Source organism: Taudactylus pleione, unplaced genomic scaffold (genome assembly GCF_031769625.1).
Source record: "Taudactylus pleione unplaced genomic scaffold, aTauple2 ptg000041l, whole genome shotgun sequence".
Lineage (NCBI taxonomy): Eukaryota > Metazoa > Chordata > Amphibia > Anura > Myobatrachidae > Taudactylus > Taudactylus pleione.
In genome coordinates this window covers 50,352,641-50,472,959 of record NW_028284443.1, presented here as the reverse complement: position 1 = coordinate 50,472,959, position 120,319 = coordinate 50,352,641, and the positions used below count along the sequence as shown (strand labels likewise).

Below are 120,319 nucleotides of genomic sequence, written 5' to 3'. Positions count from 1 at the left end.
AATGGCAAACGTAAGCCCTGTAATGGTAAATTTAAAAAGCGGAAGGCAAGCTCCAAAAATTCCCCAGTACCCACTAAAGCAGGAGGTAGAACTAGGGGTTTTTCCAATAATTGAGCGATTATTGCAGCAGGGAATTTTAGTTCGTACAGCTAGTGTAGCCAACAGTCCCATCTTTCCAGTGAAGAGTGGTGGGAGGGGTTATAGGCTGGTACAAGACCTTAGAGGTGTTAATAAGGTAGTAGAGAGCCAATTCCACGTAGTGCCGAATCCAGCTGTCATTTTGATGCAAATCCCACCAAATGCAACCCATTTCACTGTCATTGACCTCTGTTCAGCTTTCTTCTCTGTGCCTCTCCATCCTGACTGTCAGTATCTATTCGCATTTACATACAGAGGTTTACAATACACATGGACACAATTACCCCAAGGTTTTATAGACAGCCCCAGTATCTTCTCCCAGGCATTGCACAACTGTTTACAATCTTTTCAACCTGCCAATGGATCTGTTCTAATTCAATATGTGGACGATTTATTGCTATGTTCTGACTCATTTATGTCATGTTTGAATGATACTAAACTTTTGTTACTTCATCTCTCACAAACAGGACACAAGGTGGCTAAGGACAAACTACAGCCGTGCCAATCCAGAGTAAAATATTTGGGACACTGCCTAACCCAGGGGTTACGACACCTTACAACAGATAGAATCCAGGCCATACAAAACATGACACTGCCGCAGAATCAACAGCAAATTCTTACCTTCTTGGGAATGTGTGGATACTGTAGAATGTGGATACCAGGTTTTTCTATTTTGGCCTTACCTTTACAGGAATTAGTCTCTTCCTCAAAACCCGATCGTGTCATACACACAGAGGAATCAGAACAGGCTTTCCTCTATCTTAAGGATAGTCTGACAAGAACTCCTGCATTGGGAATACCTGATTATGGAAAACCTTTTGATTTGTATTGTACGGAAGCCGATGGTTGTGCTGCAGGTGTCCTTACACAAAAACATGGTGATGCCAGTAGGCCCGTAGCATACTACAGTGCCCAATTGGACACGGTAGCAAGATCACTCCCCACCTGTTTGAGAAGTGTAGCAGCTACCGCTTTATTGGTAAGTAAAAGTGAGGACATAGTATTGGGCCATGATATGATTTGTCTACACTCCCCATGCTGTATCTGCTCTGTTGAACTCAGCTCAAACCAGACACGTCTCCTCGGCTAGGTTCACCAAATGGGAACTAGCTCTAATCGCTCCTGCAAATATTACTGTTAAACGTTGCAGTACGCTGAACCCAGCAACATACCTACCATATGTACAACATGATGTACAAGGGTGGAAGGAGAGGAGTTGCTGGCGGGAGGTGAGTTCGGCAGACATAATGATACGCACGATTGTATGACATATCTGAATCAGACCTTTACTGCTAGACCTGACATACATGACACACCTTTAGAGAATGTGAATGTAACTTTTTATACGGATGGGAGTTGTCATAGACAAACAGACACAGGTGAATTATGTACAGGTTATGCTGCTGTAAATGACACAGACATCATAGAAGCTAAACCTCTCGGTCCTCCTCACTCAGCCCAGGTGGCAGAGTTAGTAGCACTGACTAGAGCATGTGAACTGGCAGCAGGCAAATCTGCTAACATTTACACTGACTCGAGGTACGCGTTCGGGGTTGTGCACAATTTTGGGGCTCTATGGCGTCTGAGAAATTTTATGACAGCAGCACGCACACCAGTTGCACATTCCCGACACATAAAACATCTTTTAGAAGCAATCCAACTGCCCAAAGCAGTGGCAGTAATTAAATGCAAAGCCCACACATGTGAGGATGACCCGGTGTCACTGGGCAACAACAGAGCTGATGAAGCTGCAAAATGAGCAGCAGGGTTAAAAATGTTTCCTCCAACTGAAACAATGATGTCATTTCAAACTATTGATACGCTGAAATTAATTGAGATGCAAAATTTGTGTTCAATTTAGGAAAAATTCATTTGGAAATCCAAGGGGTGTGGGCAAGAGTCCTCTGGGCTCTGGAGGGACGGACATGGTAAGCCAGTAGCTTCCAAGGCATAATACCCCAGCCTGGCTGAGGCAGCACACGGTCTGACTCACATTGGGTAAACAGGGTATGTGCAAGTTGGTGAGGGCATACTGGTGCACACCAGGTTTTTCTTCACAAGCAGAGAAGATAGCAAAGTCCTGTCTGACCTGCTTGAGAAAGAACATAGGGAAAGCGATCCCTACCGAACCGTCCCACATTCCACAGACTGATGGACCTTCCCAGGTGATACAAATTGATTTCATCCAATTACCACCCTGCAGGAACCTTAAGTATGTATTAGTGTGCACAGACGTATTTTCTAACTGGGTTGAGGCCTACCCAGCGGCCACTAATACTGCTGCATTTATTGCCAAGAAAATAGTTCAGGAATTTGTATGCAGGTACGGTATCCCTAGAATCATCGAGAGTGATAGGGGTAGCCATTTCACAGGTGATGTTTTTCAAAATATGTGTAAGCTGATGAGTATTAATAGCCGACTTCACACCCCCTACCGACCGCAAGCCAGTGCCAAGGTAGAGAGGATGAACGGGACTATAAAAAATAAGCTAAGTAAAATCATGGCAGAGACTGGACTAGGATGGCCAGAAGCGTTACCCTTGGTCCTACATAGCATAAGGACCACTCCTAGACCTCCTCTGAATATGTCCCCATTTGAAATATTGTTCGGTAGACAACCTCATTTGATTATAAGTCCACAGGAAGATCTAAAGGGTAACAACGAGGTAACTGTGAAGTATCTTATATCAATGAGTAAGCAGTTAAAGCAACAGCAGCAGAAACTGAAATTGTTGTCTAATGATATGCCTGAAACGAACTGTCATGATGTTGAACCAGGAGAATATGTAATGATCAGAAATTTCTTGCGTTCAGGTTGTTTGACTGATCGGTGGGAAGGTCCGTACCAGGTGCTGCTGACGAGTACTACATCTTTGAAGGTGGCCGAGAGAGATACCTGGGTCCATTCCACTCACTGCAAAAAGGTCAATCAACCGGTGGAGAAGCAAGTCAGAGACAAAGCTGATAGCGTGGATCTGTCGCTTGCGAGCTTGTTCCAGGAGGATTGAAAAGGTTGTAGTAAGATACCTGAACTGAGAGAAATTTGCAGGTCTTGTTGTGACAATGGACGGGCCTGCTGTGTTCATTTTCATATTCTCTTTTAGTGTTCACCATCCTGGTCAGTCTGGGGATATCCAGTGTCTGTGATGGGGGACAGATTGAGGAAACGGGAGCTGATGGCAGTGCTGATGGAGTGGAATCAGGAGGAGTGCAATGCCAATCAGGGGAGTGTCTTTCCAATCTTAGTACTGTTATTGTTAAAAGACCTGTCATTCCGAATACTCGGGGAAGGTGTGGAGGGTTATCGTCTGAAGATTCCTGTATTTGTGAGCTTTGTGGGTCCCTAGTTGATGAGAACTGTATCCAACGGTGCCAACCTAAATATAATCCGTACTGGGGTGGGTATCCTCTAGAGGATTATCATAGCATGGTAGGCAAAGTGTTAAATCAAACTGATTGCTGGGTGTGTTCACATGTGCCTCAGGGGCAGCATAACGTAGGGTTGGTGCCATTTCCGCTGAATATCACGGAAATTTTAGAATTACAAGAAGGGAAAACATTGGATGGAAAATTCCTCTCATCCAAACCACCTCATTTCAAACTCTATCAATTCCAAGTAGATAGATCACTTTTGTGTTTAAACATAACCAACCCAAATAAACCCGGGAGTTGGGAAGTGACGGGGAATAATCAGACGATGACCTTCTCACAAAGAGCTGATAATGAGTCTATAAACCATGATCTGTTGCGCTCCATTAAGTCTGGTGGGAAACATTTTAGGTATCGGTATACATTGAGTTCCACCAAAGAAATTATTGGTAAGGTGCCAAATGGTTATTGTGCTAAAATAATACAGCCAGAAACTTGCATGTACCAGATGGAAGAACCAGAAATAGGATTGTTTGCAAGGGAAATGTGCTTAATGATAATGATGCATACCATTCCTTATGTTCTCCCTGATAATGTATATTTCATCTGTGGAAGAAAAGCGTATAAATGGCTCTCCCCAAATTCCGAAGGTTTGTGTTACCTGGGAAGAGTAGTCCCAGAAGTTATGACCCTCACACATGTTGAAATGCTGGGTATACATCAAAACACACCGTCACCATATCTTCACACCCAATATGAACACAGAGGCAAAAGAAATATGGTACCTGGTGATATACATAAAGCCACTCAGTTAATCAGTGAGACAACTGGCTTTCAAGTTCTGGTCGCATTGGACCCCACCAGGATCGCTCGGGGTACATTACATTTTAGATATATACAGGAACTTGCTAAATTAATAGATAATATCACCGAGATGTACGATGACACATTTAGGTATACAGGGAAAGAATTGCAAGCATACAAGAAAGAACTGGTGCAACACAGACTAATGTTGAAATATTTAACTGCTGTTACTGGAGGGTATTGCGTAACATTGGCCACCCAATTTGGAGTAAAATGTTGCACCTATGTCACCAATGATACCAGCGACCCTAAGTAGGTGATAGACCGGAAGATGGATGAAATTCTGCAGCTAAAGTGAGAATTTCGCAAGAACCATAACGCTTCAGTGGCTGAAGTAGGGGAACAGATAGAAGGGTGGGTGTCATGGCTGAACTCAGTAAAATGGTTCTCAGGTCTAGGGGAATGGGTCCAGGAAGTGATCGCCAGCATAGACAAATTCTTAATCCTTATACTGATTGTCATCATAATTGGCATATGCGTCCGGTGTGTTCCTAATGTGTTGAAATGTGGAAAATGTAGAAACAGAGTGAAACTAAAGAATGAAACTATGATGGTGGTCAGTAATGACAATATGTATACCGAGGTAAATATAGAACTGCATTACATCCCTGAACTAGGAAATACAATCGTTTGATGTATTATATTTAGACATGCATAGAATGTATTACTGAAATGTTATTCATAGAACACCTCAGATAATGCAAAGTCTCAATTCCCCTTCAAGACTGCTATTATAAGACTGGTGCATTCCCACACCTTTCACATGATCTTCCAAGATCCGCAGTGTGCGTATAATAGTAGTTTTATGTCCCCACCCAGAGACACATTATTGATGGATAAAGAACCACCTTGCGCCATCCCATGATAACACCAAATAATATGTAAATGTAAGCCTAAATTAAATTCTAACAGCAGATTGTGATAGCATGTTGTTTGCTATCAAAGGGTGGACTGTCGAAGCTGAATTGGCTAAGACAAGTTCAGTTTAAAATTTAATCGCAGCGACGCCATCTTGCGAATGGCCACAAAACTCCATCTTGAAAATGAGATCGCAAGACGCCATTTTGCAAATGGCCGCCTAAGTGCCATTTTAGATAAACTCACATTTTTATACATGTGGCGATAATACTAATAGCACCATGCGATTGCATTTTTCATAATTTCCCATACGCACATTAATACACACATTGCGATGTTAACTAGTCGCATATTAGCGAATGCATAGGACTTTGTATGAAACCGCTGTTTTAGTAGCTTTATGCGCACGCATCTGCCCCAAGTTAACTAGCGTCCTTATTTCAAACCCTGAATACCCACACATTACATATTCACACATAAGGTTCAATAAGCCCTAAAGTATATGATTTAAGTTGGTTCAGTTAGTTTAAATGCTAAGAAATAAAGATATTTGATAACTAAAGGTATTATACATGCTAAACAAGTCATGTTTGGAGTTGTACTGATGCGTATCCTTTTTACAGTATTCCAGTGTTATCGGTGGGGAGATCGCATCATGCATTCCCGAGTTATGGATCGCAGAGCCTACAAGCAACAAAATGTATATTTTAGAAACAACTGTTAGGATGCTACGAGAGGCGTGAAGAGGAAGACCCCCAGCTGTTAGAGGCAGGGAGAGTCTGTTTGAACCAGCCTGTTAAATGTGTTGTAACAGATGCTTCACCCCTGAGAACCAATGATATCAGCAACAGACTTCCCTATTGTCCTGTATATTCTGGGGGGGGGTATAAATATGAGTGCACGAATGCTGGTTCTGAGTCTTCGTGCTGAATGACGAGAGGTCTCTTGCTGATGCCTATCTCTGGGTCCGGAAGCGCCTGCGTACATATACTGTACTTGTGGTCTGTATAATTTCCTTTTGCGCCTAAATTGTGTCTTGATCAATTGCGTGTAACTGTCTGAACTTTTACCTGAATATCACTTGTGCTTTGGAACCACAGATTCCACGTCTAAGTCTTTATTTATGGTATGACCGTGTACGCAAATTAGCGTCATCCTTAGAAGGTATAGGCAGGACATTAGAAGGTATAGGCAGGACATTAGAAGGTATAGGAATGTGTGTATAGAGGTTCTGATCCAGTATCGTTAATATATATATATATATATATATATATATATACATATATACACACACACACAAGTTTTGAGGATTACACAAATATTGGTTTTCACAAAATGTGCTGCTTCAGTGTTTTTAGACCTTTTTGTCAGATGTTACAATGGTATACTGAAGTAAAATTACAAGCATTTCATAAGTGTCAAAGGCTTTTATTGATAATTTCATTTAGTTTACGCAAAGAGTCAATGGGGTCAATCTTATTAGGTGCAAATTGCGAGTTTGTTCTTGAAACTTGCAGACTTTGCAGCGAAGCGAGCTCCCGAGAATTCTCCAATACAATTAAAAATGCCTATTCGTACTACTCGCAGTGGAGGGGTGCTAATTGACTGCCAAATGAGATTTGAGAGAAATGCATGAAAATGTGGGAAGATCAACCTGGACCCCCCAAAATGAATAATTTCATTAGCAGGACCGTTGAGAAGGCTGTTTGTGGGCATTAGGAAGGTACTGTAGGTTTTTAAATGGTGTCAAATGTCTGATTTTTTTTTAAATGCAAGAAAATAAATGAAAAAAATGAGTTCAATCTCGAACGAATTAAATTAAAAATGCAAAAAAAAAAGTAGGAAAAAGGGTGATTTTGGGGTAGTTTGAGGGCACCTTGAAAAAAATAAAAAAAAATAAGCATTATAAAAACAATTATTTTTCAACTAAAAAATTATTGTAAATAAATTTGTGGTGCCTAAACTAACGAAAATTTGATTTTGGGGTAATATGAGGTTTTGTTTTTTTACCCTCAAAAATAACATGTAATTATTGGACTAATTAAGCTAATTGGAGACTTCCAAATGCCTAATTAGTCATTAGGGGGGGTGTCCAAAGTGATCAGCATAGTGTCTGGACCTTTTACCTTAAAATAAAGATTTTCCTTTCTATCTCAGGGAGGTGCGAGTGGAAAGTTGCGAATTCAGTCTGACTGACTCAGTGTGAGCTGCTAATTGGATAGCAAAATGAATTTGTTATATGAATTCAAAGTGAAAATAGCAACTCGCGATTCGCACTTAATTGGATTGACCCCAAAATTTGCAGTGTTGACCCTTCTTTTTCAAAACCTCTGCAATTCGCCCTGGCATGCTGTCAATCAACTTCTGGGCCACATACTGACTGAAGTATGTATGCCTAATCAATGCTTGGAGCTAGTCAGAATTTGTGGGTTTTTGTTTGTCCACCCGCCTCTTGAGGATTGATCACAAGTTCTCAATGGGATTAAGGTCTGGGGACTTTCTTGGCCATGGACCCAAAATTTCGATGTTTTGTTCCCCGAGCCACTTAGTTATCACTTTTGCCTTATGACAAGGTGCTCCATCATGCTGAAAAATTGTTCATCACCAAACTGTTCTTGGATGGTTGGGAGAAGTTGCTTTTGGAGGATGTTTTGGTGCCATTCTTTATTCATGGCTGTGTTCTTAGGCAAAATTGTGAGTGAGCTTACTCCCTTGGCTGAGAAGCAACCCCACACATGAGTGGTGTCAGGATGCTTTACTGTTGTGCACCACCAGGGGGGGGGTTTCAGCTGTGATCACGGGGAGTGGAGGCTTCCGTGGGTGAAGGTGCTTTTGTGATCGCTGGGGAGGTTGGTGCTCCTGAGATCGCGGGGAGGGGGGCACCTGCAGGGCATGGGGGTGCTCTTGTGACCACGGGGATTGGGTTCGGGGTGCTTCTGTAATAGAGGGTGGGGGGGATGGGGGTACTCTTGTGATATGGGAGGCAACCGTGGGGTTGCTTCTGTGATCGGTGGGGGTGGGCACAGGTCCTAGAGTATGAGGCGGACCTGAAGAGAACCTGCAGCAGTTGCACTGATCCTCTCCTCAGGCTATGACTGAGCTTGAAGCTTGCCATACACCAGGAAGAGACTTGCTGGTGCCAGCACTGGACACACAGGACCAAGGTCGCTTCTGCCTACGCCTATGACAGGGGTTCCGCAGGTGACTGCGCTGAAGACGGGGACTCACTTGCTTCTGCTGAAAGGTGAGTTTAACAAAAGTTAGAGAGGACACTGCCGGTGGAGTGTCCACCTACTTATCGTTCAGTTGGGGGGAAAGTTCCCCCTACACTAGAACGATAGTTGGTGAAGCAAACAGCTGACTATTATTTGCTCCCACACACTAGACTATTATCATTCCATCTAGTTGGCTGGTTGGAAAGATATCGCCCTGGTGTGTGGCCAGCTTAAGAAATGTATGTGTGCATGTGTATATACACACGGTGTGTGTGTATATATAAATATTTTAATAAAAAAAAGTGGCGCGCTAAGCTCATATACAGTATATAGATGAAGAATATAATAAATATCAAAAATAAAATAACTGAAAAATACTCAGTGTAACAATAATTATGCGGATGATCTATTCAAAGAATCATTAAAAGATGTATTACAAGTAGTGAAGGAATGGCGCCTTCAGTGTACCAGTCTTGTTCCTACAACAATAAAGTTCAAAAAGGAATTCAAAAGGTCTGGAGACAATGTTCTTGCAGTGTCTTCATGTGACTCATATACATATATATATATATATTTTTTTTTTCACATAAAGTAGAAGGGCACTCTCCAGTATTGAACTTAAATGTCTTTGTTTAATATCTTCACCATCCAGTGCATACAAAGTTATAACATAGCAGCTTTGCAACAATCCAACAGACCCCATAGGTCCATAAAAGAATTTCAATTGGCAGAAACTTAAAACAAAAAACACTTATGTTTCTTTCGACTTTGGTCACCAGCCAGACCGTTCAGTACTGCATTATCTCTGATAAGCAGCTGATGGATTGTTGAATGTCTCTGAACGGTCTGGCAGGGGATCAAAGTCGACAGACACATAAGTATTTATTTAGAAGTTTCTGCCAATTGACATTCTGCTGTGGACCTATGGGGTCTGTTGGATTGTTGCAAAGCTGCTATGTTATAACGTTGTTTGCACTGGGTGGTATTAAACAAACAAACATTTAAGTTGAATACTGGAGAGCGCTCTTCTACTTTAAGTGATTATGGAAGACTTTGGTTATACAAGCCATGGTAATTAAGGTAGCATCCCTGAAGCTGAATGACTAATGGAGTGCATTCACCTGCATTTATATAAAGGTTTATGGTTTAAATGAACAAAAGGAATGGTGACCAGAACACTGTAGGCTTGCAGATAAGAAATGTATGACTTTGCTCATTGGGACGTGAAGAAACTTGTAGACCTGGACGCAGAGTTGCAAGTAAAATCGGACATACTTTGCTCCAAAAAATTTGTGCACAACAAAAATGTTTATAATTACCAGTATGCAGATTTATGTCTTGTGCTGTGACTGTCTCTATTACCCCTTTTACACCAAAATCCCGGGTCCGACCCTGGAATTTGAACACTGGTCAATCCCGGGTCAAACTCGGCTTCAGACCCCGTTTACACTGCAACTTGACCCGGGTTATTCCCGGGTTTGCCCCGTTCACACTGAACCCGGGTAATCCCTGCTTTTCTCTATAGAAGTCATTAAAAATTGTCTGTTTTAAGGTCTGACAAAGATGGTCACAAAAGGCAACAAAAGAGAGGGGTGGGGACTGATTACAGCATTGCTACAGGTTGCTGTTCTGGCTGTGTATCAGCCTGCGTTTGTGGCTGCTGGTCAGGCTGTGGTGCAGGCTGCAGTTCTGGCTATGGCAGGCTGTGTGCCTGCCTGCTTTTGTGGCTGCTGGTCAGGCTGCTGTGGTGCAGGAGGCTAGGCAGGCAAGCGATGGCTTCATGTGCATCTCTCTGCAGGGCACTGACAAATTACATCATCTGCCAGTGCCCCAGAAGCTCCAATCAGTATCTTTCAGAGCTAGCCGGGTCAAATAAGCAGGGTAGCACCCGTTCACACTGCCGCATGACACGGGAACAACCCGTGTTCAACCCTGCTCTCAACCAGAGTAAGATTCCCGGGTAAATCAACCCGGGAAACTTTTCTGGGAGCCGTTCACACAGAGCATCGACCCGGGTCGACCCGGCGATAACCCGGGTTATTCGGTTGGTGTAAAAGGGGTATTAATGTGCGCCCCACACTAGGTGCAAAATAAACACCTAACATTTTAAGAGGTCAGAGATGATAGAAAGTCCTCAAAAATTAGGTGAGTATTTTTGTTTGTTTGTTTTAAATCTGCATTTGCTACATCACTCCTGCGATATTTTCTGCTGCTCTGGGTTTAAGATGCAATTTACAAATAAATCTAACATCATTTCATGTTAATTTGGCCACCCTGTGTCACAGTGCTACAATTCAGATTGTAAACTTGCTTTGGCAAAGAGAGATAAATGCATGAGCAATGACAGCTCTATGTAACACTGTGGGCACATATTTTCAGGAAGTACATTTTGCACCATGATTGTACCGACTATATTCCAGGTCAGTGTTTGCGCTTTTCAGAAAAGTCTGTTGCAGCGCTTTGAAACTTGGTAAACACTAAAGTGGGGGATGATGTAGATAAAAGACCACTCCTAAATTATACTGTGAGGTACTCTGGAATGTAAAGGTACTAAACTAAACATATACACATTATATATTATAGGTCATTTAACTGATAGCTATCACTTAAGAACAGATGGTAACAGAGTGGGTGTATAACTAGAAACGGTTCATATGGATCAGCAAGCATTTTTTTCATTATTTTACTACATTAAGTTGTCTTATCGTATCAGTTGTTGATTGGTACAGAGAAATACAGCAATATTTTAAACAAAAAAGAGCATATGAAGGGAAATTATTTACACTCTTCTGGAAGACAGTTAAACATCTATCATAGCAGTCAGTATTACTTATTGACTGTAAGAGGCAATATTGATATTAAACTCGTAGGCCCATATACAAATTCCTTATATTACCTTCACAGTAAATATGTGTAAATGCAATGCAGGGCACATGTGTAAACTCCACACCAACACCATAGAAAATTGACCTCTTTCTGAACACTTTTTTTTATTTACTTTCAAAGCTGGTTATCACACGGACTAGATTGTAAATTTATACAAGCAGGACCCTCCCTGCCATTTCTTTTCACGCCTGCACTTATTTTGCCTACTTTATTTTACGTATGTTCTGTTTTCCCACTGTCCGGCACTGTAGACTATAACATGGTGCCTTAGGGCTTAGTACACACCAGGTGATATATTGGACGATATATCACTGCAATGCGGATCGGAAAGATATAGATCGTCCATATAGCTCAGCGTGTACCCTCACCTGCATAATCAGCAACATCGTCCCATCTGATGTGCTGCATGTCAGCTGTTCCAACCACGCTGACGACTGCATGCAGGTGAATGCGGGATGGAAGGGTATATTGTAGGATTGTACACCGGATCGTGCAGTGTGTCAGTATTCATGAGTTCACCATTAAACAATCACTGAACAAGATTAGTGTGCATGGGAAGACAGCGAGGAGGAAGCCACTAATCTCAAAGAACATTGCTGCCTGGATAAAGCTTGCTACAAATAGCAAGCTTGGTCTAAAGGATCACTGAAAAATATTCTATTGACACATAAGTCTAATGCTGGGTACACACTTGGGGATATATTGCTCCTTCTGTCGAGGAGTGATATATCACGAGTCCATCCCCGGGTATGAACACTCCATATCTCTGTGAGTGATGTCGTTCACAGCTATATCAGGTTTGAAATGCAGCACAGCCGAAGCCGATATATTTGAAAGATTTATCGGTGCATCTAGCAGTGTGTACAGATGGGTGTAGTAGGTATTACCGCTGGACACATGTCCGGCGGTTCAAATCCTGACAGCGGCAGCCCTGCAAGAGTGAAAATCCCGATTGTCCCTAAGGTAAGTATCGCTAACCTAATCCCCCCCTAACCCTCCCTTAGGGGTGCCTAACCCTAACCTCCCCCCACCCTCCCCCAAGTGCCTAACCCTAATCCCCCCTTCCCCACCGCCTAAACCTAAGTCCCGGGCGTCGGTCTTCCGAGTCTGGTTATTAGTACCACACCGGGATTAGAACGTCTGGAAGCTGGCGGTTGGGATTTAGACCGTCGGCTTCCAAACTACATCCCGTACAGATAACCCGCCGACTGCCCGTACAATGGCTGCAGGGACCTGCCAACACAAACATCTCAACTGGTCGGACAAATTTAAGTGCCCACCCAGTTGTGATGTCAGCCCAGACACATCGAGTAGCTGATTGGTAAGTTATACACCCTTACCAATTGCCCACTCTGACGGATCGTTCTGCTGACAGATTCGTCGTCAAAGTGTGTACCCAATCTAAAGTTAGATCTTCACCCCAACTGTGAAACACAATGGTGGCAGTATCATGGTTTGGTCTTTGAAAGTACCAGTTTGGAGATGAAGCATGTCTGATGAACACTCAGAACTGTTGACTGCCAAGGAAATCTGGGCCTGATTCAGACCCGCTCGCGAGCGCTATGCCTACCGTCTGGGGCCGGCCCCACTGACATCACAAGTGATGTCAGTGGGAGTGCTTTCGGCTCTGACAGAGCCAAAAGCACTCCAGGGCTTGCGGCAACGAGACCCTACCACAAGGGTCTCGTCGCAAGCCCGATGGTCGCGATGGTCTTGACCATCGCGACCATCTTCTTGGCCGCTCGCTATAGCTGTGGGTGGTCACCCACAGCTATCCTGGCCGCTCTAAAATTAGGAAGGACGGCCCTGATTCAGAGCGAGCGCTCTGTCATAGCGTCCGGCTCTGAAACAGGGCCAGAGTGCTAAATGGATGAATCTTACTTAATGTGACCACTTAACTAAGAAATGTGGAAGTAGTCTTTAAATGTTAGTAGTCTATGGTACGTATTATATAATACCTAACTAATTTTTTAAGCATGCTCTTCAGTTTGGGCATGCTATATTTTTATTTACTGTGAAGATAGTTGCTCATTTGTTACATACATTTTCTTTAAATTTAAAATTCAGTACATTTGTTTTTTTATCTAATAAGCATAGCACAATGCCAGAAACATTTTAATTTTGTTTTATTTTATCCTTCAAATGCATCCCTTACTTTACTGTTAAAGCAATATTGTATTTCCACCGTTTATTACACCTATACCATGTAAATGTCACTCCACCTGAGGGAAATATTTAACAGTCATGGAAAATACATGTATAGCAAAACACCAAGGCTAGTGCCAAACTAGGTAAGATAATGTGACAGTTACATAAGGAAAATAACACCCAACATTGGTCCTTTTTACGCCCTCATTAACGGATTAAAAAATACATTATCCTATTGTAAAAATTAATAAATAGCAGCAATCAATAGAGCATTAGTGTTCTCTGAAAAAATACCATTCTGTTGTTCCATATGGTACCTGTGAAACTGGAATGGGTAAATAGACAGTACTATAACATACCAACAGTACAGCTGGCATAAATATGTGCAACAAAAAAGGTTTTCTGCAAAGCATTACAAAAAAACCAAATATGAGATTTAAGTGTAATTTTAAATACAGTTAAGTATAATTTAAGGATCAGGCATCAATTTATGGAAAAAAAGCCCTTATCTGGAAACACTGCCTTTCCGCACATTGCACATATGGCAGTCCCTTCCTTATTAAATAGTTTAGCAGTGCTCCTCAAAGTGACTCTTGGAAAAAACTCCAGTGCCAATGTCTCCATTAAAAGCAATTATTTACTCCTAGAGTCTTTCTAGTTTTTAGTATTTTAGAGATACTGAGTTTTTGGAAAACACATCCTATACTTGTAAATATTTGCAGTGTGTGCCAAAGTGACTAATTTTATAAGTACAATGTATTGCCTATTTTTAGACCACAAAATAAAACATTAAACCAACAGAAAGAACGATAAATCCAGTATGTACTGCCCTTCATATAAAATATTGAAATGGCAGAGTAGAATGTGCAGAAGTACACATATTAAATTATTGCAGATAATTCACTGCTCTGTCTCTGAGTAAACAAAGTGCCTTATTTAGGATTAGAGCTACAGTATGCCTCAGACATAACAATGAGTTTACCTTTCATTTTAACAGATCAAGCCACCCCTTCAAACTGCTCTATGTTTCATTATTCATCTACCTGCACCTTGATCCATCAGTCCTGGCAAACAGCACATGTATACAAGTGCAATAAAAATACTTTAAGACTGCGTTTAACAAAAATAATTAAAACAAGATTGAGATTAAAAAGGCACATAGGAAGAGAACTATTCAAGGTTATCTCCAGGATGTCATTGTACATAATTGGAGATTAGGTAAAATGGACAATGACCAAGACTGAAAATGGTGAGGTTTCCAGTACTGACTGTAGAGTATGACCCAAACCAGCTTTGCTTTCTAGAAGTGTTCTTGTAGCAAAGGGGTACATTGTTTTCGGTGAAGTCCATGGCTCAAGAAACACTGGAGAAAAAGCTGGTAAAATAAGTTGACCAGCAGTCCCAGTTTATCTCAAGTGCTCAAACGTTTGTCTGGTCTTGGAACACATTTGGTGATAGCTACTTTCCACAGGGCAGGTGCTAGCAGAAGGCTTAATGTTGTCACGCTCAAGATAAGGAGGTAGACCTGAAATTAGATTGCATATTCTTTAAACAAACACTAAAGAAAGTAGAAATGTTTACCAAATACTGCCATGACATTACAGGATAATGGATATATTAGGAATTAAAGTATAACTAACCTTAAATGTAAAGCCATTAGCAAAGTGAAGTTTAACAAACACATGGAATGCTTTTTAAAATCAGTGCAACCCCACATCTACCTTAGGGTCAACATACATCCCGGTTTTCTCGGGACTGTACCGGAATTGGGGTCTGTGTCCCGAAGACAGTCTTCGAGATGCCCAAATGTCCTGGTTTCATGGGGAGGGCGGCTGGAGCGTCAATCTGTCACTGATGGTAGAAGAGGCCACTCAGGAGTATAGGATGCTCCTGTACGGTCTGGTGGTCCCAGGCGTCCAGTCACAGTGTCCAGCAGGCATGCCCTCCACTACACATCCAACAGTCAAGAGCCCGAAGCAGTCTGAACCCGGAAGTACCCTGCATTCTACCAAAGATATGTTGCTCCCTCCTACCTGTAGACCACACACTGGGCAAACTGCCGAACCGATAAACATAATGTAGACAGCATACCAGCGCTCTCCCTGCTGTACACTGGCTGTCTATCACCCCAAGAGGGAATTGAGCAGAAATGGAAATCCTAAAATCATCCTTTTTGACTTTCACATTAAGTCCAAACCACCACCTGTCAGGATCTAACACAGACTTTTGGTGAGATACATTCCCATTGGCTGTTTCCTCCCACTAGAGACACCGGTCAACAGTGCAACGCTGAAAACTTCTGAGCACACCAGCTCCAGTACCGTGGACATTACACTGCCAGGCACCTATCAGTAAGTTCTTATTAACTGCATTGCTATAATCCATCATCCTCCATATGGAAGTATCATTACATATTGAGGTATTAATACATAGGGCCATACTCAATTAGATGCGAAAAGCCGTGATCTGCGAAAAAGTATCGCCGATTGCGTCTTGTTGCCAGGCGGAAACTATTCGACGTATTCAATTGCAAAGACTTTTTGCCTATGATTACGCGGAGGAAAAAAGTGCTGAATTGCGGCTTAAAGGTGCAGAAACCACTCTGTACCCTTTGGACAGCCCCCCCAAAGGATAACTGCGTAAAGAAAATTAAAAAAGACGAACAGCCCAAAAAAGCACTTTGAAAATGATGGCGAAAAAGTACAAAGTGGGGGTACAAACGCAAAAACTAGCGAAATAGACTTTTGGGGTATCTGCAAGTATGGGGGAGGTGTTTTCTTATTGCAGGTGTTTGCTGAAGGTGCGTTTTTTGCGCAACTTAACGCTTGACCTTAGCGATTTTTAACCATGCTTGCACCCATTTTCAAATACCCCAAATGTGACAGGACTACTTATTTTCACCAAAAAAACCTGCTTAATGCTATTCTTCACCTCTTGTGCAAAGCCGCTATTTTGGAGAAACTGACAGCACTTAAGTACCCCAAATAGCTACAGTAGGTCTAATCGGGGACATCTAGATTAAACCCCAATGTTAGTGCATCTTTTGGGGGGTGTCAAGCTGATTTCCCCCAATTCTGACAACACTTTTCGCCTGTTAAGAGTTTTGCCGGGACGCGTTTTCACGTCCTTTGGAATTGAATACGGCGAATATTTATTTTTGAAATATAGCAATCCTACCCTACCTGTCTGTCATGTACCATATGTGACTCCTATAAAAAGTTGCACACTACATTTACAGATTTTTGCTCTGATGGAAATAATTTAACCTTCTCTTCGTCTTAAGCTATATACACATGGGTCATTCCTGCAGCTTGGCACGTGTTTGTTGACAAAAGAGGAGTCAACACTGGTCCACGTGTGTCCAAAACTGGACACAGATCCCATTACTTAGGCAGAGCAATAGGATTGACTATACATGACAATATTTTTCAGCACTACCACAATCTGCACATACACGGTACTCACCTCACGGGAAATGATCCCAGATCTGCGAGCTCTGCTGCCTAAAACAAATGAGAACTCACTGACTTGAGCCAGACCAGCAGACACAATCCACTTAATGTATTGGCTGCTTTTTGGCAGAATCAGAGACAGTACCAGCACTGCCAATACAAACTGTGAAGAGAGAAAAAAATGTATAGATGATACATATCAAAAAGCATTCATTTTTATTTTGCAAAAAAGACTATATACTTGTTTTATGCTAAAATCAGCGTACCGTTAGAAAATAAAGTTCTGTGATCCCATTTACACTGCATTAGATATGCATATTTTCAAGAATGTAGTTCAATTATTGCTGTTATGTGTACAGGTAAATGGCTAACATACTGTGTCACCTTGATCTTTGCAACTCTTAATCTGAAAGAAAAACTATATGGTCCCTTAAAGTGAATGGCCACAGTATACAAAGTACTTTTTCCCTATTTATATATGGGGAACCGGGCCAGACACTAGTTTCAAGCCTATACACCCATCTTTCCAGAACAGTAATAAGAGTATTTTATTGCATTTCTTATGTATTGTCAAATACGAGAAAGTCTCCTGCTCTGTAGGTGAATAGCTACCTTGGCAGTTTCTTTGTACTGACAGCAAAAGGTATCCCCTATGTGAATCTTTAGTAGAAAACAGCAAATGATGTTTACCTGGTAATTTGTTTCTTCGAGATACTTCATGGCAGCCATTACTTGTGGGTTTACATCCCATCTTATTGTTAGACAAAAAGTTTTTTCTCCCCTAGGGACCACCCGTTTCGGGTATATAGGGCTCGATTCAGACCCGCTCGCTAGATGCGTATGCTCGCACCCAGCATATGCAAATCCGGCACACACCCAGCAAGGCAGGCAATCGCACGGCATAAGCACGCCCACTATGTTTTGGCGTGCGATCGCTTTGTGTATGTAGACGCCCACCAGCCTGTCATCTCCAGGAAGTGTACACGTCATCTACAGGACGTGTATGCAACCATCGGTACATCGGGTAAAATCTGAAGCGAAAGCAGCACTTGAGGTTGACTATACCCTGTCGCAAGCACTGCGAACACTTGAGTGTAAAAATCAGCCAGGTGACGTGTACAATGAACCATACTCTTAATTATGCACGCCTCTGAAATGGCGTTCGCATCTCCACTCCCCCGTTATTAGTGGCCAGCCCCTGTCACCACCCACAAATGGCTTCTCCTATCACTCACTTTGCTGGGCAGTCTATGCGCAACGAGTGAACGCTTCCCGATCTCTCGCACTGGTTCGCGGACTGCGATGCGTACGCATGCGCAGAATGCGAAAATCGGCCAGCTACGAGCAAACGCATACTAGCAAGCGGGTCTGAATCAGGTCCATAGTCTCACTCTTCCCCTTCCTCCTTAGTCTTTTGAGTGTCTCCACACATTCTGTACCTGGGGAAAAAACACACTTAGGGAGGGTATATTATAGGCTGCCATGAAGTATCTCGCAGAAACAGAATTACCAGTTGAACATAATTTGCTGTTACTTTTTCCTACTTCATGGCAGCCATTACTTGTGGGATATAGCAAAGCATAATATAGGGAGGGATAATAAAACAGTCCAACAGAAATTTTCATGCTTAATGATTATATTTATTTATTTATGCCAATGCCCCTTTAAGGACATGACTTCCAAAGTTTGCATCAGAAATATCCAACGCATAATGCTTAGTGAAAGTATGAACAGACCAAGTAGCCACTGCACAAATGTCTTTCCCAGATCCTTGACCCTTCCTAGCCCACAAACTCGCCATTGCCCTGGTAGAGTGTGCCTTCAGATTCTCTGGAACTTTACGACCACTCTCCTCATATACAAACGTGATCAACTGTTTGATGCAATTCGCTATTGTCCGTTTCATGGGTACCCCACCTTTTCTTTCACCTGTATGTAGGATAACAAATGCTTTGTTTTCCAAAACTCTTTAACACTAACCAAATAGACAGAGATTGCTCACAATAAGTCCAGCCTATGCAATCTTTCCTCCTGCTCATCCTTCGGCTGCGGAAAAAACAAAAGCAAAATTATTTCTTGATTATAATGAAATGTTGATATTACCTTATGCAAAAAACTTGTGTTTGTTTTCAGAACACCTTTGTCTGGCAATATATTTAAGTTGGGCTCTGTTGCCCATAATGCTTGTAGTTCACTAACTCTTTTTGCTGAAGTAATAGCGGTTAAAAAGACAACCTGCCAGGTAATAATAATGGAATCTCATGTAATGGTTCAAACGGAGATATCATTAGTGCATTCATTATTAGATGCAAGTCCCATGGGGGTAAGACAGACCTAATTTGAGGTCGTATTCTGTTCACCACTTGAGAGAAAATTTTACAAGATTCTCCTCAGATAATCTACTATCCAGCAACACACTTCATGCTGCAATTTGTATGGTCGAAATCGCTAAACCTTTTTCAAATCCATCATGCAGAAACTGCAACACTTATAGCTTGTCAGTCTTCATGACATCATATCTCAAACCTACCCGGAGTGCAAAGGTTTTCCAGATTCTGTAATAGATATCTGAAGATACTTTCTTTCTTAAGGGCCTATCCACTAGGCGACCTGAAAGACTGAACGTCTAGCGCTCAGACCTTCAGATCGCCGAGGTGCGGTGCCGGCATTGAACGGCGTTCACTGAACGTCATTCAGTGCAGGAGTCAGACCACCTATCTCTGAACATGCCGAACCTGACGAGCGTCGTCAGGTTGACGGGCATGTTCAGTAGATAGTCGATGTTGGCAAGGACCCAGCGTGCATGCACATCGCTGGTCCTTGCCGGCTATCCATTACATAATTTTGTAAAGAATGCAACAAAAACCTCCTGGTTTTGGTCGGAATGTTCACAAAGTCGTGTAATGGATAGGCCCCTTTACTTTCATGAGAAATTGTACCACTTGTTCAGACAGTCCTTTCTGTCTTCGTAGTTCCCGTTTAATTTCCACATATCAAACAAAGGATTTGGAGATTCGGAGGAACAATGGACCCTGATGCAACAGCCCTGGTGTGATCAGCAGAATCCAAGGGTCTCCCACCACCATTCTCACCAACATTGGAAACCATACTCTTCTTGGCCAATATGAAGAACGGTTATAACCTCCACTCTGTCTTCTCTGATTTTTCCACGGGCAATCATTGAAAACTTACAATCATTGGAACACATACCCCAGTTTGAGGTTCCATACTAGGGAAATGTATCTATTCCACTTGTTCTCAGCACATGGTATGGTATCTGGAAAAGAAGAGTGGTAGCTTGGCATTTTGATGTGATGTGTCGCCATTAAATCTACTTGAGGGTGACCAACTTTACTAACATGTTCTGGAATACTTGCGCATCCAACTCCCACTCCGCGTTAATACCTGGTGTCTGCTGAGGAATCTGCAACAACAGTGTCTTTCCTGGTATGTGAAGAGCCAACAAGGAATTGAGGTGTTCTTCTGCCCATGCCAGACTTCCTGACACCTCTACCATTAGAAGTTGACTTCTGGTGCTACCTTGACAGATCAGATAAGCCACTACTGCCACCTTATCCGAAACGATCTTTAGAGGAGGTCTTCTTATTAACGGATTTCAGAAGCAAGTTATTGCTTCTTCTATCCTGAGGTCATTTTACAGATTTACCTCCAGACAATATCAGTATGATTCCAAACTGCCCTCATTTCTCTCTGGTTTGAGGCCATCCTTTTCTCTTGAGTAGTCCAGTCTCCTTGCTGACTTGGTTGCAGCAGGTGCGCTCCCCACATTGTTGAGCTTGCATCGGTGGTTAAAACTAAAAACAGAGTCTCGGATAATGGTATTATTCTGGAGTTTTAGATCTGTACTTGTTCACCAAGATAGAGAATCTCTTGTGTCTTGATGTATGCTTATTAGCGAAGACAGAGGAAACCCCTGTCTGCTGTATTGAAGTATGCTCCACTGCAACCTTCTCATCCTCCATCTTGCCCAAGGGATTAGATCTATGGCAGAAGACATCATTCCCAACAGACTTGATCCAAGGCGTAACGATATTGTGTCGCATAACAATGAAAGAGGTTAATCTGTTCTAAATTTTTTGCATCATTTGTCTGATAATGCAATCTTAGAGTGTCTACCTGCAAAACCAGGAATTGAATTTGCTGTCTTGATCTAACTGGCTTTAATCACAGTTTATAACCCAACATGACATTTAAGGAATTCTATCATTCTGTCTACTGCCTGCCTTTTGTACCATTCCCAGCAATTAGCAGATCGTCTAAATACTACCAGATTGCTATTCCCTGTCTTCTCAAATGAGCTTTAAGGAGTCACCAGGACTTAAGTAAACTTTTTCGGGGATGTTGCCAGACCGAAAGGAAGACAGGTAAATTAAAAAAAGTTTCCCTTGGAAACAAATTCTCAGCAACTTTCGATGTTTTCTGTCAATTGTAACATGGAAATAGACATCCTTTAGATCTATTGACACGAGAAAGTCCTCCTGCATTGTGCCCGTCAGAATGGATTTCAGTGTTTCCATATGAAATTTCTTTAACTTCACAATGTGTTCAATTGTCTGAGATCCATAATTGTTTTGAATCCTCCAGAAGGTTTTTCTAACAGGAATATCAGAGAACTTAAACCTTTCCTTTCTATCCAAAAACTGACAAATTCTAAGTTTTTTGATTTAATAATTTTCTCCAAACTGTTTTGCAGAGACCTAACTTCCAAAGTTACCTCAAACTCTTGTTTCAACATTTTTTTTTTTTTTTTTAGATTTCTGAAAATTCCATCCGATACCCCCGAGACACTACTTCCAGAACCCATTCGTTCTGAATAGTAATTCTACACCGGTTGGCACATTTGTAAAAGTCTGGTCCCTGCAGTACAACTTTATCTGACAAGTGTGTTAGGGATCCCTGATCGTCATTGCCTTGGATTGTTTCTCCAACTGGACTGACAAAAGGCCTTGACATTCCTGCAGAATATCTGCTACTATATTGCCGCCAAGGTCTATAACTTCTTGCTTCCTTAAACTGTTGTTTAGGAGATGGCAAAGGATACGTACTTCTAATTTATCACCAAAAAGCAAGGAACCTAAATAGGGTAAAGAAAGGTTTGGTTTTTTTATGTACGTCAGCGGCCCAAGAGCATAGCCATAGAGTCATTCTCACCATCACTCCTGCAGCCATATCCAATGTGTCACGTGAGGCTTAACACAGATATTCTTATAGCCTTATAGATTAGAGACTTCTCTGTAAATAATGTCTTACAATTTTCTCTTCCAAGTCTGTGTTCATAACAGATATCCAGAGTCTCAAAAGTTCGAGAGACCAAGGCTATCGCAACCCCAGATTTCAGAGGCTGCCATTGAGCTATGGCATTTTTTTTAAGGAGCTTCACACACAAGCACAGGGATAACATACAGACTCCACACAGTCAGGGCCACGATAACCAAACTCACGACCTTAGTGCTGTGAGGAGGCAATGCTGACCCTTACGCCATCTGTGCTGCCCCATCTTCAAGAGCAAGAGGAATGGTATTTACATACAAGTTTAGAAACTGCTGCATCCCAAGTTAAAAATGGATTGTCATTGAAGGATACCCGGATGTTATCAACATTCTTTATACATAATCACCTTCATAATCTTATGTATCGAGAAATATCTGCTTCTTTTATACCTGTCTTCAAACAGTTAATCTTCCACATCTCCATAGTCATTATAATCCATTAATTTCTATATACTTTTTTAGATTATCCACAAGATCCTAAGTTAAATATGCAGATTCCTCACTATAGCTATTTTGCACCACCCGTTCAAGCATAAATTCTGGCAAAAAATTATTCAGTCAAAATCCAAACTAGTTTGTGACCTATATATTTTTAAATCTCTGCAACTCCATAAATTCTTCCTTATGCTGGGCATACACTATACAATTATCTGTCAGATATCTGTCCAATCTGGCTGGTTGGAATGAAAATCTGGTAGTGTAGGGGGGCAAATGACAATCAAACATTTGTTCACAAACACTGGAAAACAAACAAAAATGGACATTCACCCAAATTGGTTAAATAAAACAAATTTAACCAAGTTGAACAATCAACTTTGTCTGTTTTTCAGTGTTTAAAACCATATAATCAATTGTCATTTGCTCCCATAATTACCAGATTTTCATTACCCGCAAGATTGGACAGATAATTGTATAGTGTATGCCCAGCATAAAAGCTGGCCATACACGCTACAATTATCAGGGCGATCTGCCCGATATCTGCGGATTGCCCCGTTAATTGTAGTGTGTGCGGGGGACAGAGTGTTAAATATATTGCTCGGTCGGGCATGCTGGATTGTCCAGCATGCCCGTCCAATGCGATATTTATGGGGTAATATGTCGGCCGCATTGGGCAGTGTATGCCCAGCCGCGGCTGACAGACAGACATTTCCTGTGTTCCTTCCCATGGAAGGAAGAGGGAAATGTCTCCTCCCCCGGGGGCGGAGCGCAGACGTCGGGCAAATACACTGTGAGAGATCTCACAGTGTATGCCGAGGACATCTGCGGTTGGCAGGCTGCCAGATAAACTGTCTGTCGGTCTGACAGGCATTTTATCTGGACATGTATGCCCAGCTTTACAAAGGATGTCTTCACCCAATCCATTAAGTCCAGCAGCTGTAGACTGATTAACAACAGTTGTAGTTCTCTCTGGCAATCATTGCAAACCTTAGAATCCGGATTACCAGAGAACAGTTATCACATGCAGGACAAATATATGCAGATTTTTTTCTAATGCTGGGCATACACTACATAGTTATCGGTCAGAAATCTGTCCAATCTGGCTGGTTGGAATGAAAATCTGGTAATGTACGGGAGCCAATGACAATCGACCACATGGTCTTAAACACTGGAAAACGGACAAAAATGATTGTTCAGACAAATTGGTTAAATTCATTTGATTTAACGAATTAGTCTGAATGACAATTTTTGTCTGTTATTCAGTGTTTGTGAGCAAATAGACAATTGTCATTTGCTCCCATACATATACTAGATTTTCATTGCAACCATCCAGATTGGGCAGATATCTGACAGATAACTATATAGTGTACGCCCAGCATTACAAATCTTCTTCCTGTCTCCCAAGCTGGAGCACAAAGCAGAATAGATAGAACTTTCACCCTAACTAGCATTACATAGGAAAAATGCCCTCTATGAAGACTTACCTCTTCTGGGCACATACAGTCTTTTGGGGAGAAGGCTCGTATCCATGTTGCTAGGCACAGAATCACTCCAGGTCAGACTTTTGTGGAGGGCAAAGCAACTCCATTACACTCGGTGCTCACACCTGGGGCAGACGCATGTTCAGACCGTCCATGCACAGAACTCTGGCAACGGCCACGTCACAGGCACTTCTGCCCACCGCCAACAGTCTCCCACATAGCTGCCTGCCACAACGATCTCCAGCACTTCCGCACACCGAACCCCACAGGGATACAGGACAGCTGCTGGGACTAGGAAACACAGCGAGTAGCGCTAACGACACAATGAAATCGGGCGCAACACATGGGCCCATAATTCTGCAACACACATCAGCCTCTCCCCGGGGTGCCGACCCGGTTCCAGAATACAGCTCCAAAAGGCATATTTACTGGATAGTCACTGAGGTAAGTCCTCTGCATTGCTATAATAACAAACTTCCCCACACTGTCTGTACTAGGAGACAGGAAAACAGACTAAGGAGGAAGGGGAAGAGTGAGCCTATATACCCTAAGTGGGCGGTCCCAAGGAGGGGAAAATCTTCCTGTCTAACAATAGGAGGATGGGATATAAACCTACAAGTAATGGCTGCCATGAAGTAGGAAGAAGAAAAGCTCTTTTACATTTTCAAACATTAAGAGGTGTCTTTTAAGGCATAAAAAAAAATAAAAACAGAATAGTAAATTCCAATGCTACAGTACCAGAAGTTCATATTCTCCCTCTAACAAACTCCTCTTTAACTCAGAGTTCAATGACATGTCTGTCAGATGCTCTATTCAAAATGTAAGTAACTAATGAAAATTGAAAAACCAATGATAGATTATGTCACAGTAGGCCATTTAAACACAGTCCATAATTACATCCTCAAATATCTCCCCCATATTAGTTGTAGTGAGATACAGATAAACATATGAACTAATGGGAGGCGACAGTGGAGCTATTTCTAATGGATCATAACATTTGAAATGCATTTCACTACCCTATATCTGAGCAAGTGAAGAATGCTTTATGTTTATATAAAAGGAATGAATCCTATAACCTAAAAGGATGTTTATGGCCTTTGGCACGACAAGCCTGCCATGTGCAAAAAGGTGGATAGTATTGGAATGACATTCTTAAACTGACAATTTTTTTAAAAATGATTTATGGTAAATTAAAGTAGACAAATAATAATAATAATTACCTTCATTATCACAAGTGTCAACGTCAAGGACAAAAGAATAGTTAACTCGTAAATTACAAATGTTGGAAACACATGAAGTCCTGTTAAAATAAAAAATCTTAAAAAAATAGTTCATAGAAATGTATATATAGCACAATGAAAAATATTAGGGAACTGTAAAGCAATAGATTTTTGAAATAGTGCCTGCATACAAACTTATCATTTTCTACCATGTTTATTTATGCTGGCCATGCATTGCAATTTTGATTGGGCAAGTTGATGAACTATTGTACAGTATACAGGCTTTTATAGCCAATGAAACTGTGATCCAGTTGAGATGAAAAGAAATAGGGGTCTATTTACTAAGCAGTGTTAGGAGACAGAGAGAAAAGTGATAAGAAAGTGATAAGGTGCCAGCCAATCAGCTCCCATCTGTCATCTCACAGGCTGTGTTTGAAAAATGACAGTTGGGAGCTGATTGGCTGGCACCTTATCACTTTCTTATCACTTTTCACTCTGTCTCCTAACACTGCTTAGTAAATAGACCCCATAATCTTTGTTACAGGGGAGAGGGGGTATTCCTCTTCAGTCAGGACAAGAAGGAACCAAAGTGTACCCTGCGATCTGGATGTTTAGCCAAGCGTGTCACATCTGTGGCCTAATTGCTTACATGCAGTGTCATTGTTAATGTAGTACAACCAGATTACTTGGTGTTTGGGGGACTCTACAATTGAAATAAAGTGACCACTGTAGTTACATTTGGCATTTGTTTACTCCTACCATACAAGGTATACAATGCACTGCGCACTTATTTTCTTCTAGCAATGCATATAAAACATTAACTATACTTGTTTTATAAATAGGGTTCATTCTAATTTGATTTTGTCACTCTGAAAACACATGGTAATTTGTTTTCTGCAACCAGTTGGAGATTCCATCTAGTGAGGCAATATAAAATATAATGCATAAACACATAAAAATAGATAAGGACCCTTGTTGATTTATCGAGCAATGAAATTTAAAATGATACAAACTCAGAAAGACCTACAAAGCAGGAAACATGTAACTGATTATACATTTCTGACTTGTGTCCCCCCCCCAAAAAAAAAAAAAATTGTGTTTATAGGATTAGGGCGATTTTCCCTGTACTTTAAGAGATTATCCTAATCTAGTAAACAGGTATGACAAAAAAGGTAGGGGTTTAAATAACTGCCTTATAAAACAGAAGGTATAACCTATTATTATAAAATTGGAGCCTGAAATGAATGAAGTCATGTTTGAGTGATGATTTAATTGTGGCTGCGGAGCATGTACATCATATCTAACGTGCATTATTATTACCCTTTATTTATATGGCGCCACAAATGTTCCGCAGAGCCTTACAATGTACTTAAACAAATAAGTGAACAAAAAATCAGTGACTTACAGTACAATACAATGCAGGACAAGGGCATGGTTTATATACACATTGCTGCATTAGCGATCATAACACTCAAATAAGCAACAGGGCGTAAGCAACCAGGTGTAAGGTGCCCGAGTGAGGAGTAGATGAAAGTAATAAGTAAGGAGAAGCACAAGAGGGAAGAGAGTCCTGTTGGTGAGAGCTTACATTCTTGCATGGCGCATGTCCTAGCTCCCACTGTGCGAGCCGTGTCCGGGAACAGGGTGTGTGTATCTGTGTGTGTGTTCGGGGTGGGGGGTTGTGTGAAGTATAACGCGATAGGAAGGGACGGGAACGGGAGAAGCAGAGCGGCTGCAGAGTGGCTGAGACCGGGTGCATTTATTCACTAGTTGTTACCTATAGATGCAAAGAAAATGATAGCCAGGAAATCTCGTATTGGCTCAATGCATGACATAATTTCTTCTGTGACCATGTGTCCTTGGGAAGAAACGAGTGCTCCAGCTAGGAAACATCCCAGCTCCATCGACACGTCCAGTAGTTCTGTTAGCTAACAGGGAAAAGAACATTTTATGTTAAAGGTGAAACAAACTGAGTTATCAAATCAGAAGACCAAGCTCCAGGGCAGTTAGTTCAGCTCATTTCCTAACAATAATTAGCATATCTACAATGCATGTCTTACACGTGATTATTCTTGGTTGGGTTTATAGATGTTACAAGAACAATGAAAGGAAAATATATAGGTTTTGATTCTGAAGCAAGTTCATCATATAAAAAGCACACAATAAAATATAACATTTTTCAATGATCAAAAAAGGTTTGTTCTGAATGTGAACAAATTTGGGAGCACAGAATTGAACTCTAGTGTATTTTCCATGCCTTGGAATGTACAGAGCTGCTACAAGCCACAAAACACAACTGCAAGTTATGCAGAAGCAGCTGTTAGGAGTGTAATATCCTGAATTTGTTTACTCTCTGGTAATAGAGATAAATGTGAGGTGTTGTAAAGCAGAGTTTCCAGCATTAATATACAACAGAATATATATATACATACATATATATTGTGCACATGAAAATATATATATAGTATTCATATTCTAAATGGACAGTTTGATGGGCTTATAGATAATATCTGAACTTACTGTCAACATAAGAAAAACGAATGCAGAAATGCCCATGACAAGAATTTCTTTATTGCCTTTGCTTTCAGCGTGCAGCTTTCGATAATAAGGCCCGATGAGATAAGTCTTCATAATAAGACAGATAAGAAAGACCGCAACCAAAGAAAAAAGTATTTGTCCAATCAGCAACAGTATTCGGAAAATCTCCAACACAACACTAAAAAGAAAAAAAAAAATTATATATAGCATTAAAATCCACCAACATTATATCCAAAATAATAGCCCTATAGAAAAGGTTCCTTAATTCCTTTACCTCCGCATATACCTTAAGACTGTGTAGGATGAGTCGCACTCATCCTCCACAGTGATCAAGGCAGTTAAAGAAAAATACCCAGCCGGTTCCAACAACCAGTGGAAATTACTGGCAGCTCATGCATAATGACATCACTATAATTGAAAAATAAATATATGAATAAAATGTATGGGTGCGTGAACTTTAAATATATCACCAACGTCTTATTAGGAATAGAGCAGTTTGAACAAGACTTTATATCCTTCACTGCCACATAATAATGGCGTCCAGGGATGGGTGAAAAGCTCCACAATCTGCCACCCATACATTTAGGTGCACCCACATTTGAAAGGGGGGATCCCATCTTACAAATGATGTAACCCCTAGTAATAATACTCACCACTACAGAAAAAATTATTTTCTGTATATGGGTGGAAGGACACTAAGTGCCCCGAACCCCCATAAGGCCTAGTTGGACATGAGAGGACACACACATTTGTCCCCTATTTCAAATGATGTCGTCCCCTTGTAGCCAATATCTGCTTATCACCATACAATATTACCCTGCACACTGGAAAACATAACTTGTTAGTTGTGCTCACATTAATGGGTATAGGTTTCAGCTTACGCTTCTTACACCCCATGCATCATTAGCTGTGTTTAAAGTTGTAATGTTATTTGTTTGCTGCATTGTACAGTTTACTTTATTGTACTGTTCTACCTTTTACTTTTTTATTGTTTGTCCTCTGTATGGCGCTGTGGACCACTTGTGGCGCCCTATAAAATGTTAAAATAATAATAATATTTTAAAAATAAGCACATTTGCTTATTTTGACATTTTGGTTACATTTATTCCACAGCAATAGGACTGTATTTTCCCAAAATCCAATGTCTTCTATAAAAAATAAAAAAAAAGTATAATTTGTGTGGGTTTTGAATATAAAACATTAGTAATATTGATGTTTGAATGTGACTAGTGCAAACGTTGAAAATTTGGCCAAGCACAGGACAGAGAAAACCATCAGCAGCAAAAGGAGAAAATATAAGCAACATTAAATGTAACATTTTATTTTTAGAAAGCTTAAATATTGTAAATACCCAAAGCTCCCAGTAGCAACAGTTGATAAACACAGAGACAAGAGATTAAAGACACGTTTTTCCAAAACAATGAAATAAATCTCTCAAAAGCAGAAAAAGTTGGGCTAAGTTGACAAAAATACACAAAGGGGTCAATTCAATTAGGTGCGAGTTGGGTCCTGCGAGCCGTTCTTACGGCGAACTCGCACAGCGAATTCCATTTGCAATTCCATTCCAAACTTGAGTAAATCCACGTTTTTTTGTGCGCACCCCCTTACCTAGTTAAAACGTAGAAAAAAATCTTTAAAGTATAAAATGTTGTTTATTATAATCTCTGGTACACAACTCCCAATGAATATTCATGCATTTGGATGGTATAAACAGCATAATTTGGCCAATAAAGACATGTCAGTTTTCAAATGAATTTCTCTAAAAAGCTCAATAATGGGTTAAATGATGGAGACAGGTATGTGCAGGTATAAATGATGGGGACAGGTATGTGGAGGTATAAATGATGGGGGACAGGTATGTGGAGGTGTAAATGATGGGGGACAGGTATGTGGAGTTGTAAGTGATAGGGGGCAGGTATGTGGAGGTGTAAATGATAGGGGGCAGGTATGTGGAGTTGTAAGTGATGGGGGGGCAGGTATGTGGAGGTGTAAATGATGGGGGACAAATATGTGGAGGCGTAAATGATGGGGGGCAGGTATGTGTAGGTATAAATGATGGGGGACAAATATGTGGAGGTGTAAATGATGGGGGGTAGGTATGTGGAGTTGTAAGTGATGGGGGCATGTATGTGGAGGTGTAAATGATGGGGGACAGGTATGATGGGTGTTGTATTGATGGGAGGGGGTTTTTGAACGTGCAGATGAGAGGTAAATTTGTTTATTCCAACTTTTTACAAAAACTTGTATAAAAACACAGAAAAATTACTATACAGAAATTTTTCTGTACCCCAAAATTCTAGAAAGACTTTCATTTGCTGAAAAACACTTGCGTGTTATCTTTTATACAACCCCTAATAAAAAGTTCAAGTATTAGCCATTTGACACCTTTTAGAAGCCGCCAAAACGTTCCTTCTTGTCACTAATAGCCTTCCATATGGTCATGCTATCTCAGTTTTGGGGTCCAGGTTGATCTCCCCACTTTTTTATGCACTTTTCCAGGTAACGCAACCTTGCCGCGAGTATAGCAAATTGGCATTTCTAATTGAATCTCGCATTTCACGCTTCATGAAACAAACTTGATTTTGCAAACTCGATCCTGATTGATTTGGCCACAAAGAGTAGAGGCAACTTCTACTCTTTCTGCATATTGTCATCTTTAACCCTTTAAAGACAAAAATCACCTGGAGTAAGTGCTTCCTCCTGCTTGAATAAGAGTTGGCATAGCAGCAATGAACAAGCTAAGCTGGACATCCTGCATCACAAGCATGCCAAGTAGAACACTGCTATAATCAAGATCACCTGCACAACACAAAAATGGAAATTAGTTTAGTGTCCAGTGCATTAGAGGGGACATATCATTACTAGACACCTATCTATAAACATAATTAGGTGCTTCATTAAAGCCTGTAAATCAAAAACGTTGCCAGTTCTTGGCCTGTAAATGGCATGTAGCCCTAATTGCCATAGAAGGGTAAATCGTCCAGTGAATGAATGATTAGAGGGAATTCTTATTTAAGGGGATGATGTATGTAGAAGACAGAACATAAAAACTATTCTGAGACATGTACCATCATTGAATACTTTTAAAATACAGATGAAGATTGAAAGAATAGTTAGAATTTTACAACCAAACAGAAGTGTAGAAATTACCAGTGAATGAAAGCACAATGTTAGAAAATGAGTAGACAAGTCAAAAATATGATATTAATAAAACATAGTCAATAGATCTTATCTAAGTTTATATGCACTAACATTTAAAATTACTGTATTAAACCTGAAAATGCTCATTCTTTAGAATATAAACTCTTACGGGCTGGGCCCGCTTCCCTCATGTGCTTCCCCTTACTCATACTTTCATCGACTCCTTACTCCCCACAAGGGCACCCAACACTTGGTTGCCGACTCCCTGCTGCTTATTTTGAGTGTTATGATCGCTAATGTGTATAAACCATGCCCTTGTCCTGCATTGTATTGTACTGTAAGTCACTGGTTTCTTGTTCACTTATTTATGTACTATGTAAGGCGCTGCGGAACACTTGTGGCGCCATATAAATAAAGGATAATAATAATTCACTGGTAGTGTTTATTCACTGGCTGATTCACCCTATTATCTGACTAAGCCTTTCTTATGGGGTTTAGAAGTATTGTTTGGTGTACCCTTAAAAAAAAAAAAAAGTACAATGCTACATAAATATGTTGGTACGTAACAAAGACTAGATGATAATAATAATGAACAGCCTGTAATGCAAAGATAAAGCCTCACAAGAAATAACTAACCATAACACACAAAATACTTCAGGAGACAACTAGAGGTAAAAAGCCCTTGAGTCTTTAATAGGCTTCAAGCCACTACATGTGAAGGAACTAACATTCAGTCAAATAACTACATTTGAATGGAATCCACAAACAAGTGAAATGCAAACATATCATGCCAGACGTACATGAAAAAACCATTATAATGATTTTCATTCTGTTGATAGGAGTACTCTCTCTTATCTATAATGTATTTGGGGAGGTCACAAGTCATGCAGTCCTCTTGGAAACAAAGACAAACCTGAGCTTAAATTCTAACTTTTCTAATTTTTACAGTAAATATACTGGTGTATTACAGTAAGCAGCAGTCACTTTACAATAAAAACTTACTGTAATAACGATTACTAATATATTCCTCAGTAAGTAAAACAGAACTATGCTTGCATGCTAGCAGCGGGTTACTTGCCTGACACAAAGACTAGAACGAGAGCCTTGTACTTTGGCCACATGTTAAGTCTTCCTAACAGATAGAACATTATGGTGTCCTTTGATAATAATTCCACAACATATTTATCTTTCTGTCTATTACCAAATTATAAAGATTAAATCTTCATCATAAAAACCATAAACAATAAAGAAATAAAAAGAATGCACTTTTTAGAAATAAGTTACTACACTCTTTCATGTTTACAAAATCATATTTCCTTGGACAGATGGAACACTTATACTAGGAATGTATGTCAATGTGAAGTGCATTTTATTACCATCTTTATCTCCACGAGCCCCGCCTCCAAGGAACCTGGACACCAAGGGTGTGCTCGACAAAGACAAACACGTTGAAATGAAGACACTCTGAGTAGGTCTGATTTGCAGGAAATGCCCCCACAGCAAGCCAAATGCAATCATTAGAAGTGTCATAAAGCATGGGCCTTGCACTGCTATTTTCCACACCTGCAGAACCAAAAATTCAATATTGCATCTCATACATCACAACCAGTGCACCAGCAAAACTCCCAAAGCTACAGTGGTGGAAGTCATATTTAATTTAAACTCGCTAAGATACCTCAAAGCCACTTATGCTGGGTACACACTGGATAATATATTGTTCGTACAGCCCACGTATGATATATCACTCAGTGCATCGGCTTGTGTATACACACGATATATCTGCGAACAACATCCTTCACAGAAATATTGCATCGGCCGCGCTGCACAACCATACGCTATATCCGAAAACAGGATTTTGGTACTTACCAGTAAAATCTGTTTCTCCTCTGATTCCACAGGGGACACTGGTGCTACAACACTGGGTATAGCTGTGGTTGAGTAGAGCCTGGCACTTTAACTAATCTGAAAAGTGTGACTGGCTCATGCCCCTCTATGCTCCAGTTAAGAAAACTGAGCCCGAGAGGAGACTTAGAACAGATAGAAGAGGAAGGAAAAGGAGAATAGGTCCAAAGAACAGCACACCTGCGGAACCTAACAAGACACTGCATACATAACAGACAGTCACACAGACAACAACAAAAACTGCAACAGAACTGGTGCAAAAAATGTCAAGGAAAAAAACTGAAAAGCAGGTAAAAGGCGCAGGGCCGGCGTCCAGTGTCCCCTGTGGAATCGGAGAAACAGACTTACCGGTAAGTACCAAAATAATTTTGGCGACATAAGCCTGTCGAATAGTCAGACGGATCCATCTGGCTAAGATCTGCTTTGACGCAGGCCATATCATAAAAGGACAAAGAGCATCCAATTTTCGGATTCCCTCCGTATGCGCCATATAAACACTGAGAACCCGTACCACATCCAAAGACTGTGAAACTCCAGAAGATTCCAACATTACTGGAAACCACAATCAGCTGATTTATGTGGAAGGCCGAGACCACCATTGGCAAGAAGAAAGGGCAAGTACGAAGTTCCGCCCTGTCGGCGCGAAAAACAAGGTATGGGGAGTGACAAGACAGAGCCCCCACAGCTCAGACACACGTCTGGCCAAAACCAGCACCAATAAAATGACCAGTTTCCAGGTGAGAATTCCACCTCATCTGAGGGTTCAAAAAATGTGGACTGAAGAAAGGATAGGACAAGGTTTAGATCCCAGGGGGGAAGTAGGCAGAACAAAAGGAGGCTGGACTCGAAGCACCCCCTGCAGAAAATAAACCTCCGGAAGGAGGGCCAGACGACTATTAAAGAACTCAGATAAAGCAGACCTGCACTTTCAGCTAACCCAAACAAAGTCCAGCAACGAAACCTCCTTGCAGGAAGAGAAGGAGACGAGGTAGGTGAAATAAATATTTGGAGGAACCACATCCTTCGCACCAGGACACATAGAACCTCCATATTCTATGGTAATGAGCAGACGTAACCAGGTTACACGCTCTGAGCATAGTAGGGATCACCCTATGCGGAATACCATGTCTTCTTAAGATGGCGGTCTCAACAGCCACACCGTCAAATGAAACCGACATAAGTCTGTGTACACCAACGGACCCTGCTGAAGAAGATCCGATCATAATGGCAGAGGCCACGAATTGTCTGCCAGAAAGAACAGAAGATCCGAGTACTAAACTCAACGAGGCCAATCCGGTGCCACTAGGATGACTGTCATGGCTTCATGCTTGAGAACCCATGAAAACAATGGAAACGGCAGGAAGAAGTACACTAGGTCCTACGGCCAAGGGAGTGACACAGCTCATCCGCTCCGACGGTCTTGGGGTCCCGTGTTCTGGAGCAGAATAGAGGTAATTGACAATTGGTCCTGGAGGTCATGAGGTCTATCTGCGGTCTGCCCCAACGACGGACCAACTATAGGAAGACTTTGGGATGTACCCCCTTGTCGGTTGATGTACTGGGACCGGCAATCCCTGTAGGAGGGGAGCCCGCGGCAGGCAGTGTGTTGTAGATTGCCTAGAGTTCGAGGATATTGATCGGTAAGAGGAACTCCTGACGAGACCAACACCCTGGAATGGTTGTCTAGGATCACTGCTCCCTAGCTGCGAAGACTGGCGTCCGTTGTCAGCAGGATCCAACTCCAGATACGTGAAACAAGGACCCACCAGAAGGTGATCCGTCAGGAACAACCAGATTAGAGAAATGTGGGTCTTTGGAGGCAGCATCACCAGACGTTGCATCTGCAGAGGAGATCCGGACCATTGAGACAGAAGATCCAACTGGAACGGCTTGGAGTGAAACCTGCCTCGAAGGATCCAACCATCTTGCTTAGAAATCTCATGCAAAGGTGTATCGATACTTGTTTTTGCTTAAGAACCAAACGGACCAATTCGTGAATGGAAAGTGCCTTGTCCAGAGGAAGGAAAACCCGCAGTAAAGCCATGTCCAGAATCATCCTCAGTAATTGAAGCCGCTGAGATAGTACCAGCTGGGACTTCTGGATATTGACAATCCTGCTGTGTTGTATGAGGATCTGATGAGTCCGCACCACATGGTTCAACAGACTCTCCTCCAACGAGGCCTTGATGAGGAGATCGTCCAAGTATGGGATGATGTTCACTCCCTGAGAGCGAAGATGGGCAATCACCACCACCATTAACTTGGTAAAGACCCTGGGGGCCGATGATAGGTCAAACTGTAAGGCCTGAAACTGGTAATGGGTGTCCTTGATTGCAAACAAAAGGAAAGCCTGGTGTGGTTCCCAGATGGGAATGTGCATATATACATCTTTAATGACTATGTACTCCGCCGCTTACAACCCAGCAATGACTGAGTGAAGGGATTCCATCTTGAATCTGTGAAAGGAGAGGTAGAGATTCAATGATTTTAGGTTCAATATTGGCCGGACCGACCCATCTGTCTTTGGAACCTCCTCCAACTGAAGAACCGCCAGAAGGGCTCGCTTCCTGAGAGGTCGACTTACTACGGTTTCTAAGGATCTAGAAGAAGAACCCATCATCTGAGCTAAACTATCCACCAAACGCGCTAATCCTTAAACCCACGCAGGTTCATTAGCTAAAATAGAAGAGTGAGAGGTACTGAGAACTTCCTGTGCAGCTTCGCTTTCTCTCCAGAGACACAGCAAACGCAGAGGTTAAATCTGCCATAACCCCTGCTAAGCTATGGATCAAGGAGGATGGTACACTCTGGCCCTGCAGAGCTACTGTACTGTCCTCTGAATCACAAGCTTCACACAGAGATGAAGCCTCTGAGCGAGCATGCATAAACTTTTTCTTGCACTTGGTGTTATAGTAACGTCTTTCTGCTGTCTTAGCTACCATATCGTACACACACACATACAGCAAGCTAACACACAGACAGCCTGTCCCAGAGAAAAAGCCATAGGACAGTAACAGGGGAGACAGAGGATACAGGGAGAGAAGCAGGAATCACAATTAATGCTCCCAAGCCCACAGGGAACTTACTTGCCCCTGAATAGATACTAGCTCCAGTCAACAGCAGTGGATACAGCCAACTATGCAGCAACCCAACACTATGAAGGAGATCTGTTCAAGGAGTGACCAGCAGGAAAATGGCGCCGCTCCGAGTGAGCAGTACGCGCCAACTGAGGAGACGGCTATGCAGAGGGTGATGCTTAGCCCTCGAGAGAAGTAATAATGGTTGGTCCGTACTTTACCCCACCCCCCGGGATGACAACCAGCTGTTTTATGCAACTGCTGGTTGCCTCACCACTCAAGAGGGGCCTGTAGTAAAAGGGGGAGGGAGCCGCGATCAGCCTAGCTATAACAGCCGCGGCAGCCCGCGCTGTCATTTTGCTCTGTACCAGCCTTCTCCTCTGTAATATAAACCTGCTCTCTTCCACCCACTACTATTGGGTGAAAGGTGGAAGGGGAGCGAGTAGCTGCTGTCACCTTTGTCTGTGGCAGCCGCGTGAAGCACGCGGTTACTAAGCCCAGTCTGCTCCATCGAACCTGCTAGCCAGGAGCGGTGTTAATAGTTACGGTCACTACTAAGACCGGACTGCCGGGCTGGGGGACCAGTGAGGAACCCAGAAGCAAGCCGTTTTCAGCTGTGGCGGGCCTCACGGGGTTCCCCTATCAGGGCACCAGACACAGGAGGTTCCTAAATAGCAGGCAGGCTGCCACAGTGAGCAGTCTGCCTGTCCTCATGAAACAAAGTGAATATAAAATTATTTTAAATAAATAAAATAGATACTAACAGGGGCTGGAGACAGCCCCACTGGGCACCGGCTATCTCGGGCACATTTTCAAAACTGGGGCTGATGGGGCATAGAGGGGGAGGAGCCAGTCACACATTTCAGATTAGTTAAAGTGCCAGGCTCTAGTGTTGTAGCTCCAGTGTCCCCTAGTGGATGAAGGAGAAAGATATATTGTTCAGATCTACAGGTGTGTAAGGACGACAGACGACTGACAATCCATTACCTGGGCACAGAAACCAGCAAAAATTATACCATAACTGGGTGGGCAAATTTAAAAGCCTGTCCAGTAGTGATGCCTGGCCAGCCATATCGTGCGGCCGATTGGAAAGTGTGTGTGCTTAAAAAATTGGCTGCATTGTCGCTGGTGACATCGGCCAACTGTGCACCCGCATAAGACTTAAAAAGAAAACAACTGATGCATAAGATTTTGGGAGAGATGTACAAAGCATTGGAGAGAGATTAAGGGGGTATTCATAAAAACTTGGAGAGAGATAAAATTGTGAAAGATACAAGGGGCAGCTGTATTAAGCTCTGGAAAGTGATAAAGTACCAACCAATCAGCTCCTGTAATTTTTCAAACACAAACCACAAAAACAAGCCTGTAAAGTGAGTTAGGAGCTGATTGGTTGGTACTTTATTTCTCACAATTGTATCTCTCTCCAAGCTTTCATGAATACCCCTCAGCCAATCAGTAGCAGCCAGCCAATCAGATCCTAACTGTCAGTTTTCAGGCTGTGATTGAAAAATAACAGTTAGAAGCTGATTAGTTGGTACTTTCTCTCTCTCCAAGGCTTAGATCACCTACCCCATAGGCCTACATATAATAAACTACAATAAAATGTTTTACAATCTCATTTTTATATAAACAATATTAAGTAAAAGTAACAGATTTAAAAAAATACATAAAAGCTTTGGAATACACAAGATTGACTTAGTAACATAATAAAGCAGATCTGTATCATATAGGTCAATGAACTAAGCAGCTGAAAGAGCTTCATAAAATCACAATGTCCTTCACTGATGTTAGTAGATGTTAACATTTAACATTAAATAATTCATCATTACAATGTATTAACTTATGGAGAACTCCATTCACATCCAATGATAAATAAAAAGATATTTGCAAATCATTGTTAATTAAAGTGCTGTCTTTAGTCTCATAACATGTAGGTAAAATACTACCTATAAAACAGAGCATCTATACCATCTACTTCTTCATTGCATAGAGAAATTGCAATTACCAAGGAAGTTAATAATTTTCATAAGCAAAATGCTTATTTTGTATGTCAGCAGGGGAGATACAATCTGCCAAGCTAGTATATTTTAATATTCCCTTTATACAAGCTGCATTCTGCAGATAACATCACCAACAATCACTTACACATTTTACTATTAACCCGAAGATCAAGATGTTAATTTTTTTTTTTTAAATGTTTAGAGTACGCAAAAAATCCTTGCATAACAAAATCATAGAAATACCATCTATGCAAGAAAATCACCAATTTACTTGTTGATATTTGAAAAGAATTGCCTGTAGATGATGGTCTACTAAACATAAATAGGACTCATTTAAAAAAAAAAGGAGAATTATGGTAAAACTTACCTTGGTTAACTCTCTTAATTTGAAGTCAGTAGGGTCCACAGGGAGAAATTGGGGTGTAGGTGGGACCTGGAGGACCGGACACCAACAGCAAAGCTTTTCAGTACCAGGATGCTCTGGTCCTTCCCCCTATACCCCGCCCACAGCCTGAGGGCACTTCAGTTTTGTTAACAAGCTCATGGTAGGAGCAGGATAGGGGAGAAGGAAGACTGGTACATTGAGGAACCACACTCTCACACAGAGAAGGAAACAAGTGACCAGTAAAAGATAACCCATAGAAGCTAGGAGCGTCAGGGCGGGTGCCCTGTGGACCCTATGGACTTCGAAGAAAGAGTTAACTAAGGTAAGTTTCACCATAACTCTCCTTTTCTTCTTCAGGGTCCATAGGGTTCCACAGGGAGACAATGGGGATGTCCCAAAGCAGTTGTTCAAGAGTGGGAACGCTCCTGGGCTGATAGGAGAACCCTATGCCCGAAGGAAGCATCCTGAGAGGCAAATGTATCAAAGGCATAAAACCTAAAAAAAGGTGTGGACAGAAGACCAGGAGGCCACATTGCATAGCTGTTCAGCTGAGGCGCCACGCCGGGCTGCCCACGAGGGACCCACAGAGCGAGTAGAATGAGCAGAGACTGTAGTCGGCGCAGGAAGGCCTGTCTGCGTGTAAGCCTGTGAGATAGTAATGCAGATCCATCTGGTCAGAGTCTGTTTGTTAGCTAGCCATCCCTTCTTGTGGAACCCATATAGGGCAAAGAGGGAGTCCGATTTCCGGATGGAAGCAGTACGGTCCACGTAGATCTTTAGAGCACGGACCACATACAAAGAGGCCTCACCTGCCGAGAGGTCTGGTGAATTAAAGACCGGAAACCACAATTTCCTAATTTGGGTGGAAACGAGAAACCACCTTGGGAAGGAAGCCTGGGCGTGTTCGAAGAACAGCCCTGTCCTCGTGAAATATCAAGAAGGGGGAGCGACATGAAAGCGCCCCTAAATCAGATACCCTACGGGCAGATGCTAAAGCCAGAAAAACAGAGCCTTTGCAGTGAGCCATTTGACATCCACTGATTCCAGGGCTTCGAATGGAGGTTCCTGAAGTGCTTGGAGCACCACTGACAAATCCCATGGAGCCACAGAAAGGACAAAGGGAGGTTGTATTCATAGAAAACCCTGTAGGAAGATGTGAACATCCAGTAAAGGGGCAATTCTGCGCTGAAACCAGATAGACAAAGCAGAGACCTGCACTTTCAGAGATGCTAGGCTGAGGCCTACATCCAATCCAGCTTGAAGAAATGCAAGAATTCTAGAAACCTTCAGTTTCTTGAAGCACACCATTGGACATATGTATGCCATATTCTGTGGTAAATCCTGGCTGAAGCTGGTTTACGTCCTTAAATTGTAAATTTGTTGTTGTGTCTGGAGGTCATGAGATCCACCTCTGGAAGACCCTTTTTGTCCACTAGAAGCTGAAAGACTTCTGGATGTAGAGACCATCCTCCTGCATGCACATCGTGATGGCTGAGAAAATCCGCCTCCCAATTGAGATTCCCCGGGATGAACACTGCGGAGATGGCTGGGAGATTGCGTTCGGCCCACGTGAGAATGCGGGACACTTCTGTCATTGCTGACTGACTTTGAGTGTCCCCTTGGGGATTGAGGTAGGCCACAGCCGTGGCTTTGTCGGACTGTACTTGTACTGGCCAGTTATTCCGAATATTCTGAGCGCGAGCTCTGTAGATATGTTGAAGTACCAGGATGTTGATTGGCAACACTGCCTCGACTGGGGATCATCATCCCTGCAAGGAGTGCTGGCTGGTTACTATGCCCCACCCTTGGAGGCTTTTGTCCATGGTGAGGAGAGCCCAATCCGTGATCCAAAGGGATGACCCTGGTTAAAATGGGAAGTCTGTAGCCACCAGGCTAGGAACAGGCGAACCTCTGGGGGGAGGCTCATCATCTGGGATTTCAGCAGATGGGGTAGCCCATTCTACATGGAGAAGATCAGGTGTTGGAGGGACCTAGAGAGTGAAACTGGGCGAACTCCACCACGTCGAAGGTGGACACCATTGATCCCAATGCCTGCATTGCAGAGTGAATCGACACTCTGAGATTGTGAAGCAGTCTGAATAGTCTGTGCTGAAATCTTGTCCGCCGTTGGAAAGATTCTCTGAACTCGAGAGTCCAGGAGGGCTCCAAAATGTACCATCCTTAGAGAGGGTGTCAGGGAAGACTTTTTCCAGTTGATCAGGCAGCCGTGCATTTGTAGAAAGGCAATGGTTAACTGCAGATGACTGTGAAGAGTCTCTGGGGATCTTGCCAAAAGCAAAAGATCGTCTAAGTACGGGAGCAGTCTGATCTCTTGACGACGGAGAGAGGAAACCTGAATTATTACTCCTGAATTTAGTAAGGACTGAATGGCTTTTTTGGAGCAGCAGGGCCTTGGTTGAGTCCAAAGGAGGCCCTGTGCAAAAGAACTGTTGGGGGGGGGGGTCGCCTCAGGAAGAAGAGGGCGTATTCGTGGGAGACCACTCCTCTTACCCAAGCATCGGACGTGGTTTGATGGCAACTTTGGGCGAATTGAAGACGTCGGCCTCCCACCCTGAGGGCTGCCAGGGAGAGGTCCGCCCCGTCAGTCTTGTCCTCAGACTTGGCAGGTGGACGTCTAGTAGCCCAGGCTTGTTTGGCCATAGGCTTGGAGGCCTTGGCTGATGTCTGTTGCTGTGGAAAGGACTGAACCTTGGCTTTACCTTGTGGGCGAAAAGGATCGAAAAGGAGACGTCCACGGCTTTGTATTCTATGCAGAGGGCAGGAACGCCGTCTTGTTAGCCACCAAAGTAGTCACAATTTTAGGCAGATATCCTGGAGGCCAGGAGAGCCGTATCCATAGCTGCTTCACATAAGTAGGAGGCTGAATCGCTAATGTGATATATGTAGGACAGCTGTTCCCTCGAAGCATCAGAGGGAAAAGTCTCTTCTAGGGCCTCTGCCAAACTCTAAATGGCTTTTGCCAGCCAGGCCGTAGCCCTAGCAGGACGAGTAATAGCTCCTGTAAGAGAGTATATAGATTTATGACAAGCTTCTATATGTCTATCTGTGGTCTCCTTCAAGGAGGTTGCAGTATGAATTGGCAAGGTGGCATTTTTAACCAGACGTGTTACATGAGAATCCATTGTTGGGAGAATTTCCCATTTAGTACAATCAGTAGCTGGAAGCGGATAAAAGGAACTGAACAGTTTGGGAATTTGAAACCTTTTACCGGGCATATTCCAAGCTTCACTAATGTGATCAGATAGCTGGTCAGAGTGAGGAAACTCTGGTAAAACAACCTTTTGTCGCATAAAAAGTGCATGTTTTTTCTTAGGAGTGGGTTCACCCCTTCTATTTGTAGAATAGTTTTAACAGCTCTCGCAAGAGCAGGTACATTTGGTTTAGAGGGTGGTTCCACTTCTTCAGAGACGGAGTCAGCGTGAGAGAGATCTGCGTCCCCTGCCTCCCCAGATGATATCTCAGAATCAGATAACTGTGTGGATTGGGAAAATATCATAGTACGTTTAGTAGGTAAAGGTTTATCTTTTTGCAGCATTTGCTGAAAAACAGTCGAGGTATTAGCCAAACTCTGTACCTGCTGTGGTCATCCCACAGGGACTGTTACTTGGTCCACTAGTTTTACCAACATTTGTGAAAAGGCAGCCCTGGGTGGGTCCTGAGGGAGAGACAGATGTAACAATTAATACAGAGACCATCCTGAATGAGGTCCTCTGTGGCTAAATCAGCACAGCAGGACTTACAAGATATCAGAGTAGGAGGAGCAGCATCAGGCTGCTTGTTATACTTTCCTCTGCCAGACAGTCACAAGAATAATAGAATACAAAGTATGATACAGTGCAATGAACATCTTGCCGTATGTGTAATATGGCACAATGTAGTGTGCAACTGCGCTACATATGGCACAGTGTACTGTGCAACCGCACTATATGGTATGTGATAGTCCTCCCACTTAAATAGCAGATGTGAGGTACAATGAACCCCCAATACCTTAGTATGTCAGGGTATAGTAGAAAAAAGGGACAGGTATAAACTGACAGTATAGAAAATAGAGATTGGCGCTAGTCACATACAAACGCAGAAAAAAAGCATTACATGTTTGCAATGGGCACTAAAATCAACTACACAGACCACAGTGGCTGGTAGGATGTAGCACTGTATAACCTGGCTCATGGGAGAGGTATACAGGGAGCTGGACCCAGCATTTCCCAAAGGCCTGCTTGCCTAAAATGGCTACCGTGCGTCTCTGTGGGGGTGGAGGGTGAGGGAGGAGCAGCTCAGGGAACACCAAGACCACAGTGGAAAGGTGCCCTGAGCTGGGGGAAGGGCTGCAGAGAGAGCGCCTTATCCCCTGGCTGACGTTAACCACCGGCCTTTATATTATGCCTCTGCGCCAGTATCGTTATGCCCCGGTGGTCTAGTGGAGTTGCGGGTGAGCCAGTGTCCACATCGGTGCCTCCGGTCCGTCTTCTGAGATTGGAGGCAAGACTAAACTAAGACACGGGTACCCGCGAATGGGTTTACGCCTTACATGTGGATTCTGGGCTGCAGTCTGGGGTCCAGGGAGCCTGTTAGCTAGTCCCCTTCTGAGACCCGCTGGAAGTACCTAGCAGAGGCTTGGTGTCACGGAGGGGTGCTGGGGTGGCAGAACAGACATCCGGAGGACAGTCTGGTAAAAAATAAAAAGTAAATGAAATCATAAAATTAAAGCTTGGGCTGCTTAATGCAGCCCTCTGTTATAATGGCGGTCCAGCTCCTGCCGGACACCAATGAAACTGAAGTGCCTCAGGCTGTGGGCGGGGTACAGGGGGAAGGACTGGAGTATATTTGGATTGAAAAGCTTTGCTGTTGGTGTCCTGTCCTCCAGGTCCCACCTACATCCCAATGTCTCCCTGTGGAGCCCTATGGACCCTGAAGAAGAAATAAGAATATAATTCTACAATGGTCATATTTTAGGATAACTGTGATATTAAAAATACATAAAACTGGACATGTCACTGTACTTATCAGGAAAATACCTATACAAGTTATTACAGCAAATTTCATTCTAGATATTTACTGACAATGGGCACATACCTTTCTCAGTTTTTCTGGGGAAAACTCCAAACCAACAAGAAAGAGAGTGAAAAAGACACCAAACTCACCGAGAGTTTCCACTTGAACAATAGACTGAAGAAGAGAAGATGAATACAATGTGATTACTCAATTTAGTGCAAAACTAACTATAATTCCAAGTATGGGGTCAATCCAAGCAGGTGTGAGTTGGTGCTGGTTTCATGGAACTCACACTGCGAATTGCAGTTGAAATCCAATTCCAAACTAATTTTTTTTTCAAAGGAAAATTTTGTTTTTTGTGCGCACCCCTGAGGGTGTGAAATGGTAAGGAAAAGTCTTTATTTTAAGGTTAAAATGTTGAGATACAGTGCAGAACCCCTTTGACAACTCCCCTAATGACCAATTTGGCATTTACAAGATTTCAATTAGCTTAATTTGCCCAATAATCACGTCATTTGTGTTTAGAAAATAAAAAAATGGCTTCAAATCAACTTTGTTAGTTTAGGCACCCCAAATGTAATTACAGTTTTTTTTAAAATGAAAAATAATTGCGTTTTATTATTTAAAAAAAAACATTTTAATAAGTTAGTGACCTCAAATTAACACAAACACCTTTTTTCTTTTTTGCATTTTTCATTTAATTCGCTAGAAATTAAAAAAAGTAAGGTTTTTAATTTTTTATTTTTTTTTAAATGCACAAATCAGCCAATTGACACCATTTAAAAACTTCCAATACTTTCCTTAAGCCCAAACATCCTTCTATATGATTCTGCTAATGAAATTGTCACTTGTTAGGTGTCCAGGATGGTTTCCCCATTTGTTCATGCCCTCCCAAATCGCATGGTATAGAAAATTCACACACCCTCCCTGCGCATAGCACGAGTTGGCATCTGTAATTGGATTGAGCGATTCTTGGGAGCGAGCATTCATGTGAGGTGTGCAAGTTTCTTGAAACAAACTCGCACTTGCAAACTTGCACCTAATTGGATTGATGCAAGATGGCAAGGTCACATAAGTGTGATAGTTTGTAGCTTGCCAAGTATGGATCAGGTGCATGTACTTTTGCACCAACATGAAAAAAATAATTTCATTTTCAGGGATGGTTTTTAAAGGAAATAAAAGGGTGAAGAAGGTACATTTACAGGGTTGTCACTGCTTAGTGGGAGGGTTAACAACTCTTTCTTCCAGTAATTAGGACTTTTCTTTTTTTTCTAACACCAGTTTGGGTTTACGCTTCTCTTTTAATGGGGCGCATTTTGTACCTTCCAGCTGCACAAACACCAGAGTGAGGGGACGTCAGGACTATGTGAAGACACAAATAAGTTATCCTCCTGCTCATTTTAGCCTTAAGTGTTATCACTGAATTTTAATGTGATGCTTAATTGAAACCCAGGCACTAAATGATATTTCGGGACAGTTCCCTATTTCCAGACAGGATTAGCTGGCATGAATTATATCAAGTTAGCCTGCTGCTTAATATTATACAGTTTTAGAAGGTTTACTATAGCACACAAAGACCAGGGAATACATTTGTACCATTTCACATCAGCAAAACTCACATTTTCCATTTTTATTAGATCTTTTAAATGTTAAAATAATATGTACACATGCAACAGATACTCTTGACCATAATTGTCATCATCCTTATGATCATGAACATGTCATTGTGGTTAGTTTTTTTTTTTTCACTTTCATGACATAAGAATCCCTTGGGTGCTTTAATGCAAATAATATTCTCTAAAAACTTACTTTGCTCCCTACCTGAAATACTCGCACACTGCTCATTAGCCAGGCAAGTTCCAACACTCCATTCAAGTCCAAACTTAAGGCTAAGAAAATGCCCTAAAACGGACCTATGGCTTTCATTGACCCCATGCGTGCACTTGTTTTCAAAATGGCCCTCTTAATTCTCCCTGAGAGGTTTTCCAACATACTATTTAGATTTGAAGCTCTTGGGTCATGTAAATACAATCTCTGCTTGTTACTAATGCTGGGCATACACGGCCAGATAAAATGTCTGTCAGACCGACAGACATTTTATCTGGCAGCCTGCCAGCCGCAGATGTCGCCGGCATACACTGTGAGATTTCTCTCACAGTGTATCAGCTGACATCTGCGCTCCGCCCGGGGGGAGGAGACATTTCCCTGTTCCTTCCGTAGGAAGGAACACAGGAAATGTCTGTCTGTCGGCCGCGGCTGGGCATACACTGCCCGATGCGGCCGACAGTTTAACGGTAAATATCACATCGGACGGGCATGTTGGACAATCCGGCATGCCCGACCGAGCAATATTTAACCCTCGGTCGCCCCCCCACACGCTACAATTATTGGGGCGATCCGCCGATATCAGGCGGATCGCCCCGATAATTGTAGTGTGTATGGCCACCATAAGTAATAAAATCTCTTAGCATATGTATTTTCCCATAGCTTGTCATTTTGTAAGGTACTACATAAAGTTCTGACATTATTAAAAAATGAAAATAAAAATCTCTCACTCCCCCCATCCTGATGCTTGTCTCTTTAGTATTTCTTGCATAATTCACTCAAGGGAATACTTCTTTAAGCCAGAATAGTGAAAAAAAAAATTTCTAAGGAAGTTAAACAAATAATCCTACTACTTGAGCCTAATGGCATGAATGTATTCTCTTTTTGAGATAGATACTGAGGCAGCCATAGTAATCATTGCACCTTAGGCATATACAAGATACTTAAAGGCTCTATGCACATCCAGGATGGATGGTCTATATTTTCAGAGTGAACACATCTGCATTCTTAAGGGTGAAAACTTTCTGCTGCCAGGGGTTGGTGTAACAACTAAACCCCAGGAGATGCTAACCCACTTTCAGTTTTGCTAGAAATTACAATTTGAATGTTTTAATCTACCTATATCAATTATCTATGTTTTTTTGTTTTGTTTTGTGCAGTGATTATCTGTATTCCTTTTAAGTCTATTATAAAGGGAAAAATGAAAACGTACTTTTTCATCCTTGTACCTGCTAGGTTCTCAAAATAACTAATCATACTTTAATCTACAATTTCTAACGTTTTAACAGATACAAAAATAAGTGCACTTTATTGAAGGTTTGAGTCATTGAACAATATATTCACATGATGGTGTCTGGATATGTTACTATTTATGCTCTTAACATTTTGAGTGGGAAATCCTGCTTTATCATGCATGTCAGACATCCATATTTGACAGTAACATAAGGGATACTGTGAGGAAAGCCTCCAAAATATGGCATGAGCATAAGGTTAAAGGGGAGAGCCTACAGTCAATACAGGTTTGTTTCAGTAAACTTGGGACTATTTTTTACTCTCAATATTTCCGTTGCACCCCTTGCATCAGTGGCTGTGTTGATATTTGTAGTGCTATAGGTTGTCCACTGCATTTTACAGTACTGTATAACCCTGTACTGCCTTATTATTTTGTACGCTGCCGAGGACCACTTGTGGCGCTCTAAAAATAAAGTTTAATACTTATAATAAATGATTTAGTTATACAGCAGTTGTCTTGCTATATCTAAAGGCAGTGACAATAACTAACTCTGCTTGAAATGTAAACTTGTCAGAAGGATAATTTTATATTAATAGGGAGGGGGACAATCCCTTTCAAAGCCTGCTATGATTAAAGAACTCAATTTGTGCCAATTCCTGCTTTGTTGGTGGCATTGTAGTAGCGGAAAACTTGAAACCACCAATGGCAAAAAATAAAAAAGGGAATCATTGTAAAACAGGCATTTTATTAAAAACAAAACATTACCTTGATGCTGTTTAATCCAGATGGTCCTAAAAGAACGCCACAGATGATATACCCAAACATAGTTGGTAGTCCTATCATAGTACATGCCCATCCACAAGGCAAAGACAGCATAACAATAGTCACAATATCCTAGAGAACACATGCATGTATTAGTGAAGATTCATTAATCTTTATTATATTATGTTAAATCTATGTACCTTTACGGAATTAAAATTCATGCAATATCAACAAATGTTTTATGGAACGCATGAGAAAATCAGCATATACAGAGCAAATGCATGCAAACATCATACATATAAACTATAGTATAGCGATGGCCAACCTGTGGCGGTTGGGCCAGATGCGGCTCTTCCATTGTTCTGATGCGGCTCCCCTGAATGACACTGACTGCCTCCTCTGATAGGCGCGCAGCTGTACAGAGGAGACTCGTCCTTTGTTGCAGCAGTCTACTCCGCTCCGGAGGCATGTATGGGCGACGTGGTGACGTCACACCGCAAACAGGAGGCGGAGCTCAACTTGTGACTGAAGCTGCAGCCACAAGGGAGATACGGTCGCAGACGTCAGAGCCTACCTGCGTGACACAGACAGTCCACAACAAGGTAAGAGCTGCGTTTTTAATTTTTCCATTTTAGTTGTGACATATGAGGGTTCTGGAGTGGCCCGTAGAATGAGAGCGAGTGTGGGGGAAGGTGGATGGACTGGAGTGGCCCAGGAAAAGAGGGGGGGGGCTTGAGTGGCACATGAGGGTCTGCTGAAATGACAAATGGTGGGCTGGAGTGACACATGAGGGTCTGCTGAAGTGACACATGGGGGGTTTCTGTAGTGACACATGGGGGGCTATAGTGACACATTAGAAGCTGCTGAAGTGACACGAGTGGGACTGGAGTGACACATGGGGGGCTGGATTGTATTATGTGAATCTGTTTTTTTTCTATGTATATTTTGTGGATGTGGCTTTTTCTGTGTATTTTATGTGGATCTGTTTTTTTCCATTTTTCTTATATTGTTCTGGCTTTTTCTTTCCCTTTAATAGTTACCTCCACGGTGATTGTGTGCTTGCTCTTTTACATGCTCCTACAAACATCATACCAGTGGCTTGGCCTAGCTGGCACAAGGCCATGCACCTTTTTGCATGTGCGCCTTCGGTGCGTGCATCATCTCGGCTCTTTGACATACCTACCAATATTTTGGGGGCTATTTGCCTCTGACTAGTTGGCCGCCCCTGCAATAGTGTTTCAAATAATACCTAAAAGTAATACTATAGACTATTTTGTAGTTTACCTGCCAAGTTTCAATAAAAATAATGTACAGTAACAACATCAGGCTGATATGCAGTAGACCGGGCCTGGCCAACCTGTGATTCTCCAGCTGTTGTGAAACTACCAGTCCCAGTATACCCACCCACCGAACAGCTTGTAAAGCATGCTGGGACTTGTAGTTTCACAACAACCAGAGAGCCACAGGTTGGCTAGGCATGCAGTAGACGGACGTACCTTAATGAAGTGGTGGTCAGCACGGGGTATGGTGGAATCTCTGGGCTTGGTCAGTATGTACTGGTTATTTTGAGAGTCAATAAGCATGCTGAGTCCCAAGTCATCCTCTACTTGGAGATTGGAATTATTTCGTTTTACTTCATCTTCCTCTACTCGCAGGACTGCCTCAACATTTACACCACGAACCTGTTACAAATATCAACCAAAGTTAATTTGAAATTAGGATACTTGGTTGAAATATACTATTTAAAGAGTTCCTTCATTAAAAAGCAAGCTATACAAGTAAAAATAGGACTTTTTAAAAGACAGCTATATTCTATAATTAATGTAATAGGATATCTTAGACAGTAAACCTCACAAATACATGGACAATCGCTCACCAAGTCACACAAGCTAACGCTGTTTGGAAATGAGCTACACATGTGCGCTGCAGTTCCAATCCCTAACATGTCTCCCAACATCTGCCGGAATCTGTGGTAGGCAGCATGCACAAGCAATATTAGTGCATGGAGTACAGACATCATAAAAGCCTCCTATCTTGCTGTGTGAGCCAGAAAAGGTTATTCCCACTATGTGTAGGCAAAAGCATAGGGTGATAACCAATATTAAACAGCCACTCCTATTAACTCATGATTCCATCTTACTAATGCCTCTGTAACAATCTTCTAAGCAGTAAAATAGATGGGCAATTCCACATTAAGGTGGACAAAATTGCAACATAAAATTTTTTATGGAATGCAGAAGTGTTATATATTTTTTGGAAAGGCAATTAATTTATTCTAGTTTTCTAAACTGGTCTCCTTTTTATCACATATTAATTTCATGAATGTTATAAGTATTTTAATAATGTCATTTGCTTGGCCTGTTTCAATGTAATAAATCACAAAGAAAAGAGAAAAGATTGCTGCAAATGAATGAATTACACAGAAAACCCCAAATGATCCTATTTATTAATATATCTAAATTATGATATGTTATTAGTAATGGGGGTACAGTAGAACAGAAAGAGGTTGTCTTTTACTCAAGGTGCACTAATATAATTTAAAACTATAAATGATCTCTGCGCCCTATAATTTGTAATATCATTATATTGTTGAATTATGAGAGATGACAGCACTTTTTTCTAGATCAAATGGAGTGAATCTGCACACAGTATATGTGACAGACATAATACTATATTTACTAGACGAGTCTGTCATATTTAGAGCAAGTATAGACAGCCTGTTTCATAAAATCCATTCAGCAACAAATGTTACCAATATGCTGATACGATTGGGATACTGTGGAAGAGGTTTATGTTACAATATATAGAGAAATAAACAGGATTTAACCCACATATCCCTCAAAACCATCGTACACAGTATAATTATAACCATACTTGTGTAATACACACAGCGGGACAACTTGTTTTAATAAACACTTTTTATTTGTGAAGTCAACACAATATATGTTCGTCTATAGTCTAGAAACATTCTGTTTCTTTTAATTATTTTGCTGCTTATTCTGTTTATTTAATATGAATGAAGTAATAAAAGTTAAGTTTTAAATTAATTTAGTGCGCCCTGAGTAACAGACAACCTCTTTCTGTTCTATTGTATTTCAATGTAATAAATGTCATGAATATTCAAACATTCATATTTCCTCACAAGATGCACAACCATGATGCTTTGTAATTTCAAGATGGCTACCAATGTAAACAAGGCTAGGATGTTGTTTTAAGACTTTTGGAGTTGAAATTGTTATGTATACTTTTTTTTTAACTACCCATGGTGCCAAAAGTTAGTCAACGGCCATGTTAATATTTTTTTTTTATTTTTATAAGTTATTATGGATTAGGAAATTGGAACTCAGAATTTTCTTACTACATACATGGGCCAATAATCGGGTATATTTGAAACAACTCAAAAGTGGGCACATTCAGTAATATTTATGGTCGCGGACTAACACGTTTGTAGAATAACTAGTATTATTACACAACTTTATTGATTTTTTTGGTAGGTTTTATGAATTCAGCATAACCTATAAAAAGATTTCACTTGATTATGAAGATTTAAGGATTGGAAATGATGTGTGTGCAGGTGTTGTTACTGCAGAGCTATGTAGGCACACACCAGCGGATGACGCACACTATGAATAGCCCAGTTACTTAACCGGTGGTGTTCATTTATTGAAGTATAGTAACGGCTGAGCGTATCCTGTAAACGGGTTGTGGTGCAGGGATCTGGAACAGCTTTATATGCAGGTATTAACCTGGTCTCTCATAGGAGAGCTCTATCTCCCACCATGTACAGACAAGATGGCCCCCTGCACATGCACAGTAGTGATCACGGCAGCCATTTTGGGAGAGAGCATGAAGCCTCCCTGGAGAACAGGAAGTCTGTTCTGTAGCACGATCCTCTTTCAACTTTTTTCACATAGTGACAGGCTAGATCAAATGCCTTAGACAGTATATAATTCAGCTCCTCCTCTTTTCCTGTCTTTGGTATAGATAGGTCAGGCAGTATTTTTTTGTATGGGGTCCTGGTGACAGGCACAAGCAGCACTTACACACATTCAGTAGCAGGGGTTAAAGCGATACCAAGTTTCCCATGTGCCATGTTACTTATCTGGTCTCTCCACGGCTGGCCGTCCTTACTCTGTGAGGTTGCCTTGGTTCAGGTGGCTTGCCCACCAGTATTCTACAGTTTGCTACCAGTGTCTGCTAATGTGTCCAGAGATTCCAGCCATGAACTTGCATGAATGCAGCTCCGGCTCTTCTAGCAAGAACCTGGTTTCATTCCAGTTTGTATATTTTATATAGGTAAAAGGAGAATGCTACAGTTATGGAACATTCATTGAGGCAGCAGCAGAGCATTCCATATTTCAACAATATTTGCATAAGCTCATGCAGATATTTGCTTGTAATGCTAGCTCTACTCAAGTGTACATGCTTTTTTTTTTTTTTGCAGATAGAGCTTTACTCAAGTTTGTAATCGCTGTGTCAGCAGATCATTTTCTTTTCTTTTCAATCCTCCATGGCATACATTACAATGTTAATATGCTGTTTTAATATACTTTTGAAATAGATTTTTATTTGTTAGCCCACGACCATACTTTTTTGTCAAATAAGTCTACAAATTAAATAAAATTTATAAAAAAAAAACACATTGACATGACCTCTAACATGTACTGTGTATCATAGAATTAAAATTACTTCAATTGTAATGCTTAGTTCACAGACTTAATTAAATTGCGTCACTATAAATGTTGATGTCTTTTGTGTGTTAGTCTGCCACCAAAACTTTAATGGTCCGGAACATACAATATATTCATTTGGAACTAATGCATTTGGTTTCATCCTACACTACATCTTTTGGAGTACCAACTCATACCGCTTTCAGTTTTATCCCTGAAAATTTAAGACTAGATTATTAAGATCAAAATGTGTACTGTGAAAGTTATATATAAATGCCAAGTTATTCAGCGCTTAACCTATGTAAGCAACATGTGATGTATCCCCTTGTGTGTGGGTACTGGGTATCGTAATACAATTAAGTATAATTAAACAATGGGAGTAGTTTAAAAACCTTTACGTATTGGTGATCGGGAACGGCCACATCCAGCCATTCCCCTCCTTTGACAAGGGACTGCAAGGCTCAGCATCCGGAGTGCAGGGTAAGGTCTTTCATTAGACCTATCACTCACTCGAGGACAAGGGACTGCAAGGCTCAGCATCCGGAGTGCAGGGTAAGGTCTTTCATTAGACCTATCACTCACTCGAGGACAAGGGACTGCAAGGCTCAGCATCCAGAGTGCAGGGTAAGGTCCTTCATTAAACCCATCACTCACTCGAGGATCAGCCTGCACAAACCCAGTCCGGAGCTCCTGCACTGTTAGACTGAGTGGTTCTTCTCCTACCCCGGCAGAAGATCAAGCAAGTATCTATCAGTCAGCTCACCATTATTATTACGCAACATCCAGCTCATTGACATTCAGCATTAACATTGGCTCAATATTCCAAGCGGGACGCTGCCATTACATCCTATATGTGAGCACCGATCATTGTTTGCTCTAAGGGTCTCAGTAAACATCAGAGTGCTGATTAGTGACTATAGTTTATGACATCTATATATGCAAGTAACAGCACTTTCATTCTATTATTTTCTTGATTACTTATCTCTGTTCATTATTGTTGTGAGCAATTCCACCTGACGCAACCACCATTGTGTATTGTAAGAGCACCAATAAGTAAAGGTTTTTAAACTACTCCCATTGTTTCATTATACTTGATTGTATTACGATACCCCGTACCCACACACAAGGGGAGACATCACATATTGTCTACATAGGTTGAGCGCTGAATAACTTGGCATTTATATATTATTTATTTAAGGGTCAACACACCCTGTTTTTCAGCAGCTCGCCATACACATTAGACCTACAGTCCAGTGCGCAGAGTTCATTTGTTTTCTTGTTCTCTGAAAGTTAGTCTGCGACCTTGGAATTGCCCAGGTACATAAATTATGCCAGCATACAGATGTGTCCTCATATACCTAGCCTCAATACCTCAGGCGCCAGTGCGCGGTGCAGCATAGCAACTTTTTCTTTCAATTTGCATTTTATTCGCATTGCAGACACTATGCAATTTTTACCAAAAACGCCAGGCTGCGACTTTAACTGCACAGGAACTAGTTTAAATCTATGTACAAATCTACAGACGAAGCACAACAGTACATGGCGTGGCCGCTGCATCGTAGCACTTTATATACAGATAGACAATTATGGTCAAAAAAATGTGAAAAAGGCACTAGACGCAAGCAGAGTCGCATTGGGACGTGGTGCCGTGAAGGGCTGTTTGGCGCGACTGAGGCAATAGTGTGTGAAGACACATCTGTAACAAAAAAAAAAGCAAAGAATTTTTCCAGGATACCCTAAAAGGAATAAGTAGATAAGTAAATTTAAGCATACTTCCAAAGGCAAAACTAATTCAGATGGGTAATACCTACAGAATTATAGCACTATGCAAAATAGCAGCTGTAACCGATATCATATTCAGTTAATGCTGGTTTTAAAAACTTAAAAAGCAGCTGTCTCCATGTCCTTATATGGTGTTTTATTGTTTTACTACTTTGCGGCTTATGCAAACAAAAAAAAGGAAAATAAAAGAAAAGGGTTCTATGTGACTGGGTACACCCGGGAGAGTATAAATCCAGCAAGACCCCTATGTGCTATGCTATGCCCTCTTCCAGCAGCAACAGGACTAGGATTTATGGAAGAATACGAGCCTGGGAGCAACCATACTGTACTTTAAGTTAAACTAAACCTAAGTTAATATATTAGGTCATATTCCATTATAATAGTATATACAATAACTTTAGACAGTGCTTTTAGTTAAACAGCCTTGTTTTTACAGTATGCGGAGTCATTATGCGGAGTTATTCGAGGTCTGGCTATAAGCATGTTCATTTACTAACTGAGAAAACAGCATGAACCTACAATCATTTACAGCAGCCAATCACATATAAAGCTGGCCATACATGTAGGTAGTCAGTTATCATCCTAATATCCCCTCAATATTGAATGTTGAAGTTATTAAAAACTAATGCCGTCTTCCAGCTTGTTACACAACTTCCTTCCACTTTTTATTCACATGAAACACATTATACTCAAGGTTTGTATTAATGCAATGCTTACAGACTTGTTGTCATCAAACGCGTGGTCTTCTATTTCCTCCTCTAGCCTATCAGCAGCTTTCCGGACATCTTCAAGGATCTCATCGAGCATAGAGAGGCTTTTATTCTGGTGCTGCATGTTCTTCAGGGCCTCAACCTGATGTTTTTCCGCTGCTAGAAGTTCTACGTATTCCTTTTCTTCCTAGAAACAAATGGGATTAGTCTTCATATATAAATATTGCAAAAGTTTAATGGTTATATGGTAAAATAAATAATAATAATAAATATATTACAGAGCAAATCAGTTGCTGAAACACACCAAAACAAATGACAAAGTTTTACCATGTTGTGATGAAGAACATACTACATTATATCAGGCTGCCCTTGTTCATTTAAGCTGTGGATGGGAAATATATTGGGTAGAGATCTTAAAACCGAAGTCGTCTCCAGTGTAGGCACAGCACAGACTGTGAAACGACTGCACGATTACAATGTCGTAATTGTGCAGTCGTTTCACAGACTGCTAATGGATACCCAGCTTAACACTTACAGCCATATTCAATTAGATCCGGCAATTAACTGCTTCGGGAAAAGGGTGGTAGCCTTGGGCTTTAACGCCCAGGGACATACAATTACAGCCCCTTTTCCTTGTGGTGAATTACCCACTAGCGCGCGTTAACCTATGGAATCCGGTATAAGTTCCCGGAGCTAAGGATTAACACGTTCGAGGCACCCGCAATCAGGACATTTAACGTAGATTTCTGTTGGAACCTTCTCAGGCTCGAACAGAAATCGATGTTGATTACAGGATGTAGTTTATAGACTGGCGGATTAAATGCCGCTGGTCTATATCCCAACAGGAGAAAGTTATGTTTAGGGAGTGTAGCGGGGTTGTTTTGGGGGTGGAAGGTTAGGCACCCCTAGGGGGGAGGGTTAGGCTCCCCAGGGGGCAGGTTAGGGTTAGGCACCCCCTGGGGAGGTTAAGGGTGTGGAAAGGGGGTTGGGTTTATGCACTCCCATGGGGGACTTAGGGGTGCCTAACCCTAAAACTCCCGAGGTGGTTAGGGTTGGGTTGGGGGGGGGGGGGGGAGGGTTAGGGTACTTACTAGCCGGTGTCGGGATCTCCACCTGCCGGGATTTGAGCAGGTATTTCATACCAATCCCTTAAATTACAGCCTGCAGGGTTGACCGCTATAATTGAATAGGCCCTGCAGATCACTTAGCCCACAGTAATTAACAGCAGCTAATTGAATCCGGACCTTTTACACATTATGAACTGCTTGTTCAAGTTTTTAGCAGGATTTTACTGCAGGCTGTTACAATTATCGAAATGACCTCAGTTTCCAAGGCACACTAACAGTCCTTGTTATAAGGCTTGCCATACCTGAGCACAGATGACTTAATTAGTACCTTGATTTATTTTACTAGGATGTACATGGAATGTTACTCCAAATAAAAAAAAAAAAAGACACCAACCTTGATGGCAGCTTCTCTTAAAGCTTCCAGCCTCTGCCTGCTGCTTTCCTTCATGTTCACGACATCTTTGTAATCTCCCTGCAAAGCTCTGCGCAGCCCATGAACTGCCTGAAACACAGAGTTTTCACTCTCATTCAATTCCTTCTGGAAGATTTCAAATGTGTGCACTTGAAAGAGTTTCTCTTCCGGAGACAGACTTGGGTTTTTCTCCACTGCTTTGATCGCATTTTTCAGCTTGTTCAGCACTACATTCTTCTGGCGAATGAGACCAGACAGTTTGCGGCAGTTATTCACCAACCACTCCTTTCTTTGGCTGGCTGTGGCTCCCTTACCTCGATGCAGCTTGATGGCATGCTTAGCTACACCTTCATGTTCTGCTGCATACATTACATGTAAAATCAGCCACAGAATGTAAAACTTCATGGCTGCTTCAAGTTACTGCCCAATGTTACGTTACGACACACTTTTCAGCTGGTTCACCATTACTGGTGCACATGGCTTGAATTTCTAAAAAAAAAAAAATGAAAAGAATTATTTAAGAGCAAGAAAATACTGGATTTTAATACATGAAAGCATGCACCCAATGAAGCCAATTTTATAGCTGAAACATCATGCAGTCTGTACTGAACCCTTGCATGCTGGGGTAAGGGGTATATTCATAATAACAAATGCATGCGACAACAAAAAAGTTAATTTGCTAGCAAAACAGGCATTATTTCTAGGGTTTAAAAAACATCTGCTTTAAAGGTAAAAAAAAATAAAGAACAGGGACTGTAAAATGAACAACTGAAGCAATAAAGAGATTGACGCAATGTTTTTAGAATATTAAAATGCATGAGTTACATGGCTTCCAACAGTTTTAGTGACTATTCGGGCGGTTTGATCTGAGGAACCTGAAAGGTCTCATTTGAGGTCACCAGAAACAGGTAAATATAGAATGAGCTTACGAATGTATATGGAAAAGCGCCAGTGAAGCGAATACCTTTAGAAAGCAACACTTATTAACTAATTATCTATGAATAACCTGTGATATAACCACAATCCCCAATAATATGGGTGTCAGTTTAAATCAAAAAGAATATAGCATTGGTAATATGCTATTAAAATGAGAGTGCAAATAGTAGAAACGAGTGAAAAGTTCAGTGCATAGATTAACAACCACAATAAATTCTAGGTACTAAAAATATATTACAATATATTACTAAAAAGTGGTCCCTCACAATAGGGTCACATATAATCAAAATTACAATACATAAAATAAATAGGAATAAATAGTTAAAAAAGAATATGCTTATCTGAATAGGAAATTAAACAATAGTTCATGAGGCAAGAAGTTAGAGCACCCAACTCGTTTAATCCGATTAGGACTTCTTCAAAGGGAATCTGATGACAGAATGATCTTATTTCTCTCTAATTCAGATAATATTGGGAGCAGAAATCAGTGTTCTTAGGGCCTGATTCAGACCTGGTCGCAAGCGCAGAGCGCTCGCAACAGGGTCGATGGTGGCCCAGAGCGCATGCACACGACGGAGCCGGCTCCGTCGTGCGCATGCGCGAGACCCGGATAGCGACGGGCAATCCGTCGCTCCGGGTCTCGCACCAAAGGGGGCGTGCTGTCGATGTTGAGTGACAGCACACCCTCTTTGGTGGGCGGGCCAGGGGGGTGACTGTCCAGACGGAGGCGTTCCCATGAGAACGCCTACCGTCTGGGGGCGGCCCCACTGACATCACAAGTGATGTCAGTGGGAGAGCTTTCGGCTCTGTTTGAGCCGAAAGCTCTCTGGGGCTTGCGGCCACAAGACCCTACCACAAGGGTCTCGTCGCAAGCCCGATGGTCTTGACCATCGCGACCATCATCCTGGCCGCTTGCATTAGCAACCCACAGCAATGCGGGGGGCCAGGAGGCCACTCCATAAAAAAAGAAAAAAAGACGCCCTGATTCACAGCAAGCGCCACCACCACGCCAAATTTGGTGAAGCTAGGTCCAAAACTCTGACGTGCATAAAGGACAAACAGACAGACAGACAAGCTTTCTCGCTTATTATATAGATTATAATAACAACAAACAGGACCTTTAGAAACAAACATTCAATGTCAAGCAGATTTCTTTGGGAAAGCAAACAGTTGCTAATTGGTCAAAGATGAAGAAATCCTGAAAAAACTTACTAAACAAAGTGTCTATTCTGTTAATCAATAATCAAAAGAAAGAGCAAAATATTATGCATAGCTTAAAATAAATTAAAGTATCATGGTTACATGATAAAAGAGTACAATGGGCTACTCTACTGCAATATTTATATTACACACACTGCTCAAAAAAATACAGGGAACACAAACAACACAATGTAACTCCAAGTCATTCACACTTCTGTGAAATCAAACTGTCCACTTAGGAAGCAACATTGATTGACAATCAATTTCACATGCTGTTGTGCAAATGGAATAGACAACAGGTGGAAATTATAGGCACCCCCAATAAAGGAGTGGTTCTGCAGGTAGTGACCACAGACCACTTCTCAGTTCCTATGCTTTTTGGCTGATGTTTTGGTCACTTTTGAATGTTGGCGGTGCTTTCACTCTAGTGGTAGCATGAGACGGAGTCTACAACCCACACAAGTGGCTCAGGTAGTGCAACTCATCCAGGATGGCACATCAATGGGAGCTGTGGCAAGAAGGTTTGCTGTGTCTGTCAGCGTAGTGTCCAGAGCATGGAGGCGCTACCAAGAGACAGGCCAGTACATCAGGAGACGTGGAGGAGCCCGTAGGAGGGCAACAACCCAGCAGCAGGACCGCTACCTCCGCCTTTGTGCAAGGAGGAACAGGAGGAGCACTGCCAGAGCCCTGCAAAATTACCTCCAGCAGGACACAAATGTGCATGTGTCTGCTCAAACAGTCAGAAACAGACTCCATGAGGGTGGTATGAGGGCCCAATGCCCACAGGTGGGGGTTGTGCTTACAGCCCAACACCATGCAGGACGTTTGGCATTTGCCAGAGAACACCAAGATTGGCATATTCGCCACTGGAGCCCTGTGCTCTTCACAGATGAAAGCAGGTTCACACTGAGCACATGTGACAGACGTGACAGAGTCTGGAGACGTCAAGGAGAACGTTCTGCTGCCTGCAACATCCTCCAGTAATGGTGTGGGGTGGCATTTCTTTGGGGGGCCGCACAGCCCTCCATGTGCTTGCTAGAGGTAGCCTGACTGCCATTAGGTACCGAGATGAGATCCTCAGACCCCTTGTGAGACCATATGCTGGTGCAGTTGGCCCTGGATTCCTCCTAATGCAAGACAATGCTAGACCTCATGTGGCTCGAGTGTGTGAGCAGTTCCTGCAAGACGAAGGCATTGATGCTATGGACTGGCCGCCCGTTCCCCAGACCTGAATCCAATTGAGCACAACTGGGATGTCATGTCTCGCTCCATCCACCAACGCCGCGTTGCACCACAGACTGTCCAGGAGTTGGCAGATGCTTTAGTCGAGGTCTGGGAGGAGATCCCTCAGGAGTCCATCCACCACCTCATCAGGAGCATGCCCAGGCGTTGTAGGGAGGTCATACAGGCACGTGGAGGCCACACACACACACACTACTGAGCCTCAGTTTGACTTGTTTTAAGGACATTACATCAAAGTTGGAGCAGCCTGTAGTGTGTTTTTCCACTTTAATTTTGAGTGTGGCTCCAAAACCAGACCTCCATGGGTTAATAAATTTGATTTGCAATCATAATTTTTGTGTGATTTTGGTGTCAGCACATTCAACTATGTAAAGAACAAAGTATTTAACAAGAATATTTAATTCATTCAGATCTAGGATGTGTTATTTTAGTCTTCCCTTTATTTTTTTGAGCAGTGTGTGTGTGTGTGTATATATATATATATATATATATATATATATATAGCGTTCCCGCTAGGCTGTTTTAGCGGGGCGCGGCACCCTGCCCTCCTCACAGCCTGCGGGTGCCGTTCTCACCCGCGGGACGTAGTGTCCCGCGGGTGGAGAAACATGCGGTGTCCCGGTCACCGCCGGAGAATAGACGCCGGGCGCATGCGCCCGGCGTCTATTCTCCCTTTCTGCAGCGCTTGGGGGCTGCCCGGCATGTCCGTAAGCGCCGGGCACGCCCCCAAGTATGACGAAAAGGGGACGCGTCTTATAGACATGCCCCCTTTTCATGACCACGCCCCCTTTTCGGGCACGCGCGCGCGCATGAGGTTGCCCTCTCTAGCTCCGGCACCCTGCCTGCCGCCGGAGCTAGAGTGAACACATATATATATATATATATATATATATATATATATATATATATATATATATATTTGCTGACATAATTTTTCTTTTACTGTTTGAAGGTATTTTTGTGGTACTTTAAATAATAAATTGCAAATCCAGATGACTTTATAAAGTAGAGAAACAGTGTACATACTGACACACAATACTTGTTGGATCAGTTACACCATTGTTTGAGGCTTGGCTTGATCTTTGTACGGCACTGTTGTTGACATACTTGCTGATGTGTCAATGGTGGAGTGAACATGACATGTTCATAATTTCATACATCCGACACTTGCTGACATCATTGCCTAGGTTCAATGTTTGTAAAATGCATGTAAATGATGTTGATATAATCACTAGAAAATATTGGTAAAGAGACTTAGGGGTAAAATTTATTAAAGGTCGATTTCAATCAATTTAAAAAACAAAACGATCAACATTGATGGTATTTTTCAGGGGCTAGTACTCACTTGAAGCAGATTCTTACAAGTCATCTAAATGTATGTATTTTCCTTTGGTTTGCTTTTAATTATTTACTTACTCTGGGTTTTGAGGAAAATCGGGTCAGTCTCATTTTTCACACAGTGAGAACTCACAATATACCATGCTTGAGGACTTGAGCCACAGTGAATAATTTAAATCTACACTGGAGAGACGCATTGCGAATGAGGCATCTGAATATACATCCAATCACTAGGGGGTAACATTAGAGAATGAACAAGGAAAAGCTTCTACAATCATTAACAGTTTCCTCCGCAGTATCCCCAACCCTTGAAATATTGCAATGCTAAAACATCTAATAAAGTGAAAGTATCAGCAAGGAAAAGTGCCAGACACAGAAAAAAATAGATCTAACAAGAATTGCATTGGTGTCATGCATGCACCTTATAGGAGTGTCAGATAGAAGTTGTATTTTGCAAGTACTTCAACATTTTACTCAAGATGAAAAAGTGGGTCTATGCCAAACGTATGTAAAGGACCATGTAACTGAGCCTGCTACTTGGACTGCTAACATCGCTACATAATCATTTTATCTAACAGCTATCAGTGCCAAACACACTTGTCATTGGCCATAGACCATCGATGGTCATCCTTATCCCAGGCATGCCACCGTTACAGGACACTCTGCCACACTGGCCATGGGATACATAGTTTATCATGCAGTACACTTGGGTTACAGGAACATATGTCAGAGAACCGGGTGAGAGGCTGAGTGCGGAAGGACAGGTAGAGAGGGAGGGGGTACGGGGGGAGCACACTACCTGCAGCGGGGGCCCAGGTTCCTCATCTCCCTCGGCACTGCCAGCATCACCAGGCGAGCAGCACTCACTCAGAACCCAACACCTCCACAACATCCTCCCCGGCCGTGGTCATCACAGCGCGCCACGCGTGGGGGGTTATGGGGAGTGTAGTCACAGTGACGCCAGGCCAGTAAACGTCACTCCCACATACAGCTCTGTATCACGACGAGCTGTAGGCTGATGTGTCTCAGGGGACCGCAGTCCGGGTCTAAAGACAAAGTGACAGCACTTGATTCGCACTAGTGGGTGGGATAATTACTAATACTGCCTAGCCCACTGCACAATGAGACCACAACTCCCGGCATGCCAGGCGGCGGGGGCGGAAATGTGCGGCGGGGATTGCGCATGCGTGCCCTGCACCTCCGAGCCGTAGAGCTGTGTGATCCGGTGGAGATAAAATGGTAGGTAGTGGGTAGGGAGGAAGGCTGTGTGTACTGCGGGCTATCAGGGGAGCTGAGCTCAGGGGGCGGTGGTAGCGGGCAGGAGGTCGTGCTCCCGTCACTGTGTGCGGTGGGGATTGGGGAAGGTCACTGGCCGCCCCCGGGACAGGACATTACATGCACACACGTACCCGCCCGCAGCACCGCGCATACCCAGGGGGTGTCACTCTCCACGGTGCTGCCAGAGCAGAGCCGGTGAGCGGGATGTGGTGGCGCCCGGTGCCTGTCACACGTGTATGTACCACTAATGCTGCTGCCGGGAAGTTGTTGCTGTCAGCAGGGTGCAGGGTGACACGGGGCAGGCCCGGGCTGGGCTCGGAGTGACAGCAGGAGGGGGAGTTGCTGGTATTTTGAGAGCTCTCGCAGGCAGCACTCAGCTTTGCCTTTTTTGGGATGCGGTGTAGGTGCAGAGAGGGCTGTGCCCCCTCCAGTCCCTGTTTAGCCTTAGTTCCAGGCTGCTAACACATTGGCTGATTGAAGGGAGCGGGTCTTGCTGTCAGTCACAGCAGACAGGTAGGGCTCCCTATTCTTTGTGTATGTATATATATATATATAATTAGTGTGTGTGGTATGCCTGTAGTGGTGTGTGAGAAGCTGTGTGCGTTGTTGTTTGTTGGGATTACTGTCACGTGGGTCGCCACTTGTTTAGTTCCTATTTTTGTCCAGTCATCCCGCCGTGTAATTGCCACACCTACAGAAACTCTGCTGTAGTGGGAAGGGCTGTTGTCTTTCTCTTAATGTTGCTTAACATTCTTGAATAATGTGTTCTTGATTTTGCCTATTTTTTTATCACATACATTCTGGAACATGTAATAATATCTTGCAAAGAAATGTCTCTGCTTAGTAGTGAGCCTGCATGTAATAGGAAAAACAAAACTTAAGTAAATATGGCCTTTACACTAAAGTCAGGAATATTGCAACAGTCTTGTGTAATGCTTGTCTGATAAGAACAACTTTTTTTTTTTTAATCCTGCTTTGACATACAGTACATACAAAGTTATAGTCAACACTATCCATGAGACCATTTCAAATGACTGTTTTTTCCTTTACCATATGCTACCAATGGCTGTAAGCAACTGGTGCCTTGTCAAGGTGAAAGTTCATGGTTTTGGGTAGAGAGCTGAATCCTGGTTTACTTCATCACGAGTCTCCCTGAGGTAGAGGATAAGCCATCTTGGTGTAAACATAGGTCCTTAAGGGAACTGACTAAAGCAGGATTTGGACATTCCCATATAGAACAGCTGATCTTTCCTAGGCAGAGGTAGTTTAGGACTTAATTTATTTTTTTATTTTATTTTTTTAAAGCCTAAAGTTATGTGAAGAATAAATATTTCTTTACAATTAGGTTCCCTTTTTGTAGGGCTCGTACACAGAAAGCTTCTCCATTATTGTCTACAACAACATTTGTCCCTTTCTGATCATCGTGGCCCTCTCCCTCAACGGAAAATGACTTCCCTAAAGTAACAGTGACATTTTAGCAAAGTGGAAGGATCACTGGTTCCTACTCATTGGCGTGCCAGGGCGTTTTAACGGCATTGTAGGGACGTGCATAAATTATCCGCTGTGATGCCATATGTGGCTTGAGTACTCACTGCGTGCGACGAGGTTAGCAATTCCTGAATAAGGTCAGACCTTGTGCAAATGTGCGTGAGGCTGTGATGGTACTTGATGTTACCGATGGCTTCGCAGGCTTGCTAAGTATTACGAATGTGTGTAAGGTGGGGCCTTACGTTGTGCTGCGACAGCATAGTGATTTCAATGGATTGGCATATCATCGCAGTGAGACTGTGCGTGTAATCGCTATCACAGTTGCGATACGTACTAAATCGGGCTCGAAGAGGACACTGCTTGCAAGCTTACAATCTATAGGAAACTAGGACCCGTATTCAATTCCTGGCAAAAGGTCGGAATCTGTGAAAAAGTATCGCGGGACGTAATTTCGCCAGGCAGAAACTTTTCGCCGTATTCAATTGCAAACACTATTCGCGTATGCGAAAATGCAGTGTAGTAGGCGAAAAAGGGTTGCCAATGAATAGGTGTCAGAAAAACATGCCAAATTACTATTTTGGGGTGCAAAAGTGGGGAAACCACTCTGCACCTTTGGGACAGTCCCCAAAGGATAACTGTGTCAAAAAAACCTCTAAATAAATTTGAGTAATACCCCAAAAAAGTCTTTCAAAAAGGGGGTGAAAAGTTGCAAAGTGGTGGTACTATCTTATAAACTACCGAAATATACTTTTGGGGGGTTTGCAAGTATGGGGGAGGTGTTTTTTGATTGCAGGTGGTTGCTAATGGGCCGTTTTTTAAGTGTTTTAAAACAACAACTTAGCGACCTTTAACTATGCTTGCCCCTATTTTCAAGTACCCCAAATTTGATAGGACTACTTATTTTCACCCCAAAAATATCCAAAATGTAATTCATCACTTAAGCAAAGACGCTAACTGAAAGCAATTGACAGCAAATAAGTACCCCAAATACCTTAATTAGGGCTAATCGGGGACATCTATATTGAGCACCAATGTTAGTGCTTCTTATGGGGGGTATCTGGCTGATTTCCCCATTTTTGACAGCACTTTCTGTCTGTTCAAGTAGTGCCGGGTTGCGTTTTACGTCCTTTGGAATTGAATACGGCGAATCGTGGGGACGCGCCTAAAACACGCGATGTAGATGAAAAGTCTGGCAGGCGGAAAAGTATCGCGGGTGCGAAAGTAATTGAATACGGGCCTAGGTATTGATGCACAATAAGTGCTACATATTACATTTTGGTCCAGCCAGATTGCAGAGGTTCTAGATCATACAGGCCAACGAGTCGCACAGTAATGTTGGCCTATGGCAGTAGGGTATGAAAGTGTGGACTGTATAGAGGGGGTATAATTGGGTAGGATAGCTTATGTGGGTGGTTCTGGAATATGATCAGCTTGCCTGGAGGTAGTTTTCAGGGAACGCTTTTAGGTTTGTACACTTGAGGAATGTCTTATGTGTGGGAGGGCAGAGTGGCTACAGCCCAAAAATAGTCCTGTTATCATGAATGGGAGCAGGTAATGTGTGATTATGAGATGCAGCTCTTCTGATTGGAGAGTTCGAGCTGGGAGATATTTTGAGAAGCGAAGAGATATATGTTTGTATAGTTTGGTTGTGTAAGAAAGTATTTTATATTTAATTCATTAGATTACAGGTAACCTAATGGAAGGGCTGACAGCAGGTGATTGTTTAGTGAGGAAGATCAGCCTTGCAGCTGCTTTCAAAATGAATTGTTGTGGTGAAAGCCTGTTTTGGGGAAGACCAGTAAGGAGACTATTGCAACAATTAATGTGGGAGAAAATGAATGCATAAATTACAGTTTTTGCAGTGTCTTGTGTAAGATATGGGTGTATTATGGATAGGGTTTTTTTTTTTGTTTTTTAGATGTATGTAACAGGATTTGGAAACAGATTGTTCCCCACATTCAAAGGAAAGTTCAGAGCCAAGATGACAACTAGGCAGAAAGCTTGTGGGTTAGGGTTTAATATAGAGTTATCAACAGTGATAGTAGTTGCCATCCTGATATCTCTATTGGCTGGTGGAAATATTATATATTCTGTTTTTGAAAGATTGTTTGAGGTGGCAAGATGTTCCAAGATGTAGACTAATACAGATGGTTACTAATCTGGAGAGGATAGGTAGATTTGAGTATCATGCACTTACAGACGATACTGAAATAAAAAGAGACTATTTTGTTTTCCAAGAGCGGTGGTATAGATTGAGAAAGGCAGAAGACCTAAAACTGAATCTTACAGTATTGCAACTAATAAAGGAAGCCAAGAGGTGGATTCTGAGAAACTAATTGATAAGTTGGCTGAGAACCAGGATAGGGCTGTGTCAACCGTGTCAGATGCATCAGAGATCCAGAAGAATAAGAAGTGAATAATGGCCACTAGACTTAGCAGTGATCAGCTCATTCCCACCATAGTCAGTGCTGGCTTTGTATAGTGTGCTGAGATTGAAAGCCTGACTGAAGTGGGTCCAATAAGTTATGTGAGGTTGGTGTAGGCTAGTCTTGGTAGCTTGGAGGGGCATGGGAACTGAGAGTTGGTTAAAATTCTGCCTTTCTTCCCCTGACCCCTCTTATGCCACGTGTCCAGTGCCTCTCTATCTTCACCTATATATCCCACATTACCTTACTTATGGGGGGGGGGGTAAATTCAGCGCAATGCTGATTAGACCCGGAAGGCGTTCCCGGAGCTATTCAATTGACCACGCTGTTAAGTCCACCTCTGAAGGCTATGATAAGAAATCCTGGAGTCAGACTAAAGTGACGGCCATGATTATGTTTTCTGGGTTAGTGTGGCGCTAACAGACTTGCGGCCGGAACTTTACTTGGAGAATGCTGGCTAGTGTGACTTAAAACCCAGTTTAAGGCATGGTTACTGGCATTCTCCAAATTTGTTTTGGTCAGACTTAACAGTGCAGTTAATTGGATAACTCTAGGAACTCCTTCCCAGCGCTATTCACATCGTGCTTAATTGAATCGCCCAGTAATGTCAAAGACTCAGTTCATCATATTTGCCCTTTTTAACATGACTTACCCTCATCTCTCTCACAATAGACATTACACCTCCCTTGTTCACCATGCATGCTTGTGCTGGGTCATCTTTGACTCTGCCCTCAGTGTTACTCCATCCATACGCCTCACCTTCCTTTCCCCTCTTCAACCCATTATTCATTGTCAATCTGCACATATACAGTTTTTTAATGATTTTTAATTGTAGTTTCCCAACAAAACCATACTTTTTCTGTACTGATTGTTAGGCATGGATGTGTTTGGTTACTACATTTCCTCCAGCCTGCTACTCTTTCTTAAGTTTACAAGTCCACTCACTATGTTTATCTGAATTTATTGCTAGTTCACAGCATTGTAGGAGAATACACTTGTCAGGATTTTCTCCATTCCTTACATTTAAACAAATACAGAATTTTATAGTTTGTGTATACGCTACAAAGGCCAATCTATTTGTTGTCTTATGTAAGCCCCTACTAGCAAAGTGTGCAGTGCCTTTCATTATGTATAAGAGGTGGACCTTGTACACATCTGTAAGCACTTATCCACATGCATTGACTGCACAAAATTAAACAAGTACAGGTTGAAGCTGGCCACACACATAGCGATATTTTACCCGATCTGGCCGATTCTGACACATTGGAACGACAGTGTAAAATATGGCCAAATCCTGAGTAAATCGTTAGTCCCCACTCACGATCACGATGCAATGCGCGTCCCCGCTGGTCGCACATCGCATCTTCAGATCTGCCGTGCAGTAGGGCAGATCTGACAATCTAGGACACGATGCACTGTGAAAGGCTGGATGCAGGAGAGATCGTATGAAGATTGGACACCAAATAGTGTGGAGATCGTGTGCAGAGCTGCCGGGGAGAGTTTCAAGGGAAATCATACACATCGGCTGATCGTGTGCAGATCGCCATCTGTGTGGCCAACTTGTCTCCCATATCCAAAATGCTTGGGACCAGGGGTATTTTGGATAACGGAATATTCCGTATTTTGGATATCATAATGAAATATCTTGGGAATGGGACCCCAATATACACACAGAATACATTTATGTATCATATACACCTTATACACACAACCTGCAGGTAATTTTATACAATATTTTCAATAATTTTGTGGCTCAAGCAAAGTTTGTGTACAGAAATGAAATTCATTTGTTTCATATACACCTTATACGCACAGCCTGAAGGTCATTTTAAACAATATTTGTATTAATTTGTGCCTTAGACAAAGTTTGTGTACATTGAACAATCAAAAATCAAAGGTTTCATTATCTGTCATGCCAAAATGATTCCGTATTTCGGAATATTTGGATATGGGAGACTCAACCTCTACTGTAGTATTCTGAAAAACTCCCAATGAGTATCGAAGCACTGGCTTCTAATGCATGTAAAACCTATTTAACAATGACACTGTTTGAGTTGGCAAAATATTTCTGTGAGTTTGTAAGCTGTCCATTCCTGTATAACATATTAACCTGGACTTGGGGTCCTTCTTCACAGTTGGCATGGCTGTTTTTGAACCCCACATCCCTTGAGTGATCATCGGTCATCTGAGTATCCCTCAGGTTATGCAGGTTGGTCAGTAGTTTCACGCTGCTAGAGCCAGGACCCTGGCCTCGGCGACACGTCTTCTTTTTTGGTGCGGATCCGGTCGCTGGCCCCTAATGTCTGCAGCCTATCGATCAGGCTGCGACTCAGGGAACACTGCAAGAAATCACGCTCTGTACTTGCACAGAACAAGGCCTACACAGATGCACTACTATCGGATTTGTATGTAAACCTTTGGGTTTGTGTACAAATGTGGATCAGGCCCATGAACCTTAAAAATGAGTTTACATTGCTGTTCTATGAATGCACAATGGTTTTGCAATGTACAGGGTATCCCAAGTTTCATGCATTGTTCTCCGTCTGGCTTTCCATGCATAATCCTATAGTTTGTTACACTTCCGTTCACAGCTCTAAACTGCCACCTATGGAATAGAAATGCAATGGGTAATGGTCATATCTAATAATCCTTCCTGTTGGAGCTGTTGTGCTCCTCTTACCGTGTTTCACCGATATAATAAGACACTGTCATATATATATATATATTATTTTTTTTTAAACTCCATAGGGCTTATTTTCGGGGTAGGGCTTATTTTGGACCGTTTTTCAAAAGTAAGGGTAGGGCTTATTTTCGGGGTAGGTCTTATTATCGGGGAAACACGGTAGTTACATTAGAAACCATACACAGCATAAATGTCACACTTTCTGTGGTGCCTACTGTCTTCTAAGTGAGTGCATGAGCTGAGTACTTTAACAGGGATGGGTACGGGAAGCCGGCGGTCGGGGTCCTGGTGGTCAGAATCCTGACAACGTTAGTATACAGACACTTGTTCAGTATCTTTACTCTCCCTCCCCGGGGCCTACACCTATCCTCCCCCCTGTGGTTGGGATATTGGCCGCGTCCCCTTTAATAGGTATTCAACATGGGCTCTCCAGCTTCTATGGAACCACACATCCCAGCATGCCCTGCCACAGTTTTGCTGTTAGGGCAAGCTGAAACTATGGTGCAAGCACCATGTCTCCCAACATTTAGATTTGCAAAATCTGTACTAAATTGGCCCTACCCCTGATCCAGACAGAAACCCCTAAATTTGGAAAAGCTCCAGCCCTTGTGATTTCCATAAATCAGGACTGTCTAGCTAAAATCGGGAAGTCAGGGGAGGTTGGTAGAAGCTTACCATATAACATGATATTTTGTATACTAAGAAACAAATGATTGGTTTGCTTATGAATTTCAGCTTTCCAATATATCTTTATAAAATCTGCATTTCCCAGTCTTCATATTCTAATATGTACTCGTCTCTGAGTTTGTTATCAGTTCAGTAAGGAGCAAGTTGGGTCCTGTGAACTGTTTTCACATTCACAGGAAATTGTATTTTTAAGTAATTCCAAACTTTTTCCTAGCATATATTTTGTGCGCATCCCCTGAGTAGGTGAAATGGTATGGAAAAAAAATCTTTATTTTAAGGTAAAATTGTGGAGTCATAAGGGCAGATTCAGAGGTAGGAGTCGCGCTGCGCATGTCAGCTACTGGTCCCGCATTGTTGGACACAGTGCGGCTACGGACATCGGATAACTGACAGTTTGCAGCCATTTGGTGGTAGGGTGGGGGGAGTGTTTTAAAAGGCATCTTGAAGCCAGTGACCGCATCTTCCAATGCAGAGTCACTGGCCTTGGCAGCTTAGTAGCCTTATGGCTGCTCAGATTTCCGACGATTCGTGTGATGTTGCTTACTAAAGACGACACCTCCAGCATTTGCTACCTTCTCAGATCCGCTGCTACTGAAGATCAGCACCAACACTGCTTGCGTTCCCCTCTGAATCGGGCACACAGAGCAGAACCTCTGGTACACCTCTTCCAATAAATAATCGTGCACTTGTAGGGCTAAAAATAGTATAATTTGGCTAATAAAGACCTGTCAGTTTTCAGGTGAATTTCTGTAAAAAGATCAATAATGGGTGAAATGATGTGGGACAGGTATGTAGACGTGTTGTATTGACGGGAAAGGATTTTAGAACTGGCAGATGAGAGCGAAGTGTGGATTTTTTTTTCCCCATTGTTTTAAACTTTTTTATAAAAACAAATCACATCACAAACACTTTTTCTGTACCCCAAAATATTGACTTCATAAATACTTCAGTTTACTGAAAAACACTTGTCATTTTTCCATCTGCTCTGCAGTGCAGTGCATATTAATGAAGGACGGAGCGATGCATTGCTCCATCATTCATTAAATCTTCTAATGTGTACCGGCACTCTTGCATGGTCCGGGGCAAAGGTAAATCGCCCCGACCATCAGCAAGATTGCCAAGTCGTCTAGTGTGTACCCAGCGTAAAGATCATCTCGCAAATACTTCTGTTTGCACCATGTGCTAAATCAATGTTTCAGGAAGAATCAAGGCATACATCCACTACACGATTCATTAGAATGATATCGTTATATAATTGTTTGAAAATAGTTTGCAGGTTGTTAAAAAAAAAAAAAAATGTCTAAAACGACCAGCGATGCGCGCTCCCACTGGTCGTTTAGACATCTATCATTGTACAAACATGTTGTACAACCTGACGATAACGTCAGGTTCCACATGTTTGATGTGCCTAGACCAAGCCACTGCTTGTTCAGTGTAGGCACATCACAGACTGTCAAACGACTGCACGATTACAATGTCGTAATCGTGCAGTCGTTTTCATGTCTTCTAGTGGATGGGCACCTTTACATTCACCTAGTTCACGTTGTCAAGTAATTCCAGTCAGAAACTGTAAAAGGTCATTAACCATGTATTTCTCCTATTACCCTGCGCAGATGATTATGTAATCTGACTCTTTTCAATAAAGGATTTTGATTGGTAAAAGGAGAGAACATACCAATGTACAGCCTAGTTGTAGAACAGGAAATCTCTATACCTGAGTATTAATAGAACATGAATGGCAGCCCATGGATGACTAGAACAGTGCATGATTCATCCTTTGTTTACATCAATTCTCTATTAACACTCCTGTATAATCTGTTCGTTATCTTTATAAATCGGTGATGCCTATTGCCCTGTAAATTAATGCTCCAGTTACCAATCTGGAAATACAGCACAACTTGGGCAGAACATAAGTGTCGGTCTTTGTGACTGGTTACCTAACAAGCACATCATTAAAAATACATTTTATTTTGGAGGGGTTGAACTGTTCTGAATCTGTGCTCACCATCAGCAGTTGAGAGCTGTGTGTTATACTATTGATAACAACTTTAATCGTAGTACAATGTTTTACCAAATTCTGGTTTGTTTTTAATAGAGATATATAGATGCTGTCCTTTGAGTTTGCAGATAAGGCATTTTAATCTCAGAAGAACAAAGCTTTGTCGTCTTATGCTGATATGACGCATAATGCTGAAATGAAGCATGCGCTCATCGAGAGACCTAAATCTTTGTAATGAATAAAATAAGCATAAGTACATGCTGAAACAACTTCTGCTGCTTCTTTTGCATCCCAAAGCACAAACTTAAATCGTCTCAGAAGGACAAGGTGCGCCAGTTTATGGCATTTACCCAGGCTGGGGAAAGGACTGCAATATACTGTTTAACCCAGAATGACTGGAAATTAGAACTGGCAACAGACAACTACTTCCAGAACACAGCCTTGTATTGCAAAGAGTCAATGAAAAGTACAGTAGATAAAAAGAAACTAGAGCAATTGTATAACCGTTACAAAGGTAAGGAACACCTTTTCACTCTTGCTTTGTGTTGTACATTGTGCATAATGCAAGTTCCCTGATATTTAGGTTCTATGAGATTAGGAGCTCAGTGGTAGATTTAAATTTAGCAATTTGATTCAATATGTAAACTATTTACTAAAGTGCATTAAAATCTGGCATAAAAATCTTGAACATGTGTTTTTAGATGTATAATTGTCGTGTTGTATAAAACTTTTTCACCTATTAAGTAGTGATATTAGTCATGGATGTAATTTGTTAGCTTTTTGTATAATTCTTTACATTTGATCTGAAATCTAAGATCTCAATAAATAACTTATTGTCCTTATTATGCCACAAACAGAAATGTTTATGTAATGTGATTAATATCCCCATGGACAGACCATGATCTTTTGTAACTAATTAACATTATATGACTTTACTTTTTCATGCTGTTGAAGGTGGCTGACATAAAACTTTATACTGTATTTGTGGATGAATGTACTAAGGCTTTATTTGATTAGGGAGTTTTAATTCTCGGTGAAGTCATGTTGCATACAAATCCTGCATGAGGTGGCAAAGTGTGTTTTTTAGGTAACAACATGTTCACATATGTGTAGCTATATATTTTTTTTTTTTCCCCAGGAAAAAAAAGTGCACTTTAGTAAATGGCTGTACTAATCACTTAATGTTAGATCTCCTAATGCTCATTTATACCCCTTTTCCACTAGTATGCCGGGTCGCACCTGGGGTGGATGTTCACGTGCCCATCTCGGGAGTGACCTGGCTGAGACCCCTGTCAGACAGGCAACCCAACCCGGCACTGATGCTGTGTCGATTACTCCATCGGCTCAAGTGATGAGCCGGCGCCTGGAGATGATCTCATCTCCAAGCGCCAGCTCTTCCTATGCAGAGAACGGGACCCGGGTCGCAATGACCCGGATTACTCACTCACACTGCTTCACGAGCCAGGTTGAACCCGCGTTCAACTCTGCTCCGTCACCAGGGTTGAAATGCCGGGTCACTCACCTGGCCTATTTTCAACCCTGCCCTTTCACACTGCAAAATAACCCGGGTTGCTGCACGCTCATGTGCAAAAACCCGGGTTATTGCTGGCAGTAGAAAAGGGGTAAAGAAATGTATACAATCAGTCCCTGGGCAGCATGGGTATTGGTGGGATTTGGAGTGGTTAGATTCAGTTCAGTAAATGGGGATTACTATTCTGTATTACAGTATAGGTGATTGCAACTGTCAGGAAATAGTTTGGGAGCTTATACAGTGTTTGTATGTGTTTTTATCTCCTTGTCTCTAATTTTCACACCGAACCATTTTCTAGTCTAGCGATTTAGGAACAGTTATTTTAAATGATTTGCATATGAACTGCTGTATGATTAATGTTAAAGTCTAAACTGTAAATTTACTATTGTTGGAATATCCTAAATGAATCTCCAACCTAAAAAACTATTTACCTGGGGTCCAACATTCAGTCTTGTGTTCGGATGTGTAGCACGCACCTGGCCCTGCTCTACTTCCTCCCTCTAGCTTATTTTTGGGGGGGGCGGGAGTCTAGGGGTTTTGGCTAGCAAAAACCCCTAGATGCCCAGGACTGTGGCCGGATTTCATGGGGGACATGGCAGGTAAGCAGCGGCGTCCGCTGATGGCACAGTCCAGTTTTTCACTTCCCAGGGCTGAGGGGCTCCCTGGGAAGAGGCGGCAAATGATACCAGGCACTGCACCTGCGTCACACTAGACCACCACGGATATGGGGCTGTAGCGCTAGGTACGCTCCGGCATTCCAAGGGTTAATTGCACGCCAGGGGAGCGGGCCTTCCTTGTATGGCACAGCCGGCTCCTCCCCCGCTGCACTACGTGCCTTTCCACGGTGGTCTGGCGGTTGTGGTCAGCGCTCCTCCCACAGGCCCTCCTCCTCTGAGTCCTCTGGCGGCTATCTTCTTGTGCTGTAACGCTGGTCTCGCGTGTTGTGGTGCCAGAACCCCCTACATACCTCTCCTCCAAACAGGTCGGTGTATGTAGCACTGTTCCTACTAGACTGTAGGTCTAGTAGTTGATTAAGGTGCAATATAGTGCAGATTTTATTCGTGCATTGTATGTGTCTGATGCTAGCGCTGTCTGACTGTATTTCTTTCCTGTCAGCCATTTTACTATCCCTGTACTTTCTGTTCTCACTAGCCCTTGCGGTGACTGATGCTGTCAGGGTGTTAGTTTACTTCACAGGTCAGTTTGTTTATTGATCTGACACATACATTCATCATGTTTGGAAGTGATCCTGGACAGGCTGATATTCCCCTCATGCAGTCCTATACTAAATGTTTTGCAGGTCTACGGGAAGGGGAGATTATGGTGGGAGGATTGTGTACACTGTGTGCCATGGAATGCATGTTTACCTGCTGGGCTTAGCTCTTCACAAGAGCCGCTCTGGGCTTGTTTTGCACAAGCGTTAACTTCCCTGGCTTGCAGCACCTCCAGTGTCCCCAATTGGGGTACGCTCCGCAAGTTGCTATGCCATCTTCGTAACAGAGGACACCCCCCCCCCGACAGCTGGTTGTGGCTCAAAATATGCCTTTACAATCTACACCTTACCAGGTGCCACCTGAACCTCTTTGGGTTAATACACTCTCCACCACGGTGCAAAACCTGACGGAGATTTTACAGGGTGACTCTCTCCTGCGTTCAGCTAGGAAAGAGGTGCTGTCTTCTCAGTCCACGTCCTATCAGGGTGATATGTCCACTGATGATGGGGAAATTCAGGGTTTATCTGAGGTAGAGCCTAAGTCCAAAACATATGTGCACGGCCTCATTCGTGCGGACCGTGTGGCTATGAATATTGGGGCTAAGGATACCCCGGCTGCCAAATCCAAACATGCCTTATTTAAGGAAGTTAAAAGTTCAGCGACAGCTTTTCCTCTGTCAGATCAGCTGGTTGAACACTTGGAAGAGGCCTGGAAAACACCAGGCAGGAGATTTCAACCGCAGAAACGGTTGGTGGCTGCTTACCTGTTTGAGGAAAAGTATTTTTCTAAATGGGAAACAACTCCTCCAGATCGATTCTCATATTACTCACTTAGTCAAAAGTGCAACCCTTCCTATGTCGTCCATGTCATCATTAAAGGATGTTACGGACAGAAAAGTGGAGGTGTGTCTAAAGTCCATTTATTCCCTCTCTGGGGGGGGGGGGTAGCTAGGCCAGCTATGGCTATCTGCTGGGTGGCCAGGGCCATGGAAAGTTGGGCAAATGCTTTGGAAGCGTCCTTGCCCTTGGAAGCTACCAGTGGACAGCTTGAACTGGTGGGTTACCTCAGAGACTTGGTTACATATGTTAACGAGGCTGCTTTGGATGTTAGTCTTTTAATATCTCGCATTTCGGCGGCTGCTGTGTCAGCCAGGCGCTCTCTTTGGTTTCGATCTTGGAGAACGGATGCAAGAAAGGGTTAGAGAGTTTACCTTTCAATGGCCAGGTCTTGTTTGGTCTGGATTTGGACAAAATTGTAGACACTTTGGCGGCTGCCAAGTCTGCTTGTTTGCCCTCGGCCCCGGTGCTGTCGGGCTCTGGAACTTTTTGTCCTTTCGGACCTTCCATCCTCAGGGTAAGTCCAAGGTCCAGTCCTTTCCCAGACCTTCCAGAACTAAGAAGGTCACAAAGCCCAAGAAACAGGCTTGGAGTACCAGACGTCCAGCTACCAAGCCCGACGCTAAACTTTCAGCCTGACTGGCCGGGCCTCTCCTTGGGGGACCCCAAGGTGGGAGGCCAACTTCTTCAGTTCTCCCAATGTTGGTGTCACACCACCACAGACACTTGGGTAAGGGAAGTGGTCTCTCACGGATACACCCTCTCCTTCCACAGCAGACCTTCTCATCAATTCTTCCCTACGGGTCTTCAGATGGATCAGGACAAGGCATTGGAACTTCAGAAAGTTATACGTTCTAACTCCCGCCAGGAAAATAAAGTTCCGGTACCTAATTCCCAGAGGGGAATGGGGTATTATTCCAACCTCTTTCTGGTTCCGAAACCAAATGGTTCATACAGGCCTATCCTAAACCTCAAGTCCCTGAACAAGTTTCTTCGAGTGCCTCGGTTCAAGATGGAAACCCTGCGGTTTATTATACTGGCTATGGAACCTGGGGATTTTATGGTGTCTCTGGACATTCAGGATGCCTACCTGCATGTCCCGATAGCTTTGACTCACCAGAGGTACCTCAGGCTCGCAGTATTACAACAACACTTCCAGTTTCAGGCCCTGCCGTTTGGACTGTCCACGGCACCCAGGGTGTTCACCAAACTTATGGCAGTTATGGCGGCCCAGCTGTGGCTGCAGGGGTCTGTCTGTTGCTTTACCTGGACAACCTGCTGTTGCTAGCCAGGTCTCCAGAATTATTTCTTCAGCATCTACAGCTGACAATCAAAGTTCTACAAAGTCACAGGTGGTTGATCAACTGGAAGAAGTCTCCGACGCCCTCACAGTGGATGCTTCATCTTGGAGCATTGTTGGATTCTCAACAGAAGAGGATCTTCTTGACCAAGGACAATATATCCACCTTGCAGCAGCGGGTTCGCTGCTGTCTGCACAGTCGCCGTGTGTCGATTCACTCGGCAATGCAGTTACTGGGCTCCATGGTATCGACATTCGACATGGTGGAGTATGGCCAGTTTCATTCCCGGCCTCTACAGTCTCTGATACTCTCCAGGTGGGACGGATCTCCATGCCAGATACGAACCGAGACATTGGTGCTTTCTCCGGAGATGGGTCTGTCTCTAACTTGGTGGCTTCACATAAGTCACCTTACCAAGGGCCGCCCTTTTTGGATCCAGTATTGGGTCCTCTTGACAACGGATGCCTGTCCCCGGGGTTGGGGTGCAGTGATGGGTCCTCACTACTTTCAGGGAAGGTGGACGACAGAGGAATCGGTTCTTCTAATAAACATATTGGAACTCAGGGCGGTTCTCAGGGCTCTTCAGCACGCAAGACTACTTTGCGGAAAACCCGTGCAAGTCCAGTCAGACAACGCCACCATGGGGGGAACTCTAAGTCAAGCGGCACTGGTAGAGGTGTCCCGCATTCTGACTTGGGCGGAAGGCAATGTCACAACCATATCGGCAGTGTTCATTCCAGGGGTCCTCAACTGGCCAGCGGACTTCCTCAGCCGTCAAGACGTGCATCCAGGGAGGGAATGGTCTCTTCACCACGAAGTGTACCAACTTCTAGTGGACAAGTGAGGCCTTCCCGAAATAGACCTCATGGCATCCCGACACAACCACAAGTTGCCAGTGTACGGGTCAAGAACAAGAGATTGGAGGCTCTTCTGGTAGATGCTCTGTCGGTCAGTTGGACTTTGCAGTTTGCGTACCTGTTCTCTACATTCTCCCTTCTTCCTAGAGTGATTCGAAAGTTCAAGCAAGAAGGAGGCACGCTGTTGCTGGTTCGGACTCGCCCTGATGGTATCTCTAGTTTCCACATTAATAAGGAAATTAATGAGGTCATTATAGTGCTGGCCTTTTTTAATTCCCCAGACCCCTTAGCTGGTGAGGCCTCCTTGGATGTGGTACATGCTCTAAAGATTTATATTGACCGTACCAATTCATTTCGGAAGTCTTGACTCCTTGTCTGTCCTCCTATGGTTTCCGTAAGAAGGGATGGACTGCCACTAAGCAAACTTTGGCAGGATGGTTTCGCATGGCGATTTCTGAGGCTTGTATTCATGAGGGCCTGCCTATTCTGGCCTCTGTTAAGGCTCATTCTACTCGGTCTGTGTGTCCTTCGTGTTCAGCTTTGCAAGGCGGCAACGTGGTTTTCTCTCCATACCTTTTTAAGGTATAATGCATTTTATACCTTTTGCCCCTCAGGATGCTTCCTTCGGGCAGCGGATTCTCCTTTCTGCACAGGAGCGTCCCCACCCTTAAGGAGACTGCTTTGGGAACTCCCCAAGCTCTCCTGTTGAGTCCTATGGACCCTGCAGTAGAAAATAAGGGATATGGTAAGAACTTACCTTTGTCATCTCTATTTCTACGAAGTCCATATGGTCCACAGGACTCCCACTCTGTCGCACCTGTGCTGCAGATGGGCTGTGTTCTGGTCACCGGTTTTTCCGTCTCCTTCTGTGTGATACTTGTGTGTTCCAGAATTTCTTCCTTCTCTCTTCTCCTCCTCCCTCCTCATTGGCTTGTTACATAACTGAGGTGCCTTGGCCTGGGGGCAGGGCATAGGAGTGTGGCCCGGTGCATCCTGGGAGGACAGCTTTAACTATTGAGGTGCCCGACGACTGTGTCATCGACCTATACCCCAAGATCTCCTGTGGACCCTATGGACTGCGTAGAAATAGGTAACAGGTAAGTTCTTACCATATCTCTTATTTGCATACAATAATGAGATCTTGGGAAAGGGACCCAAATCTAAACACACAATGCATTTATTTATCTTATACACCTTATAGACACAGCCTGGTGATGAATTTATACAAATTTTCAATAATTTTGTGGCTCAAACAAAGTTTTTGCGTACATACATGAAATTAATTTGTTTAATGTACACCTTGTACACAAAGCCTGAAGGTAATTTTATACAATGTATTTAATAATTTTGTGCCTTTTTTAAATAAAGTTTGTGTACATTGAACCATCAAAAAGCAAACTTTTCACTGTCATGCTAGAAAAAAAATTCCATATTTCTGATTATTTGGATATGGGAGACTCAACCTGTACTGATTATGCAGCCTATAGTCAAGCAGGAGCAAGGTTAGCAGTGCGTACAAGAGTCCAGGAAACCTTACTCTGATTTTGTTGGCTGCTGGACCCCAGGTTGGTAATATTCTTGGATTGTTCCCCAGCAAGTTACATTAGTGCCCACTACTGTATTTATGACCAAATTAGGAAATAACCCAGTGCACAATAATAATGTTTAAGGCAGTGGTTCCCACACTGGGTGCCATGGAGCACTTGCAGGGGTGCCACGGTTGGTGGTCCAGTACCAGATCATATAACTTATGGTGAATGTGATTGGCAAACCCAGTGCTGCGGCTGCCAATCATAAAATATGTGGACCAGCCCTGTTCTCCACTACATCACTGAACCTAAGGATGACAAATGAGCACAATTTACTTTAATATTACAGTTCTCAAACTTTTGGACTAGAGGTTAAAAAAATGCTGATAGTCTAGGGTAAGTTTTGGAACCACTGGATTCCTACATTAGGAATTGAGTTATCTGTTATAGATGATGCATCTAAAATAAAGCAAATCATGGGAGTTATCAGTTTCTTATGTTTGTCTCAATGTTTCCAAGTTTTCTTTGTAAAATTGTCCTTTTTTTTTTTTATTATTTTTGTCCCCCAGACCCTCAAGATGAAAATAAAATAGGCATAGATGGAATTCAATTGTTCTGTGATGATTTACACTTGGATCCAGCCAGTACTAGTGTATTGGTAATCGCATGGAAGTTCAGAGCTGCTACACAATGTGAATTCAGTAAAAAGGAGTTTATAGATGGGATGACTGAACTTGGGTATGTATAGAAGTGGTGCACACTCCATTAACAATTTATGGTGCATTCAGGGGTTCTCATGTACCACCAACTGGATATGTTTTTAGGATTTCCTTAATTGTGTACAGGTATATTAATCTGTTTTAGTCAGTAATTAACCCACCTATTTCCACAGATGTTGGTGGTACTTGAGGATTGTAGTTGAGACCCCCTGGTTTGATCAGTAAAACATTAAAATTTTTACATAAGCCAACCCTCTATTGTCTCATGTATCAAGTATGTATGACATTTTTTAGCTTTTACAGTGTTGAGGAAATGTAAGTAGGAGCTTCATCAGACTTTATAATAAGGTGTTAACAATACATTTCACTATTTTATAGTAGTCTTCAGCAATAAAGTCCCACTCAGACTTTTTAACTATATTATTGTACTCTAAGTATGTGTGATGGACATTAAGTTGTTATATAAAAAGGGTAAATAAGAGGGAAAAGGAGGGCTACAATGGGGGAGGAATTGGAGAAACCTCATAGGACATTATACCTATCCATGATAATAAGGTCAATGTAGATGTAAAATTGATAGAGGTTCTCTAGTTAGACACATCAGAAGAATTTTATTAAAGTAAGACCATGAGCCAATTTGTAAAGCTGGGTACACACCATATGATATATCATCCTGACCTGGTTTGGAACGATATATATCCATTGTTCCCGGCAGTCGTCCACTGAATCGTCCCATCTGCTGTGCTGCACATTAGATGGGACGATTTAATGCACGATGTAGTGTAGTTACATGCAGTATGTAACAATGCATTGCTCCGTCGTTCAGAAGATTGCGTTGTGTTCGGCGAACGTGTGATATATCGTTACATCGCTTGCCGCATCGCGCCATAGTGAGGTGTGTACCCAACTTAAGGATACAAGTCCATTCCATTTCATATATGTACCAGCTTCTCTTAAGGAGGGCAGCCATGGTAGGGGGGTCCAGAGATGGCAAACTACTAGCAGTAAGGCAGATAGCTGCACTTACCCATGTTTGGCCAGCTTATTGAGATGCCTTGACAAGTCCGGGTTTGGAAAGGGGTGAAGGACATACATGGGCTGGAAAGTTATTAGAGAAGATTTGACCACAGACCAAAAACTGGAGGACTGAACAGGGCCACCATTTGTGGCGATAGTAACCAAGTTCTTGGTAGCTTCTCAAACACAGGGAGAGGCTGTGTCATATATATACTATGCAGTTTGGTCCTGATTAGGTACATAAATATCTATATATGTTTTATATATATTTGTTGAGCACTGTTTTTGTTACAAAGTATGTGCACTAGCTTTTGTAACAGGGACTCTTACTTTTACAGCAATGATCTTGAGCAAATGTTTTCTAGATTCCCTTTTCATTAACGTTGCAGAATAGCAAAAACAAATTTGATGGGTTTTGACTGTTTTTACAAGGTCTTTAAACTTTGAGCAACTTATTTTAAATAAAAAAAAGGAAACAAAAAAATATATATGCGATCAGGGCAAATAGTTTTTTATTATTGAAACCCACCATGATATAACAAAATAGGCTTGTTCCTTCACATTTCAAATGGTTTGCAAGGCGGAAGGCAATAGGATATTGCCTGGACTTTAAAGACTTTTGTCATGTTTGTGTTGTGTATGGTGGCATGTATATTAAGTGTGCAAAAAGTGTGTATGTTCCTGATTTATGTTCTTGTTAGCAGGTGTGACAGCACAGACAAACTAAGGGCCCAGTTGCCCCGGCTAGAACAAGAGCTCAAAGATCCTCTTAAGTTTAAAGACTTCTATCAGTTTACATTTAATTTTGCAAAAAATCCTGGACAAAAAGGGCTAGGTAGGTATAGCTATTTCTTATATTTGTTTTGTTGTCTAAGCATTAAAATAGGATCAGCCATATATACATGTCGTTAAATTAGTAGACTTTGGTAGTTGTGCCCAGAAATCATTAAATTTGGGAGGCAGGTAATCTCTGTGACATGGCCTTATGAGGTTTCCAAATTGGGGCTGGCAAGAACTTGCCTTAGGCTGGAGACTGCAATGTCAGAGCAGTGAAGAATTACTGCAAGCTTTTTATTGCTGCAGCGATACAATGGGGCATGAATCAGGACTGCTTCCCATATTTTTGTTTGCCACTGTAGATAGGCATGCAAAGAAGCCACGGTTTTGCCGCAATTTTGGGGAGTATCATATATAGAAAATATAAGTACATTGCCCAAATTGCAACTTTTAAATTGAATTAACCCCTTCATGTGTTTCATTCAAATTATTTTAAAAAGCAATAAATAAAAGCATTATAGTTTTTAAGTTAAATTCTGCTTTTTGTTTTTTTATAAGATGATTTAATGCCAACCCAAAAAGTATTTTTAGTGGAGGTGAGAGAAAAAAATACACTTTGCTTTTAGTTTGGTTCCTTCCGTTTTCAGTAGAAATTATAAAAAAAAAATACTTTTTGCTAATTTTGGAGGCGATCTTACTAAACGAATGTCATTTTCTGATAATCCTTTGTCTTCTGGAAAGAAAACTAGGTATAATTTGTGTGGCTGCTGCAAAAACAAACTATTGATATTAATGTTGAAATGTGGCCAGCTCAAATGGTGCTACAATAGGCTCATCATAGGGGCGTGAAAAGCCTCGCTGGCAATGGGGGTAAAGAACAGACGGAGGGCCTGATTCCGAGGTGCACGCGTCATCGATGTTCACGTAGCTGAGAGATTTGCAACTGCTCTTGCGCAAAATGTTCTGATGGAGACCCCTATTACGCATGCCTTACACACAGTGTACGCACAGAGATGCTATTGAATTGGACAGACAGTATCAGAAACGGGCGACAAAGTGATGGGCATTCCTGGGTGATGACTGGGAAGTCACCGAAAGAGAATGTGATTAAAGTCTTGTCTCATGGACGTGTCAGAAAGTGCACCTGCCTGTCAAGAATCGCTAGCAGTGTTGCAGCATGCAGAGATGCTAAGTGGGCGTCTTTGTGCTTACATGGTCAGACGCAGGCTACTACACCAGGGGAGGGCAGAAAACTAGCATTTACATATTATCGCAGCCACGATTCCAGCAACAAACACAGCCCTTCCCATTTTCTGTTATGCAAGATGTGTCGCAGTAGCGTCCACCTCTGAATCAGGCCTAGAGCCTCTGAAGGAATAGCTGCACGCAGCTGCCGTCAGGGCTTCTACTAAGATTGCAGGATAAAAAAGCCGCTAAGCAGATTGATGCACTATATTTTAAACATTTCTTCTTGTATTTTTCAGATTTGGATATGGCAATTGCATACTGGAATTTAGTATTGTCAGGAAGATTCAAATTTTTAGATCTGTGGAATAAGTTTCTGTTGGTAAGTATCATAGGTACTGGTTACATAACTCAAAAACACTTATATTAGGGCCTTAAACAGGACATATCTTCTATAGCTATGGCACATAATAATTTAACACTAATGTGCTTATGTGGGCTATAGGCTTAAATGCATGCATTAGAATTAGTGGAATGTTACCTTTTGGTCTATATATGATGTCTATATATTGCTTCATTATATATGCATTCTGTGAATCCTTTTTAGAAAGTGATGTAACATAATTTCACTTAGAAACACTTTGCCAAAGTAAGTAATGGGAACTGGAACCTCAATTCACTCTTCTCCTCTCTATCTACTTTGGACATGTAGCATTGTCTAGCTGTCACTTGCAGCTTATAAACTACATGGGTGGTTCAATAAGTAATGTAACAAGACCCCTCGCATGTATGTTCTCTACTTCTCTTTCATGCACCAGGGGACACTGAAGATCAAGACACTTGAGTATAGACGGGTGGATTAGTGGAAATGGCACTTCAAATTTATAAGTGTGAGTGACTCCTCCCCCTCTATCCCCCAGAAGCTCCAGTTTTAGAATTGTGCCCGAGGGAGCCGGTCACTTGGGGCTGAGCTCATCCCAAACTAAGTATATTTTAATTTATTATGTTGTATTTTATAGCTTCCCACGGCATGGAGGACAGGCTGACAGAGAGCTACATCTGTCAGCCTGCTACATGGAGGCATCAGGAGGGACCCGCGCTGTTCTAGAGTGGGTCCCTGGCAGTAGCTTGGGGCGGGACACGCCACAGCTTACTAAAGAAGCTGCGTCCTTGCTACCCCATGCTTAACCGAAGACCTGATCACCGGCAGCAATAAGTAATTATCTCTTCCCCCGACTAGCTGGGGACCGAAATAGCTTTGTGGCTAATCCCCCCCCCCCTGCTTGCTATGCTGAGCTCCCTGTGCGATACCACATAAGATAGGGTTGACAGCACTGCTAATTTAATAGTGCTGTTGTTTTTAATATGCCCGGTGCCAGCATGAAGGAAAGATGTGCTTTGACGAGGGTCCCTCAGCGTACTGTGCTTAGCTAGCTCTAGCATGTCATTTAGTGTCTGACATTAAGGGGAGACTGTATGGCAGCTGCTGTAGTATGCAGAGTGATCCCGGCACACTCTTTTCCCTCCCGTGACTGTACTTCTCATGAGAGAGGACTGTCAAACTGGCCGTGTGGATTGGGATGACTACTGTGCCTCATGATCAGCACACAGTGACTGAGACCTGGGGGCGAGTCCCAGTTCACATTTTGCGCCTTCATAGCGCAAGCAGAGTTTCTGATAAGCCGGGCATCAGGGCTGGGTGGTGGGGCTTAGGTGCAGCGCGCCATTTCCGTTCCTCCGCTCGTTAGGTCCAGAAGGGGCTGCAAACAAAAGAATGTTGCTCTCCAGGGCCATACCTGTAGCCCAGATAGTGGCTACATCCTCTTATAGGCACGCTCCTACCAAGGAGCAGGCTGTTGCACTAAATTACAAGTTCCCTTTCCAGTCCGATTCCCTCTCCTTGCTGGCTACTGCAGGGGCAGTTATTAAACGGAGCACTAGCTATACAGCCCTTATCTGGGAGAATTATTAATTATATTATATTGGTTTTTAGAACGAGGAGGTGGATGAAGAGCTTTGTTCACTCCACGCAGTAATTGGAGTATATCTTTTGTCTCTGTCCCTCTTTCGTGAAAGGTCTTTATTATCCAGTGTATAGTATAGGTTTATATTCATCCCAATACTAGGCTGTAGGTCTGGTCTCTCCTCTGAACCAGTCCGTTCGGCTAAGAGTTTTTCCTTTCCTCCCAGATGACTACATGCAGAATTCTAGTTCTGCGCGGTTATCATTCTGTGAGTCATAGACTGTGGTATCTTGGTGACCACAAATGTCTCCACTAACAACTCTGCTAGTTTTTGTACACGGGGCAAGGCCTTTACTGACGCAACTCTAGTCCAGAGACCAGGTTGTAGAGCGTATAGTCTCAGACGACCTACGGAAACTATTCCTGCTCTACCTGCATGAGCATACTGGCAACGATGAACATAGGTCAGTAAAAGCCTACAAAGAGATCTGGTGGCACCTGGTTGCTTGCAGGTAAGGGCTTGCTCAGATCTATTTAGAAGAGTGAAGCTCACTGTGCAATAGCACGCTTCTGACATAACACCTTAGTAGCAGTATTGTCAGACATCTGTCCCTGAAGGGGACCTCTTTTCATATCAGTTTGGTATACACTCTAGAAGCCTTTCTATAATTCCTTCTACGTCGCAACTTCACACTGACCTAGTGTACATAAACTATATCATTTGTTATTTTATGTTAGTTGTTTTTTGTCTCCTGCTGGTTCTCTCCTTCTAGGTCGGATAGACCTGGTCTGCCAATCCTTTATTGCGCTATTTTCTCCTTAGGGGGTTATATCCACATTGTCTTCTGATGGACATGTGTCCATAGTTTTATTAAACTTACTAGAGTAATATGCCTTGGCTAACATACTATAGAGATTTCAAGATTGTTCTGGACAATCACTTCCAGGGTCGATGGTTGCATCACGAGTTCACGCTACCGTTTAATGTGCTGGAACTCCATGCAATCTTCACTGCTCTTCTGGAAGCTACCTCCTTTCTCAAAGGTCGGCATGTTCGAATCCGGTCGAACACTGCCACTGAGGTCGAGTACATCATCATTCCTGGGAGAGTGTGCAGCTGCTTGGCCTTCCGCGAGGTGAGTCGCATTCCAAGATGGACAGAGCCTCATGTTTTGGCGATTTTGAGGATGTTCTTCCAGGAGTGGAAAACTGGAAGGCCGATTTTCTCAGTCGTCAGGACCTTCATCCTGGAGAGTGGGACCTTCAACCGGTGGTTTATCCCAGCAGCTAATCAGGAGGTGGGGCAGGCCAAATACATCTCATGGCCTCCACGCAAGGTCATCTGGTGCCTCAGTACTGAGGCGGTAGGCACTCTGACACTCCGACAGTGTTTGGAGGTTCGATATCGTGAACCTCTTCCCTCCTTTGTTCCCTTTCCTCTGCTAGCCCTCAACCGTGTCCAGCAAGAAGTGGTGTCTCTGAACTGACCCATCAGGCTTTGTTCTCAAATCTCTACCTGCTCCTCGTCCGGGATCCCTGGCTACTACTTTTTGCCCGGACCTCTGCTTCTAGGTCCGGTCGTATGCCCTGACTTACAGGGGTTGTATTTAATGGCGTGCTGTTGAGGCCGCTATCTTAGACATTGCGGGGTTCCAGACTCTGTGGTTCCCACCGTGTTCAGGGCTCGTCAGTCGGTTATGTCAGCTCATTATCACATCTTGTGTTCTTATGTGATCCGGTGTGAAGAGCGGAGATTTCCCACCACTCCTTTCCATCGTCCCTTCTCCTTCCCTTCTTAACGGGCCCTGGACGTTGGGTTTCGCCTCTGTTCTCTCAGGGGTTCAGGTCTCGGCATTGTCGATATTTTCAGCGCGGCCTGGTCTTTTTCCCTTAGATTCAATCTTCAGGGAGTTCTCCAGGATAACCTCCATCCCACCTGCATCTCCGTTGGACCTTACCTGGTTCTGCTGTTCCTCCAGTCTTCTCTGTTCAAGACTTGGAGGGCATGGAACTGAAACTCTGCCCTTGAAAGACTGTCCTCCTATTGGCCTTGGCTTCAGACGGGCGAGTCTCGGAGTTGGGAGCTCTCTCTGGACGGCCTTACTCAACTAATTTTCATTATGTTCTGCTGTCAGATGGCTCTCAGCCTTCCCTCTCTGGATTTGTGCGGGCTCTTCTGATTTATGTGGCCCGTATTGCAGCATTGAGGAAGTCAGATTCCTTGTTTGTCCTTTTATGGTGCTGCTAAACGTACTTGACCTGCTTCTAGGTAGAAGTTTGCCACATGGATTCATTTGGCCATCCGACAGACGTATATTGCTGTTGTCTGGCCTTCGCCGGTTTTCTATTCTGCGCATTCCACTCGTGCAGTGGTTTTGTCGTGGCATCTTTAGCAACTTCGTTCTTCTGTGCGGGCCCGTGGTTCACGGTCCGCATTTTTGTTTGTTCGTTTCTATCGGTTTGATACCATTGTGGCCTCAGAATCTACTTTTGGTCGCAGGGTTTTGCAGGTTACTCAGTGCTTCCCAACCCGGGGGAGGAAAACTTGGGACACCCCCAGTGTCTTGAACTCCAGTGTCCCCTGGTGGATGAGGAAGAAAACAGGTTATTGGTACTTGCCAGTAAAATCCCTTTCTCCGATTCCACAGGGGACGCTGGACGCCCTCCCAGCACTGTTTTATCTGCCATTGTGTCATTTTTTTTTAATTTATTTATTTTATTTTTACATCGGTTGAATACATTCTGTATTTTTCTATTCAGCTTTTGCCGTCCTTTTTGTTTGATTCACTCTCCTCCGTTATGTCTTTTGATTCTGTCCGTCTCCTCGGGCTCCAATTCTCTAACCGGGGGAGGAGTCACTCACACTTATAAATTTAAAGTGCCAGCTCCACTCATCCACCCGTCTATACCCCAATGTCTTAATCTACAGTGTCCCCTGTGGTATCGAAGAAAGGGATTTTACTGGTAAGTACCAAAATCCTTTTTTCATTCTAATATCCCCAAATAATGTTCATGTGCTGATGAAACACAGTTTGAACATGTTTTTGTTTGTTTGTCAATGTAAGATAAAGCTATAAAATAATCCATGCATATAACCAGTGTTACAGAAGAATATTTCATTTAATCCAACTATCGCATTTCATGAATGTTTCTTGTTAAGCATGTGATAGCTGGGTTGTTTAATTTTTTTTAATTTTTTTGTTTTAAGTGCATAAACCCAATAACTGTACAGTCTCATCCATTATTTTACATCTGTGTAATAACAAGCAATTTAGTTTATACAGATTTGTCATATTAGTGTAAGGATTAGATAAAATGTACATTTAAATGTGGATTATAACAGCAGTGATATACATTAAATGCTTCTGTTATGTATTCAATGTAGTAAAACCGTTTATAATTTCGAAGGGCCAAAGCTTTCAGTAGCTCATCCTTAATAGGATCATAAAGAAAAGGTGTAATAGCCTAATTGATGTCTATATAAAATTCAGCGTAAATCTTTTCCGATTAAACAAACAATATAATATTCCTTTACACATTACTGCAAATGAACATTAATCTAGTTGCTTAAATATTATGTTGATATTAATGTACATCTAAAATTTATTTGCTCCTACATATTTTCTCTCATGAATATACATCATTAATGTAAATCATATAATTCATAGATGAAATGAAAATTCAATTTTCTGTATAATAGCAGCAGTTGATTCTATTGCTGTTCTATAGATAGTACAGACATGCAGTAAATGCCTAGATTAGCCTTAGTAACTAATGACTAAAAGGTATTTGTTAACAGCATTATAAATTTAAACACCATGTTGCTATTTGATATTCATGTACTTTGTTTTATACTGTAAGGCCAAGATAAATTTACATTCAGTGTCTGCAAACTAATTATACAGTGTATTATCCTTGATATTCGATCAGATTACATATTCAAGACAAACTGATTAATGAATTATGGCTTCCAAATAACCTGACAAAGTGAAACTTATTGAATAACTATTGGACTCCAAATATGACATTTTTATGGGTGAATACAGGTAAAGCCATCAAATACACTCACCCTGTACTAGCTAGGAAAGAGAAGCACCTTCCTACTACCTCTTGCAAAAGTGGCGAAAGTACACGATGGATGTATTTACTGACATAAAACACACAAATTCTGGTATTATCTGGCTCTGATGCACAGTAATGCCTTTTGGCGCTTTAGGTGGTCCTGTCTTATTCTCAATGTTAGGAACCTTACATTTTATGTTTGTGTGTCTTGTATTGTCTTCTAACACCATGTATTTCACCAGTGTCTAAGTGGCTAACCATTCTAGAGTGCAGCAGTTGGGACACATACAAACACTTTTCCAAATGTGTTTGTCATTTGTGGCATGCATTTAATGTATTTCACCATTTCTGTAGTTTTGTAAATTTTTATTCAATATGATGGAATGTCAACAGAGTTTAATGAATATTTCTGAAAGCCATAGTGTTGACGTTCTCGTTTTGAAAAGTCTGAAGTTGTAAATGCAATGTTCACGATATTCTTTTAAAGACTCTCTCTAGTAGTGCTTCTCTATCATCTTATCTGTTTCCTGTTTAAAAATAATTTTTATTCACAATTTCCCCTTAGTACATGGACTAAAAAGAATTGTTTTGTTTTAAATTATTATTGTTAATATTCTTAATTTTCTGAAGTTTAAAACTCTGATATAGGGCTATTTGTACTAAGCCTTGGAGAGCAATAAAGTGGACGGTGCTAAAGTACCAACCAATCAGCTCCTGTCATTTTTCAAACAGTTTGTAAAGTGACAGGAGCTGATTGGATGGTACTTTATCTCCGTCCATTTTATGTCTCTCCAAGGCTTTAGTGCATAGACCCCTAACATAGAATCTGAGGGTATATGAGAACCACTTGGCCCACCATGTCTGCCTTTTTTTCATCTTTTTAAGCATTCTTTATTCCTTTATTTTAGGAGCATCATAAAAGGTCCATCCCAAAAGATACATGGAACCTTTTATTGGATTTTGGAAATATGATTGCAGATGACATGTCCAATTATGACGAAGAAGGTAGTGACTTTTATTTCACATTACTACTCTCTTGCTAATGTTAGTAGTCGTCAATTTAAAAAAAGATATGGTTAGGTTGCCACAACCGTAAAGGCCCCCATACACGGGGCGATAAAGCAGGCGATCCGACTGAATGGTGCAATCTGCCTGCTATATCAGTGTATGGCCCTGCTATCGGACCGAGAGCGCTCCCGCGGGGTCATACATCGCATCCCCTGATGTCTCTGCAGGACGAAGAGATCAGTGGGTGTGATGTGCAATCCCATTGTTTGCTATGCAGGTGAGACAGGGGAACCGGCATATCGGGCGTTTGGCCACCCGATAGCAATGTGTGTGCGGACCCCCCGATATGTCGGACGACTGATCCCCTGTCCCCTTGCACGGTGCAATTGTGTATGGGGGCCTTATCGCTGTAATTCAGCGTTTTTATTGCAGTCTTTTCAGTTAAAATGGATTTATGCACAATCCTCATCCATATGTATAATTCTTAGTTAGCCTTAATAAAGTTAATAAAGTCCCAACTTAGACATTTTAGTCAGAGATTTAAGCTTCGTCCTGAGTATTGCACTATAATCAATGCCTTTCTTTAATTATAGTCAAGTAGTATATTGGACCCGAATGCTGGCCATTCGTAACACCCTTCTTTCTTCTCCTTGTGCCTCCTGCTCCAATACACGTGTCAGTCTTGATTATTATATACATATTTCAGTATGTTGCTGGGAAATGGTGTTTTGTTCACATTAAATGAGCACATTCTATGCATTCGGTTGTGAAGAGAAGTAGTGTGGCCACACTTTTATACCTGACACCCAGGTTGTACCAATTAGGGACCTGTGTTTGGAGAAAGGCAATTCCAGTTTGTTGCTGTCTTGATTGTTAGTAATGGAAAAAAATATTCTGCACATCCGGTCAGGAACTGTAATCCTTCACCTGTTTTATCACTACTCTGATTTCTCAAACCTGATTCTCTATTAACCCAGTTTTCAAGAATATAAATAGGATATTTTACAATGCCGCAATAAGTCTGAATTATGGGGCTCTGTCATGGACATTCGTATCACTTCCCTGTCATAGCACATCTTGTATGGTTTGCGTATCAGAATTTGCAATATGATAAAATGCCTCTGCTACATTGTCTAAATGGTAGGTAGTTCAAATCCTGACAGCCGGGATGCAGGCACTCAGAATCCCAGCGCCGGTTCCCGGACAGTAAGTAGTGTGGTTAGTGTTAGGCGCTAGGGGAAGTTTGTTTGTTTTTTTCTTATGGTAATGACTAGATGTGAATATGTAAAAACAAAGCTTGAAAATATACTTTATTCCTTTATTACATTCCTGCTGTGCAATAGATAATTTTGTCCTCACAGAATTGCACCTGGCTGGAGATCCTATTGTGGGATTGTATACATACAGTATGTCCGTTGCATTTCATGCTGTCCTGGTAACTGAACAATAGGGCTGTTGATTCTAGGAAGGAAAGTAACCTGTCTTAAGCAGCTAGTAGTTTTAGATAGTATGACTGTTGTGCTGGATAAATCCTTGACATTTTCTGTGGTTCCAGATCTCCAGTTATCTATCATTGTCGTTTAACATTAAGTTCATAATAAAAAATGACGCAGCAACGCCTTTTCTTTTTGAGACGGCTAAGAGAGCAGTCTGTGTTAGTAAACATATACTTTTCAGTTTTTGCTGATGTATAATTGAAAGTGTTCTGATTTATGCTATTCCTGTAGGTGTGGGAGCTGAACAGTTGCCAACCAAGGTGCTCTTGAATGTATAATCAAGACAGCTGGGAATGTGGTTTAAAGCTGGGTACACACTGACACATACATTGGCCGATCAATTGATCAGCCAATGTATCTGCTGCCAGTCGGCCAGTGTGTACCCGCGATATGTCGGGGAACGTCGCCGTTCACCGACATATCGCATTGGCTGTGCTACACAACCGATGGACAGATATGTCTGCAGACATATCTGTCCATCGGCAAGTGTCTGCATACCGCCCGTGCACACACAGCGACAGCCGCGAGGAGGGGGGCGGGACATTCCCCCAACATGCCCACCGGCCGCTGGGACCCGAGGGCACAAGCAGATGATGGCCGTTCAGTGTGTATAAACAACCATCATCTGCAGATATCTGTCAGGTGTGTACCCACCTTTAGGAATGAGTATCTGCTTGTTTACTGTGTCAGGTCGACTTGCATGGTTATCTCATGGACAGTGCATTGTATTGATTTCTTAAATTACAAAGTTTGTATTGTAACTGGTTTTTAATGGTTATTTCCTTTTAGTGTGCAAACATATTAACATTGTAAATCTTTTCTCTTTCAGGAGCATGGCCTGTTCTTATAGACGATTTTGTGGAGTATGCAAGACCGTTAGTGACGAGTGGAAAACGCAAACCTCTTTAACCACAGACTTCTGAGAAGAACTAGTTATGCTTTTGCCATTTCATTAGATAATGAACACTGTTTTTGGCCAATTACTGAAGATGCGGCAGAGTTGCCTAGGCACATGGACATGGAAAATGCCAATGTCTGACTTCTGCCTTAGAACATTCTGGTGGACAGCTCTTGGACAAGACGAAAATACGGAGCACTGGCTGGCAGTGGGAGAACTGGCTGTAGGATGCTGGCTTCATATCTTATGTTGGTTGTATCATATAGGATGTAGAGATTGCATGATTTTATACTTTGGATCAGTTTAAATAGAGGCCATTTTATTAAAAAAGTCTAAGAAAAATAACTTAAAAGAGCATGCCATTCAGTTTACGAGCCAGAATAAACACCAGCAGTTACTGAACAGCTGTATTATATTGTATCTATATAAAAAGCAGTATTTGTGTTATAAATTAAATCTCTAATGGAACCTTATATGGCATGTTGTTTTTTTTTTTTGTTTTTTTTATCGCAAACTCTTTGATACAATTATGGAAATAGTAGTTGTAAGCCCAAATGATCCTTACACAGCTAGTAATCTGCTTGGTGGCTTGAGATCGTAGCTATAAATCAGCCCCTGTTCTGTGTCATCTTGGATAAACTCTCCTACCTGAGGTCCAGGTATAAAAATGAGACTGTACGCTCTTATGGGCAGGGATTCATTGTGACTATGTACATTTAATAAATATAAATTATAGTGTCAATAAGCCTTAATGTATAACTTTTGCCTTGTTTTTTATTCATTGTTTATTTAATTAAATATTCTTTAAATATAATGGAAATTATTTTGTTTTGAAATATTCAAGTATAAACACGTCAGATGAATATGTTAAGAAATAAAACAGGTGAAATTGTTAGTGACCTAGTGGATATATAGTCTCTATGCATCCCCGAGTGAAGTGCACAGAGAGGTCTGTACTACGTTTTGTACAGAACCACACATGAATTTGACAGCAGCAGTTTTGCCTGAATCGGTGAGTGGAACTGAGCATTTCTAACTGCTGCATGTCAGGTGCAGAGATAACCATGTGTGCAGAAACTGCAGGGCCAGATTATTAAATGATGAGGAAGGCAGTTGACATTGAGCATTTAAGAAGAGCTCCTGACTTTATGTACCACTGCGCAAAGTATTGTTTGCTGAATCTCATAGATTACAGAAGTTTCAAGTTTGTAAGTACAGTACATTGCCTTCAAAAAAATATTTATAATATTTTTAATGAACAGGCATAAATGCCCTTCTTTGTACAGGAAAAAATGGGAGTGATGTGAATACCAGACTGCATGATTTACATTGAACAAAACAGACCAGATCCTATGGTACAAGTTTCTCCAGGTGGCAATTGGTCATTTGCATTACGTGAGTCAGATGTGGACGCTAATGCAATCCCATATGCAGCTGTTGTGCGAAAATATGCTAATAATGTATTGATTGGAAACTTACAGAGATGCCCGCTGCTCAGATCAAGCAACTGCATACACTAACGCAGCGGCACTAACAGATCCTTCTATGATCGACCCTCTGAGAAACCCTATAATCTCCCAGAATGGCTGAGGGAACTCAGATGTTTGTGCCATACTTTCTTCTTCAGGGCCCATAGGGCTCCACAGGGGAGACAATGGGGTATAGGTGGTGGTTAGGACAGGGCACCAACAGTTAAAGCTTTTCTGTGCTCCCCCCTCCCCCCCTCTCGTCTGTGTCCGGCAGGTGCTGGATCACAGTTTACACAGTTGGGCTGCTTTTAAGCAGTCCAAGCCTTATTTTGGGTTTTCTTTTATTTTGTTTTTTCCTGAAGAGCAGGTAGCGCTAGGCAGTCCTCGGGACATCAGCGTTGCTGCTCCATCACCCCTCTGCGGTGCCGCAACTCCAGCCCCATGCTTGGTACTTAAGGCGGAGGCCGTGGCTCCACGGGATGACCCCAGACTGCAGCTGGGACTCAAGGGGACAGGTAAGGCAGCTTCACGCGTCTGTGCGCAGTCTTACCTTTGGTCTCAGGAGACAGACTGGAGGTGCTGATGTGGACACCGGTTCGTCTGGGACACCACTAGAACACCAGGGCATAAAATTATACTGGCACAGGGTATAATAGGCCTGGGGACCCGGTGGTTCATGTCAGCATAGGGGAGGTCAGCCCTCTCCCTGCAGTCCCTCCCCCAGCTCAGGGTGCCATTCCACTGCGGTCTTGGCGCGCCTGAGCTGCTGCTCCTTCACCCTCAGACTCATGCCGGCCATTTTCTTCAGCAGCCACAGGTCTCCAGGAACGCTGGGGCCAGTCTCCCTGTATACCTCTCATAGGAGCCAGGTTATACAGTGCTATTTCCTACCAGCCACTGCGGTCTATGTAGTTGAATTTAGTGCCCATTGCAGTTCAATTTTATACTCTGCATTATATGTGACTTGTGATAGCGCTGCTGTCTGTTTTTCTACTGCAGGGCCCATAGGGTATCCACAGGATACCTTGGGGTATAGGTGATGACGTCAGTCTTCAGGCACCACAGAGTTAAAGTTTTCAGCCTCCCAGGATGCATATGGGTCCCCGCTGGTCACATGGTCCTGAGTCTCCCCAGGCAGGGGGCTCCCTGGGGACTGGCTGGAGCGTGGAGCCAGGCGACCAACCTGCGCTTCCACTACCACCTGGGACAGCGGGCCGCTTCGTCCCAGGGGTTAAATGCAGGCCAGGGGAGCGCGCTTTCCCTGTCTCTCAGCCGGCGCCTCCCCTGTTGCGCACACAGCCTCTCTGCTCTGCCCGATTGGCCATAGTGTGTCAGTGCTCCTCCCCCAGGCCGGCCTCCTTCATCCTCTGCTCCTCGGTGGCCATCTTTAAAGCATGGTGAACGCTGCTGGAAGCCTGTGAGCGGTGGCATTGCGGTCTGGGTCCCCCAACATACCTCTCCTCCGTTTGTCAGAGGTTAGTGTATGCAGCGCTGAGTCCTACCAGCCTGAGGGTCTGATTAGTTGAGAATCAGCGCTAATAGTGCAGGGATTTGTTTCTTCTGCATTGTATGTGACAATTGTATGTGATCTTGCTCTGCTCAAAGCCCTTGCGGTGTGCAGGGTGTTATTCACACTATACCAATAAGTATAGGTGTGAGTGTCACATACCATCATGTCTGAGACTGATTTTCCTCTCCAGCTCATGTGTACTAAATGTAAGGTACCAATAGCGGAGGGGGAGGGTAACGCGGAGGGGTTATGTCCCCAGTGCCTGGCACTGTCACGGCCTATTATGGTCACGGTCTCGGTACAGGAACCTCCCTGGGCTTGTTTCGCTAAGGCGCTTACAACTCTTGTGGGCCAGCTAGCTCCGCCACCTGCGTTTACCCAGACGGGTTTGTCCCAGCGGTCAGTGGTGTCGTCACCCATGCGGGAGTTCCCGAGACAATTGATGGTACCCCACAGTCTCCCTGTCCCTTCCCAGGTTTCTCCGGAGCCTGTGTGGGTTACTACTCTAACTACATCGGTTCAGCATTTGTCCGATGTTTTACAGGGGGTCTGTGTTGCGGCCTCATAATAGGCCGGTGGCGTCTTTATCTGCTGCTTATGGAGATGACGATGAGACGTCAGATGATGGGGAGATTCTGGATCTATCTGACCAAGAACCTCTCCGTACCAAAGAGCCGGACGCGAAATCCAGGGTGTATATCCCTGGTCTTATTCGTGCGGTCCGCATGGCTTTAGTTATTGATGATATTGATCCTTCGGTGGCCAATTTCAAATATGCCTTTTTTAAGGATATTAACAGTGAGGCTATGGTGTTCCCTCTTTCTGATCAATTAGCGGATCATTTAGAGGAGTCGTGGAAAAATCCAGGTAAACTGTTTCAGCCCCAGTGGCGCTTAGCCGTGGCTTATCCGTTTGCGGACAATTATTTTTCTAAGAGGGCATCCCCTCCACAAGTGGATTCACGTGTCACACGCCTAGTCAAAAGTGCCACGTTGCCTATGCCTTCGATGTCATCCTTGAAGGATGTCACTGACCGAAAGGTGGAGATCTACCTCAAATCCGTTTATTCCCTTGCAGGGGGAGCATCCAGACCGGCTATGGCCGTGTGTTGGGTAGCCAGAGCTATGGAGCGCTGGGCGGATAATTTGGAGGTGTCTTTGGACTCTGACTGTTCGGCTGAACAGACCAGGTTGGTGGGCAATCTCCGAGTCTCGGCCACTCACATTAATGAAGCGGCCTTAGACATTTGTATGCTCACCTCTAGGATCTCCTCTGCAGCCGTGGCTGCTCATCGCACCTTATGGTTGCGTTCTTGGAAAGCGGACGCGGATTCCAAAAAGGGATTAGAAGGTCTGCCTTTCAATGGAGAGGTACTATTTGGTCCAGATCTGGACAAAATAATAGCTACGTTGGCAGCAGCAAAATCTGCATGTCTTCCGTTTGCTACGATTCCTTCTAGTGCTAGTGGGTCATCCTTTCGGCCTCACAGGGCCCAAGGTAGGCCTAAAGCACAGTCCTTTCCACGGCAGGCTGGGACCAAGAAATTGTCCAAGCCCAAGAAACAGGTCTGGAGTACCAGACGTCCGGCTCCTAGGTCAGATGACAAACCTGCGGCCTGACGGTCCGGGCCTCCTTTTGGGGGATCCCAAAGGGGGGGCCGCCTGCTTCAGTTCACCCAGTGCTGGTCGAGGACTACGACAGACACTTGGGTTTAGGAGGTGGTCTCTCACGGGTATGCCCTCTCCTTTCGGCACAGGCCTCCATCCCGGTTCTTTACCACAGGCCTTCCGCTAGACCGGAGCAAAGCGTCGGAACTGGGGAAGGTTTTGCACACTATGCTCCAGGCCGGAGTTATAGTGCATGTTCCAATTTCCCAGAGGGGCTTGGGTTTTCTGTTCCAATCTATTTTTGGTGCAGAGACCCAATGGGTCTTACCATCCAATACTAAACCTAAAGGCCCTCAACAAGTCCTTGAGGGTGCCTCTGTTTCGGATGGAGACCCTGCGGTCCATTATTCTGGCACTGGAACCTGGGGACTACATGGTGTCATTGGACATCCAGGACGCTTACCTGCATGTCCCTATTCTTTTGCGCCATCAGCAGTTCCTCAGTCTTGCAATCTGCAACGAACATTTCCAGTTCGGGGCGCTGCCTTTTGGCCTGGTGACTGCTTCCCGGGTATTCACCAAGGTCATGGCGGCTCTTCTGCGGATGCAGGGAGTCCGACTGTTGCCTTATCTGGACGACCTCCTGTTGATTGCGGGGTCTCCAGAGCTTCTTTTTTGGATCTGATGATTGCGGTACTGCAACGTCGCGGCTGGTTGATAAACTGGCAGTGGTCCACTCTCACCCCGTCTCAGAGGATCCTGCACCTCGGGGCCTTATTGGACTCCAGGCAGCAGCGGATCTTTGTGACTGAGGAAAAGATCCTGTCCAGATGGGCTTACGGCCACACCACCCTGAACATGCCCGATCTCACCTGATCTCTGAAGCTAAGCAGGGTCAGGCCTGGTTAGTACTTGGATGGGAGACCGCCTGGGAATACCAGGTGCTGTAAATGGATTGCCTCAGTGTCGCAAGTCCCAGACGATGGTGCTCACTCCGGAGGTTCGCCTATCTCTAACCTGGTGGTTGCAGACCACCCACCTCGACAAGGGTCGCCTGTTCTGGGTGGCGAACTGGCTCCTGTTAACAACGGACGCCAGTCTCTGGGGCTGGGGAGCTGTCACGGGTCCACACTTGTTTCAGGGCAGGTGGACTCGGGCGGAAGCGGAGCTTCCATTACACATTTTGGAACTCTGCGGTGTTCAGAGCTCTCCAGCTGGCACAGCCGGTTCTCCAGGGTCACCCTGTGCAGGTCCAGTCAGACAACGCCACCACGGTGACCTATTTAAACCAACAAGGAGGAACCCGAACTCGGGCAGCACTCGCAGAAGTGTCCCGTATTCTGGTCTGGGCGGAGCGCAATCTCCCAGCAATATCAGCAGTATTCATTCCGGGAGTCCTCAACTGGGAAGCAGATTTTCTCAGCAGGCAGGACGTGCATCCGGGAGAGTGGTCTTTACACCAGGACGTCTTTCAGAGTTTGGTGGACAAATGGGGTCTTCCAGAGATGGACCTCATGGCGTCCCGGCACAACAACAAGTTGCCGGTGTACGGGTCTCGAACAAGAGACGAAAAGGCGTCTCTGGTGGATGCTCTGTCCGTCCAGTGGACGTTCCAGTTTGCCTACCTTTTCCCTCCGTTTTCCCTTCTTCCGCGGGTAATACGGAAATTCAAACGAGAAGGAGGTACGCTACTGTTGATAGCTCCCGAGTGGCCCAGACGGCACTGGTTTTCCGACCCCCAGAGTCTGTCAGTAGATGTTACTCTAAGGTTACCATTACGACCGGATCCGCTGTCACAAGGTCCTTGTCTTTACCCGGACCTGACTCGGCTGTCGTTGCCGGCGTGGCTGTTCAAACGGTCATGCTAAAGTCCAGAGGGTTTTTCTGGCTCTGTGGTGCAAACCATGCTAAGAGCTCGTAAACCTTCCTCTGCAAGAATCTACCATCGTGTGTGGCATACTTTCTTCCGGTGGTGTAGACCTAGAGGGTATTCCCCTAGGGAGTTCCGCCTGTCTAGGGTGTTGGCTTTCCTACAGGCTGGACTGGATCATGGGCTTCGCCTGGCTTCTCTGAAAGTGCAGGTGTCTGCCCTGTCAGTCTGGTTTCATCATAGGATTGCTGCGTTCTCTGTTGTGCGCACCTTTATGCAAGGTGTTCTTCGCATTCAGCCACCTTTTGTTCACCGGTGGCGCCTTAGGATTTGGCTGTGGTCCTCAGAGTTCTCCAGGGACCGCCGTTTGAAACACTGGGCTCAGTGGACTTTAAATGGCTTACAGCTAAAACCATATTCCTTCTGGCCATTGCCTCGGCCAGAAGGGTTTCGGATTTAGGGGCTCTCTTGTAGACCCCCTTTTCTGATTTTTCAGAGGAATAGGGCGGTGCTTCGCACTCGTCCGGGATTCCTTCCCAAAGTGGTATCCAGTTTTCACATCAATGAAGAAATTGTTGTGCCGGCTTTCAATTCACCTGGACTTTCAGTGGGTGAAGCCACTTTGGATGTTGTGCGGGCCTTAAAGATTTATGTCGTCCGCACTTCTTCATTTAGGAAGTCGGACACCTTGTTTGTCGTCCTATGGCTTCCGTAAAAAAGGGTTGGCCTGCTTCAAAGCAGACTTTGGCAGGCTGGATTCGTATGGCAATTTCAGAAGCTTGTCTTCATGAAGGTTTTTTAGTTCCCTCCTCTGTGAGGGCTCATTCCACTAGGTCTATGGGTCCTTCCTGGGCAGCTAGATGTGGTTCCTCTGCAGTTCAGATCTGCAAGGCTGCTACGTGGTCTTCTGTCCATACCTTTGTGAGGTATTACGCTTTTGACACCTTTGCCTCTCATGATGCTTCGTTCGGGCGGTGGATTCTCCTCTCAGCACAGGAGCGTCCCCACCCTTGAAGGATACTGCTTTGGGACATCCCCAAGGTATCCTGTGGATACCCTATGGACCCTGCAGTAGAAAATAAGAGATATGGTAAGAACGTACCGTTATCTCTATTTCTACGAAGTCCATAGGGTTCCACAGGACTCCCGCCCTGTCGCACCTGTACTGCAGATGGGCTTTATTCTGGTCACCGGTTTTTCTGTCTCCCTATGGTGAGAATGTGATGCTTGTGAGTGTCCAGATCTTTCTTCTCGCTCTTTCTTCTCCTCCTCCGGCCTATGGCTTGTGACGTAACTGAGATGCCTTGGCCCGGGGGCGGGGTATAGGAGAGGGACCCAGATGCATCCTGGGAGGCTGAAAACTTTAACTCTGTGGTGTCTGAAGACTGACGTCATCACCTATACCCCAAGGTATCCTGTGGAACCCTATGGACTTCGTAGAGATAGCAAGGGTAAGTTCTTACCATATCTCTTATTTTTCTACTGTCAGCTTATATCTTTTTTCACAATAACCCTGGGATACTGGTGTATAGGGGGTTCACTGCACTTCACTTCTACTTGTATTTGTGAAGGCTGTCACATACTTTGTGTTGCAAGCTGCTCAGTGTCATATTATCTTATACTCTCCTTGCAGATATGTCTGACAAAGGCAAGGGTATCAAACAGGCTGCTGCTGGTCCTATACTGCTCTCTTGCAGTTCCTGTTCAGCAGAATTAACCCAGAAAGATGTAATTCAAGATGGTCTATGTGCATCTGGTTATACTGCCCGAGGCCAGTCAGCCCTTCCAGACCCTGTTCAGGAACCCCCCCGGGCTTCGTTTTCACAGGTGTTGGCAAATATTGCAGACCGCCTAGCAGTCCCTGTGGTAGCTCCTCCTATGGGATTGCCGCAACAGGTACACCCACTGATGCTAGTAACTCCTATGCCTCCTCCATGGGTAGACATGCTCTCTACCTCAGTGCAGAGTCTAGCTGCTACTTCTACAGCTTTTCAACAAATGTTGCAGAGTGAAGCCCTTACCCAGTAAAACTACTAAATGTACTGTTCTCCTCACAGTCCACACAGATTTCAGATTCTGAAGTATTGCCTGGGGAGCCAGAAGACACACCTCTCTCTCACTGAGTCCCCCTCTGGGGAGGAAGAGCTTCAGTCTAAATTCAATGTACCTGCCCTAGTGAGGGCTGTCAAATCAATTCTTCAATAGAAGATGCAGAGCCCATTCCTAAGGCAAAAGAGCCACTCTTTAAGTGACAAAGTGGTTTTGGCTGAAATGCCTCACTCTGATCAGCTTTCTGAACTCCTGAGCGAGGTACGGAATACGCCAAGTAAAAAGTTCCAGCTGCCAAAATGCCTGGTTTTTATCATATTCTAGCAGCTGATTGCGCTAAATGGGAAGTTCCCCCAGCGGTGGATACCCACAAGACGCGTCTAGTTAAAAGCTCTACTTTAGCTATTAATACAGGATCCTCCTTAAAGGAGTCAACAGATAGAAGGACTGAAGCTTCCCTTAAAACTGTGTATTCTCTTACAGGAGCTATTACTTGTCCAGCCATGGCTACTGCCTGGGTGGCCAAAGTCATTGAGAGCTCCTTTACCTCTGATACTTCTCGGGAACAGCTGTCCTACATCTCGCACTTCATGGATGCAACCTCCTATTTAGGAGAAGCGGCTTTGGATACTGGTCTCCTAGCTTCCAAGGTATATGCTACTTCGGTGGTAGCCTGCCGTATCAATTGGCTTCGTTCATGGAAGGCCGACATGGACCCTAAGAAGGCCTTGGAATCTCCGCCTTACACTGGGGAGATCTTGTTTAGCCCAGAGTTGGACAAGATTGTGGCTACCTTGGCAGCTTTTAAGACCAAGGCCTCGGATGTCATCCTATAGGTCCTTTCGTCCCCGTGGAAAAGCTAAAGGTAAGTCCTTTCCACAGCAGTCTGCTTCCACAGAGGCCTCCAAACCCAGGTCCCAGTCCAGCTGCCAAATCCGAGGACAAGCCTTCAGACTGACTGGGCAGGCCTCCCTCTGGGAGATTCCAGTGAGGGAGGCAGGCTTCTTCAGTTCACCCAGTTCTGGCATCAGGCCACCACAGACGCCTGGGTACAAGAAGTGGTCTCTCACTGGTACACCCTCTCATTCCTGAGATCCCCCCCCCCCAGCAGTTTTTACACAGACCCGAGCAAAGCCCTGCTCCTCCAGATGGCCGTTCAGTCCTTGCTGTTCTCGGTGGTGATAATTCCAGTCCCACTGTCACAGCGAGGGACCAGTTATTACTCTACTCTACCCTTTTCTTGGTTCAGCAGCCCAATGGGTCTCATCGGTCTATACTCAATCTCAAGTCTATAAACAAGTTTAACAGTGCCCAGGTTTCGTATGGAAACCCTCCGCTCTATTGTCCTAACTATGGAACCTGGGGACTTTTATGGTGTGTCTTTATATATTCAGGACGCTTACCTCAATCACCAGGGAGGGACTCGCAGTTGGGCGGCAATGGCAGAAGTGGCACGCATTCTCACGTGGGCTGAACATCATCTCCCAGCCATCTCCGCAGTGTTCATCCCGGGGATTCTCAATTGGGAAGCGGATTATCCGTCTCGACGTGCACACCGGGGATTGGTCTCTACACCCAGAGTTCTTTCAGCTCCTGGTGGACAAATTAGGGTCTACTGGGCGTGGACCTCATGGCTTCATGACACAAATGCAAGCTTCCAGTGTACTGGTCCAGGAAAGAGACCCTGAAGCAGCCTTCATGGATGCCTTGTCAGTAAAGTGAACCTTCCATTTGGCGTACCTCTTCCCTTCAGTCTCCCTTTTCCCTCGGGTCCTTTGGAAATTCAAACAAGAAGGGGGCACGGGTACTCCGATCTTCAAAGTTTCTCCTCTCGAACTTGCTCAACGGCCAGACCTGTTGTCTCTACATCTGGACCTGGCATGTCTGTCTATTGACGGCATGGCTCTTGAGACATCCCTCTTAAGGGTCAAAGGGTTTTCATGCTCCGTGGTCCAGACCATGCTCAGAGCGCGTAAACCGGCCTCCACCTGGATCTATCACTGTGTGTGGCATACATACTTCCAGTAGTGTGCTAACCAAAGCTATGACCCTTAGGTTTTTCAGGTTTCTCGTATGCTTGCCCTCCTTTTAATCTGGATTGGATCTCGGACTCTGCCTGGCCTCTCTGAAAGTGCACATCTCTGCTCTATCCATCTAGTTCAAGCGCAGAATTGCTCCACTTCCACATGTGCACAACTTCCTTCAGGGTGTCCTCCGTATACTACCTCTATTTGCCATTCCTGTGGCTCTGTGGGATTTGTCAGTGGTTCTCCATGCACTTCAGGGGCCTCCATTTAACAACTCAACTCAGTAGACGTCAAATGGCTCACTGCAAAGACTGTTTCTTCTGGCTATCTCATCTGCCCGTAGGGTGTCAGATTTGGAGGCGCTCTTCTGTCGCGCTTCATTTCTGATCTTTCCTTGAACTTGCCCTTGCTTCCTTCCCAAGGTGGTTTCTCGTTTCCACATTAATGAGGAAGTTGTAGTTCCAGCCTTCCAATCGCCAAACCTCTTAGCAGGTGAGGCCTCCTTAGATGTGCTCCGTGCTTTGAGGATCTAAGTGGGCCATACTGGTTCCATCAGGAAAACTGATTCCCTCATTGTCCTATATAGAACCCTTGCTTCAGAGTTTGAGTGGAACAATGAAGCCTTGGTTGCCGCATTTATGCAGAGACTGTCGGATCAAATTAAAGATGTCCTCGCATCCAGGGAATTGCCAACTACCTTGAACGACTTGATCGCCTTGTGTATCCGAGTAGACCTTCACCACAGAGAGCACGAGAAAAGGAACAGTTTTGTCACTTCACTTTTAAGCTAGCTCTACAATTCATGGCACCTACTGAGTCTCCAGAAGAACCCATACAGATTGGGAAATCTCACCTTTTGGATTAAGCCACGCCCCAGCTGTTTCTCAAAAATACATTAATCTTATTTTCCGGGATCTGCCGGGATTCCGCCAATTCATCAGGAACTACTCTTCCATCGCTGCTTCCATAACTGCTCTTACCAGAAAGGGTCAGGACACTCGTGAGTGGTCGACTGAGGCAGAGGAAGCCTTCATCCATTTAAAACAGCACTTCCTTTCAGCACCCATCCTGAGACAACCTAATTGTGACTAACCATTTTTTCTGGAGGTGGACGCTTCCATTGGTGGGGCAGTCCTGTCACAGAGAGACAAAGGAAATAAGTGGTACTCCTGTGGGTTCTTCTCCCGAAAGTTCTCTACATCAGAAAGGAATTATGCTGTTGGCGATAAAGAACTACTTGCCATCAAACTGGCTCTACAAGAATGGCGATACTTGTTAGAAGGAGCTAAATTTCCTGTAACAGTCTACACTGATCATAAGAATTTGATGTACCTCAGGACAGCTCACTGTCTAAATTATCATTAGTCCAGATGGTCATTATTCTTTGATCGATTTAATCTAGTGATTACTTACCAGCCGGGTAATAAGAACATCAATGCCAATGCCCTGTCTCGAGCTTTTAGTTCTGCTGAAATGGAAGAAGTAAAGGAGGATAAGGCCATTCTAAACCCTGCCTTTTTCTTAGCAGCCATCAAGAGGGTCAAGATTCCGCTGGGGAAAACATTCATAGCCTCTGGACTCCAGGCTAAACTACTTCAGTGGGCGCATTAATCACGTTTCAGTGGGCATGCAGGCATCAAAAAAAAACCTTGGAACTGATCCTCAGGTGGTACTGGTGGCCGATGATCTGTCAGGATATAAAGGACTTCGTGGCAGCCTGTCATATTTGTGCTCAGCACAAGATTCCACCACACTCTCCATCGGGTTCCCTGTTGCCACTACCAGCCCTTGGACTCACATTTCTATGGACTTTGTGACTGATCTGCCTTCATGCTAAGGGTTCAAAACAATTCTGTTGGTGGTGGAAAGGTTCTCCAAGGCCGCTAACATTATTCCTTTGAAAGGTCTACCTTCAGCACCAAAGTTGGCAGAGATTTTTGTAAGAGAAATCTTTAGGTTACACGGGTTTCCTAAGGACATTGTTTCTGACCGAGGGGCACAGTTTACCTCTAAGTTCTGTAGAGCATTATGCAGGTGCTTTGGCATCAACCTGAGCTTTTCTTCGGCCTATCATCCCCAGGGTAATGGACAGACTGAACGAGTAAACCAAGAATTGGAAAAATTCATTAGGATGTATGTTTCAGCCAATCAAGATGACTGGGTCTCTCTGCTACCTTGGGCTTAATTTGCCCACAATAACCTGTACCATGAGACATCTGGACACTCTCCATTCTTTGTTCAGTATGGTCTGCATCCAGTGTTACCCGAGTTACCAGCCCTTCAGCCAGTATCACTTCCAGCTGTACATAGTACAGTGAATCGATTCTTTAGGATCTGGAAGATGGTAAAAAGGAATTTTGTAAAACTGCTTCAAGTTACAAGCTGTTTGCAGATAGGAGAAGGGGTCCCGTGCTGGCTCCTGGTGATAAAGTCTGGCTGTCAACCAAACATCTGTGATTAAGGGTTCCAACAATGAAATTCGCTCCCAGATTCATTGGTCCTTTTCAGAGCTTACAAGTGATCAACCCAGTAGCATATCATTTGAAACTTCCAAGCACTCTAAGAATACCCAATGTGTTTCACTTCTTAAGCCCTTGGTACTTAATTGTTTCTCAGCTCCTTGCAACCCTCCTCCTGTAATTCCGGTAGACCATCAGGAGGAATATGAAGTGAAACAGATTCTAGATTCAAGGGTTTCTAGAGGAGCTGTTTCTAGTGGATAGGTAGGGGGGTATGGTCCTGAGGAACGTTGCTGGGTCAAGGCTTCTGACATTCATGCACCTCAGCTTCATCAGAAATTCCACCGGAAGTTTCCTAACAAACTATTTGTGGGGTGTTTGGTGCCCACCCCTAGAGGGGGGGGGGGTGATGTCACAGTGCGCCGGCAGCAGGCGGGGAGTCCCTGGCGCCTGCTGCTTATGACGTCCGCTCCGGGTCCCCCTCACGCTTGCTAGAAGTGCAGGCTGCCACGGCTCTCCTAGGAGCACGCGCTGACCTGCAGGGAGATTTAAAGTGACAGACGCGCCAAACTTGAAGTCACGTTTAGCACGAGAATTGAACTTGAACTCTATTAAAGGAAGTCTCTGGCACCAGACAGGTGTCAGAGTATAGGCTCTATACCATGCTCCAGCATTCCAAATACTTACCTGTTAGCCTGATCTTGACCTTGGCTTTCTTGTGACTCCGAATTCTTCTGACCCCTTGTACTGCTCCTGATATCTGGTTCTGACCTCGGCTACTCCCTGTGACCCGTTTACGTCTGCTCCCTGGTACTGTCTCGTCTGTTTGGTTTGACCCGGCCTGTCGACTGCGTTTATTCTTCTGCACCTCATCCAGTGTTCACCAGTACCTGTATAGAGGAACCTAACCTGAGGGCCGCAACCTGTGTGTCGGACGCAGCCAAGTCCATACCTTCTTGCAAGGGTCCCTGGTGAATACCGCTGGCACATTAGACTCTGCGCCTCAGGCATAGGTGTAGCCAATTCCCTAAATACAGGCCGCATCCACAATCCGCCTGAGAGTTGTGACAGAAACCTACTTACTCTAGAAATTTCTGGCCAGCCTCCAGCTCTACATAGAGGCTGGGCCTGCCTCCATTTCACTCCAAAGAATGCTGGCTGGCCTTTAGTCCAGGCCAGAGACAATTGGTCAACATCTAGGCCGCACCAGAGACTTGCTGGCTAGTCTCCAGCCCATTCCAGAGACTGCTGGCTAGTCTCCAACTTACTCCAGAGACTGCTGGCTAGCCTCCAGAAGCACCAGAGAGCGCTGGTATTCCTCCAGTTTCTCCAACATACTTTGCTTTATCCTGAAAACATTTTGTGACATTTTAATGGCATTGAGTAGGATCTGTAAATGAGCTTCAGTGAGGTTGCCAGTTGCCACATAAAAAAAAAAAAACTTGTTAAATGTCTTTAAAGATCAGCAGTAAATTGAATAAGAGATAATTATTCCATTTCCCACTAATTCATGTATTGTTTCAAAATGTTTGGTGTTAGTAAGAACAATATAAAAAGACTTCTGGGGAGTGAGGCATCTAAGATGGACACATTTTAGTGGAGCTCCATGTGTGCAACCTCTGTTTTAACAGACTTGCTGTTCCCTGACAGAAACTTCTATTTATGTTGGTTGCTGAAACTCCCAGGAACACAACCATCCGCTGAACCAAGAACTTTGACAACCTCTATAATCTCATACTTTAGAGATTCCACTTGGGGTGCTTACTTCAAGCGTTAAATTGTGAGTTCCTTGTGAGTACTTCCACCAGGAAGACGAATCACGTTGGACGAACTGTCTGAAAAAGAGAATAGAAATGTCTGAATGATGTTGGACAAACTGTCTGAAAAGGAGAATAGAAATGTCAGCATTGGGCCCCCTACATCGTGACAACACGTGTGGTACCTAGCTGTAATTAATTATGCTCCTTCCTGGTGAGAATGGTAGGTCATCCCTTGCACTTTTGGTCTCAGACTACAAGAAAGCACAAAACAAACAGAGTTCACTCACCAGTGATACTCTTGTCACCTTGATTAGTCGTCCACTGCAGAGCCCACTCACACAACTTCATCCAACTTGGTGCCTAATTAAACAACACTGACCCCCTAACTATGATGGGTCTAGTGTATAAAAGACAACAACAACAACTTGGTGCTAAATTCAGGGTGTAATTATTATTATTTTAATCCTTTATTTTTATGATGCCACTAGTGGTCCGCAGTGCCTTACAAATGAGCAAAACGAGAAAACAGAAGAGTAACTTACAGTGCAGCACAAGGACATGGTTTATAAACATTGCTGCATTCATGATTTTAACACTCAAATAAGCAGCAAGGCGGCAGCAACCAAAGATTAGATGCTGTTGTAGGGAGTATAAGATAGTGTAAGTAAGGGAAAGGAGAGCACATGATGGAAGAGGGCCCTGCTTGTGAGAGCTTTCAATCTAAAGGGGAGGGGTGTAATACACTAACCTCACAACTGATAACACTAACTACAACAACGCAGGGCAGGCAGGTCAATACAAAACAATTGACAAGGAGAGATGAACAGTAACATCAGGTTAATATACCCAATATTGATCTAACTGGAGGGTAAAGGACTCAGAGTGGTTTCTGTAAGTTAAATAGCTACGATTGGTTGTGAACAACAACCCTTCTCTAGCCTATTGGTTATGGGCCCTTACTATCTATACACCTCTGTGCCCTTCAGATGTTTTTGGGCTTATTGTCTGAAAGTGAATTACTGGCAGTCTACTCTATTTTGGTAGGAAAATTGGCTTTGTGGGAAAAGAGGGATGGTTTTGGTGGGAAACAGATATTGGTGGGAAATGTGGGCCGGTGAACCACATGCGCTGAACACCTGCCAGGGGTAAAACTGGCAAAAGACCTAATACCCAAATTTAATACTGTGCTGCATCACGAGCCTAGCACCCAACTTTGTGTCATGGGTTTAGTACCTGAAATTACCAGCACCACAGGCATAGCACCTGACTTTAAGAAGTGATATGGGACTAGTGCCCAAAATTATATGTAGCCATGAGCCTAGTGCCCAAAATTAGTATTGGCCATGGCCTAGCACCGATTTTCCTGGTGTTCTTGGTAGGATTATAGATAAATAATCAGCAGAAGTGGTGGGGGGCTTTGAATAGCTCCTTTGTCTTACACCACCACATGTCTTCTCCAATGTTTGGTCCTCAGCTTTCCTATTCACATCTGCATTAATCCCAACATCAGCCACTGTTCTCAAAGCCCTGCCCCCACTCTGCTGTCTTCTGGGTTGTTAAAGGCGTCATATGTGTCTCCTTTCTTAATAGATGCTGGAAATTTCCCTCTCCCTGTTCGCAGCATCTAAAAAAAGATGCCACGAGGAAGCGGAGCTGTGAAGGCTCTTTATGATTGACCGCCCAATGCTAAACTGCATTTTGTTTGCCAATGGTGCTAATTTCAAAAGAAGATGTGGCAATTGGTGAAGCTTGAATCTTTTAGGATTCCAGTTCATTGGAGCCAGGAGCAAGTACTGGAGCCCAAGCTACATTACCAAACCAATACAGTCCATATAAGTGTACCTTTTGTGGTGGGAGCACCTCCTCCTTTCATTATGTTATGAAATAACTGCCTATGTTGCATAAACCCTCTAGAGCAATATCTTAGGTCTTCCACCTATAAAAACCACCCTTATTCCCTTAGAGAACTATACTCTTACCGAGACTGAGATGCCTCCAGGTCTTAAACTCAGAGTAGAGGTTTGTACAAAAAGGCAGAAAGATCACATGATAGGGCACTTGAAATTCAATTATATTGAATGGTTCAATAGGTGCAAAAACAATCACAGCATGTGGAGCAATAAACAGTAGTAACAAATGATAGCCAGCTACAAGGTTTTTTGCTCCAAAAATAAGTAAGGTGATACCTAGCATTAGATGAACATGCAGGATGCAATAAGACCAGAGGCAGACTGGCTAGGCACACAACGATAAGGAAGCTAACTCCCATAGAAGAAACTATAACCAGCAATGTGCTGGAAGGCTGACTGCCTTTTAACTGGAAAAGGGCCAATGAAGAGTCTCCTCGGGGACCGGCCCTCTAATGAATATATCTAATGCAGCTGAGTGCTGCACATATACACTTGTGTCCAGGCTGCTGTCTACAGCTGGGACCAAGAACCATTGTGGCTGCTGTGGTCCCGGTCACATAGTGACCAATGGGACTATCATGCTGATGCAGCATCCTGGTAGCCATTATGATAGACCTGTTCTCACAGGTCTGTTAAGCGGATGGCAACGGATTCCTCCCAGACCGATCAATGGCCAGGATCCACCAGAAGTATGAGCCACGATGGCGGCTCATAACACATAAATGGTGTCCTTCCCTAAACTTTAATACCCTCTGCAAACTTTACCACTCCTCTAGGTACTATATAAAAGATACTCTCACTATTAATGACTTGCGAGGAAGCCTCTGATTTTCCAAGGCGGAGAAATGCATCAAGTCATATAGATTGGTGCAGCCGGGGACCTTGTCTCTGGAGTTGCAGTTAAATTCCTTAAGTGGGAAGCTGGCTGTCTGTCAGTGAAGCAGCTGAGTCTGTGAAATGGAGACTTGATCCGGCATACAGCACACAGCACTGTATACAGTGGACATCAGTCTATACTGCTGCTTATTTGCACATGGGACTGTTCCCCCTAAATTATGAATTTGTTATCAAGCATCTGGGAGGTATGAGCTTGTTTAAATATTTATAGTACCATGCTGCCCTCCTGTGGTGCTGAATAATAGGATATCCAGCAGCTGGGAGGTGAGGATTACAGTGGTGTTTAAAAGCAAGATCAAAATCACTGGCTGTGTGTAGTTATAATGTATTTTAATTGTGATTTTCAATCGTGTTATTAAATTGTTATCTGGATCCAGTTGTTCCATTGTTATCTTGGTGTGTAGTGAGAGTTCCAGTAATCCCTCTGATTAGGAGCAGCAGTTTGCAGATCATTATATATTTATTCATAATTCTATATTTTGTTATCAGCTCCTAGTTTTTTTTTTTTTAAGTATTCATTATTTTGCGCAATTCTGTGGGAAAAAACGTGATCTGAAAGAGTTTCATTGCTACTCTATCGATTGCTCTCAGGGACCATCTTTGGAGTTGCTTCTGCCAAACCGTTTGGTATGAAGCTGGAGTATTTTTGCATGTTCCACCAATATCTCCTAATTTATCTATATCTCCTCCTGGTCCTGGTCTCTCCGTGTGTGTTGATCACTCTTGATACAAGTGATATTGGTCCTTCATAATTGTGTGGGATTGTTTATTGTTTTGTAGCCCATCTTGATGCCTATGGAGTACCAAACCAACCAATCCATGGAGTAGACATTAGCTTGGACAGGGCCGCAACTAGGGGGGGGCTAGAGGTGCACGTGCACCGGGTGCCGGAATGCAGGGGGTGAAAAGGGGATGACTCATGGTGGCTTGGGGGCTGGAGAGTCAGAAAACGGCCATCCAAAAATGGCCACCGCCAAGGAGGAGACAGATGCTAGAGGTACTTACTGGACCGCTAGTGTCTGTTAGGCCAACGCAAGTGCCGGGAAAAGATGCTGAAAGCTGCATCTTCTCCCGATAAAACCCCCTGGCAATGAGCATGAAACCCCCTGGCAATGAGCATGAAACCCCCTGGCAATGAGCATGAAATCCCCTGGCAACAAGCATGTAATTTTAAAGTAATTAGAAGCCTAATGTAAGTCACTATACCAGGGACGTTTTACTAGTGCACTGCCTCAAGGAGGAGCAGGGACAAAATCCAGGTACGGGAAGGGAGGGGGCGCAAAATTGCTACCTTGCACCGGGTGACAGATATCCTAGTTTCGGCCCTGGCTTGGACTGGTAATTTGTGCCTTTTTTGTATGTGCTTTGTTCTATCAATGTTCTCCTGACTTTGTGATTTGATATACTTGATGATTCCTGTCTTAATATAATGTGTGCATGTAGTTGAACAACCTGAATATAAAAGGTATATGGGGGCCTTTAGCATAAGTCTATTTTGGCATAATGAGCAGATGAGAACATTTAACTGATTGTGCTTAGATTGCATAATTGGCTCAAATCCAATGCTCAGATTTCATATTAAGTGATACCAGCTTTATTATAGTAATGCAGTAGTGAAGGATTTAATTCTAATCTAATACATTTTAATTTTAATCAAATAAATTAGTAAAATTCTAAAGTACGGTACAAAATTATGTAGTTTACATTAATACATAGCTTTTAATTATTTCTAAAAAAATTTTTTTCAATTATTGGAGAAATATATGAAAAAACACATACAACAAATACACAAACAAAGATTCAATTTGTATATCTCAAAAAATCACTCCAAGAGTATGGAAAGATTCTAAACAAAGATATCTCTTATGCATGCATAGAGCATTTGATCAACGCTATAATCGCGTAGATATAGAACATATTTTGTCACGGTTGGTGTCTGAGAGTTACCTGACAGATGTTGAACTGGATTCAGCAGAGACTGGCTTGACTGGAACCATGGATGAGGTAAATAGCTCTATTTGCATATGAATTGTATGGCAGTGAGAACTGCCTGTGATTATAAATGACAAGAACAGGAAGCTTGCAACGTTGGAGTGGAACCAGTAGAATAGATGATAGTTCAGGAGCTGCTAATGCGGCAATGAAGCCGAATGGAGACTGATGGTAGCACTGGAGCTACTTGGTGCAGCTGGGAAGCCGTATGGAGAATGGTGGTAGCACGGGAGCTACTTGGTGCGGCTGGGAAGCCGTATGCAGAACTATTCACTAACTTGAAGGAACCGGACTGGGACTGGCAGGAAGGCCTGCTGAACTGGACGGGGTACCAGTAGGTGGGCTTGCAGGATTGGACTGAGAACCAGTAGATAACTTGGGGGAACCAGACTGGGACTGGCAGGAAGGCTTGCTGAATTTGACTGTGAACCAGGATGTGCCAGGTATAGCTATTAGCAAGATTGCTGACTGAACTGGTCTGGGAACCAACAGGATTTCCGGATGCACCAGGTATAGCTATTAGCAGGATGACTAGATGAACTGGTCTGGGAACCAGCAGGAGTTCTAGATGTGCCAGGTATTGCTGCCAGCAGGAATACTGAATGAACTGGTCTGGGAACCAGCAGGATTTCCAGATGCACCAGGGGTTGCTGCCAGCAGGAGCGTGGGATACACTTGTACACAGAGAGATAGAAATAGCACAACCTGTACACCACGAGAAGTAACGAGATGCTCAGGCCCAGAATGCTATCAGAAGAGGATGTATATACTCTGGGTCTGGCAGGAATTGGTGGATACGGTCAGGTGGACTGGTAGTAGCACTCTGAGTGGTGGAGGGCACAACATACAGAGGGAGCAATCATCTCTGCAGTACTAAGAGTCAGAACTACACCTGCGATTTCAATCAAGGCTAGCAGTGTTCACAGAGGAGGGCCCAGGTGAAATAATCACTGTGGAAAAGAGAGCACAATCCAAATGTACACACAGAAGTGTTACAGTTAGTATGATTTAGAGCAGATCTCCCAGGCGAATTGCACACACAGATCCACGGAGCAGCTGGCAGAGGTAAGTCTCAAGGCAAAAGGTAAAAAACTAGCCAGGGTTGTGACATATTTATTATCAGTGGTGGAGTTTGTCTAGGGGCTGTGAGGCTGCAGCCCCCCCCCCCCCCAGTAAAATCTGTCACCTCAGTGTAGTCAGTGCAGTCTGTGACTGCACTGGCTACACTGTGACTAACAGTGGTTTCCAATTGGAAGCGCCACCTTCCAGTCATATATACAACAGGCAATCTCAGGGGGAGGTGTCTTCTACCCCTGGCACTGCCAGTCCGGGCTGCTTTTAGCAGAGAGTGGCTTCCAGCAGGAAGCCGCTTCTCTGTTTGTCCACCAGCCCTACCCGGCTCCTTGGGGTTACAGGCAATGCAGCCCTTTGGAAGCAGGTGATGTGCGCATGCGCGGAGTGGCGCCCCGCCGCTACTGCACATGCGCAGATCCTGGCACTTGTCAGATCAATTACACAGCAGGCGCCGGGACCAGGCCAGGGTGAGTGATTCTTGTCGGCGGCGGCCCACCCTCATCTAAGCGGGTAGGAGCTGCAGCTGTTTATTACCATAATCAATCATGGAGCAATCAGATGACTCTTAGCAGATAGAAATATCTAGTGATAATTCTCTGCAATATATGTAATTGAAAATGCATTTCCAATTGGTATAGGTAATTATGATATTGTCTCACAAAAATGTAAACATATACAGTATATGTCAATTCTTCAGCAGGTGAAAATATTATGTTAGTTGACCTTTGTATATGTGAAAAAACAATTATTCAATATATAAGCAGTCACGGAGAATGCCCTAAATGTATTAGAATAAGTGCATATCCATACTGGTAAGCAAAACAATAAAACCTTTCCTCATATAATTAGGGGTGTGCACCGGCCACTTTTCGTGTTTTGGATCTGGATCTTTCTTCGTGTTTTGGATCTGGATTGGTTTTGCCAAAACCACCCTTCCGTGTTTTGGGTTCTGGGTTTTGTGTTTTGGATCTGAATTTTTTGAAAAAAAGCATAAAAACAGCTAAAATCACAGAATTTGTTCTGCTCCTATGCTATTATTAACCTCAAGAACATAATTTCCACTCATTTCCAGTCTATTCTGAACACCTCACACCTCACAATAGTGTTTTTATGTCCAAAAGGTTGCACTGAGGTAGCTGGATGACTATGCTAAGCGATACGAGTGGGCGGCACAAACACGTGGCCCATCTAGGAGTGACACTGCAGTGGCAGACAAGATGGCAGTTTGAAAAACTAGGCCCCAAACAGTACATAATGCAAAGAAAAAAAAGAGGTGCAAGATGGAATTGTCCTTGGGGCCTCCCACCCACCCTTATGTTGTATAAACAGGACATGCACAGTTTAACAAACCAATCATTTCAGCGCCAGGGTCTGCCACACGACTGTGGCTGAAATGATTGGTTCGTTTGGGCCCCCACAAAACAAGCTGGCAATTAATCTGTCCCTGCGCAAACTGGCTCTACGGAGGCAAGATGTCGTCCTCATCCTCCTCATCCACCGATTCTTCACCCTCTTCAGTGTTGTGTACATCCTCATCCTCACAGAGTATTAATTCGTCCCCACTGGAATCCACCACCACAGGTCCCTCTGTACGTTCTGGAGGCTGGTCTCCCTGGAAGAGTTGATAATTAATTTTTATGAACATCATCTTCTCCACATTTTGTGGAAGCAACCTCCTACGCCTTTCGCTGACAAGGTTCCCGGCTGCACTAAACACTCTTTCGGAGTACACACTGGAGGGGGAGCAACTCAGGTAAAATAGAGCCAGTTTGTACAGGGGCCTCCAAATTGCCTCTTTTTCTTGCCAGAACAGGTATGGACTGTCTGACATCCCTACTTGGATGCTGTCACCAATGTAATCCTCCACCATTCTGTCAGTGGTGACAGTATCATATGCAGTGACAGTAGACATGTCAGAAATTGTTGGCACATCCTTCAGTCCAAACTAGCCCTTGACTTAAGACACAGGCGCACGCTTGGCGCTGCTGCTGTGTTGATGCACGTGTGGCTACTGAGCATACATTTCGCACATAAACAGAAAAAAAAGAATTGTTTATTTTTTGTGGAGCCCACTTTGGGGGTTACACCACCCTTTAACAGACTTATGGGACACAGGTGCATGCTTGGCGCTGCTCCTTTGTTGATGCACGTACAGTGCACACAATTCACAAACACAGAAGAAAATGTTTTATTTTTGTTGGAGTGCACTTTGGGGGTTACAGCACCCTTTAACAGACAGACACACGCTTGACACTGCTGCTTTGAGGATGCAGGTGCGGCTACAGCCCACACAATTCACAAAGATAGAAAAAAAAGATTATTTTATTTTTTGTGGAGCGCACTTTGGGGGTTACACCACCCTTTAACAGAAAGATGCACGCTTGGCGCTGCTGCTTTGAGGATGCAGGTGCGGATACTGCGCATACATTTCACACATAAAAACAGAAAAAAAGATTATTTTATTTTGTTGGAGCGCACTTTGGGGGTTACACCACCCATTAACAGACAGATGCAAGCTTGGCGCTGCTGCTTTGAGGATGGACGTACAGTGCACACAATTCAGAAACACAGAAGACATTTTCTATTTTTGTTGGAGTGCACTTTGAGGGTTACACCACCCTTTAACGGACAGACGCACGCTTGGTGCTGCTGCTTTGAGGATGCACGTACAGTGCACACAATTCACAAACACAGAAAATAATTTTCTATTTTTGTTGGAGTGCACTTTGGGGGTTACACCACCCTTTAAGAGATGAGCCAGCTGGCCCTTTACTTATGGGACACAGGCGCACGCTTGGTGCTGCTCCTTTGTTGATGCACATTGAGCCACAGTGCACACAATTCACAAACACAGAAAATTATTTTTTATTTTGTTTTGAGTGCACTTTGGGGGTTACACCACCCTTTAACAGATGAGCCAGCCGGCCCTTTACTTATGACACAGATGCACACTTGGTGCTACTTTGTTGATGCACGTGCGGCTAGTGCGCACACAATTCACAAACACAAAAAAAAATAATTTTTGGAGTGCACTTTGGGGGTTACAGCACCCTTTAACGGACAAGCCAGCCGGCCCATTACTTATGACATAGGCGCGCGCTTGGCACTGCTCCTTTGTTGATGCACGTGCAGCCACAGTGCACACAATTCACAAACACAGGAAATATTTTTTTATTTTGTTTGGAGTGCACTTTGGGGGTTACAGCACCCTTTAACAGACAAGCCAGCCAGCCCTTGATTTATGACACAGGCGCACGCTTGGCAGTACTTTGTTGATGCACGTGCGGCTACTGCGCACACAATTCACAAACACAGAGAAAAATAAAAAATATTTGGAGTCCACTATGGGGGAGCACCTCTGATGCACAGATCACCCCCTGGACAACACTACAGCACCCCTCTAGGACTACAGCCTTTATGAGACACTGCACAACACAGTCCAGCCAGCCCCTATAGACTTTGGAGTGGACACAGCCCCTATGGACAACTGACTGCACAACACAGCCCAGCCAGCCCCTATGACAGCAGCACAACACAGCCCAGCCAGCCTCTATGGACAACAGCAACACAACACAGCCCAGTCAGCCCCTATGAACTGAGTGGTCACAGCCCCTATGGACAACAGGAGCACAACACAGCCCAGCCAGCCCTAGCTCCCACCCTCCCTCTTCACTGTCCACAGCCGGAGTGAGAAATGGTGCCGACGAGGGGACCTTTTATAGAATCCAAAACCCCCGAGATCCGGAAGGCGGGATGATGACGTTTTGCCTCGATTTCAGATCCGAGTCAGGCGGGAAAAGTCGAGCCTGACTCGGATACGACTCGGATCGGGGGGGCTCGGGGAGGTTCGGATTTCAGAAATCCGAACCCGCTCATCCCTAATATAAATGTTGTTGGATGCACACCTATGGACATCAATACAGTCTGATATATATATATATATATATATATATATATACTGTATGCATATACTTTGTCTATCTTTATGAGCCCCTATTCCCTTCTATGACTGGATGTAATTTTTCCTGTATTCCAGGAAGGGGAACATTGGTGCATTTATCCTCAGTGTCTTCATGAGGGAAAGAAAAGAGTTATACCCCACAAGTGATTGCAGGCTAGACAGCTGCTGCAGTTTGTGTGCATTTGCAGTGAACAAACTGTGAGTGTGTTTTACCTGCACTATGGAGTATGAATAAGAATATAGCATCTGCTTTTGCAAGAGTGCTCAGTGGGGGACCGGTTGGAATCAGCACAGGAACCCTGACCCAACTCAAATGCAATGTGAGTACTTAGTAAGGCAGGGTAAATAGTATAGTGTGCAGTTGTCAAATAGAAAGGAAATTAAAATAAACTCAGTCTGGTCAGACTGCTTTGTCATTTGTAAATACACTCTATAAAATTCTCTGGTCACGACAGACTGTTAAAAATGTGTTCTCTGTAAATTCGTCTGTCATTTTGACGTGTACAGATCACTCAGTGGTGTAACTAGGGTATTTGGAGCCCAGGGCAAATGTGAAAAGGGAGCCCCCCCCCCAACATCGGGAAAGGGGCGTAGTCACTTAAAAATGGGGCGTGTCAACGTGACACACCCCTTTATTTTCACGCTGAACATTCCTATCCATATGCACCTTAACCCCAGTAGTACCCCTTATACAGTACCCCCAGTATGCAGTTGTGGTCCCTCTTATGCAGGCCCATAGTAGTGGTTCCCCTTACTCAGTGCCCCCAGTAGTGGTCCGCCCAAATGCAGTGCCCTATTGTAGTGTGCCCCCAGTAGCAGTCCCCACAATGCAGTGCACCCAGTAGTGGTATCCCCTTATGCAGTGCCCTTTATATAGTGCCCCCCGTAGTAGTCCCCCCCCTATGCAGTGCCCTTTATATAGTGCCCCAGCAGTAGTCCCCCCATGCAGTTTTCCCAGTAGTGGTCCCCCTTATGCAGGCACCCAGTAGTGATAACCCCCTATCTAGTGCTCCCTGTAGTGGTCCCCGCAGTGCCCCTAGCAGTAAGCCCCTTATATAGTGCCCCCAGCAGTAGTCCCCCCCTCCCATGCAGTGCCCCCAGAAGTGGTCCCCCTGATGCAGGCCCCCAGTAGTGACCCCCCTTATCCAGTGGTCCCTGTAGTGGTCCTTCCTGTTATTGCCCCCAGTTGTGGTCCCCCCAGTGCAGTGCCACTAGTAGTAGGCCCCTTTTATAATGCCCCCAGTAGTAGTCCCCACCCCCCCAACTAGTGGTCTTAAGTTGAGGTTCCCCCTGCCGATTAAGTGCCCCCTGTAATAGCCCCCCCCAGTAGAGGTCCTCCCAATAATGGTGCCCCCAGTAGCAGCCACCAGCCCCCTTTGTGCCCCCACCCCAGTAGAGGTCCCCCCAGTAGTAGCCACCCCCCTCCCCCATTGTGCCCCCAGTAGTGCTGACAGGTTTTAAAAAATATATATATAAAAACATACTTACCTGAATCCACGCTGCTGCTGCTCCGGACCGCGACACCGCTCCCGCCGCCGCCAGTCCTCCCGGGCTGGCGCGCTCAGCATAATGGCAGAGACGTCATGATGTCACATGATGTCTGTCCCATTACCCACTGCAGGAGCCTGACGGAAGTCCGGCTCTTGCAGTGGGTGCTGCGGCAGTCAGTGAGAGTCTATCTGACTCTCATTGGCCGCTGTTTAACACACGCATCGCCGCCAGCGCTGGCGGCGATGTGTGTGTTATGCACAGCCTGAGCCCGCCTCCTGGCGCTATTGGGCAAGCGCTCAGGGGGAGGGAACGGGCTCAGGTGTGCAGCACAGGACCGGCGCTGGAAGCCTAGCGCCGGTCCTGTGTAAATGTGTAGTGCTGACCGCACTCATTGCGGTCGGCGCTACACTGGCTAACTAGGGCGGGCGGACCGGTACCGTGGCCGGCAGTGCCTCCCCGGGCCAACGGTGCCCAGGGCACGCACCCCGCTCGCCCTGCCCTAGTTACGCCACTGAGATCACTACTACTGGGGTGCTGCATAAGGGGCACTACTGGGGGCACTACTACTGGGGACAGTGAATAAGGGGCACTACTACTGGGGCACTGCTTAAGGGGCACTAATACTGGGGCACTGCATAAATGGCACTACTGGGGACACTGTATAAGGGGCACTACTACAGGGGGCTTTGCATAATGGGCAATACTACTACTGGGGGCATTGCATAAGTGGCACTGCTACTGGGGGCACCACTTAAGGGGCACTAAAACTGCGGCACTGCATAAGGGACACTACTGGGGACACTGCTTAACTTCATAGTAACAGGTAATGTTATAATACATTATAAAAGTGATTTATGGAGCATGAGTCATTCCTAGGCTGATTCTGCAGTGCAAAATCAGTATTGGACCCACTGTGCACTTAGATTTCCGCCAAGGGTTATGGAACAAGATGGTTTCAGAGAAGCAGAATTTTTGTAGCAGTTGGGAGGAGAAAATTCTTTTAAAGTTTGGAGTAGGTGTATAGGTGACCCTATGTTTGTGGAGAAGGGAAAAGATGAGATTTCCTTTTTTTCATAGTAAGTTTATTTAAATGAGCTCCTTCCTGTGCAGAGGGACATAAAACCATTTACTCAGTCTTCAAAGCCGACAGTATTTGGGGTCGATGTAGATTTCAACAGAAGTTGGTTTTTCCAAACGTACTTTGTGTGTTTTTACACTGTGCATGCTCCAGAGACGGGCAGTGCAAAGTCATTTCCATTTGCAACAGAAGGCGTGGCACTGGGTAGCAAAGGGCATTCACACATAAACTAAGTCCAGAGAGGGGGTGAGTTGACAGAATTGCAAAGAGATCAATAAATAGACACCCAAGAGTATTATGTTTGTCTCAATTTTAAGCACTTTTTGTGGCACAAACCTAAACTTGTCTGTCATTCCAAGAACATATGAAGCAGCATAACACCATGGGAATGATTCTCTGCTTCATGGATTGAAAAACGTATCAATAGAGAGGTAAAAGTGGATGGAGATAAAAAGCATGTTGGAATAAAACCTCCTGCAGTCTGCAACATACCTAGTAATAGGTAGAAGATTTCTATTCCTTCAGAAGAATGGCCCAAAGTATAAGGCAAATCCACATTGGAGTGACTTCAGTGCAAAAAATAAATACTTGGAGTGGCCCAATCAAAGCTCAGATATCATCCTAACAAGTGAAATAATTACAAACCATGCGGCAAAGAAGAATGTATAAAAATGACAGATCACAGATGTATTAAACTGGCATAGACCAGTGGCGTCCCTCCCTGCGGTGTCTCCTCCGGTGCGGGGAGGGATGCTGTGTACACGGCGAAGCCGCACGCCACTGAAAATGGGGTGTGACCTCGCGTATGGGGTGTGGCCTCACAGGAAGGGGTGTGGCCTTGCGGCCGAACCCCTGTGCTCCTGTTATTACTGGGGGGGGAGGGGTGCCAGAGTTGTGGACAGTTGTTATTATACAGTGCAGCACCCGGCTCCTGTCACTGAGGGGGACTCTGCACCTTGGTGTCACCCCTTGGCGGGTGACACCTGGGTGCGGCTCGCACCCCCCACACCACCCTTATGACGCCACTGGTAGAGACGCTACCTAAATAGATTCTAATTACAGTTACAGGTGCTTCTACCAAGTGAAAAATCCTTAGAGTTGCTTTTTTTTCATTATAGTGCATTTTTTTTTGCTGATTAGTTCTAGATTAAATCAATTTTGATTTCATAAAGTAAGATATTAATGGGTACAGAGCTTGTGCTACCATTAGGCAGCTTTACACAACTTCCTAAGGGTGCAGGCCACTGGTGGGCGCTACTGAGTCTACAAAAAGAAAATGGAGGATATCTCTTTCAGTCCTGATCGGTACTACTGCTGATCTAAGCTGACACAGGAACTCCCCCAACCCTGACACTGCACTGTCACCTGTCAGTGTAGTAGAGTCAGCAGCAGTAGTGGCATGCACTGGAAATGTATGTTATGACTTTTTGGCAAGGAGAAAGAATTGATGGGTGGGTGATTGTGTGTGTGGGGTGGTTTTATTGAGTGCTGACAGGGTTAGTGTGTGTGTGTGCGTGTGCGTGTGGGGGGGGTAATGGATGCTGGCAGGGTGAGTGTGTGTGTGTGTGGGGGGAGGTTAATGGATGCTGGCAGGGTGAGTGCATGTGTGTGTGTGGG

The 120,319-nt window shown here is 43.6% G+C and overlaps 2 protein-coding genes and 1 pseudogene across 8 annotated transcripts; 2 read left to right on the top strand and 1 right to left on the bottom strand.

Annotated features, from left to right (window-relative positions):
- Window positions 1-13,439: 13,439 nt before the first annotated feature.
- On the bottom strand, window positions 13,440-61,669 carry SLC9D1 (solute carrier family 9 member D1). Of its 3 annotated transcripts, none has more exons than XM_088458648.1 (13): window positions 61,393-61,669; window positions 55,860-56,366; window positions 54,406-54,585; window positions 48,733-48,918; window positions 47,240-47,368; window positions 43,498-43,590; window positions 32,416-32,602; window positions 30,580-30,697; window positions 27,881-28,076; window positions 27,138-27,288; window positions 25,361-25,440; window positions 16,944-17,093; window positions 13,440-15,003 (listed from the first exon to the last, which is right to left on the bottom strand). In XM_088458648.1, the coding sequence occupies exons 2-13, from the start codon at window positions 56,280-56,282 to the stop codon at window positions 14,890-14,892; spliced, it is 2,007 nt and encodes a 668-aa protein (XP_088314774.1). In that variant the 5' UTR covers window positions 56,283-56,366; window positions 61,393-61,669; the 3' UTR covers window positions 13,440-14,889. The 3 variants fall into 3 exon arrangements, with proteins under 3 accessions (XP_088314774.1, XP_088314784.1, XP_088314792.1); XM_088458658.1 differs by lacking the exon at window positions 61,393-61,669 and adding an exon at window positions 61,191-61,212; XM_088458666.1 differs by lacking the exon at window positions 47,240-47,368.
- A 35-nt stretch (window positions 61,670-61,704) lies between these two features.
- DCUN1D2 (defective in cullin neddylation 1 domain containing 2) lies at window positions 61,705-92,307 on the top strand. 5 transcript variants are annotated; one of them, XM_088458690.1, is made up of 7 exons: window positions 61,705-61,832; window positions 71,452-71,668; window positions 78,992-79,160; window positions 80,860-80,993; window positions 82,420-82,502; window positions 89,055-89,151; window positions 91,480-92,307. In XM_088458690.1, the coding sequence occupies exons 1-7, from the start codon at window positions 61,830-61,832 to the stop codon at window positions 91,557-91,559; spliced, it is 783 nt and encodes a 260-aa protein (XP_088314816.1). In that variant the 5' UTR covers window positions 61,705-61,829; the 3' UTR covers window positions 91,560-92,307. The 5 variants fall into 5 exon arrangements, with proteins under 5 accessions (XP_088314816.1, XP_088314822.1, XP_088314806.1 ...); XM_088458696.1 differs by having other exon boundaries at window positions 61,706-61,832; window positions 71,251-71,668; XM_088458680.1 differs by lacking the exon at window positions 61,705-61,832 and adding an exon at window positions 61,863-62,066.
- Window positions 92,308-96,968: 4,661 nt separating this feature from the next.
- On the top strand, window positions 96,969-97,087 carry LOC148538160 (5S ribosomal RNA; annotated as a pseudogene).
- The last annotated feature ends 23,232 nt before the right edge of the window (window positions 97,088-120,319 follow it).

Coding starts and splice junctions, on each gene's coding strand:
- DCUN1D2 (XM_088458680.1), top strand. CDS start 61,989: ATGCACACACGTACCCGCCCGCAGCACCGCGCATACCCAGGGGGTGTC. Junction 71,669..78,991: donor ATTGTATAACCGTTACAAAG/GTAAGGAACACC, acceptor TTTGTCCCCCAG/ACCCTCAAGATGAAAATAAA. Junction 80,994..82,419: donor TCCTGGACAAAAAGGGCTAG/GTAGGTATAGCT, acceptor TGTATTTTTCAG/ATTTGGATATGGCAATTGCA.
- SLC9D1 (XM_088458648.1), bottom strand. CDS start 56,282: ATGAAGTTTTACATTCTGTGGCTGATTTTACATGTAATGTATGCAGCA. Junction 28,077..30,579: donor GGAGGAAGCACTTACTCCAG/GTGATTTTTGTC, acceptor TTTTCTTTTTAG/TGTTGTGTTGGAGATTTTCC. Junction 27,289..27,880: donor TCGTTTTTCTTATGTTGACA/GTAAGTTCAGAT, acceptor TTTCCCTGTTAG/CTAACAGAACTACTGGACGT.